Raw genomic sequence first — 140,000 nt, 5'->3', positions numbered from 1 at the left:
TCCACGTGCAAGAATCATCTCTTCATTAGCCTTTTATTCGCTGGTCAGAATATCATTTATGATATTTAACATAAGGAAATATCTATTATAACCTTGTTTTGCCGCTCTGAACAGAGACTACATGAGACGACGCCTCAATCATTAACCATGACAGATTCCGTGCCAATCTGCACGAACTCTGTGCAAGACCAACCAAAAGGATTGGATGGTCATAGCACGTATTAGCATGAGCTTTTTCCGCGAAATTAGTAAGTCTTAAATAACTGCGGAAGTCTAAAGTCACGTAGAACTTAAAATAAAGGATATTTGTTTGTTTTGTTTTGTTTTTTTTTTCTTTTAACAAATATTTTAAAGACCGTCATTATGCACAAACTTTGATCATTTTTTGCAGGGAGCACACAGGAGACAGAAAAGCAATCAAATTGGAGAGGCAAGTGCACTTAACAATACTTAGAGGTTGAGGTTTTATTAGTCTATTTGCTAACTGAGTGGCAATCGCCGAGGAATAGGTATGTAACATCTGATGCATATAAACTTAAGTAAAAAGGGGAGCTTAGAACTAATGCTTACTTTTTCAAACGTAAACATTTTCGTAGTACATAGAGTGACCTCCTTTTACAAAGGTTTAGTTTCAAGTTGGCTTCCCTGGAAATGGCTTGCCAATGTCGAGTCAATGGCATGGTGGACGGCTACGTTTAGTTTTTGACAATGTCTCCCTAACAAGTCAGAATTATGCCTGAGCTTTTGGCTGATTCATCGCCGTTCGTGCCAAAATTCGTCTTTCTGAAAATAAGTACAAACAGGGCTTCTAGCACAAAGGGCATTTATATGAGTAGGGGATAAATCATATAACCCACTGAGAATCTAAAGATATTCTGTGCACGGTGTTCATTCAAAATTGCAAAGAGTAGAGATAAAAATCTGTAGCAACGTCACACGGCAGCATCCAGAAAAATGCCCTTACCGAAAATGGGAATAGGATCTGCTATGCTGTTCTTGGTACTTTCCGTGAGTATTCAAATCATAACAATGCTTGCAGGCCCAATACTAGAGGATCTCGCGCAAGTTTGATTTGAGGTTAACAATCTCACGGAAAACAGAAAGTTCATGAGATGAGAGTAAGATTCTCCTTCACGTGAGTTGATATCTTCGTTAGCCTTCACTCATTTATTTATTTCTTTTTTCCTTCCAGCAGCTAAAAACTGTGCTGAGCTGTACAAATCCGGTCAAAGGATCAGCGGTGTTTACACAATCGACCCAGATGGTTTAGGCGCCTTTAATGTATATTGTGACCATACAACAGCTGGTGGGGGATGGACAGTGATCCAGAAGAGAATGGATGGCTTTGTTGATTTTAATCGCACCTGGAATTACTACAAACATGGTTTCAGTAACTTAGTCGGTGAATTTTGGCTCGGACTGGACAAGATAAACCGTCTGACGCAAGACAAGACAAAGAACATGCTTCGAGTAGATCTGGGAATAATCACTGGCAAAACTGTTAACGCCGAATATAGCTGGTTCGGGATTGGGACCAAGTACCGGGACTAAGTATCGGCTGTACATTGGCAATATCACAATTAACTAAACCGTTTTTCTTTTTAAGCATTCATTGTTCGATTTTTATATGTTACTTTCCTATCGACTTCTACAGCCCCATTCCCACTAAAGCTTGAAGCTGTTTTGTCAAACAAGATTTAAAATTGGTTTCTTCATAAACGCTGCTTAAACTGATGTTTGTCGACTTTAAATTTAGCAAATTAAAAATACAAGTAAGTGGCAACTTGAATCCTATGGAAAATTTAAATATTCAGTTGTCTGTTACTGGCATTTGGTTCAATCCCCTCCCCCAACTCCACAGAACCTGCAAACAATGGTTAGTTCTAGTGTACACCCGCTTGACTGTGTTGTGCTGTTCATTCTGTCAATGCCTGGTTGAATCCACGCTCCCCCGTGGACAGTTTGCTTTCGAAGCTGCTTGAGATAGAACAGTCATTGAATTCGAATTTAGCAAAAAGGTCGTAAAATTTGAATATTTATTAATTTGTCCGATATTTTTGTATTTCGATATCTCTCCTACTTCGTCGGATAGTACTTATCGAGTTTGAGGCGTCAAATGTGTTATCTTGATCTTAATGTCATGGAAATTATTTTTCTTTTTGTTTTGAGCAGATGCGACTGTTTCCTCTGATTATCTCAATCCTCAAGAAGATCTCAAATTTGGTACCTGGGATAGAGATCCCGCTAATTGTGCTCAAAAAAGAGGCGGAGGCTGGTGGTTAGCATAATCATAAAATTTGAGTATTTATTATTTTGCCACATATTTTTGTATTTGGATATCTGCCCTACTTCGTCGATTGGCGTAGCTATCAAGTTTGAGGTGTTGTCTTAATCCTAATATTATGGAATTTTGGTATTTATTATTATTATTTTTTAAGCAGATGCAATTGTTTCCTTTGATTCCCTCAATCCTCACAAAGATCTCATTTTTGGTACTTGGGATAGAGATCCAGCTTATTGTGCTGGGAAAAAAAGAGGCGGAGGCTGGTAGTACGGCAGCAGTAGTGCTTGTGCTGTTTGGTCGAATCTCAACGGAATGTATCCACATTATTGAAAGGAAACCTGGGCTAATGTCCATTGGGGAAAATTAGAAATGAAATGAAAATTAGACCAGTGGAATTTTTTGAATTTTTTTTAAACTTTCCAACGGTAAAGTGTGCAAGTAAACAGTGATTTCTGCGTCTTCTGATCGGTTGACTTCGTGTTTATCGCAACTGTGATTTTCAGATTAAAGATCGAGTGGCCTTGCTTAAATTATTCTAATGAATTCCATCGAGGAACACCATGGTTAACTGTTTCCCTCGCGACCAGGTATCAAGTTCAATAATTTGCATGCATGGTGATGTTGGTCTTTTCTTACGAACTATTCATTGTTGATTTGAAAACGCTATAATTTAAAACATTATTTCGCTTGTTGTCGAAATTAAACCAAAATATATGTGTATTCGGTTTTTTTAATATCTGACAAAGAAATTGATGCGCGTGGTTTAACGTCTACATGAATAAAATGTCCACCCGGACCAATCGATGCTGTTTTGAAACATTAAGAAGTAATTTTAAGATAAGAAAATAACCGTGTATTTTTTTCGACGCCTTTTCAATCTAGAGTTTAAAATGTTTAGAATAGGTAGATTAAAAAAAAAATAACGAAATCAGAAACTCAACCATGGTTGAACAAATGCGATTTTGAAAAGAATATTTCCATCACATCAAAGTGAATTCAGATGGATTTATACTTATGGAACGTTATATGTTACTAGTCGGAGTTTATGAATGTTTTTACTTATTTCTACAGTTTTACGAGTTTTACGAGTTTTGCCAGGAGAAGAAATAGACTGTTATACACTACTTATGCATTTACGTCAATAGCTATGCGATAGTGTTGCCATGGCAACCCAATAGGTCGCACACTGTTTTTTATTTTATTTTTTTTTATTTCTGTATTTTCCAGTGAAGCTTCTTACGCTCGATTGACAAGCATTTTAGACTGTAAAGGTATCGAGGTCCACGTTCCAGCCTGATGTAAGTTGGGAACATAATTTATCACAAATTGGTAAACAACTTCACAAGTACGTTATTTTGCGTATCGTGTTAAAACAAAAAAACAAAACAAAACAAAACAAAGCGTTATATGATCGGACTTTTCAAAAAAGATGGCGACTGACCTTAAGCTACTTAGCCACCAGTCTGTGAAGAAAAAGCCCGAGACTCTGAGGTAATGTTTTTTATTCGTTTCGCTCTCAATTTAAAACCTCTAAAATACAAAGCCAATAGTTTTGTTTAAAAAGTGCGCAAACTCACCTTGTCTTCGCTTTTTATTGACTAACCTCTTTCACGTTGAGAAAAATTGGGACAGTTTAAGTAATCTTCGATAAATATTAATTGTCATGTTTATTGGATTTAATCTTTCAGTCGGATCGCCTTTGCGGGTTGAATTGCTGCCAGTATGAAGTCGTTGAGTTTCCGATCCATTACGTAACCGGGTTGCTGCCACCTTCAAGTCGCTTCAAGATTGAATTTCTTCTTACAGCATCAACAAATATCAATGAGGGAATTGTCTACTGCAGTTGATCCAATACAAAATTCCCCAAAGTAACACCAAATAGTGGCATTGCAGCCAGTAGGGAGAATTTCTTATGAGATCTTGAGAGAAAAAGGCCGGTAAAGGGGTTATCACGACTGTCACTGCACTGAAGAATCTGTTGAGCATTAGAAAGTGGATCGTGAGCAACTCCAATCTTCTGTCAGTAGGATTTCGATTCCTTAACGCGTTAATAGTATCAAGATTAGCTTAGACATGAGCGGCATGCAGGGAATAGGGTAGGATAAAGTTAAGAGAGATAGGTTCAATGAATCTGAAATTATAAAAAAATTAAGAATTAGATGACCAATAATAAGATTTACGAACAATAAGATTTGACCTTTTGCCATCAGTCTATCTCGGTAGCCTCGGAGGCAAGTTCTCGGCGAAAATGCTTGCTAATGGTAAAATGCACGTGTGTTAGTTATAAGACTCATAGATGACCGAAAAGATTATCTGCGGTTTTTCAAGCTTCAGATGATTTTATTGTTGTTGTTTTTTTATGTTCTTCAGTGATTGACGCCAGTATTAATGGAAAAAATAATTCTTCGGATGCTGAACCACTGAGCTATACGAGACTCGTAGCAGGCGAGCCGTTTAACTTGGTCCATGGCGACAAACTTCCTCTATACTGCTAGGATAGGAATGCTGACATGTGATGTTATTGCACAATAGTGATGTAAACGACACTTGGTCGTTGCGAGTTTCCTGTTTTTTCTTTCACCACTCAAATAGGATACGACAAATGAAGAAAGCATGACGTTTCAGTTAAAAAAAACATCTATCGGCCAATGAGAGCGCGATTACTATGTTAAATTTTTTCACTATGAGTCATTTAGGCGGGTATGCTGACGCTTTTGTCCGTTAGCACCCGAGTTTCCGTTTGTCAATCTAATTTCTGATCTCCCGCAATATCCGCCCACTGAGGTGTAGCAGGAAATATATTATTGTGGAATGCCTCTCAATGCCACCCAAAGGAAGAAAGAAAAAACGAAAAAAAAGAAAAAAAAATTAAAGAACCTCAAGTTTTCAAAATAACTTGTCTTATTAGCATTTTCTTAGTTTTACACGAGGAACTATGGCTGTTATCGTTAAAGCCTTTTGAGAGAAAAATAATTCATCAGGTATCCTATATTAATTTTGTTCCGATATTCCAAGAATTGATACCAGTGTTACTGCGGTTTTTCCGCAGCCTAGGATAGCGTGGCGACTAAGATACATGAACGTTTGAAAAACATCATGGTGCGAAAGCTGTGCTTGACAGGACCCCACAAGTATCATTTCTCGCGGTATGCATGCCCGTGGGGGAGGTAGGAGGTAAGTACTTCTCCGTCAGTCGCATTTTCACGACTGGATTGGCTATAGTGGGGTTGCATTTTTCAGTGGAGTTACTAGAATGCGTTTGCACATTCTTCTAGATTTTGGGGGTGAGAAAAGTCTCGTAAAGAGGGATTTAAAATGGAGAGATTATGTTGTTTAACAATCGGTTTGCATCAGAGGTATGCCCCTCACTCTTTCAAGAGGTAATGCAAACAGATATCGAGAGAATGACGCAGATGGATAAACAAAGAAATTGATACTTTCTTATGCGTCTAACATTCTTTGGTGTAAAATATTTATCTAAACTTTTGTTTGTCGTTGACAAGAGCTTAATTGGGTTTGTTTTCGTGTTTTAACTGTCTTTGAAAGCACGCACGCACGCTAGAAACAGTTAAGGATTCGAAGACCAGTGGATGGTTATGGCCATTAGGCTTGCAAGAGAAAGCCGAAAGAGTTTAAGAGACTATAAATGTTTTAGATAAAACAAAGCTTAGATTGGGGTCAAAAAAGAGAGAAAAGAAAAAAAAAGACTTCAATCCGGTCGGATTAAAGTGTTCCGTTTACTAACGCAATAGCATTTCGTCATCAAGGCGCGACTATGATGGTTAAAAGCGAAAAGGTCGACTTTTATAAGAGTCACATTTCAAACATTTAAGTAGTCAACATTCCTTGGTCACAGACACGTTGTACGGGCAAGAGAACTCTGGTTGATTTCGATACGCGGTCGAGCTAAAACGTTAACCAAAATGTCTCATAACATGCAAGCTTTTGACAATACAAGCTCTATGACCGTAAGTGAAGTTTACGATTTGACGCAGCAGAAATACTACTCGAAGAGAAGGTGTCAATGTGCGTGCGGCTTTCTGAATCGAAAAGTTTCTTTCCGAGTCTGGAAAATTTTGCTGTTCCTGTTACTCCTACTGATGGTTATTCTATTGGAGGGTCTATTGATAGCGTTTTACGGTCCTAGTCTCGATCGAGAGATCCTGTTTTGAAAAACTCTGGCAGAGCTGGAACAGGTAACTATATTTTGTTAGCTTCTTGCATTGTTTGCCTCAGAATAATGCAGATAAGGCATTGCCTTGTCTGTATCTCGAATACTCATGGGTGAAGACTTGAAGGACTTGTGGACTTGAAGAAAAGTGATTTTAGATAAACAAAAATTGAAGTGTCTGGCTTTATGTTCGAGTTAAAAAATAATTACCCTCATTTAGTAAAAGATATATGTGTAAATCAGTTAATAAACTTAATTTTTTTTCTGTCCAGGAGATCATTTTACATGCTAAATCCTTGAATCGATTTAATTTCCAACACATCAAAAAGATTTGGAATACGTTTGTCGTTTTAGGTCTTGTGTGATCTGACCAAGACGCTGACTGGAGACACTGAATGGAGATGTATCTGGATATACTCAACAAATTACTTCATGAACAGCAGCCATCATATCTATACCATATCTTGACTTCTGCGGTGAAAAGCACCACTGGACACAAACTTGCATGTGAATTTCTAGTAGATATATCAATACATCAATTTGTTGAAGAATCCTTATATATATTAGCTAGGGTTTTTTTGTTTGTTTTTTTTGTTGTTGTTGTTGTTTTTTTTTTTAAGGTTAACTAGCCAAGAAGAGAAGTATACTCGACAGATTTTCCAAAGTCTTTGCATAATCAGCTGCTTACAAACACACCTTGTAAAATTTTGTATTGTATTATTTTGCCTTCTATTACACATCGTTGTAAGTTTCTAGCAAATCAGTTCTTGCTCTTAGATCAATGTATAGTAAATTATCAGCAAATATTTACATTTGCATCCCGTGCGAAAACGTATTCAAACATAGAATTAAAAAATTAGTATCGCACTATATTTGCCTGGGTTTGCAAAGAGAATAATGCTTGTGCAAATTCATGTCTTTACTAAACATTTGCAGTATCTGCAAAGGTGAAGGAAACAAAGAGCGCAATGTCACATTTATATCACATGTACACAGAAAAAGAGACAAAAATATGCAAATCTGCACGTTTACACAAATTTATATCCCTAAATTTTCAACAAGTTTGCTTACTTTGCAACCCGAGTGAATCCAGTTTTTCGCATGGCGTATTTCACGTTTTTTCCTAATATAAATGCAGAGATATCTAATCTCTAAAATTCTGAGACAATGAGATCAGGTTTTTGTTTCTTTTTCCTCTCAAAAGCACGAAGCCAAGGATTTGTTTGTAAATGCGCGTGGCGTTTAGAAGAAACTAAGAAAAATTAGTAAAACCTCAAGACATGTTAAATAACATCTTCTATTGGATTTAATCTTTCCGGAAATTCCCTTCAGGGTTTGAATTTCCGAAAGAATAAAGACGTCCAATTTCCGATCCATTATAAGCATGGAATAGAGCCACCCACAAGTCGCTTCAAGCACTATTAAGAGGATCTCCAAGGGGTTCTTATAATGGCTTTACGACTAACGGATAAAAATTTGGCCAATTTACGGCTAACAGTTAATTTCTTTCCATAGATTTTAGAAGAGCAATTTTTACGATAAACCATTTTTTTAAAGACCTATGGTTAAAATTCATAAAGTTTTAAGCGTAACGGATAATTTTTTCTTGCCGCCGAACGGCCAAAGGCTAATTAACCTCATTGAAACCCTCCATGGATCCTTAAACTCTCATGAGTGACCGAGAGACAATTTTCTGCTTACAATACCAATGCAATATCAAACAGAAAAGTGACGAGAAGAAAAGAAAAATACCAATCAGGGGATTACAAGTTGGTCCCATTTCAAACACTATTCTACAAAATACCACTATAATAATTGTATGAATTGTATGGCAGACAGCCAGGAGAATGAATATTAAGCTGTTGGTACTGGAAGGGTTAAGGGTCGTTTACGGCTAACGCTGCTCTGAAGAATCTATTGAGCATTAGAACGTGGACTTTGAGCTAATTTATTCTTTTGTAATTCAAAGTATTTAGAGTCCTTCACGCGTAAATAGTATCAATAAGACAATTTGGTTTTATCAACCGAGTTGATGATGTAAATCGGCCACCGTGAAGAGTTTCAAAGCTGACGTTTCGAGCGTTAGCTCTTCGTAAGCGAGTGGCCAAGAGCTAACGCTCGAAACGTCAGCTTTGAAACTCTTTTCGGTGGCAAGTTTGCATTATCAACTCAGTTGATGAAACCAACATTATCTTGTTATACTCCCCCATCGACGCGGCACCACACGGTTTCTTTAAAAACTTATCCCGTTATACAAATAGTATCAATATTAGCTTAGACATGAGCGGCGAGGAGAGAATAGAGCAAGATAGAGTTAAGTGAGATGGATTCAATCAATTTAAAAAAATTCAGTAAGAAGATTTATGAGGCGAACAATAGCATTTGACCTTTTGCTGTCAAGCTTTTTAACTCGGTAACCATGGAAGCAGGTTCTCAGTAAGAATGCTTGCGCGTGACTTACCGTTCAAGTGCTTGAGCTGATTTGAGAACTTAGTTACGCCCAGAAAATAGAGCTTTAGCGGAAGCCAGGTTGGCGGTTTGTAGTTGGTTTAATTTTGTGAGAAAATTTGCATCGCTTGTGAATGAGAACATTGGCATTGACTTACTACCTAAACAGTTTTATTTAAGTGCAAAAGCTGTTTTACATTCTTAAGTATATAAGGGTCTGGGATTGTTTAATCAATAACTGACAGGTCATCACGGGCTGAGCATTTGGAATTCCATATTAAAGCTGTTTCAGCTTCTCTTGGTTTGGCCCGTCTTCATATAACGGCGCTCAAGGTTGGGTGTCCTCTAAGGAACTGATTTAAGCCAAACCCATAAATTGAATTTCTCTTCTCCTTTGTGGGAAATCAATTTAATGACCATTTTATCACTCTTTCCAATTATGATAATCCGCTTTCGTTACAGGACTAGCGCCAGCCGCTCAATTAATTTAATGCTTCATTAGGTCACTTGGGTTTCCTCCAGCCTTAATTTTTTTTCTTTCACTTTGAATCTTGCCGACTCTTACAACGAAATCGAAAGGCTCTATTTCACAAATCAGGATTCTATGTTACCGTGCGCCTGGTCAGAAATAACTCACAGATGACGTTATAATAAAAATGCGTAAGAAGGCACAAAAGGCGGGACAGAGCTTGTCATGGATTTGACATCTTCTGTGTACTTTAGCTGATCAGAAGCATGTTAACGTGAAGTCTATTTGCTTTACGTAATAAAAAAGTCTAAAAGTTGTTGATGGGGACGTCATATATGCGTCCGTCCCACAATAGATCAAACCACGTGTAAATTAAGCTTATTATGTAAAAATGAAAAGAGCACTATCAACTTTTTATAGCAGATACGTTCATGTATTATCTCAGTTACCGTTAGCATCTATTTTCTAGTTTGTCAACTCCATTTCCGTTCTTTCGCAATAAACGCCGAGTGAGATCATAGCCGAAAATACAATACTATGCAATGACCCCCCTCCCAAAAAAAACAAAAAAAAAAAGGTAGCTATAAGTAAATAAGTAAATCCCGTTCTTTAATCTTTCTGCTTTCAATCTCATATTTTGTCGATATTTGTTCCAAAAAGACTGACCTTTACTGTTTCTCTATAAAGGGTCTTGATGGGATAAATCGTTAGTCGTAAAAACGCAAACAGTTCAGCCGTTCGGCGTAAAAACTGACAAATTTTAAAGATTGATCGCGAAACAAGGCAACTGCAAAATTTTACAATTACAAAACAAAAAATTAACCGTAAGCATTAACATGGCCAAAATTTTTAACTTTTAGCCGTAAAATCCTTCACCCTAACGAGACTCTTTATGGTCGTAACTTTCCTAGAGGCATACTTCAAGGAAGTGGCATTGAAATAGAGAACTGATTTGCTAAACTACGAACTCCGCAACGTTGACAAGATGAATTATGGGTTAAGCATTTTCAAGAGGTTATAGATTATCTCTTGGCATTTTCTAATTTCACATGACAAACTCAGATCGTAATTGTTTTGGCCTTTCAAGAGTACATGGAGTGATCGGGACTCATTCATAATTTTTTTTTTTTTTTTTATATTAAGGGAATTAATTTCCATGTTAGTACGTGATTGCCCCAGGCAAGGTTTTTGTCGCGACTAAGCAACGACAAAATAAATAAACGTTTTAAAAATGGTACATCATTGTGCGGAAGCCGTGCCTGACAGGACCTCGCAAGTATGTTATTTCTCACGGCGTGCATGCAAGTTTGCCACATCGAGGTCACGCAGCCTGGAAGGGAGGGGTTACTTGGATTCACTTTTGCTGGGTAAGTCCCGCTGGCCACTCACCCCTTACCCCACTATAGTTTATCTTTGGTTAAAATCATACACCCTGTCTTCGTCAAAAATCCCTTTTTAACACTATTTCCTTATTCCCAAAATCCCCAAAATCTCCGACCACATGTTAATAACTCTGTTGAAAATTCAATGCAGTCCATCCAGTCGTGAAAAAGCGACCCCATCTAGCGACAATTCTCAATGTGTATATAGCTTGTAGCCCCCTCCCCCCTCCCCCCTCCCCCCTCCCCCTCTTAGGGCGCTTGCCGCATCGAGGTCACGCTGTAAGACGTAAACTGATGGAAACTGATATCAAGGAGACGTGTTTTTGGAAACAGCATTCCACAGATGGATAAACAAAGAAATTGAGACTTTTTCATCGTGTTTAACATTCTTTGGTGTAAAATACACATACAAGCTTTTGTTTGTCGTTGACAGGATCTTAATTGAAGTTTGTTTCCTTGTGATAGCAATAAACACGGTCGTTGAAAGCACAAAAGCTCGAAAAAAGTAATGATTCCAAGACCAGTAGTGGACCAGTAGTTTATTAGTGGAGAGTTTAATAGATTGAAAATGAAGCGAATGACGGAAACTACAACAAAAGTATAATTTTAGTCTCCCCTCCCAAAAAAAAAATTGGAAAATGAAAGTCGTCAAATCCGGTCGTTTTCGGATTAAAGTGTTCCGTCTACCAACGTAATGATATTCCGTCATCAGGGCGTGACTGTGATGGTTAAGGGTCGCCTTTTTGTGAGAGTCACATTTCCTCAGTCTTTTGTTACATAAGCGTTGCAAGCAAGAGAACTCTAATTGATTTCGATTCGTGGTCAAAGCTAATACGTTTACGAAAATGTCTACTAGCATGCGGACTTTTGACAGTACAACCACTCTGACTGTGAGTGAAGGCTATGATTTGACAAATCAACAACACTACTCGAAGAGAAGATGTCAATGTGCGTGCGGTGCTTTGAATCGGAAAGTAACTTTCCGTGTTTGGCACCTTTTGCTGTTCTTTTTCGTCATACTGTTGATTATGCTATTGGTGGGTGTACTGGCAGCAATGTATGGTCCCAGAGAGCCAAACTCAAAGCACTCCAAAGTGTATGTAGAAGGTAAAATATATTTTGTTAGCTTGTTGCAAAGTCTGTCTGAAGGGCATGTATCCAATTTCAACGTTTCAGCTAAGGCTACAGCCACGAAATCTAAAGGGAACAATTTAATGCGAGTTAAGATCGAGCATCAAAACTGTTTTTGAAATCTTTGACCTTACTATATCTAGGTATATTTAGGTATATTGCGCCATAAAAATACAGTTGTCGCGCTATACTCAACTGTTAAACAATGTTTTCACTTCACTTAAAAATCGTGATTGCTTTCTGACGAGAGTCAAAATAGTATCCATGAAAAATTGGGTTTCCTTTATTTGAGCTATTATGTTTACGAGATGACAGTTAAATCGAGTATGATACAAACACATATTTTGTCTCTACAAACACTCCTCGACAGCTCTTCATCTGAAGTAATTTATTTCTGTGGAAATTCTCGGTCGAAAGTCGGGAATTCTACAGAGTAAACAGTATGCTTAATGACAATACTTTGACCGGGAGAGCTGAGGCTAAGTCTGTCGAAAGCAGAATTCCTTTTGCCGAACCGTTTTCATTTGGTCGCAGTTTTCCGGCTGCATCATGAATTGTTCCTCTCATTCATCGACGGGAAATTTATAAATGTCTCAGACAACTGTAAACTTTATTTTCGTAAACACCCCTAGGGGAGCGAGAAATATTTAGTTTTCCGTGGTCTCCATTTTCATTGATTCGCTCTGTTTTTGATTCTTACTCCTTTAGATTAAAAGTGATATAGGAAGCGCCATTTGCAACTAAAGCCACAATTAAAAAAATATGCAAATAAGGACAAAGGAAAAAGATGTTAGCAAGGGAAACGCTTATTCTAAGGGTCAAAAACTTGACCCATCTCTTTGGGACTCCAGTCGGAAATCATGACATATTCCATTGAGTACAGTCACGTATCAGCTTTTTACGTTTTCCTTTCATTACAAATGTTTAAAATATACCCACATAATGTTTCCTTCATACTTTGCATCGAAGTTTTAAGTGAAAGTTCTTTATCCAGGCTTTCTACGCCAACAGTGGAGACACATACTGGAATTGAAAAAAAGGCCCTTAATAACAAGATTCCACGTTTTCATCACGTTTTATCACGTGAGTTCATGACATGAATTTATCTCTGTAAAATCTACACGAATGATACACAAAATTAGATTTTCTACTGGCTCATGTTCTCTTTTAGATATCTTAGTAAGGTACAAAACTGTTAATTTGTAGATCAAGGAAACTTTTACGTCCAAGACATCATCTAAGTTTATTATCTTCTTTCGTGCTCACTCGGTGGTCGCTGAACAAACAGGAAATCGGCAACTTATAAAGAATTCATTTCAATTAATTAGGTGATAAATAATCGAGAATTATTTGCTGCTCGCAAATTTTAATTTTTTCGAAGTTATAGCCTCTTTCTGACTTTGAAATAGGTTGAACTGGCGGGAAATCGAGGTTTAGGAGGTTTGTGAGATGAGATTGTCATCCAATATCACCCTCACATTCTGTTACGTCATCACTTTGTATGGGGGCCATCTTTTGCCGGTAAATCAAGTCATTCATAAAATTAAAACTATTTACTTCAACGCGTTGTATTAATATAATACTGACCAAATGATAATCAGGTGATAATCTCTTGAACTAAAGTTATGACGCCGAAGAGAAAAATTTAGATGGCTGAGCAAAATACAACGATTTTTCCTTTATTATACCTTTTTTAAAAATTTATAGCTTATTTTTCGACATTTCGCGCATTTGCCTCGATCGCGCATTAATTTATTTATGATTAACCATTTAACTCCTAAGATCTGAATGTTGATACTCCCCTCTCGCTGCTACACATTTCCTTGTAAATTAGTTTCAAGAAAATAGCATCGGACCAAGATACGAACTTTGAATTCTATCTACGAAGTTTGATTGTTCTCATCACCTAATAATTTATGAATATTTAGCGAGACGTTACAAGTTAATCACTTCTTGTAGTTTAAGAGTCAAAGCAATCGAGGCATGTCCTCCCTACCAGCACTATTTATGTGGGCAACCAAAAATTTTGTCTCTTACATCGTAGCATGTTTCAGAAGACTGGACACAAACGTTGGCCCGTCCTAAACTTCCTCTACATTTTAAACTGAGCTACTATTGCGCTGCGATCTCTCATTGCGACAAGCTATGACAGGCCTTATTTATCAGGGTTAAATCATTTATCTTGGGAGATAAAGACTAATGAAAATGCTTTTGAAAAAAAGGGGCATAAACGTTACAATCAATCAATCATAAAGCTTTCTGCAGAGACGGCGTTTACACGTAAGACGCATACTCAGACAAGAAAACTCGTGACTCGCCTCAAAAGAAATTGGGCCTTTTGATTTCGAGAATACCGTAACCATAGATTATGGGCGTTTTTGCCTAATAAAACCATGTCTCTCAGCGTCGAGGAAGCCTATACTTTGATGCTTCGGTTGTGTCAAGGTTGAAACCAAATCAAGACAACATTAGAAGGCGGTATGTTACAAAACCAAAGCTATGCAATAAGTTGTCATATTATCCTTCATTTATTTGAGGACACTTGACAAAGATGGAAACAAGCGCCAATGTGGCGGCCTTTGTTTTCTTAGATATCTCAAATTATACCAATTTACATTTCAAAATCGTGACTCCTTGATGAATTCATGTCAGTTTTAACACAATATTGGTATGTCAAAGGCACTCTTCAAAATTAAACAAGTCTTCCACGTAAAGTTAGTGTCAAAGAGATTAACTAAGCCAACGCTGTTTTATGTACGCTCTACATGCATACACATAACATCTATTGTGCGACCTGAGCTGGATTTGCGTGAAAACGCCGTGACCATGATAGTTCTTCAAATATGGTCTGTTTCAGAAGTAGAAATGAGAGACTATAACAAAGCCTTGTGATGTTTGAAAAGGAATGCTGCATTGAGCTAAAAAGGCAAAGAGAAAAATTAAAATAATTTAGAAGTATTCCATAGTTGTTTGTTTACAATAGTTTCTGCCTGTCATCTGGGCGGAGAAAGCGCGCTCCATTCAAATCAAAAGGGTTATCGCCTAAGAGTCGGATTTCTTGCAACACTATTAATAACGTCAAGTTCAGTAAACTCTGTTTAGATTTGAGTATAAACCGCATGAAAATGTCTAACATTCCGACATTCGACAGCGAAGAAGGATACGACGTCACGAAACAGGAGTATTATTCGAAAAAGAGATGCACTTTTTTGTGCTGTGATCGTTTCCATAAAAAAATGTACATTTCGCCTGTGGCATATTCTGCTATTCCTGTTTATAATAATCGTCATTATTGGTGCACTAGCAGTTATAATCGCAATGTTTAGCCCTGCAAGAGGTCCAGATATGAAATACTCGAATAAAATCGGATCAGACACTCCTGAAGGCGGCTGTAAAGGTAACTGTACGCTGAGGAACCAGCAATTTTGTGTAATTATTCATAATTGTCATCAAGGTGGCGAATGGTCCAAATGCACGCCTCTCTTGTTTTTTCTGCCGGCCCGGGTCTACCTTATCCAAAAAATAAAAAAATTGATTAAAAAAATAATAAATAAACCGATTTCCAACGTTTTGATCTTTTCAAGACGTGATTACCGGCATGCACGACTTCTGTAGTTCATTAAGTAAATTATTGTAAGCTTTTAATTTACTCTGCCTCGGCGTTTTATATTCTTGGACAGGCTCTTGTTTCACAAGCTTTCCATAAGCGTGGATGTATAGGACTGGCGATGTTTCGTGATTTCAACTTTGCTTGCTCAGGATACAGTAGATGCTAAGACAATTCTGTTAGAAAATCAAGAGCTCGAGATAATTTCGAAACCCCCAAACGGGATATATGGTAAAGAAAAATTCAACAGCAACTAGAAAGAAAAAAAAAAACAAACAAGCAAAAAAAGCAAAACAGAACAAAATGAAGACGTGAAAGGTTAGACGTGCGACTTTCAAAATAAGAGAGAACTTTTGCGAGACCCTCACTGACAACCCAGCAACTTGGTTTTGAACTTGTGACAACTGCCATTTAAATAACACAGTGAGTGAATTTTCCTTGCGTGATCTTTCATATTAGGTGTCAATTTTCTCTGTCTACCTAAAATTAGGGATTGACACCGTAACGTCATTCACTGATAGAGTCTAAATAGAGAGAGAAAAAATGACAAAGACACTCGATGTACGCTCGAGCTCATACTAACAGCTTTTCAATGGTTTCCATTTGTAACCGACTTGTGTTAAAGATATTGGTTGACGGAAAATTAGGGGGAGGCGGGGGGAGGGGGTTATATCACAGTGGATCCACTAGAACCTGGTAAACAGAAAGAACAGTTTCATAGTTCGCGATGTTTGTTCTTCTTGAAATTTTTCACCGCAAAAGTGGAAGTCCCTTGCTACGGGAAATAATACAAAATATGTTGACTTTGAGCTGACGTAACGTGGACACGAAGGAATGCTGTTTCATGTCAGACTTTTTGTTGAAAGCAGAGGCGGGTGCATACGAAACCGACCTTTGAGTTTTCATCCATGTTTCATTTTGGCTTTAATTCCGTTTCTTAATATCAAGATGTATTCTACGTATATTAAATAAATCATGATCAAATGAAATGTGAAAAGAATTCAATTATCGAACTTTCAACGTCAAAACTAATTATAGCTTTGACACAGGAAATTGTCTTTAAATTGTGGTCACGTTTCAATGTTGCAGAGAGGCAAACTGTTATATCCTAAAACGTGCTAACTAAAACTGTAGATGATGGGTTTTATTATGATTTGCAAAGACAATCAGTTATCTCCGACAAGAAGGAGTTATGTAAGGATATTGTACATTACCGTCAGTGAATGAAGATTACCAGCATGCATTGCATAGATTACAAGATTAGAATTGGAGGTTGTGAACTGCTCCGAACCAAAACATTGCGCAAGTATTAAGCAAGGTTAAAACAAAAGTTGTCAATTCTGTTGCATTTTCGCTGAGAAATTCGTATTTTAAAACGATTTTGTTCTCGGTAAAATTTAGGGTGATAAAGATAAACTATTCCAGCATGATATTTGCCTAAATATGCTTTATTTGCCGATGACATTTCCATTCTTATTACACTGAATCTCAAGAAACAGAATTAATTTTGTGAATTTGAAATTTTAATGTGAAGCACCTTAAATAATATTTACTGTAGACATTAAGCGGTGATAAGACTGAGAAGCTTCGTTTGGGAAAACGTTCTTAGACAGATCTGACAATACCTCCGGGACGTAACACCAGGTCCTGTCACTAGGAAAACGTAAATCAACTCAGCCGTATATGCGTGACCATTGTAGTTGTGTACGTTACAATGAAACTTCTTTTGAGATTTGGTGTAGGAGTTATAGATGACTATAAGATTGTCAAAAATGTTTCAAAAAAGAGCACTGTGGTTTTTGGTGGGGTAAATAAAAAACAGCCATGTTACTGAGGCTGAAGGATGTTTTCCTTCCTGTCATTTGGTGGCGAACTCAGTCGAAGAAGTGTTATCTGTATGACGTAGTTTAGAGTGAAGCTATGATGAGGAGGTTCGACCCTTCGAGGCCTGCAAGGACATTACACGGAAACTGCAATGACCACTAATGAAATAACTACCAAGCGCACATTCGAAAGCTCGACAACCCTGAGTATATGCGAAGAGGGCTTCGAGGTCACGAAGGAAAAGTGTTTTTTGCAAAAGACATGCACTTTTCAAGTATGGCATATTCTATTATTCTTGACTATGATACTCACCATTACAGCAGTTGTGGCGGGTGTATCGGCAAAGTATGCCCCTGGATCAGGTACTGCAGCGATGTTTGTACTTAAACTTCATTTGAAATCGTTTTTTTTTTCTTTGAAAATAGTTGCAATAATGACAGGTTAACCAAATGCCACATACGAGATAACACTCTCTTTTTCCTGTTGGTGCGAATCTCAATACAGTCTGAAAATATCGTGGTAGAGACTTAAATTGCTTCGAGACCAGCGGCCCGAGTTGTTGTTACTAAGCGAAATTGTTATAATTGTGATGCGATGCGTTAAAAACAAGACAATAACTGAATTTTTAATTAATGTAGCTCTACAGCTTAAAAACTCCTTCCAGTCTATCCCGACTTATCTCGAATGAAAAACTACACTTGTTGAACGGAAATCGATCGGATTTTCATGTACAATACTTTTAATGAACTATAGTTTGATTTTTCAACCTTTCTTTTCTGGAAAAAGTAAATTTTCAGTTTCAGAAATGCATAGAGACACCTCGTGCGGGAAAATTTCTTCCCGAAAACTACTTGTCATTGCGATTGACGCGCAATTTGGTCACCGATCTCATGATCGCCGCCTGCAAAGCAGGTTAGTCAGTGTCGGTTCAGTTTCGTTTATGCCAAGCTTTCTCTAATCGCAATGATCAATTGCTTCTTAGGATGGAAGATGGAGGAAGTTGCCTGTAGTTAGGAGATATCTGCAATTACAATTTACTGACTGTTTTAAATTGCGAAAGATCGAAATAAATGGGCGTGATGGGGAGTTTCACGCCAGCATATTCTTTAACATTATGAGGACTACTTAAACAATACCGACAGAACTTTCGCAACAGCTAAGGAAACTGAACCACTATCTAGCCAAAGACTACTATTAGCTCATGGCTCGAAATCGAAGACATCATGGCGGCTAAGCATGCGCATAAAAGACTAATTACGGAGTTTAAATATGGCGGCTGCATAATGCTTTCTGTAGGAAAATTTTGAAAATCAGACACAGTAATTTTCTGGAAGCGTGTACTAAAAATGCCCTCGTCTGAAATGTATAAGAAGAGTGTCCAGATCATCCACCTCCGTTCTCAAACTCTTACGATTTCGCTACGATCTGCCCTAGTCGAAGAAACTTTAAACCTTTTTGGTGCCTTAAGTGTCTTAAAATGGCTTATGTTGGTCAGTTAAAGCTTCTCCTGCAGCCACAACAAGGGTTATTTTATCAATTGCCCACGCCTGTTCGATCTTTTCGAAAGCCGACCTTCTAATTGAAGGCTATTTGAAGTCATAAAAGTGTGAATCCACGCTGCCAAACGACTTCCACGACTCCAAAAAATTTTTTTTCTTATGGATCTTGTTCCCAGTAGAGACGTTGACTCAAAAACTAAAATTAAAAGATCTGAAAACATATCAAAGAACTCTTCGATCGCCATTTTGTAAAAACATAGTAATCTAGCCTGTTATGGACAATACCGCTACAGGGCAGCTACTGAAGGCTCAAAGATTGACATAGATTGCAGCATTGGCGCGAAAATAATTTGACTTGAAAAACAAAATAGTAAGCTTCTTACTTGGACAAGATTTTAACAGCTTCTCAAGCAATATCTCGGAAAGAAAATAATAAAGAAGTTATCAGCGCTGCAAAATGTCTGATACACCTCCATTTGATTCATTTTTAAAATGGAAGTTGGGGATTGAAAGTCCCTCTTTAGCCTATGCTGCCAAGACAGTGACAAGGAATATCATCTTAGCTGTGGACGTACCCTACCCTTTGCTGAAATTGTGGCATGATTTTATCAAGACACAGAAAAATGATAGAAATCACACCTATGGCAATGGAGAACCATCTTGTTAAACCCCATCAAATTTGCACATGCACGAGTCAAACATGAAATTATCTTATACTTATGTTGATCTGTTTGATTACTCTGTTCCAGGAAATGCATTTGCAATTAGCAGTGATGAAAAAATTAGACTAGAAGTTAATGAATCTTTAAGAAAAATTTGTGGAAAAGTACAAAGTGAATATGCAAAGGCCAAAGGGACAAGGAGGAAAGAGGAACTCGACTAAAAAAAAAAAGATGTTTGATTCTAGTGGGATGCGCAGACGCAGTAAGGTGAAACGCAGCTCGTGTTGCGTCCGCGACATCAGTCGCTGACTGACATCGATTTCTTGCCATGTGTTCAGGCGACAACCGCGGAAATTCAAACTTTGCTATGATAACTAAAGCATCTACTACACCTGATCCAAAACCAATCATAAGAAATTAGAAATTACAAATACCACTGCAACTCCATTTTAGGGGCCACAGGCCAAATCCCTCTCCACCCCCCCCCCCATAACCCCATAAATATATACTTAGACCTGTATGGGTAAAGTATGGGCGGGATGATGCGCAACATTGTCCTATTTTATGTCGTTATTTCAGGAAACGAGGCTGTGAAGCGTCAAATACCGCATCGTTTAACATTTATAGCCGTCGGAGTCATTTATTGTTATCTTGGCAATGAGGGCAAATAGAGAAAAGTTATTTTATTATAATTTTTCTTAGAAAAAAAGTAAAACAAAACAATGTTACACGAATGTTGAACTTCTTCTATTATTTCATCAGGTGATGAAGAGTCCACTACAGCACCAACAGAATCTTCTGGCACAACCAAAGAAACGGACGTAACCACAAAAGAGAAACCAACAGAACTTCCGATCACATCCGAGGGAACCGAGCTAAAACCCAGTCAGACACCAACAACTCCTCAGGAAACAACGGTGAAAACCGAGCCTTCTTCTACTACTACTGAAACAAAAGCCAGTGTTACTACTACAGCACAACCAAAAACCACAGAAAAACCAACAACTAGAGCACAACCGACAACCTCACAGAAAGCAACAACTACTTCTCCATCAACAACCACTGCTCCAACAACTACAGATAAAGCAAACTCACCAACATCCACTGCTTCAACAACCACAAAAAAACCAACAACCACGGAAAAAGCAGCAACTACCGCTCCACCAACAACCACTGCTCCAACAACCACAGCGCAACCAACAACCACAGAAAAACCAACAACTACCGCTCCACCAACAACCACTGCTCCAACAACCACAGCGCAACCAACAACCACGGCAACAACTACTGCTCCACCAACAACCACAGCGCAACCAACAACCACAGAAAAACCATCAACCACCGCTCTGAAAACCACAGCACAACCAACAACTACAGAAAAACCATCAACAACTGCTGCTCCAACAACCACAGCGCAACCAACAACCACAGCACAACCAACAACCACAGAAAAACCATCAACAACTGCTGCTCCAACAACCACAGCACAACCAACAACCACAGAAAAACCATCAACCACTGCTGCTCCAACAACCACAGCACAACCAACAACCACAGAAAAACCATCAACTGTTGCTCCAACAACCACAGAAAAACCATCAACTGCTGCTCCAACAACCGCAGAAAAACCATCAACTGCCGCTCCAACAACCACAGAAAAACCATCAACTGCTGCTCCAACAACCACAGATAAACCAACGACTACTTCAGCTACAGCTACTGCCGCATCAACTGCTGGGCCAACAACGGCAGCACCGACCACGGGCCCTCAAATAAATTTTTTAGAGTGCGACACAGCCATAGTTGGAGCAGGTGAGAACTGGATACCACCGTTTGGCATCAGATTCTGCAAGGGATAGTTACTCTTGAGTAACTTAAACGTGAACCATTCAAGTCTCTTAACCCTCTATTTTATCTACTTGCCATAAATTTCTTTTTAAGAAAGTGAGGAAATTGGTCAAATCAGGATAACACTTTCAGATAACACTCTTGTTACGTTTTCAGATAGTGTATTAATTTTGTCATAGGAAGTCAGACATTGCACCAGTAATCCTTTTGATAATCTCTTTAATTCTTTAAAGTCTATTTCCTTAATTTATAGGTGCGGGTGGCTTATTGGTGGCATATTCACTTTTTGACAAGACGAATGAAACAAACGTCTGCGTCTTCGACACAGAGGACAGCGTTGAAAACATTTATGACCATGTTTTTCCCCAGGTACCGGATGTTGTAGTAGGTAAGTTAACATAACACCAAGAGTCAAGCTTTATCTATGTAGTAATCAATAGCTATGTTTTAGTTAGCGACTAAAAGGTATTGTACATCGTTTACTTGCTTCACCAACGTATAAAGACAACGTTTCCCCTTTTTTTTTTTTTTTTTTTTTTTTTTTTTTTTTCAGGCTTAGGGCAGTGGGACATTTCCGGTGACAGCTATGCAGAACAGTAAGCTTCAATTTCTCTCAAACATATTACCAAGTTCGTATCAATAAACATAAATCGTGACAGTTTTTTTAAATGCTCGAAGGCGCCAAAGAATTTTTAAGAGTAAAAAACTACGTCGTTATATGAGAGCCATTTCACAGAAATTTTCTTGAATATAAATTCTAACCATGAAATGTGTAGATGTAGTATAAGGGTACCCAAGCATAGATGAGCTACCAGAAAAGAGCTGATCTCACAAATGAACTGCGGCCTGCACTCATTTGTCTTATATAGACTTCGAAAACATTGGAACCCATTCCCCGCTGATATTAATTAGGCGTCATTGCTAACTGAGTAACATCTTGAGAGTGAGGTAAATTTTCGTTATTGTCGTATCATGCGCATCTTGAACTCTGATTTGCTTCATTTAACCATGAACATTGAAGAATAAAGGAAAGAAGACAACAGAAACGAATAAGGAGGCCAGCCAGTAATGGAGACGATAATATCGCATCGCAAATCAAAATCATAGAGAGATTATGACAGAATGTAAATTCGAACGAATTGTGACGTACACATAATTTTGAAGGAATTGATTCAATTGGATTAATTTCTGTTTTCATTTTCAGGGACCTTGTACGTCATTTATTCAACAGCAGTGATACCTTGTGGAATCCAAAAACTAAACGTGTTGAAGCTCGCGGACAGTTTGCAAATAGCTTTGATGATCTGAAGTTTAAAGCATTTCCAACTTTACGACACCGCAAGCCACTCGACAATAAAACACTCACGGAAACTGCAGCTTTCATCTATAATGATAAGAGGAATTTCACGCAATTCTCAACCGCGGAGACTTTCCTTTCGTACGAACTGTCCCCGGAGGGAACCAAGCTTATGGCAGAAAAGTTTGGCCTCAAAGGTCACTACATGCAAGCCATAAATCCAATGAGTTATAGAACTTATCTTGAGAAAGAATATCATGTTAACACCGCATCAGCAGATGCGAAAAGGCCTCCTAATTCCAAAGGAATCTCAGAAATTGTCAAAGAGCTCACTAAAAAAGTGGAAAGTGGAGGCGGTAAAATTTATCGTAAAGAGACAGTTGCTTCGATCAACAAAGAAGGAGATAAATTTCTTCTTCAAACTACAAAATTAACTGTGAAAGCCAATAAAACAGTTATCACCGTTGGACCAGCTGCTCTGAAGAAGATCGAAGGTGACGTCATTCGAAATATTACAGGCCATCAAATATTCGAATCAATTGTTGGTGTGCCTGCATTCTATGGGGCAGCGGTATATGATAAACCATGGTGGAATGACACAACTGCCACTCAAAAGGGCAACAACTTGGAGCCTTTGGAGAAGTTCATATCCAGCAGTTACTGCCTGGGAATTACCATGCCTTACAAGTTAGTACTCATAAATCTTAGCAACCTTCCATAAAATTTCAAAAGAATTAATAATTCGTCGATCAATTCTAAGCCTCTATATCTTCACGGTGATTCTCCCCCCCCCCCCCTCCCACCGGTTATTTGAACTTTCTAAGAATGGTTTGCACAAATTCCCGCCCCCCTGGGCCAGAACTACGTTCAAATGCTCCACTCAAACACAATTTTTCTATCGAACGATTCTTTGAGTGATCAACGAATATTGTAGAATAAAGCGGTCACGTACATAGTTTTTGGGCCGCTGTTGGATTTTTTTCTTGTACGCATCATTCTGCGATGTGAGAGTATTCTTCTAAGCTATTCGCCCACGAAAGCGGACACTTAACTTCTAAACTCCTCCTATAAAATCAAAGCATGTATTACACGGATTTAAATTACACACCCTACTCAGACAAGGTTCGAATTCCCCATGGGTTGCCCCGGGAGATGTTGAAACATCGAATTGGTCGGTGCATAATTTCCCTCTGCGTAAAAAGCTGACTTCTACAATGTTCTCCAGTATATCTTATGGACTAGCAAGTTTAATTCCACTTGTGAAATAGCATCAAAAGTCTTGCCCATTTACACTGAAAAAGGGGATTGTAAATTGGGAAACTGGGAAATATCACATTGATACTCCCGAGCTAGACTATGATGAAGCAAGTTAAGCCATGCGATGTTTTTTGAGTATCGCGCTCGTGCCGAAGTAATCAGTGAACTAAATATTTTATTGCGACTTGTCATTCAAAAGCCTGCTCCTGTTCCTTATATCTATGATAGAGGTAGTGGAACCAGCGGAAAAGTGGTCTTGCACACAATAGCTAATAACGGAGGATGCAGCGATTGGTGGGGGAAACTTTGGGAGATTTCTACTAATAATGATGTTATCGACAAAGCACTAAAACGCGCTCTGAAGGAAAAGTTTCAACGTGATATTCCCGATCCTTTGGAGACTAGGTACAAATATTGGAAGGAAGGGTTTTGGTAAGTGCAGTGTTGAAAGATTAAAAAAGTATAATAATCAGTTATTATTGCTTTTGTTTTATCAAAAACGGTATTTTGATAATGGTGTTCTTAAGACAGTTTTTCTCTTGATTCTTAAGTTGTAATCTATTTTTCTCGTCAACAGCAATGATCTGCGTTTCGTTTCGTCTCAAAATCCATGCTCTAAGTTTACGGATTTGTACGCTGCATATTCACTGCAGAGAAATGTGAGATCATATCTTCTTCTGTACGGTCTTTCTCATTGACATCTGCTGAACGCAATGAGTGTGGATGTGGACGAACGAGCGGCCCTAAATTTTCCGCCCGCAGTCGTTTCGTTTCGCGGATATTTAATGGAGAGCTCTTGAGAAGAAGAAAGAGAACCGTTGTCAACGAGCGAGTGTCAACTTTGCTCACTTTTGACACGTTCAATTCTGCGCCATTTTTGTTTTGTCTTGTTCTGTTTTGTTTTGTTTTGTTTTTTTTAATGAAGAGTTCTGATTTTTAGATTTCATAATTCAATGACGTAGGTTTTTTCAGAAGCCTGGGGCTTACTTTAGCTCAACGACCATTCGGCAATGGGCGAGACGACCGCTGACCGGACAAGATGTGTTCTTAGTGAACAGAGCGTATTACGATTTCGGTGGATATCTGGATTACACCATACGATCTGCTTTTGAGGCCGTACAAGAGGGTTGGAATTCTAAGCTTGTAATTGATGTATAGGATCCGTAAAAGCCCTGAATACTTAGATTTTCTGGTTGATAATGATGGCATGAAAAGAAAATTACGATCTGCTCTTGAGGCCGTCAAAGAGGGTTGGAATTCTGAGCTTCCATTTCATGTAAAGAGCTTCTGACTACTTGGATGTTATGGTTTATGATGTCTGGCAAGAAAAGAACATTATATTTTTATAAAAGATGCGAAGATTATGACTAAGAAAGTATTTAGTTTAGATGAATTTGAGTCGTAAAGTTTGTTTAAAAACGTCTATCTTTTTTTCTGACGCATGCCTTGTAATTCAAATAATATGCAGATTCAATTAAGCATTGTAAATAGTTTTAATTCTTATGTATCCCATTCAAATAAGACCTCTTTATTGACGTCAATGATAATCATTTAATTTTTCCTCGATCATTTCTATTGAGGTATTCTATGTGGCTTTGTCGGGTGTCAGTATCCAAAGAGAACAATCAGTGTAATCAGTGTGATCTCCCTGCGTTTATAAAGAGATGTAAAACTAATTCGTTCGTTAGGGAAAGAGGAACATCGTTATAGAGTATAACTGATAGATTTAAATAATTAATAAAGTATTCTCATTCGTTACCTGTCCTGCAAGTGTGTCGTTAGTTTGTGTGTTTGCACTTTAAGAAGCTCTTATTTTGAAAGCGGCTTAAGTAGCGTTCATGCTCGGTTTCGTTCGCGGAAGGGTGGCCATGTTGGGGGAAAGCTCTCCCTTTTCGAGAGGTGCTGCATAATGAAGACCGAAGACCGACGAATTCTAACGTAAAAAGGCATGAGGATGACGGCTGACTCATGATACGTTCGGCACCATGCGCTGTGTACGTGTTAGGCGTCGAAATGGCATCTTACCGTAACAAGGCGTTAGTGACAAACTCGTACCCATGGTTTGACTGGTACTTAACGACGCATGTGCAAAGCATAAAATTTATGTCTCTGGCTTTAAATCATATTGAAAACCTAAAAGAAAATACTAAACTAAACCAAAATGTAAAAAACCTCCAATGAGCTAGCATACTTTATGAGGTGACCTTATTAAGTGCCATTTAGCTGTCTTTTGTCTTAGTTGAATGAATTCAAACTTACAGTTTGTATAATTGGGGTAGCATGTCTATGAGACTCTCTATCTTACAAATATATTTAGAATTTATTTGAACGTTTTCTAGCCTGATGTTTGTTTGTATCAACGTAAAGTTTCCAACCCCTATTCATTGTACCATTTATGTTCATGCCATGAAAATGCAAGTTTCCCCATGACAAATTTTCATATTCGTTCATCCTTCTACATACTTCCCACTTAACACAAGAAACAGCATGGTTCAAAATACTGTGTAATGAAAATTTAAAGTCCACACAAAACAAAATACTTGAGACATACATGTCTTATTAAGTCTCGCACGCTCACTAACATATTTCTTGTGCGGTGTTTCTTTGCAACCAGGATTTGATTTCCCCTTCCATTTCTAGTTTGTAAAGGAGACTTCTATTTTCTGTCAAACGTACCTGCCATAGAGCAAAGGATACGTTTGCCATTCTTCTTGAAATAGGGCTGACAAACTGCTGTGATGCATGAGCCAATGTGTAAAAAGTAACATCTATGGTGATTAAGATTAAAAACTCTTTGATCCACTGTCCTACAGTGTTCCTAAAAGTCAACAGAAAGGGAAGATAAAAAGTTTTAAACAGAACAATTAAATGATTTTCACAGGCACACAGAAAGCATTTTGAATGGAACACTAAACAATTTGCTTTTTTGCATAGTATATTGATTAGACTTTTTCTGGTTTCCTTTGTTTTCAATATACATACTGCAGTTGTATTTTAACCCTTTAGACCCTAACATCAGTAGGCATATTCTCCCTTCTCTAATCTATACATTTTATTAAGCGCTATAACAAAGAACTTTCCTTTATTCTCATGACCTTGATGTGTTATTCAGGGCTATATTGATCAGCATTTTTTTTTTTTTTTTTGGCGCGGTATTGAAAAATCACTAAGTGACAGGAAGATTTTGTTTTGCAAATGCCTTTTGGTAAAATCCGACAATCTAATAGCTGCATAATACTTGAGTATAAATTTATGTACAAATTTCTGCTGCCATTTAGCTGAGGTTTATTTTAAGTAACACTGCACCTTACCGATAACATTAAAGATGGGGAAAATAAACACATTTAATAAAGCATTTTCCTTCGTATTCATTTACTAAATATACTTTGCACAAAGCGCAGGAAATGGCATTTCCGAGACCCTTAATTTGAAAAATTTTGGGGGGAGTATGCCCCTAGATCCCCCGAGTTTGGAGCGCCGCTCAATATTTTCTACTCGTCCGTACACCTTAGAAATTTCACGTTACGCCCTTGCGCTTTTCGAGATGATTTTGAAGAAATCTAAAAACATTGAACGATGCAATAACCAGCTGAGCAGTTATACGAAACATTAAAAAATATATATACTAACGGTTTAACAATTCATCAGCGGCGTTACGATAACGGGGTATTTCATAATTTCGTTCGTCTATTGACGTATAAGCAATTTCATCACGTGGAAGCCACAAAGTTTGTGGCATGTGCTTTATTATAAATATCTCAATGACAACGAGATTTTGTGAATATTATAATTCCCCGCGATAAATATGCAATTACTGAACTAGAAGTAGGGAATTACAAAGGAGTACTGAACTCTTTCCGTTACGTCTGGCTTCTCGGTTTCATTTCTAAATGGCATACTGCTGGTATATCGGGAATTCCTAGGTGTAAGCAAGGACACATTCAAAACTTCAATAGGTATTAGATCGCACAGTGCGCCGAGACTTTATCCTCTTTTGTGAGATACTAGAATCGATAGTCAAAAACGGCCCATAATAATGTTAATCTTGAGAAAACTACCAGTTAAATTAAGAAAATTAGCATAAAAGTCCTCTACATAATTACAATTTTGCAGTCGAAAAAAGCTATAGATCTGGAAACTTCTATCAAAAATCCTTAATCTAACATGTCCATTTGTGACTAAAGATTTCAAACCGAAAACCAAATGCATTGAATAATGCTTATTTGGAAAGTACAACTGCCATGAGAGAGAAGCAAATCCTTGAAAAATATCATGAGAGAGAATGGTTTGAGAAACGAGGAAATTATTCGTACCATTATTATTCGCGAATATGAAAGCTATTTCGCAGTAATGTGCACTACTTGAGCAGTAGTAAAAATAAGGCCTGGGAAAAATTCAGGCCTGTGCGGAGAACCCATGACCCCTACGAAACCGGTGCAGCGCTTTACCAACCCAGCCAACAAGCCAACTGGGAGCTGGTCATTATGATGGTTCCAAATAAACCCGGTCGTCTCGGTTGGTAGAGCGCTACGCCGGTGTCGCAGGGGTCATGGGTTCGAGTTCCGTACGGGTCTGAATTTTTTTAGGCCTTATTTTCACTACTGCTCAAGTAGTGTTCATTACTGCAAAGATCGCTTTCATATTTGCGTCTTTATCTGCAGTTCAAATATATGACTTTCATATATTCATAGTCGTTTATTATCATTATAATTATTATTTCAATGCACCAGTAGATTTTATAATTACTATAACAACGAAAAATATGTATATTTGATTGACAAGAGGAACGGAAAATAGAGGAAAATTATTGAAAACGAGATTCTTCCCTCTAGGAAACCTACGCAGCCAGAATTAGCGAGGATATTAAAGATGTAAAAGAACGAAAACCCTAAGTTCCAAGAGGAGAGGGCAAATACTAAGGAGAAATCTTTCGGCTCCTTCTTGGCAAAAGCCAGCACTCCAAATTAAAATTCAGTCTGAAAACAGTGGAAAAGAAGAGCCACCTAGTGGAATATCCATAGTTAATTTTCCATTTATAATTATTATTACTATTACTGCTATTATTATCATTTTTATTATTATTATTATTATTATTATTATTTTTATTACTATTATTAAGCTCCTTCCAACACAATGTGCCAAAAAAGTAAAACTATGCCATTTTTTGTATTTTACAGGTTGTAGAATAAATCATGAGGATTAATATCCGTACTAATCAGTTTAAAGGTGTCTGTGGAAAATAAAAGTGCTCTGTGAGCAAACTCGTGAATTGACACGATTTTTGGATTATGTTTAATGTTATCTGGTTTAGGGAATTTTGTGGTTGATTGTCATATCTAGAGTACGAGGTTTTTGGTTCAAAAGAAAAGGTTGGAAGTAAATGTGGGTGAAAAGTGAAATTTACTGTCTATCATTGTAAATATTAAAAAACCAAGGCAATACTGTCTTAATCAAAACATTAACGATTCCCTCTTTATCAAATCAGACAAACGGGAACGAGTTTTGAGTGATATAACTAAGCTAAGACTGCCACCGTCATTTTGGATCTCCGCCTGGGTAGATTTAAGTCACGTGCTAGGCAACGTATATTCAAAAACAAGATAGAATTTCATTTCAGGCCTATTTATCAATTTTGTGATGTATAACTTGTCCTCAATCTCACTCAAAGGATTCAAATTCATCTGGGTTTTTGTTTCTTCTTTTTTCCAGAGGGTGGAAAACTTCGTCAATATCGGTACGCAACAAACGCAAACCAAGACCCTGTTCTAAAGCCGCGGTTACACGAGCTTGCGATGGTGATGCGATTTTTTCACGGAATGAGTTTGATTCAAACAAGTTGATCAGCTTTTCTTGATACGCGCCATAACAGAAAAAGCTTTTGAACATCTGTAGACTCCGAGCGCTTCGCAGTTGGTGATATTTTCAATGAATCTTCGGATTGTTTTCAAGTTCAAGGACTGTAAATTTTAATTTTATGAAAAACGAAGACGGTTGTCCTGTTATTTCAGTGTGAATCCTTGCATGTCTGCCAGTCGCTGGCGCCGCTTGTTGAAACTAAAACGGAAAAAAAAAACTCTTTTAAGATTATCATTGGCTTCTTTTTCACCCCACCACTATTCTTAGCAACAAAGATCGCCATTTCGTTTGTTTATTACTCGCCAAAAACTATCAAATGCACTCAAAAGCCTAATATCGAAAAAAATTTTACAGGAATCGACCAATCGAGCGAGCGAGCGAGTGCCATTCTCCACATCATATCTACAACTCGCTCTTGCGCATACGCGCAATTCACGAGTTAAAAAGGGAAATCATGATATCGTTTAGCAATATCTGTTTGCACAAAGCAATTTATGGGTTAGTATGCACCTTTAATTTGTGAGCGCGGAATCCAAAGGTCTGAGTTTCGATTCCTCATGGGGACTCAAAAGTTTTTCTTTGTCCCACGCTCGAGACAAGACGAAAATAACAACTTTCTCTACCTTAATTTGTAATTTGTTTTGCAAAACGGGCTTATTTGTAATTTGATCATATCTATATAGTTCATCTGAATGTATTTAAGAGACAAGTTTGACACTTCCAGTTTTGGAAAAAGTTAACGGTCATCATTTATGAATCAGTTATTGGAAATGTGTTAAAGCGAATAAACTTTAGCAACATACATTATGTTCCATGTTTTTCCTGATGGCATAGAAATAGATTGAAACTTGCTTTTAATCTTGGTCACGTCAAAGGGAACTTTGTAACAATTTCTGTGGGGAAAAAGCTTCGGAAAGAGGTTATCTTACCTAGAGCCTATTACTCCAAAGGTGCTCGTTATTGAAGTAAGGAATTGAAAACATAAAATGACCTGAGGGCCCAAACCTTGGGTACAAATCATTTACAATGGCAAAAATTTGGAGTACGGACTCCTTTCTAGGCGGGTCCGCACCCAATTTTTCTGCCGTATGCTTTTCATCTTAAGTTTTTGTTGTCTCTGCAACGTGAGTGTGATAAGTGCTAGTGAGTGCGGGAGCTGTGTTCTTAGCGCCGGCGTGTATGTGACTGTGATAACTGGTGACAGCGCCAGCCCTTCGTGAGAGGGATTGACGAAGGGCAAACGTCAGCCTTTAAACTCTTTCCGGTGGCCAATTTACGTTTTCAACTCAGTTGTTAACACTAAATTACTTGCTATACTTTCCCACCGACGCAGCACCACAGTTTCTTTAGAAACTTACCCCCTTTATATTTTGTGGAAATTCTGATTGTTCTTTGTAAACGAATGGAGTCGGAGTGGGGTCTGCGCCGATGGTAGGCTTCGTCTGTGACAAACAGGTGAAAGAATATGATTTGAAATATCTGAGTCACAGAAAAGGTGGATCTTGAATTTAGGCCTCAAATTGGTACAGCAAAAACATCCAGCAAATACATCCTGATTAACAGTATAGAAATGATCAAACAACAAATAAATCCTTTTTACGAAGAAAATCACAAAGTAGAGGTGAATACTAAACCCATAAAATATGTAATGCTAATCCCTTGATTTCCTTTTTTTTCCTCAATCATCTACTGAAACTGAATAGTACTATATTACTCCTTATGATTTATTCTATAGATAGTAGAATACTCAAAATGGCATAGTTTCCCTTTTTGGCACATTGTGTTGGAAAGAGCTTAATAATCATGATAATAATAATAATTACAATGATTATAACAATAATAATAAAAATGATGATGGTAGCATTAATGGTAATAATGATAATAATAATAATGATAATAATAATGATAATGATAATATTAATACTGGACAGGAATTTAACAATGAACATTCCACTAGGTGGTTCTTCTTGTCCACTGTTTTCAGATCGAATTTGAATTTGGGGTATTGGCTTTTATAAGGGGCCAAAAGATTTTTCCTAAGTATTCGCCCGCTCCTCATGGAACTCAGGGTTTTCGTCCTTTTACATCTTTGATATCCTCACTAATTCTGGCTGCCTAGGTTTCCTATAGGGAAGAACCTCGTTTTCGATAGTTTCCTTTAATTTCCGTCCCTCTTAGCAATCAGACATATTTCGTTGCCCCGGTAATTATTAAATCTACTATCAAATCAACTATAGCAGTGATCCTCGTTGGTGAACAGCAAGTTAAGCCATTACTGGATAGAAGCCTGAGAAAAAATTCAGGCTTCGTCAAGATTCGAACCCAGGCCTCACGGATACTAGTAGAGCGCTATTATCAACTGAGCTACGAATCCATAGGTTAGGTGCGGTAGCAATTTCAAAGGTTTCCTCTTTTCCGTAGAGGAATTGCAGCTCACTACTAGAACTACTTGATTTTCATCCATAGGTCAAATAAAATTTGTTTCATTTAAGACTGTGATCTGGGAAAACTGTCACGCTCGCATCCGATTGGCTCATGAAACATGAACTTGTCAAACGAGGTTTCAAATTTTTCCGAGTCTGTGAGCGTCGTCCTCAAGTCGTACACATCGGAAAGTACTGAAAGTACAAAAGTAACCTTTTTTGAACGAAACAGTTTGAATAGTTTACCGTCATGGACCAGTACCATCCAATTAGTCGAGAGACAACCTCCCAAAGACATGGATGTGTTTGAAGTATGTAACAAAAGTGCTTAAACTACATTTCATTTGATCGCATGGCGGTAACGCTTCGCAGGAACCACTGCTGGTGTTAAGAAATCAGAAGGCGGCTGTGGGCAGTTTGCTATCTCATAATCAATAGTTTAAATCAGAAACCTTTAGAAGGTTCGAAGCTGCCTTGTGCCTCACACGCACACAGCAATGAGAGCCGAACTTATCATGAGTCAGCCGTTATCCCCATCTTGTTTTACATTAGTTTGCGTGGATCTTCTGTTTTGGGTCTTTGGTCCTCATTATGTAGCACCTCTTGAAAAAAGGAGAGCTTTCCCCCAACATGGCCACTCTTCCGCGAACGAAACCGAACATGAACGCTACTTATTTAAAACAAGCTGCCTTCGAAAAAAGAGCTTTTTAAAGCGCAAACACAAACAAACAAGACCTTTGTGGGACAAGTAACGAACAAGAATATTTTATCACCTATTTAAATCTATCAGTTATACTCTAAAACGTTTTTCTTCTTTCCCTAACGAACGAATTAGTTTGACATCTCTTTATAAATGTATGGAGATCACACTGATTGTTTTCTATGTATACTGACACTCGACAAAGCCTCATGCAATACTTCAGTAAAAATAATCGGGGGAAAAATTGATCGTTATTGACGTAAATAGAGAGATATATCAGAATGAAAAGTTTATCAATATTTCCAAAACTGATTCGAAGCTATCTGTATATTTTTGGAATTATAAGGCATTTTCCGAGGAAGAAGTCGATATCTTTCGGCAAACTTTTTGACCCAGTCTCCTTTTACCTAAATGGTTCTTAATTCACTTTTCTCATTTTGATTTCTCACGTGGTGTCGCAATGTCTTCTAAGACATGACTTAAAATTCACACGGTTCTCATTAAAAAAAAAAAACTAGCGCCTCTAAACGTACAAACTACTAACATTTCTAATCTATGTTAACTATTTTACAAAACCATGATTTTCTTTACATGCCATCATTATCAACCAGAAAATCTAAGTATTCAGCGCCTTTACGGATCGTATATATCAATTACAAGCTGTGAATTCCAACCCTCTTGCACGGCCTCAAAAGCAGATCGTATGGTGTATTCCAGATATCCACCGAAATCGTAATACGCTCTGTTCACTAAGAACACATCTTGTCCGTTCAGCGGTCGTCTCGCCCACTGCCGAATGGTTGTTGAGTTAAAGTTGGCCCCAGGCTTCTGAAAAAACCTACATCGTTGAATAATGAAAATGTAACAGCCATAAATGTTCTTAAAAAAAAAAAAAAAGCGCAGAAATGAACCTGTCAAAAGTGAGCAAAGTTGGCACTCGTTCGTTGGCACCTGACTTCTCTCTCCTTCTCAAGAGCTCTCTATTAGATATCCGCTGTACGTGACGACTACAGGCGAAAAATCGAGGGCCGCTAGTTCGTCCACATCCACGCGCATTGCGTTCAGCAGATATCAATAGGAAAGCCTTTGCGGAAGAGGAAGTTATGTTATGAATATGCATTGAACAAACCCGAAAACTTGGAGCATGAGTTTTTAGCCAAAATGATGCATAACGTTCTGTTGACGAGGAAAAGGGATTACAACTTGAGAATCGAGGGGAAACTGTCTTAAGAACACTTCTGAGGTTTTTTATTTAAAAAAAAAAGCAATAATAAGCGATTATTATCCTTTTTTTTAATTATCATTTTTCAACACTGCACTTACCAAAACCCTTCCTGCCAATATTTATACGTAGTCTCCAAAGGATCGGGAATATCACGTTGAAACTTGTACTTCAGAGCGCGTTTCAGTTCTTTGTCGATAACATCATTGGATTTAGAAATCTCCAGAAGTTTCCCCCACTTATCGCTGCATCCTCCGTTATTAGCTATTGTGTGCAAGACAGCTCTTCCGCTGGTTCCATTACCACTATCATAAAAATAAAGAACAGGAACAGGTTTTCGAGTCATAAGTCACAGTAATCCAATATAGTTCATTGATTATTTTTGCACGAGGGTGATATATCAAAAAACATCACATGGCTTAATTTGCTTCATCATGGTCTAGATCGGAAGTATCAGCATGATATTTCCCAGTTCCTAAATGTTCAATTCCTATTAGAGAAAACTTTTGATGCTATTTCTCAGGTGGAATTAAACTTGCTTAATCGTAAGATATACTGGAGAATAGTGAAGAACTCACCTTTTTTTTAACTCAGAGGGAAGTTATGCACCGATCAATTCGATGTTTCAACATTACCTGGGGCATCCCAAAGAAATTTGACTGTCGTTCGTGACCCGGAGGTGGGTAATTCGAACCTTGTCTGAGTAGGGTATGTAATTTAATTCCGTGTAATAAGTGTTTTGAATTTAAAGGAGGAGTTTAGAAGCAAAGAGTCCCCTTTTGTGAGCGAATGGCTTAGAAGAAGACTTTCACATCGCAGAATGATGCTTACAAAAGAAAAAACCAACAACGGCACAAAAAAACTAAGTATGTGACTGCTAAATTCTACAACATTCGTTGATCACACGGAGAATCGTTTAATCAAAAATTGTGTTCGAGTGAGGCATTTGAACGCAATTTTGGCCCCGGGGGGTGGGAATTTGAACAAACTTATAAAGTTCAAATACCCGGGTGATTTTCACCGTGGAGATATTGACGCATTGTTTTGAAATTTTAAGGAAGATTGTTAAGATTTATGAGCACTAACTTGTAAGGCATGGTAATTCCCAAGCAGTCACTGCTGGATATGAACTTCTCCAAAGGCTCCAAGTTGTTGCTCTTTTGAGCGGCAGTTGTATCATTCCACCATGGTTTATCATATACCGCTGCTCCATAGAAAGCAGGCACACCAACAATTGATTCAAATATTTGATGACCTGTAATATTTCGAATGACGTCACCTTCGATCTTCTTCAGAGCAGCTGGTCCAACGGTGATAACTGTTTTATTGGCTTTCACAGTTAATTTGGTAGTTTGAAGAAGAAATTTATCTCCCTCTTTGGTGATGAAAGCAACTGTCTCTTTACGATAAAGTTTACCGCCTCCACTTTCCACTTTTTTGGTGAGCTCTTTGACGATTTCGGACATTCCTTTGGAATTAGGGGGCCTTCTCGCTTCTGATGATGTGGAGGTAACATACTCTTCTTTCTTAAGATAAGCTCTATAACTCATTGGATTTATGGCTTGCATGTAGTCACCTTTGAAGCCGAAATTTTCTGCCATAAGCTTGGTTCCCTCCGGGGACAATTCGTACGAAAGGAAAGTCTCTGCGGTTGAGAACTGCGTGAAATTTCTCTGATTATTATATATGAAAGCTGCAGTTTCCATGAGTGTCTGATTCCTGAGTGGTGCACGGTCCCGTAAAGTTGGAAAGGCATTTAACTTCAAATCATCAAAGCTATTAGCAAACTGTCCACGAGCTTCGACGTGTTTAGTTTTTGGATTCCACAAGACGTCATTGTAGTTGAATAAATGATTTAAAAGGTCCCTGAAAATGAAAACAGAAATTAATTGAATCGTACTTTTTTCCTTCTAATTTGTGTCTACGTCGTAACTCGTTAGTAGTTTACATTCTGTTATAATCTCTCAATAATTTTAATTTGCAATGTGATGTTATGGTCTCCATTACTGGCCCTACTTATTCGTTTCTGTTTTTCCCCTTTTTCTTGGATGAAATAAATCAGAGTTCAGTCTGCGCGTGATAAACAAGTAACGAAAACTTGCCTCGCTCTCTCGAAGACAAACAAGTCCAGGCCGCAATTCACTTGTGAGGATCAGTTATTTTCTAGTAGCTCATCTATGCCTGGGTATCCTTATATTACATCTCAATATTTAATGGTCAGCATTTATACTCAAGGATATTTCTATGAAATGGCTTGGCGTAGTTTTGTACTCTTAACAATTTCTAGGTACCTTTGAGCATTTCAAAAAACTGTCACGATTCATATTTCTTGACCACCAGCTAAGTAACAAGTTTGAGATAAATTGACGCTTACATTTCTGCATAGTTGTCAGCGGAAATGTCCCACTGCCCTAAGCCTGAAAAAAAAAAAAAAAAAAGTCGTCGTCATAAGTTGGTGGAGCGAGTAAACGATGTAAAATAACTTTTAGTCCTTAATTCAACGATAGATAGCTATTGATTGCTACATAGATACAGCTTGATTCTGGTGTTATGTTAAACTTACCAACTACAACATCCGGTACTTGGGGAAAAACATGGTCATAAATGTTTTCAACGCTGTCCTCTGTGTCGAAGACGCAGACGTTTGTTTCATTAGTCTTGTCAAAAAGTGAATATGCCACCAATAAGCCACCCGCACCTATAAATTGAAAGAACAGACTTTAAAAATTGAAGAGATTATCAAAAGGGGTTTATTAATTTCCGGAGTGCAAATTTTACGATTATTTAGCTCAAAAGTCCTTAAAGTAAGACTATTAATCGCAAATGGCATTTCTAGCGATTAATAGTCTGAAAGCGTCTTCTATCACGAATAATAATCGTGGTAAGTACGACTATTAATCGCGCACAAACTCATTAATAGTCGTGTTTGACTGGCTTTTAGACTTAATAGTCGTACATCGCACGGTTAATAATCGCATCTGATAGCAAATGTCCTTATTTATCGCGAGGAAACGTACTCTTCTCCAAAGAAAGTTCAAGCTCAACCTTTTTCTGAACGGCCGCCATTACGACCAAAAATTCAGAATTCAGTATTTCTTCGCACATGGCTTTTTAGGCAATAAATGTCACATATTTGAAGTTTTCTCGGGTTCAAGTTCTCAGTGAACTTCATTTCTGTTGAAAAATGCGTTTACCAACAAAGTTTTCTTTGTTTTTCACTCTTCCACGAAGTACAGCGCGGGCTTACGGTGTTGTGAGAGACGTAATTAGCATTTCTTCTCGATGATAATGTACACAAATACGTTAATTTTTGACAGGTTCGATTAAATTGAAGTTTAACCGAGAAAAAATACAAACAAACAGCCAAGTAAGTCGAAGTACGTCGAATTCTTCCCAATTACAGCTTCTTGTGAAGCTGGACGTAAGTTTACGAGCAAGCGACAGATGAAAACGGCAGCGGTGAAGAGTGCCAAAGATGGAATATGGTAAAATTTTTTCATGCTTGGATAACTTGCATTCCCTTGCACTAGTAGTCTTGGAAATGCAGAATTGGAAATTGCCAGGCTTAATCCTTTGCAAGGAAGAAAAAGGCAAAGTTTAATTGATATCCTTTCCCCGTTTTGTTTTGAAGATACGTAATCCTAGAAAAAAATGCATTGCATTTATGTTGACATTTACACCTTTGGTTTTCACCACGACTGGCGGAATGGGAAAGGAGTTCTTGAAGTATCATAGCCGTTTAGCACAGCTGATTGCCATCAAAAAAGGGGAGCAGTATGCCAAAACCATCTCATGGATCAGAACCAGAACCTCATTCGCACTCTTGAGATCTGCGTTGGTTTGTCTTCGAGGCTCTAGGACAAGAAGAGTGCCATGTGACATTAAGAATGTTGATATCGACGTCGAAGTTGTTGAAGGAGCCATTAAATCGGACTATTGATGTGTTTCCTTACTTCATATATATCTTTTTATTTCATTATTATTATTATTATTTTTAGCAGGACTTTTAGGACGCTAGATTTTTATTTAGAGAAAAGATATTGAATATTGCATTTTATTTATTACTACTATTTAATGTTTTTATCGTTGTTGGTTCATGTTGAAACCGTGGCAGATTTTAAAGAGGAATTAGTGAAAAGATGTTAAATATTGGTAGTGATTGCTAATAGTAATAGTAATAATAATTAGTAGAGAAACATTTTCGTGGATTATAGTTCAAGAGATATTGAGACATATGATTTTTTCTTTTCTTTCTAACAGATGTTAAGGTACAAATTTAATTCTTTTTAAGTGAAGCACTGTACATAGGTCTTTTTTTATGAGTATTGAATAAAGATTATTATTACTAATAATTTATGTTGGCGAAGGAGAGAGAAATATTTGAGTCGCGGCCAAATTTCTCCACGCTGCCAGACTCTTTCCAAAACTAGTGCGTTTCCGAAATGGATTCCTCAAGGGCAATAGGGAGAATAATCTAACGGAATAGAAAAACCATTCGCGATTTTTTTTTGTGAAAACGTATTTTAGAGTTTGCAATGTCACGCCGATTCGGTGAGATGTTTGTTTTGTGATGGCGATATTTATTTAACGGCAAAATATAGTCGTTTTTTTTACTCGCAACTGATTGCAGGCAACAACAAGAACGGCTTTCCTTCATTTCTTTAAAAAAATAGCTATACTCTTTCATTCAATAAAGTTAAAAATTAAAAAAATATCTGACAATAGTGCGTGACCGTCGACTCAATTCATCGCTACGATTGTTTAGATACGAATTATTTAGATCAGAGCACATAATGTCGCATGGGTTATCATGTTTTCGAAACTTCTTTAATTGATGAGTTTGAGACTACACATACTAGAAACAGTCACAGAGATTTTGAGAGTATTCTTTCAGTTCATCGCAATAACCAAATTGACTCTTCAAGTTGGCTCTTTCCTAACCGCGCGAAAATCATGTTTTCGCGGGAAAAAGTTAAAAAGCTTTTCAGCTGACAATTGTCTGTAAGGGTCAGATTTATCTTTAATATTATTGTATAACTTCGTACCTTTGTTTTTCACTAGTCTCTGGAGCAGTACTTATGAACAACCACGTGTAGATTTCACCAGCTATCTCGCTTATTAAATTTGCAACGCCCCTTCCGTTTTCCGTCGATCGCCTCGATAAAAAATCAGCCATCCGTCAACTCATGTATCCCCATCACCATTTCAATTATCTTCGACCACAATTTTACGTCCCTACTGTCTCCATAATCATGAATGTGGTAAAGACACCTTAGAGATCGAACACATTGCCAAAAGAAAGAGCTTCTATGGTGATCAATTGAAAAACTTGCTGTCAAACCTTGACCAATCACAGAGTGCATTTTGCTTCCTACCTTAATCGTGTCTAAAGTATGAGGGGCGATCTGCAAGGTCTCCCATCCACACTAACGATTGCAGAGGAAGTAGGATTGTAGGGGCGTAAAAGTGTGCACGAAGGAGAATTTAAACATAGAAATGGGATATTAGCGATTCATCAGTTGGCAGATTACTGGTTATTACTGAGGCTATTAACTGAAAGTGGGTTTGTTTGACAAAAATCGGAAGAAGAAGCGTTGCGCGAGATTGCTGGTGAAATCTACCTGTAGTGCTCATAACCGCTCCATGAAAGACCACTGTAAAACAAAGGTACGAAACTATATGATAAAACTAGTAGGGATAATTCCACCTAGTCTGTTTTCCAGTAATTGCAGCCGGATTCAAACTCCTCTGAAACTGAGAGAGCTACAAAAAATTATTAAATGAAAGAGCCACGATGGATGATGGTTTCTAAAATGCACTGTAGAATAATAATCACATCACTTCAAGCAGTGTGCAAAGTTACAGATGATAATAAGAAATCGACCATAAAAATAAAGCTTGTCTTCGCAAACAATTGCCAGCTGAAAAGCTTTTTTCCCGCGAAAATCCGATTTTCGCGGTAGGAAAGAGGAAGTCGAAGAGTTTTCTTTTTTAGGCCATGGCAAATAAATAAAAGAATACTCTCAAAATCTCTGAACCCGAGAAACTTCAAATATGTGACATATATTGCCTAAAATGGCATGTGCGAAGAAATACTGAATTCTGAATTTTTGGTCGTAATGGCGGCCGTTCAGAAAAAAGTTGAGCTTGAACTATCTTTGGAGAAGAGTACGATTCCTCGCGATAAATAAGGACATTTGCTGTCAGATGCGATTATTAACCGTGCGATGTACGACTATTAAGTTTAAAAGGCAGTCAAACACGACTATTAATGAGTTTGTACGCGATTAATATTCGTACTTACCACGATTATTAATCGTGGTAGAAGACGCTTTCAGACTATTAATCGCAAGAAATGCCATTTGCGATTAATAGTCTTAGTTAAAGGACTTTTAAGCCAAATAATCGTAAAATTCGCTATGAAAATATCAATACACTATCTGAAAACGTGACAGGGGTATTATCTGAATGTATTATCCTAATATGATGATAAATTCTCTTACTTCCTTAAAAAGAAATTTATGGCAAGTAGAAAAAATAGAGGGTTAAGAGACTTGAACAGTACACGTTTAAGATACTCAAGAGTAACGATCCCTTGCAGAATTTGATGCCAAACGGTGGTATCAAGTTCTCACCTGCTCCAACTATGGCTGTGTCGCACTCTAAAATATTTCTTTGGGGGTCCGTGGTCGGTGCTGCCGTTGTTGGCCCAGCAGTTGATGCAGCAGTAGCTATAACTGCGGCAGTAGTTGTTGGTTTTTCGGTGGTTGTTGGAGCAGCACTTGTTGGTTTTTCAGTGGTTGTTGGAGCAACAGTTGATGGTTTTTCGGTGGTTGTTAGAGCAGTAGTTGTTGGTTTTTCTGTGGTTGTTTTAGCAGTAGTTGTTGGTTTTTCTGTGGTTGTTTTAGCAGCAGTTGATGGTTTTTCTGTGGTTGTTTTAGCAGCAATTGGTGGTTTTTCCGTGGTTGTTGGAGCAGCAATTGATGGTTCTTCGGTGGTTGTTGGAGCAGTAGTTGATGGTTTTTTCGCGGTTGTTGGAGTAGCAATTGATGGTTTTTCTGTGGTTGTTAGAGCAGCAGTTGATGGTTTTTCGTCCGTTTCTTTGGTTGTGCCAGAAGATTCTGTTGGTGCTGTGGTGGACTCTTCAGTACCTGATGAAATAACAAAAAAAGTTAAAACATTTGTGTAACTTTGTTTTGTTTTTCTTTTTTCTAGGAAAAATTATAATAAAATAACTTTTCACTTTTTGCCCTCATTGCCAAGATAACTACAAATGACTCTGACGGCAAAAAATTTTAAGCGATGCAGTGTTTGACGCTTCATAGCCTCGTTGCGTAACGTGACGAAATTGCGTAACATGACGACATTGCGTAACAACATAGTAACACCTACACGAAATCTGTCAAAACTGAAAAAAAACTGATCTCAGAACTTCCCGTTGATTGTTTATTAAGATAATCGTCGAAGTGAAATATATCTATGTAATAATTTTTATCTATGTAGAAGTCAGTTAAAAGAATTTTTAAAATGTATTAATGAGAAACTGTTTCTTGTAGATCTTTCCCTAAGTACGCTCTTGCGTTTAGAAATGAAAATCCTCATACAAATAATGTAAAAAATATTATCGTAGAATATTTTCAATGATGATCATGGCACAACGCAGATAGAGGAAATGTAATAGGTGAGACAAGTCACGGATTATCCTTGTCGACAAAAGTAATATCACCTGCTACATTATATTCAAACTTAATCTCCGTCCAATCGAGGTAATGTACAATTTTTTAATAAATTACCATATTAGAAATAACAATATATCGCTTAAACTCTGAACGTAACTGCGTTGAATTTATTTCATCTGAAATCCAGAAGATTTCTGGTGTTTTAAAATCCTCCTTTTGACAGATTTCGCGAAGATGTCATTACGTTGTAGTTGTGATCGGCCATCCGTGAAAAGGAGGCGTCAAATGTATTTTGTGGAATCTGTCATATAGATTAGCAACGGAAAAAAGTGCAAATATCTTAACGCTAATACAAAGTCATGAGCGAAAATGAAGTAAGTGCTCCTTACTACTCTATTTTGCGGCTCTAAAATGCGAAATAGGGCCTTCATGACAACATCGGGCGAGCTCGGATTTCGTCATCAGAAATCTACCCGAGATGACCTCTGGTGTTTTAACATTCTCCTTTTGACAGATTTCGTGGAGGTGTCACTATGTTGTAGTTGTAATCGGCCATCTGTGAAAAGGAGGCATCGCAAAAATTTTTTGGAGTCTGTAATATAGGTAAGCAACGGAAAAAAATGCAAATATCTTGACGCTAATACGAAGTCATGAGCGAAAACGAAGCACGTGTTCGTTTCTACTCTGTTTTGCGGGTCTAATGCTAAATAGGGTCTTCATCACGAAGACAACATCGGGCGAGCTCGGATTTCGTAATCGGTAATCTACTCGAGATGACCTCCTTCTGAGTCCTTCGGAGTACGCTTTCCGATCTGGAAATTTCCGATCTGTTCAAGGACGTTTTCTCAAAGCAGCTTATCAGTCTTATCACCGCTTTATGTCTAAAGTAAGTATTATTTGAGGGGCTTGGCATTAAAATTTCAAATTCACAAAATTCTTTCTGTTTCTTGAGATTCAGTGTAATAAGAATGGCATTGTCATCAACAATGAAATCATATTTAGGCAAATATGCTTGAGAAGTTTATCTTACTACTATTTTATCATCCCAAACGGTTCTGAAATACGAATTTCCCAGTGAAAATACGACAGAATTGACAACTTTTCTTTCGAGTTTGCTTAATACTTGTGCAATGTTTTGCTTAGGAGCAGTATACGACCTCCAATTCCGATCCAGTAATCTAGTATGCGATGCATGCTTGTAATCTTCATTCATTGACGGTAATATACAATATCCTTACATTTCTCTTTCTTGTCGAAGATCACTCATTGTCTTTACAAATCATCATAAAAACCCGCCATCTACAGTTTTAGTTGGCACGTTTTAGAATGTAACAGTTTGCCTCTGTAACATTGAAACGTGACCACAATTTTAAAACAATTTCCTTTGTCATGCTTTAATTAGTTTTGGCGTTGAAAGTTCACATTTTTGCTTCGATAATTGATTCTTTGTACATTTCACTGTCATCTTTAATCATTTGATCATGATTTATTATATATGCATAGAATGTCCTCATGCAACGCGCAATCAAATCGTCTCATGAGAAAGAGCCAAAGCTAGATCAGTATACCTGTCTATAAAGAAACGGAATTAAAGCCAAAATGAAATATGGATGAAAACTCAAAGGTCGGTTTCGTGTGCACCCGCCTCTGCTTTCAACAAAAAGTTTGACATGAAACAGCATTCCTTCGTGTCCACGTTACGTCAGCTCAAATTCAACGAATTTTATCTTCTTTCCTGTAGCACGGGACCTCCACTTTTGCGTGAAAAATTTCAAGAAGAACAAACATCACGAATATGTAACCGTTCTTTCTGTATACAACATTTAAGTGGATCCACTTTGATATAATGCACGCTGAATTTTCCGTCAACCAGTATTTCTTTAACAGAAGTCGGTTATGAATGGAAACTATTGGAAAGTTGTTAGTACTAGCTCGAGCGTACATCGAGTGCCTTTGTCATTTTCAAAAGGGTAAACTTATCAAAATGTTGAATGTTTTTCTCTCTCTATTTAGACTCTATCAGTAAATTACTTCAAGTGAAGGGTTGCATTCTAGAATTTGTCGTAAATAAAATGATATTTACTTCATAATTGAAGGGGGTTGTCAACTAAACTTTTGTCTGCGCAAAATGCAAGATCTCTATCTCAGCAATTTAGTTCTCTGAATCTCACTACGCTTTATCTGTGACGTTCTCGTTCGACGTAAAGGTGTCAATCCCTAATTTGAGGTAGACAAAGACAATTAACACCTAACATGAAAGATCACGCAAGGAAAATTCATTCACTGTGTTGTTTAACCTGAAATCCATGCTGCACAAACTTCATTTAAATGCCAGTTGTCACAAGTTCAAAATAAAGTTGCTGGGTTGTCAGTGAGGGTCTCGCAAAAGTTCTCTCTTATTTTGAAAGTCGCAGATCTGACCTTTTACGTCTTCGTTTTGTTTTGTTTTGTTTTGTTTTTCCCCTCTAGTTGTTGTTGAGTTTTTCTTGACCATTTATCCCGTCTGAGGGTTTCGAAATTAACTCGAGGTCTTGATTTTCTAACAGAATTGTCCTAATATCCACTGTATCCTGAGCAAGCTAAGTTGAAATCACGAAACATCGCCAGTCCTATACACCTCACGCTTATGGAAAGCTTATGAAACAAGAGCCTCCCCAAGGACATAAAATGCCGAGGCAGAGTAAATTAAACGCTTACAATAATTTACTTAATGAATTACAGAAGTCGTGCATGCTGGTAATCACATCTTGAAAGGATTATAACCTTCGAAACCTGGTTTTTGTATCAGTCCTCAGCTTTCAATTTTGCATTTTTTTTTTTTTTTTGTATGAGATAGGCTCGGGCCGGCGCAAAAACAAGAGAGGCGTGCATTTGGACCATTCGCCACCTTGATGACAATTATGAACAATTACACAAAATGCTGGTTCCTGATAAACTCAACGTGTACAGTTACCTTTACAGCCGCCTTCAGGAGTGTCTGATCCGATTCTTTTCGAGTATTTCATATCTGGACTTCTGGCAGGGCCAAACATTGCGATTATAACTACTAGTGCACCAATAATGACGATTGTTATAAACAGGAATAGCAGAATATGCCACACGCGAAAAGCACATTTTTTATGGAAACAGTCGCAGCACGAGAAAGTGCATCTCTTTTTTGAATAATACTCCTGTTTCGTCATGTCGTATCCTTCTTCGCATATTCTTAACGTTGTCGAGCTGTCGAATGTCTGAATGTTGGACATTTCCGTGCGGTTTCTGTTCAAATCTAAACAAAGTTTGCTGAACTTAACTATATTACAGTGTCGCAAGAAATTTGACTCTAAGGCGATAACCCTTTTGATTTGAATGGAGCGCGCTTTCTCCGCCCAGATGACAGGCAGAAGCTACTGTAAACAAACAACTATGGAATACTTCTAAATTGTTTTAGTTTTTCTCTTTGCCTTTTAGCTCAATGCTGCATTCCTTTTCAAACATCACAAGACTTTGTAATAGTCACTCATTTCAACTTCTGAAACAGACCATATTTGAAGAACTATCATGGTCACAGCGTTTTCACGCAAATCCAGCTCCGCTCACGCAATAGATGTTACGTGCATGCATGTAGAGCGTACATCAAACATTGTTAGCTTAGTTAATCTCTTTGACACTAACTTTACATGGAAGACTTGATTAATTTTGAAGTGTGCCTTTGACATACCATTTTTGTGTTAAAACTGACATGAACTCATCCAGGAGTACAAATTGGTATAATTTGAGATGTCTCGGAAAATAAAGGCCGCCACATTGGCGCTTGTTTTCACCTTTCTCAAGTGTTCTCAAATAAATAAAGAATAATGTGACAACTTAATGCATAGCTTTGGTTTTATAACATACCGACTTCTGATGTTGTCTAGATTTGGTTTCAACCTTGACACAACCGAAGCTTCAAAGTAGAGGTTTTCTAGACGATGAAAGACATGTTTTTATTAAGTAAAAACGCTTATAACCTAGGGTTACGGTACTCTCGAAATCAAGAAGCCCAATTTCTTTTAAGGTGAGTCACGAGTTTTCTTACGTGAGTGTTCGTCTTGCGTCTAAGCGCCGGCTCTGCTGAAAGATTAATTGATATGATTGATTGATTGTAACATTTTTCCCCTTTTTTCAAAACCATTTTCATTAGCTTTTATCGCCAAAGATAAATGATTTAGCCCTGATGGATAGGACCTGTCATAGACTCAGTGAGAGATCGTAGCGCCATTGTGGCTCAGATTAAACTGTAGTTTAGTTCAAGAGATTATCAACTGATTATCGTTTGGTTAGTATTATATTAATACAGTACGTTTAAGGAAATAGTTTTAATTTTATCAGTGACTTGATTTTTCTGGGTCTGCCATAATAAGTGACAACTCTGAAGATACAGTGTCTTGATTATTTTATTAAAAGAAATAACTTTCTAAGAGTTTCTCAGTTAGCAGTGTTTTTGGCAAGCCATGAAGTAAACAAGTGAGCAACACTGAACTTATTGACTTAGTGCCAGAATAAAAAAACTCTATTGAACTTAAAAGTATTCAGGTACCGAATAGAAAATTTGTACTAATTTTGAAACAGTAGCTACCCTCATTCATAATTCACAGAGAATAAAATAAGGACAGATCGATAAATTATTAGCAAAAATACATGCCTCCGTGCATAAGTTTGAAGAAGTGAAAGCTTGTGGGCAAACCATTGGGGCCATAAAATGTATTTGAACAACTAAAAGCGGCACACTGCTTTCCTTCCTTTTTACCATAAAAATTAGCGAGATTTCAGCTAGGACCATCCATTTTCCATGAAAATCGAACAATTTTATTGCCCACGTACGAATTTCACCAAAAACGCTCACAGAGATATAACACAAGTCAACCCCAGCCTCGTTCTCACGTGTGCGCGCTTACATGTCCAATATGGCACTGAGAACTGTAAAAAAAGGCTATTCGAAAGAGTTGCATTATATTGCGATTTAGAAAAACGCTCTTCATTTTGTTGCACCAGCTTCTGTTCAATCCTGCGTCTCAAATTGTCTTTTACGGACGGTGTGGATAAAGATTCTTGAGCTGAAGACGACTCGCACACAGCTTGCGTACGCAATTTTGCCTTTGGCACCTTTTCATCGTCTTGATTGAACTCTTTTCAGGAAATTTTCTATGGAAGGGCCAGAATCAGAAGACGGATAACCTTTGATACACACGAAAACTCAAAAAAACTGAAATAAAAATAAAAATACAACGATGATCCGCACTCCTGCTAATTTTCTTGGCAAGTGTGAAAAAATTTGCAGAGGATAGTGGGATATGTAAGGAAAGGAAGGATTGGAATACTGGAATACAGCAAAAGAAAGCCGGAATTTGAGTGGTTTTGATATGAAAACGTCCCCGCATCAGGCCGCCATTTTTTTTTCTTCGCTTTTCATGGATCGTATCACTTAAAGTGAGCTCGAGTAGCCTATTTCCCGCGAACAGATAGTCTAAAAATAAACCATTCTGTGAAAACGGCGTCACATAGAGTCAGTATGGGAGTAGCTGAACGCTCCAAGTAATGGGCTCCTGACATGTTCAGTGACCTATATGAATTTAATTAAAGTTTCAAAGCTTTGCCTCGTAGATGTAAGACAGAAATTCAAAAGTTTAACACCATCAGGTAAATACCTCCTATCAAAAGTCCCTTCAGTGGAGTATAGAAGATTTTCTTTATGGAAAGGTTTCACGATTCTCGTCAACACATTAGAAAGCATAATAAAAGAGTTGATTTCGGTTAACAGCTGACATGAAGCTTGCGCATAGCATACTTACCCCTTGACACAAGAAACAGATGGTTCAAGATTCTATGGAATGAAAATTTACAAAACGTCCACATAAAAGCTGGAGACATACATGTCTTTATCAACCTGAAGACGGGAGTCATAATAATACAATGGGGGGGGGGGGGGGGAGGGAGGCAAGGGGGAGAACACAGGCAGGTGGGAAAACGTGTAACGGGAAGTGGGTCACAGTGACCCTCTGTTCTTCCCTCCCAACCCTCACTGGTTATGGAGCCCACATAAATTAAGAAAATTAGCATAAAATTCCTCTACAGAATTGCAATTTTGCAGTTGCAAAATGCTGTAGATCTGGAAACTCCCATCGAAAATCCTTAATCTAATATGTCCATTTGCGAAGTAAGATCCAATCCTGGAATCTTCCAACCAGGCCTATTTGAGAGAGCAACAAATGCTTGAAAAATAGTAATTAGAAGGAATGCGTTGAGAAGCGTGAAAATTATTGATATCTTTCTTTTTACTATTATCATTATTTCAATGCACTAGTAGATTTTATGATTACCATAGCAACTAAATATATCTGATTAAGGAAGGGATAGCTGAGAAAAATTATTGAAAACGAGATTCTTCCCTCTAAGAAACCTAGGCAGTCAGAATTAGAGAGGATATCAAAGATGTAAAAGAACGAAACCCTGAATCTTTTGGCTCCTTATCATAGCGTGAGGATCTGTCTTTTCCATGCCATTCGCACGTGACAAACGCAATCAAGAGAGTAATCTCGGTAAGATCGAATTTCTCACTAATTTTAGCTGGAGTCAAAAACTTTATGGCCTCAAGAACGCAGTGTTTAGATTCTTGCTCAAACTGCTTGAAATGTCTGCTGTACATCCACAGCCACTCGAGCCCTCATTCGCTCTTACAATCAGCGAGGATGGAGATCGTGTTACGAAAGACAGATTCTCTTCGGAAAGCTGCGATTGTTGTCGCAAAAGATATCTTATATGCAATTTTCGAGCGTGGCAACTTCTGCTATTGCTGTTTGCAATACTCGTCATCATGGTCGGAATAGCAGTTTTAGCTGCAATCTTTGGTTCCGGAAAAGCCAATCTTGAAGAAGATTTTAAAGGTATTTAAAATTAAATATCTCAATAGGAGATGAGTGACTTTTTTTAAGGTTACGATTTCTGGCCGCACATGTCTGTATTGAGGAAGCAAGAGGTTAGATTAAAATTTCGCTGTGCCGTTTTGAGGCCTAAATGCAAGATCTACCCTTTCAGTGACTCAGGTCAAATGATGTTCTTTCGCCGCTTTGCCACAGATGAATTTAAGTTAACGATCGAAGACTCTTTTCGATCTGCAATGCACCACAACACTGTTTTGGCAAGTGAGGTAATAATTAAAGCACAATATTCAATAGTTTCGAAACAGTCGATGATTCAAGAGCTTGTTTTATGGTATTTGAAGCTAAAACCTAATCCACGTTCAACGTTTATTTACAACACGTTGGTTGAAAGCTCGCTTGTTAATAAAGACACACAAACAAGCAACAATAGTGATGTGAAAAAAAAAGAGAAAAAAAGTAAGAAATTCGAACCTTTATCATAAACCCCGTAAATCTGTTTTCCGATTTGGGCTGTTCGAAGAAACAGATGCACTCTCTTTCAGTTTCTCTGAGTCCACTACAAACGCAATCGATCAGTTCAAAATGCTAGGTCTTTCAGACACATCACTATCGTCATTGGACGCCTTGTTCCCTTCGGGAATACGTTCTGGCTCGGAGTGATATGGTTCTACAGCAGCCGTGTTTGTTTCACTGCTTCAACAACCATAACACAACTAACAACCACAGAAAAAGCAACAATCACAGCACAACCAACAACCACAAAAAAACTAACAACTACTGCTCCAACGACCACAGCACAGCCAACAACCACAGAAAAACCATCAACTACTGCTAAACCAAAAACCACCGCACCATCAACCGCAGCACAACCCATAACTACAGAAAAAAAATCAGCTACTTTTCCACCAACGAGCGATGCTCCAGCAACCGCAAAAAGCCAACATCAACAATCCCAACCTCTAAATTTTAAGCTTTTAAAATTAGTACTCTCGGGTTTGCATAAACTTTCTCGAACTCTCCCAATCCTTTTCGTGTTTTAATGAAGCTAAGTAAACACGCGAAAAGTCCACTATGCTTCATTATACGTTTTTGTGAGTAGCATCACTGAGCATTTATATTTTAAGAGCTCAACCGAGTTCAACCTTTATCCTCTGACGCTGAAACTATTATTTTTCATGATCTCGAATTTAAGCTTTCTGATTTAATCGATTGATCTCCAGATAGTAAACGGCTGCTAAGTACCTGTGTCAAAGAAGAAAAGTTCATGCACCCTTTCATTGTTCTTAGTTCGCAGACTTCTGGTTCTCAAGTACAGGCAGCACCCGATTCTTGCGAAACGTTGTAGTCATGCGATCAAATGATATTTAGTTTAAGCAACTCGAATTCGTGCTTTGGACACATCCGTGTCTTTGAGAATTTTTCTCCGACTAATCGGAAAGGTTTTGGTCCCTGACAGTAAATTATCCAAACAGTTTCTTTCATGAAAGGTCACTTTTTTACTTGCAGTAATTTTCCAATGTGTACACTTAAGAACGACGATCGCAAATAAAGTTCAACTTTGAAACGTTTGAAACCCTGTTTGTCAGGTTCATGTTTCATGGGCCAATCGAATGCGAACGTTTCGCAGGATCTGTCACAAACCGCTTCTTCATTTTTTCGCTTTTCCGCCTAATGCGGACGACACACACCTTACATATGCGGGCGGTGATCTTGAGAGTATACAGCTTTGTCTGAATGAGGACTTAACAAACGTTTTCAACTGGCTACAAGCGAATAAACTCACACTGAATATGACAAAAACCGAATTCATGCTAATAGGGTCAAGGCAGAGACTGGGTACTCTCACAGCTTCACCAACAATTAGAATGAACAGCACTCAGGTGAGCCAGGTTACTTCTACAAAATCGCTTGGTGTGATTATAGACGATAGGCTCGATTGGCATAGTCACATCGAAAAATTAACAAAAAAGATTGCCTCTGGTATCGGGTGCCTAAAGCGAGTTAGGCATCTGATCCCAGCTTCGACCTTACATCTGCTTTACCAAGCTTTAGTAAAACCTCACTTTGATTACTGTGACATTGTCTGGGGTAGCTGTGGGATAACGTTACGAGATAAGCTGCAGAAATTACAGATTAGAGCAGCCCGTGTTTTGACATTTTCCAGCTATGATGCCGATGCAACTAAGCTACTTGAATTTTTAAGTTGGAAAAATCTGACAAGCCAGCAGGAAATTCATAGAGTTACCATGGTTTTCAAATGTCTGCACGGGCTAGCTCCTGAATATCTTAATTCTAAGTTTAGATGGCGTAACTCTGCTTATGACCTCAGGGACTCTGAAAATAAACTCAATGTTCCTCTACCTCGCACTAACTATTATCGAAAAAGCTTTAGCTATAGTGGAGCCACATTATGGAATAGTCTTCCATGTGATATAAGGAACACAGAGTCTCTGGGGTTATTTCAACGCAAGATCAATGCCACTCTATAACGCACGGCATTCACGGAAAACAGCTTTTAGTTATTAGTTAGTGTTTTAATTTTTAAATAGTTTTAGTTAATGTAATTGCTGATGAATTGTTTCGTGCTTAAATAAAGATTATACTTAAATAAACAACGCTTCGGTTGATAGTGTTGCTAAGCATTTTTACTCGTAAGGCAGAAATCGTAAAAAATACACAGCAATATTACACAACAAAACGTTTTAAAAGATGTGTCTTTGCTTGAGCAATATTTGGAAAGATCAAGTGATCTTCAAGATCATATGAAATTCAGGTGCAACCACAGACATCATTCCCTCATCAAACAATGACAGATTTCTCAGATAATAGTCTTTAATGAAATAGATTTTATTTGGGCTGTGGATGAAAATTTAGGGACAAAACATGAACTAATATGCAGCAATATCATTTTTGAAGGCTGACCTTTTGAGATAAAAGAAACTTAGGTGTTACGTCAGTGGGGGGGGGGGGGGAGTGCGGTTTAACAAGATAGTATTTCATGAAATAAATTTTCCTTGGGCTGTGGATGAAAATCAAGTAAAGCAATTATCCTCGCAGGTGAGCTGCAATTTCTCCACGAAAAAGAGGAACCCTTTGAACTGTCTACCGCTCTCAACGAGTGCCGTCGTAGCTCAGTTGATAGTAGCGCCCTACTAGTATCTTAGAGGCCTGGATTCGAATCCTGACGAAGCCTGAATGTTTCTCAGGCTTCTATTCTGTAATTGCTTAACTTGCAGCTCACCTACGTGGATCACTGCTTTACTTGATTTCCAAGATTTGATAGATTTTATTATTAAAATATAGTTACAAAACAGCCTGACATGCCCAGTAATCTGAATGAATTTCATGAAAGATTCAAAGTTTTTCCCCGTAGATGTGACAGAAATTCAAGATAATTTCGGTTAACATGTGATATGAAGCATGTGCATGACATCTTCTGCTTGATATGTGACGTTTTTCCATTTTCATAACACACCTGACAGCCTCCTGTTGCCGCGCCTTCGAGCAAGGCCAAGTGGTTTGCAGTGGATATCAATATATCACAAAGCAAGAACTCTGAGCTAAGCTAAACATTGTATCCCACCTTACGAGTAACAAAACATAGATAAAGGCTGACTTTTCGAAATAAAGAGGACAAAGCTCTTAAAAAAACTTAGGAGCGACGTTGGTGGGGGTACAGGGGATATAAAAAGATGATTTGGTTTTAACAGCTGAGCTAAGAATGTAAATAGTTTCTAAAGCTGACGTTTTGAGCGTTAGCCCGTCGTCACTCGCTCGAAATGTCATCTTCAGAAAACTTTTAAGATGGACATTTTATATTATCAACTCAGTTGATAAAGCCGATTCCATTTTTTAGAAGTTACGGTTACTGTTGACTTTCAAAATGGCATCTTAAGGTAACAAGGCATTAGTGACAAACTTGTACCCATGGTCTGACTGGTACTTAACGCATATGCATAGCATAAAATTTATGTCAATGGTTTTGAATCATATTGAAAGCCTATTAATGTAAATGCTAAACTAAACCCAAATATAAAATTTAAAAAACAACAACAGCAACCACCAAAATTAAAAAACCGCCAACGAGCATCCTTTTTGAGGTAACATTATTGAGTGCCATTTAGCTGTGTCTTGTCTCAGTTGAATGAATTCAAACTTACAGTTTGTACAGTTGGGGTAGCACTTCCCTATGATACCCCATATCTTAAAAACATATGAAGGATTTATTTTTTGAACTTTTTCCAGCTCGATATTGCAAACGTTTTGCATCAACATAAAGTTTCCAACACCTACCATTTGTGCTATTCATGTTCATACCATGGAGATTCAAACTTCCTTATGACAAGTCTTCAGATTCGGTCAGCCTATTAGTAAAGTTCTCACTACTTGACACAAGAAAATAGCATGATCAAAATGCTGTGGAATGAAAATTTAATTTCCATATAAAACAAATTATTGCAGACATACATATCTGATAAAAATCTTGCATTGCACACTCACTGATATAGATTTCTTATGCAGTGTTCATCATTTACTAGGATTTGATGTCCTTCCATTTCCAGTTTATGTAAGGGACTATTTTCAGGCAAACTTACCTGCCGTAGAACACAGGATAAGTTTACTGGCATAGATTTCCTGTGTGCTTTTATTACTATTATAAGATTTATATTTTCCTTAGTCTGTCATTTGTTATGAAGTCTATAGTGCCAGGCAGACTTACCTGCAAAAGGACAAAAGATTAGTTTGCCATTCTTCTGGAAACAGGGCTGACAAACTGCCGTGATATATGAACCAATGTGTAAATATTAACACTAAAGGTGACTTAAATTAAAAATTATTTGATCCACTGTGCTACAGTGTTCCGAAAAATCAACAGAAAAGGAACATATAAAGTCCTAAACAGAAACGTTTAATGATTATCACAGGTAAACAGAAAACATTTTAGATGGAACACTAAACAATTTGCTTTTTGCATATTGTATTGATTAGACTTTTCCTGGTTTCCTTTGTTTTGAATATCTTACTGTTGCTGTATTTTAACCCCTAACACCCTGACATCAGTATACATATTCTCCCTACTTTAAGCTGTATATTTTATTAAGCGCTTTAACATGGAAAATTTCCTTCATTCCCGTGACCCTAATATGTGATTCAAGGCTACATTCATCAGCCTCAGTTTCTTCGGGCGCAACAATGAAAAGTCTATCCATGGAAGACTCTGTTTCTGCAAATGCCTTTTTAGTAAAATCCGACAATCACATAGCTGCATAATACCAGTGTATACTGTATGTACAACTTTCCGCAGCCATATAGCCGAGATTTAATTAACACTGCACCTTACCGATAACACAAAAGATAGGGAAAATAAACACAGATTCGATAAAGAATTTTCCTTCGTATTCATTTACTGAATATACCCCGCGAAAAGCGCAGGAAACGGCTTTTCCAAGACCCTTAATTTGAAAAGTTTTTGGGAGAGCATGCTCCCAAACCCTCCAAGTTTGGAGCGCCGCTCAATATTTTCTTCTCGTCCCTGCGCTTTTAGAGGTGATTTTGAGGGAATCTGAAAAAATTGAACGGTGCGATAACCAGCCGAACAATTCTGCTAAACGTCAAAAAATACTAACGGTGTAACAATTCATCGGCGGAGTTACGGTAACGGCGTATTTCATAATTTCGTTCGTATATTGATGTTTAAGCATTTCATTCGTGGAAGCCACTAAGTTTGTGGGATGTGATATATTGTTACTATTACAATGACCACAACGAGATTTTGTGAATATCATAATCCCCCGCGATGAATATGCAATCATTCAAACTAGAAGCAGGGAATAATAAAGGAGTACTGAACTCTTAACGTTACGTTTCGCTTCTCGGTTTCATTTCTGAAAGACATAATGCTAGCATATCAGGGATTCCTAAATGTAAGTAAAGACACATCTGAAACTGCATTGGCTATTAGATCGCACAGTGAGCTAAGAGTTTTTCCTCTGCTAGAATTGATAGTAAAAAACGGTCCATAATAATGTTAATCTTAAGAAAATTATTAATATTTTCATTATTATTATTTCAATGCACCAATAGATTTAATAATTACCATAAGAAGAGGAAATATAAGTGATTGATAAGAGGAACGGAAAATAGAGGAAAATTATTGAAAACGAGATTCTTCCCTCCAGGAAACCCAGGCAGCCAGAATAAGCGAGGATATCAAAGATGTAAAAGAACGAAAACCCTAATTTTCATGAGGATAGGGCGAATACTAGGGATGAATTTTTCGGCTCCTTATAAGCAAAAGCCGACACTTTAAATTCGAATTCAATCTGAAAACAGTGGATAAGGAGAACCACTTAGTAGTATATCCTTTGTTAATTTCCCATTCATTATAATTAATATTACTATTACTATTATTGGCGTTATCATCATTATTATTATTATTATTATTATCGTCATTATTATTAAGCTCCTTCCAACGCAACCTGCCAAAATAAGAAAACTATGCCATTTTCAGTATTCTACTGGTTGTAGAATAAATCGTAAGGATTAATATCCGTACTATTTAGTTTATAGTTGTCTGAGGAAAAAATGGGAAATAAGGAAATTGTTTAGCAGTATCTGTTGGCATAAAGCAATTTATGGGTTTAGAATGTACCTTTACTTTGTGATTTGTTTCGTAAAAAGGGCCCATTTGTAGTTTGATCATATTTATAGAGCTCATCAGAATGTATTTAAGAGACAAATCTGACTCTTCGAGTTTTGGAAAAGGTTAACAGTCATCATTTATGAATTAGTTATTGAAAAAGAGTCATAGCGAATAAACTTTAGCAACATAAATTTTCTTCCGTGTTTTTCCTAATGGTATAGAAATAGATTGAAACTTGCTTTTAATCTTGGTCAGGTCAGAGAGGACTTTGTAACAATTTTGTGGGGAAAAAGCTTCGGAAAGAGGTTATCTTACCAAGAGCCTATTAGTCAAAAGGTGCTCGTTATTGAAGCAAGGAATTAAAAACAATAAATGACCTATGGGCCCAAACCTTGGGTACAGATCATTTACACTGGCAAAAATTTGGGGTACGAACTCCTTTCTAGGCGGATCTGCACCCGATTTTTCTGCCGTATACTTTTCATCTTAAGTTTTTGTCGTCTCTGCAACGTGAGCGTGATAAGTGCTAGTGAGTGCGGGAGCTGCGCTATTAGCGCCGGCGTGTATGTGACTATAAAATAGTGACAGTTCTTCTAGAAAAATTTGTACAATGAGGTAATTACTGTAAAAGTATCCTGACTTGCTTTAATAGGAAACTGAATTAATGAGTGAATAACAAAGGAAAACATAATTACTATGTTCTTGTTTATCATAGCATCATAGTGAGGATCTGTCTTTTCCATGTCATTCATGCGCGGCAAACGCAATCAAAGAGTCAACTCAAAAGGATCGAATTCTCACTAATCTTCAACTTGAATCAAAACTTCAAGGTCTGAAGAACGCACTGTTTAGATTCTTGCTCAAACTGCTGGAAAATGTCTGCTGTATATCCACAGCCATTGTTGTTTGCAATACTCGTCATCATGGGCGGAAAAGCAGTTTTAGCTGCAATCTTTGGTCCCGGAAAAGTTACTCTTGGAAGTTATAGAGGTATATGAAATTTAATATTTCATTTAAAGATGAGTGATTTTTTCTAGGGCGCGATGTGTAGCCGCACAATTATGTATTGTGGAACTAAGCAGTTAGTTTAAAATTTCGCTGTGCCATTTGGAGGCCTAAATTCAAGATCCACCCTTTTTGCGACTCAGGTATTTCAAATTATATTATTTCCCCTGTTTGCCACAGGTGAAGCCTGCCTTCGGCACAGATCCTAATCCGACTCTATTCTTTTACTAGGAACAATCAAATTTTTTTTTTTATAATAAACGTAAAATATGTCATGGTGTTCGACATTTTTATCATATTTTTCATCAAAGGAACTTCCCTGGATTAAATCTCCCAAGTTGTTCTCAATTTTATGGCCTACAGACACACTTTAGCCACTATGTTACTCAATCAAACGTAAATTTCGTATTCCTCATGATGTACATATGGTTAGGGTCAGGGTTTTTTTTTTCAAGTAAATGAGCCTCGACAGGTCATCAGGAGAATGACTAATGATTATCACAGGTAATGAGAATAAGGTCGAATGAAAACAGCGCGGGAGATAAGTACAAGTTAGAGTTTTTTATACTCCAATGTTCCTCTGATTTAAAAATAAAAAAATGGCACCTATAATTTCCACCAAGAAAAATACTGAGCACTTGCCAAAATCAAAATTACCACCTGAAAATTGTATGCGTGCACATGCTTGATAGTATACCAAAACATATATCATGATTTCTTTGATATTTGTTTGCTTGTTGTTGTTGTAATTTTTTTAACATTATTATTATTGGTGTCTGTTTAAAATATCTTTATTTAGTTCCAGTCGAAAATCGTTCTAAGAGTATTGATGCCATGTTCCCCGGTTACGAGGATCAGTAACACTTTTCCTTGAAATGCAGCCTTTTCTGAATGAGAGCAGTCATCGTTATTTCCATAGCAAAAGATCTTCACCTCGAAGAGCTCTCGATTTTCGAGATTTTGCACTTTCAAAGAAAAGTGTATTGTACTCACCAACAGAAGAGTGAGCTAGTAAGGTTTTCTTGCTTCCCAAACAACATATTAAATAAGATTTACCTAAGAAAATTCCTCTTGCCGCAGCCCTATCAACTACGCCGATTTTAGATGCCGAGTGCCATTCAAATTACTCACAAACCATTCAAGAGGCTGTTTTTGTGTCAGTTTTAACACAAAAATGGAATGTCGAAGGCACCGTGATTGATTAATTATGAGGGCTTCGAAATTAATCAAGTCCTCCATGTAAGGCTAGTGTCAAAGAGATTAAGTCAACAATGTCTGATGTACGCTCTACATGCATACACGTACATCTATTGTGTGACCGGAGCTGGTTGTGCGTTAGAACGCCTTGACCATGAAAGTTCTTCAAATGTGGCCTGTTTCAGGGGTAAAAACAATGATTTACTTAATGTCCTTGGGAGGCTCTTGTTTCATAAGCTTTCCATAAACGTGAGGTGTTGTAGGATGTTGATGATTCCAACTTAGCTTGCACATGGTACAGCGGGTATTAAGACAATTATATTAGAAAATCAAGATCCCTAAATAGTTTCGAAACCCCTAGACGGGATAAATGGTCAAGAAAATAATGACAACAAAAAAAGGCAAAGTAAACAACCACGACAAAACGTAATAAAAAGGTTAGATATGCGAAACCCTCACTAACCACCTAGCAACTTTGTTTGATCTTATGTCAACTGCTATTTAAACAAAGTCTGTGCAACTTGGCTTTCAGGTTAAACAACACGGTGAATGAACTTCAGTTTCCTTGCGTGATCTTTCATGTTAGGTGTTAATTTTCTTTGTCTGTAGAACGTCGCAGATAGTGTGTAATGACTTTTAGGAAACTAAATCGCATACAGAAAGTTTAGATGATACAGCCCCTCAATTATAAAGCTACTGTCATTTTACTTTCCAACAAATTCTAGAATGGGACTCTTCGCTTGAAGTGATTTCCTCATAGAGTATAAATAGAGCGAGGAAAACATTAGCGTTTAAATTTGTTTACCCGTTTGAAAATAACAAAGGCATTCAATATAATATACGCTCGAGCTCGTACTAACAGCTATACAATGGTTTCCATTCGTAACCGACTTCTGTCAAAGAAAAATAGGTTGACGGAAAATTGAGCGTGCATTATGTCACAATAGACCACTAAAGTAAACAGAGAAAACATGTACATAGTTCGTGATGTTTGTTCTTCTTGAATTTTTTCACTGCAAAGGTGAAAGTCCAATGCTACAAGAAAAAGAATAAAATATGTTGACTTTGAGCTGACGTAACGTGGACGCGAAGGAATGCTGTTTCATGTCAAACTTTTTGTTGAAAGCAAAGGCGGGTGCTGACGAAACCGACCGGCAAAATTTTCCACTTTGAGTTTTCATTCATATTTTGTTCTGGCATTAAATTCCGTTTCTTTATAGACAGGTTTATTGATCTAGCTTTGGCTCTCTCTCTTTAGGCGATTTGATTACGCGCTGCATGAAGACATTCTATATATCTGGAATAAATCATGATCAAAGGTTCTGAGATGACAGTGAAATGTACAAAGAATTCAATTATCGAATCAAAACTGTGAACTTTCAACGCCAAAACTAATTAAAGCTATGACACAGGAAATTGTCTTTAAATTGTGGTCACGTTTCAATGTTGCAGAGGCAAACTTTTAGATTCTAAAACGTGCTGGAAAGACAATCTGTAATCTTCTACAAGAAAGATTAATGTAAGGATATTGTATGTTAACGTCAGTGAATAAAGATTACAAGTGATCATCGATCAGAACTGGAGGTCGTGAACTTCTCGGAAAAAACATTGCGCAAGTATTAAGCAAACTCAAAAGAAAAGTTATCAGTTGTGTTATATTTTCACTGGGAAATTTGTGTGATAAAGATTGTTGTAAAGATAATCTACTCAAGCATGACACTTGCCTATGTTTTGGTTGCCGATAACATTTCCATTCTTATTGCACTGAATCAATTGAATTACTGAATTTTTAATACGAAGCACCTTAAATGATATTTACTGTATCCTACAACACAGCCAACAGCCAAAGAAAAACCAACAACCACTGCTCCAATAACCACATCGGAATCAACAACAACAGAGACGGCAACAGCTATTGCTACACCAACAACCACCGCACCAACAACTACAGCTTTTGAGTCTCGCGCGAATATTTTTGGGTAATGCAAGAAAACGCGCCCTTGGTGTTATGATAGTACATACTACGCGGCTCTGAAAGCAAGTGGTGTAAAGTACGACAAAGGGTCCTCACCTGTATAAATAGGTTCACTTACCTTTTATTTTATTTATCTTCTTCAAAACCATGTTTTTTCTCCTTCCTCACGGAAGTTCACCATTTATTGTGCAGAACTACCGCAAAAACGAAGTGCAGCGTTCTCCTTTTCAATAGGGGAAATTTTGAATCTCTCTAGAATACAGTTCATCGATATTTAATTTAGACTTGTCCGCAGCTTACCAAAAGTTTAACAGGAATGGAAGAAGTGATGGGCCAACAGATGGAAGGGGTAAATTTTGGATCAAAACAACAACTCTCAAATGACTCTCGGCCATTTTACGACTTAAAAACGGACATGGATTTAAGAAATCCTTGTCCGCACCAAAATCCATGTGGTTTTTGGTGTGGTGAATGAAAAACCAGTTCGTTATTTAGGCTGTAGGAGTTTTCCTACCTGTCATTTGAAGGCGAACTCAGTCAGAAAAGCTATGATAATGAGGGTCGACCCTTCAAGGTCTGCACGGACACTGTTTATATTCTCGATCAAACTGTACTGAAATGACTACCAAGTGCCCATTCGACAGCTCGACGATCCTGAGTATATGCGAAGAGGCGTTCGAGGTCGCCAAGCAGAAGTGTTTTTTGCAAAAGACATGTACTTTTCAAGTATGGCATATTCTATCACTTCTCGACTATGATACTAGCCAGTGCCGACCGAACTTTTGCAACAGCTAATGAAACTGAACCGTTATCTAGCCAAAGACTAACAGCTGTTCAGGCGACAACAGCGAAAACTCAAACTTTGCCACGACAACTAAAGCATCAACCACACCCGGTCCAAAAATCCTAAGAAACTACAAATACCTCTGCAACTCCCTTTTAGAGGCCACAGGCCAAATTCCCCACCCCCCAACCCCCTTAGATATAAAACGCTTACTTAGACTTGTATGGGCGAAGTATGGATAAAGTATGGACGAAGTATGGGCGGGATGATGCGCCTATTTGTCCTATTTTAAATGTTACGCAATGTCGTCATGTTACGCAACGACGCTATGAAGCGTCAAATACTGCATTGTTGAACATTTATAGCCGTCAGGGTCATTTACAGTTATCTTGGGAGCGAGGGCAAAAACAGAAAAAGTTTATGATTTTTCTCAGGAAAAGAAAACGAAACAGAACAATGTTAATCGAATGTCTAACCTTTTATAAAATGTCATCAGGTGATGAAGAGCCCACATCAAAGGAACAGACAGAGCGTCCAATCACAACCAAGGATGCCAAGCGGACCACAGCACCAACAGAACTCCCTGGCACAACCAAAGAAAAGGACGTAACCACAAGAAAGAAACCAACAGAACCTCCGACCCCATCCAAGGGAACTGAGCTGCAACCCAATCTGATACCAACAACTCCTCAGGAAACAACGGTGAAAACTGAGCCTTCTTCTACTACTACTGAAACAAAATCCAGTCTAAAATTCTCACCTACTACTGCAGCTCCCACCTCAGAGGCAACGACTCAAACCACGACACTTCCTAAAAGAACGCCGGATACTACCACAGCGCAACCAACAACCACAGAAAAACCAACAACTACTGCTCCACCAACCACAGCACAACCAACAAACACAGAAAAACCATCAAATTCTGCTCCAAAAACCACAGCAGAAACATCAAGGACAAAAAACCCGACGGCTATCACATTATTATTACCACCAACGCCCTAACAACCACCGCACCAACAACCACTGCACAACCCAAAACCAAAGAAAAACTAACAACCACTGCTCCGGCAACCACAACACAACCAACAACCACAGAAAAACCAACAACTACTGCTTCACCAACAGTCACTACTCCAGCAACAACAGCACAACCAACAACCACAAAAAAACCATCAACTTCTGCTCCACCAACAACCGCCGCACCAACAACCACCGCTCCAACTACCACCGCACCAACAACCACTGCACCCACAATCACCGCACCAACAACCACCGCACAACCCAAAACCAAAGAAAAACCAACAACCACTGCTACGGCAACCGCAGCACAACCAAAAACCACAGAAAAACCATCAACTACTGCTCCACCAACAACCACTCCTCCGGCAACCATAGCACAGCCAACAACCACAAAAAAACCATCAACTACTGCTCCATCAACAACCATCGCACCAACAACGACAGCACAACCCACAACCACATAAAAACCAACTACTGCTCCACCAACAACCACTGCTCTGGCAACCACAGCACAACCAACAACCACAGAAAAACCAAATACTGCTCCACCAACAACAATTGCTCCAACAACTAAGACAACCACTTAAGAAGGAGAGAGAAGTCGGGTGACAACGAACGAGCGATTTCTTTTTTTTTTTTTTTTTTTTGGATACTTACTTATTCTTCTCCTTGTAGAGTGGTTGCTTTGTTTTGTGTTGTTCTTTTTTAATCTGAGATTCATTTAAGTCGTCAAAGTTCTTCGTACCCACAACCTCGAACGTTTTAAATTAGTACTCTCGGGTTTGCATAAACTTTCTCGAACTCTCCTAACCCTTTTCGTGTTTAAATGAAGCTACGTAAACACGGGAAAAGGGCTATATTGATCAGCGTCAGTATTTTTTGGCGCGGTATTGAAAAATCACTAAGTGCCAGGGAGACTTCGTTTCTGCAAATGCCTTTTGGTAAACATAGCTGCATAATACTAATGTATAATTGTATGTAGAACTTTCCGCAGCCATATAGCCGAGATTTAATTTAGTAACACTGCACCGTACAGATAACAATAAAGATGGAGAAAATAAACACACATTTAATAAAGCATTTTACCCTACGAAAAGCGCAGGAAGTGGCGTTTCCGAGGCCCTTAATTTGAAAAATTTTTGGGAGAGCATGCTCCCAAAATCCCCGAGTTTGGAGCGCTGCTCAAAATTTTCTACTCGTTCGGACACTTTAAAAATCTCACGTTACGCTCCTGCGCTTTCAGAGATGATTTTGAGGAAATCCGGAAAAATTGAACGATGCGATAACCAGCCGAATGGTTATGCTAAACGTTAAAAAAAAATAATTAAGGTTTAACAATTCATCGATAACGGTGTATTTCATAATTTCGTTCGTCTATTGGCGTTTAAGCATTTCATTCGTGGAAGCCACTAAGTTTGTGAGATGTGACATATTATTACTATTACAATGACCACAACGAGATTTGTGAATGTTAGAATTCCCCGCGATGAATATGCAATTATTGAAACTAGAAGCCACTCGAGCCCTCATCAAGTCTTAAAATCAGCGAGGATGGATATCATGTTACGAAAGATCGATTCTTTTCAGGAAGCTGCGATTGTTTTCACAAAAGATATCTTAGGTGCAATTTTCGAGTGTGGCAATTACTGCTATTGCTATTTGCAATACTCGTCATCATGGGCGGAAAAGCAGTTTTAGCTGCAATCTTTGGTCCCGAGGAAGTTACTCTTGGAAGTTATAGAGGTATATGAAATTTAATATTTCATTTAAAGATGAGTGATTTTTTCTAGGGCGCGATGTGTAGCCGCACAATTATGTATTGTGGAACTAAGCAGTAAGTTTAAAATTTCGCTGTGCCATTTGGAGGCCTAAATTCAAGATCCACCCTTTTTGCGACTCAGGTATTTCAAATTATATTATTTCCCCTGTTTGCCACAGGTGAAGCCTGCCTTCGGCACAGATCCTAATCCGACTCTATTCTTTTACTAGGAACAATCAATTTTTTTTTTTATAATAAACGTAAAATACGTCATGGTGTTCGACATTTTTATCATATTTTTCATCAAAGGAACTTCCCTGGATGAAATCTCCCGAGTTGTTCTCAATTTTATGGCCTACAGACACACTTCAGCCACTATGTTACTCAATCAGACGTAAATTTCGTTTTCCTCATGATGTATGTATGGTTAGGGTTAGGGGTTTTTTTTTTCAAGTAAATGAGCCTCGACAGGTCACCAGGGTTCGACATCACATCACAAAATGTAAATGCATACGTGGTAATAATGAGGGTATGGTGAGTGTTCACAGAAGATTTAGCTCAATTTTTCTGATGAAAGCGATGTAACAGTTGGCAGAAATTCCTATGTGGACGAGTAACAATAAAGTATGAGAATAAGGTCGAATGAAAACAGCGCGGGAGATAAGTACAAGTTAGAGTTTTTTTTTCTCCTGTGTTCCTCTGATTTAAAAATAAAAAAATGGCACCTATAATTTCCACCAAGAAAAATACTGAGCACTTGCCAAAATCAAAATTATCACCTGAAAATTGTGTGCGTGCACATGCTTGATAGTATACCAAAACATATATCATGATTTCTTTGATATTTGTTTGCTTGTTGTTGTTGTAATTTTTTTAACGTTATTATTATCGGTATCTGTTTAAATTATCTTTATTTAGTTCCAGTCGAAAATCGTCCTAGGAGTATTGATGCCATGTTCTCCGGTTACGAGGATTAGTAACACTTTTCCTCGAAATGCAGCCTTTTCTGAATGAGAGCAGTCATCGTTATTTCCATAGCAAAAGATTTTTACCTCGAAGAGGTCCCGATTTTCGAGATTTTGCACTTTCAAAGAAAAGTGTATTGTACTCACCAACAGAAGAGTGAGCTAGTAAGGTTTTCTTGCTTCCCAAACAATATATTAAATAAGATTTACCTAAGAAAAAGTCCACTTGCCGCAGCCCTATCAACTACGCCGATTTTAGATGCCGAGTGCCATTCAAATTACTCACAAACCATTCAAGAGGCTGTTTTTGTGTCAGTTTTAACACAAAAATAGAATGTCAAAGGCACCGTGATTGATTAATTTTGAGGGCTTCGAAATTAATCAAGTCCTCCATGAAAAGCTAGTGTCAAAGAGATTAAGTCAGCAAACAATGTCTGATGTACGCTCTACATGCATACACGTACATCTATTATGTGACCGGAGCTGGTTGTGCGTGAAAACGCCTTGACCATGAAAGTTCTTCAAATGTGGTCTGTTTAAAAGCATAATCTCCCTAAGAGGCTCTTGTTTCATAAGCTTTCCATAAACGTGAGGTGTTGCAGGACTGGTGATGATTCCAACTTAGCTTGCACAGGGTACAGCGGGTATTAAGACAATTATATTAGAAAATCAAGACCTCGAGATAGTTTCGAAACCCCTAGACGGAATAAATGGTCAAGAAAATAACAACAACAACAAAAAGGCAAAATAAACAAAACCAAGAAAAAACGTAAAAAAAAGCTTAGATATGCGAGACCCTTACTAACCACCTAGCAACTTTGTTTGAACTTGTGACAACTGCTATTTAAACAAAGTCTGTGCAACTTGGCTTTCAGGTTAAACAACACCTTGAATGAACTTTCCTTGCGTGATCTCTCATGTTAGGTGTTAATTTGTTGATACCTTAACTTTGAAGTAGAACGTCGCAGATAGTGCGTAATGACTTTTAGGAAACTAAATCGCTTACAGAAAGTTTAGATGATAAAACCCTTCAATCATAAAGTTAATATCATTTTACTTTCCGACAAATTCTAGAATGGGACTCTTCACTTGAAGTGATTTACTCATAGAGTGAGAAAAACATTCAACATTTAGATTTGTTGAAAAATGACAAAGGCACTCGATGTACGCTCGAGCTCGTACTAACAGCTTTCCAATGGTTTCCATTTGTAACATGACTTCTGTTAAAGAAATATTGGTCGACGGAAAATTAAGTGTGCATTATATCACAGTAGACCACTAAGGCAAACAGAGAGAACAGGTACATAGTTCGTGATGTTTATTCTTTCATGAATTTTTTCACCGCAAAAGTGGAAGTCCAATGCTACAAGAAAAATAATAAAATATGTTGACTTTGAGCTGACGTAACGTGGACGCGAAGGAATGCTGTTTCATGTCAAACTTTTTGTTGAAAGCAGAGGCGGGTGTAAAAAATTTACTTTGAGTTTTCATTCATATTTTGTTCTGGCATTAATTCCCTTTCTTTACAGACAGGTTTACTGATCTAGCTTTGGCTCTTTCTCTTTAGGCGATTTGATTACCCGCCGCATGAAGACATTCTATGTATCTGAAATAAATCATGATCAAATGATCAGAGATGACAGTGAAATGTACAAAGAATTCAATTATCGAATCAAAAATGTGAACTTTCAACATCAAAACTAATTAAAGCTATGACACAGGAAATCAGTTGTCTTTAAATTGTGGTCACGTTTCAATGTTGCAGTGGCAAACTGTTCTATTCTAAAACGTGCTGGCTAAAACTGTAGATGATGGGTTATATGATGATTTAGATGATGATTTAATGTAAGGATATTGCATGTTAGCGTAAAGATTACAAGTGTGCATCGATTAGAACTGGAGGTCGTGAACTTCTCCGAAAAAAAACATTGCGCAAGTATTAAGCAAACTCAAAAGAAAAGTTGTCAATTGTATTGTATTTTCACTGGGAAATTCGTATTTCATAACGATTTCGTTTCCGGTAAATTTAGTGTGATGAAGATAGTTGTAAAGATAATCTACTCAAGCATGATAATTGCCTATGTTTTGTTTGCCGATGATATTTCCATTCTTATTGCACTGAATCACAAGAAACGGAATGAATTTTGTGAATTTGAATTTTTAATACGAAGCACCTTAAATAATATATACTGTATCCTACAGCATAGCCAACAACAGAACAACCAACAAATACTGCTCCACCAACAAACACTGCTCCAACAACCACATTGGAATCAACAACAACAGAAAACGCAACAGCTATTGCTACACTAACAACCACCGCACCAACAACTACAGCTTTTGAGTCTCGCGCAAATATTTTTGGGTAATGCAAGAAAACGCGCCCTCGGTGTTCTGATAGTACATACTACGCAGCTCTGAAAGCAATTAGTGTAAAGTACGGCAAAGGGTACTCACCTGTTAAATAGGTTCACTTACCTTTTTTTTATTTATCTTCTCCTTCAAAACCATGTTTTTCCTCCTTTCTCACGGAAGTTCACCATTTATTGTGCAGAACTACTGTAAAGAGTTTTCCTTTTAAAAAGTGGAAATTTTTAATCACTCCCGAATACAGTTCATCGATATTTAATTTAGACTTGTCCGCAGCTTACCAAAAATTTAACAGGAATAGAAGAAGTGATGGACCAATAGATGGAAGGGGTAAATTTTGGATCAAAACTACAACTCTCAAATGACTCTCGGCCATTTTACGACTTAAAAACGGACATGGATTTAAGAAATCCTTGTCCGCACCAAAATCCATGTAGTTTTTGGTGCGGTGAATGAAAAACAGCTACGTTATTTAGGCTGTAAGGGGGTTTTCCTACCTGTCATTTGAAGGCGAACTCAGTCAGAAAAGCTATGATAATGAGGGTCGACCCTTCAAGGTCTGCACGGACGCTGTTTATATTCGTGATCAAACTGCACTGAAATGGCTTCCAAGTGCACATTCGACAGCTCGACGATCCTGAGTATATGCGAAGAGGGGTTCGAGGTCGCCAAGCAAAAGTGTCTTTTGTAAAAGACATGTACTTTTGAAGTATGGCATATTCTATCATTTCTCGACTATGATACCAGCAAATACCGACCAAACTCTTGCAACAGCTAAGGAAACTGAACCGTTATCTAGCCAAAGACTAACAGCTGTTCAGGCGACAACAGCGAAAACTCAAACTTTGCCACGACAACTAAATCATCAACTACACCCGGTCCAAGAACAATCATAAGAAATTACAAATACCACCGCAACTCCCCTTCAGAGGCCACAGGCTAAATCCCCCCACCCCTCCCCCCCCCCCCCTTAGATTTAAAAATACTTAGACTAGTATGGGCGAAGTATGGACGAAGTATGGGCGGGATGATGCACCTATTTGTCCTATTTTAAATGTTACGCAATGTCGTCATGTTACGCAACGACGCTATGAAGCGTCAAATACTGCATTGTTGAACATTTATAGCCGTCAGGGTCATTTACAGTTATCTTGGGAGCGAGGGCAAAAACAGAAAAGTTTATGATTTTTCTCAGAAAAAGAAAACGAAACAGAACAATGTTAATCGAATGTCTAACTTTTATAAAATGTCATCAGGTGATGAAGAGCCCACATCAAAGGAACAGAAAGAGCGTCCAATCACAACCAAGGATGCCAAGCGGACAACAGCACCAACAGAACCTCCTGGCACAACCAAAGAAGAGGACGTAACCACAAAAAAGAAACCGACAGAACCTCCGACCCCATCCAAGGGAACTGAGCCGCAACCCAGTCAGAAACCAACAACTCCTCAAGAAACAACAGTGAAAACTGAGCCTTCTTCTACTACTGCTGAAACAAAAGCCAGTGTAAAATTCTCATCTACCACTGCAGCTCCCAACTCAGAGGCAACGACTCAAACCACAGCACAACCATCAAGCACACAAAAACCAACGACTACCGCATTACCGACAACTGCTGCTCTTACTGCATCAACTGCTAAGCCAACAACGGCAGCACCGACTACGGGCCCTCAAAGAAATATCTTAGAGTGCGATACAGCCATAGTTGGCGCAGGTGAGAACTGGATACCACCGTTTGGCGTCAAGTTCTGCAAGTGATCGTTACTCTTGAGTATCTTAAACGTGTAGTGTTCAAGTCTCTTTTTTTTTCACGTTTTCAGATAGCTTATTGATATTGTCAGAGAAAGTCAGACATTGATCACGTCGTGATGAAAAATAAAAAAATGGCAGAAAGTTTAATCTGTACATATTGGTCACAACTGGGTTTCAGGATAACACAAAAAACGATGTGGCGGTGTGCATATTCCTTTTTATAAAAGCTCCTCAGAGGAAATGTAATTGAGTGGCCATTCATTTGAAAAGCGGCACTTTAGAAGCACGAGTAATTCTTTTGATAATCTCTTCAATTTTTCTTAGTCTATTTTCTTAATTTATAGGTGCGGGTGGCTTATTGGTGGCATATTCACTTTTTGATAAGACGAATGAAACAAGCGTCTGCGTCTTCGACACAGAGGACAGCGTTGAAAACATTTATGACCATGTTTTTCCCCAAGTACCGGATGTTGTAGTTGGTAAGTTTAACATAACACCAAGAGTCAGGCTGTATCTATGTAGCAATCAATAGCTATCGTTGAATTAAGGAATAAAGAGCTATTTTGCATCGTTTACGCGCTCCATCAACGTATGAAGACAACGGTTCCTTTTTTATCTTTTTTATTTTACTTTTTTTTTTTTTTTCAGGCTTAGGACAGTGGGACATTTCCGATGACAACTATGCAGAACTGTAAGCATCAATTTATCTAAAACGTATTGCTCAGTTGGTAGTCAAAAGATATGAATCGTGACAGTTTTTTTGAAATGCTCGAAGCCACCTAAGAATTGTTGAGAGTACAAAACTGAATGTGTCGTGATAAGTGAGCCATTGCATAATATTTCCTTAAGATTGAATGCTGACAATGAAATATGTGGATGTCTTATAAGGATACCCAAACATAGATGAGCTACAGAAAAGAAATGATTCTCACAGATGAACTGCGGCCTGGAATGATTTGTCTTACTTAGGCCTCTAAGGGATTAGAACTCATTCCCTGCTGATACTAATTTGGCGCCATTGCTAACTGAGCAACATCTTGAGAGAGAGGCAATTTTCGTTACTTGCGTATCGTGCTGATTAAAATTATTGAAAGATTATGACAGAATGAAAACTACGAACAAATTGTGAAGTAGGCACAAATTTGAAGGAAAAGAGTACAATTTAATTAATATCTGTTTTCTTTTTCAGGGAACTTTTATATCATTTATTCGACGGCAATGATGTCATGTGGGTACCAAAAACTAAGCGTGTTGAAGCTCGTGGACAGGTTGCTAATAGCTTTGATGATCTGAAGTTAAAGGCATTTCCAACTTTACGGGACCGTGAGCCACTCAACAATAAAACACTCAGGGAAACTGCACATTTCATCTTTAGTAATCAGAGGAATTTCACACAGTTTTCAACCGCGGAGACTTTCCTTTCGTACGAACTGTCCCCGGAGGGAACCAAGCTTATGGCAGAAAATTTCGGATTCAAGGGTGACTGCTACATTCAATCCATAAATCCAATGAGTTATAGAACTTATCCTGAGAAAGAATATTATGTTAGCTCCCTATCATCAGAGACGAGAAGTCCTCCTAATTCCACAGGAATGTCCGAAATTGCAGCAGAGCTCCCTGAAAAAGTGGAAAGTGGAGGCGGTAAAATTTATCGTAAAGAGACAGTTGCCTCGATCAACAAAGAAGGAGATAAATTTCTTCTTCAAACTACGAAATTAACTGTGAAGACCAATAAAACAGTTATCACCGTTGGACCAGCTGCTCTGAAAAAGATTGAAGGTGACGTCATTCGAAATATTACAGGTCATCAAATATTTGAATCAATTGTTGGTGTGCCTGCTTTCTATGGGGCAGCGGTATATGATAAGCCATGGTGGAATGATACAACTGCCGCTCAAAAGAACAACAGCTTGCAGCCTTTGGAGAAGTTCATATCCAGCAGTGACTGCCTGGGAATAACCATGCCTTACAAGTTAGTACTCATAAATCGTCACAAACTTCCATAAAATTTCAAAATAATGGGTCGGTCAATTCGAAGCTTCAATATTTCCACGGTGAATCCTCCCCTGCCCCCTCCCTCCCGGGTACCAAGTATTTGTTGAACTATTTAAGAATGTTTGATTCAAATTTTCGCCCCCTTAGGCTAAAATTGCGTTCAAATGCCCCACACAATGCCTCACACAATTTTTCATTGAACGATTCTTTGTGTGATCAACGAATGTTGCAGAATTTAGCAGTCATGTACGTAGTTTTTTGTGCCGCTGTTGGATATTTCTCTTTTAAGCATCATTCTGTGATGCGAGAGTATTCCTGTCAACCATTCGCTCACGAAAGCGAACTCTTTACCTCTAAACTCCCCCATATTTAAAATCAAAACAAGTGTTACACGGATTCAAACTACACACCCTACTCAGGCAAGGTTCGAATTCCCCCCCTCTGGGTTGTGAACGACAGTCAAATTTCCCTCGGTTGCCCCGGAAGATGTTGAAACATCGGTGCATAATTTCCCTCTGCGTTAAATAGCTCACTTCTACAATGTTCTCCAGTATATCTTATGGACAAACAATTTTAATCCCACTTGTGAAGTAGCATCAATTTTTTCCCATTTGTATAGAAAATTAGGAAATGAAGCAAAGTCAGCCACGTGATGTTTTTTGACAAATCGCGCTTGTGCCAAAATAATCAAGGAACTACATTGTATTATTGTAACGTATGACTCAAAAGCCTGCTCCTGTTCCTTATTTTTATGATAGAGATGATGGAACCAGCAGAAGAGTTGTGTTACACTTAATAGCCAATAACGGAGGATGCAGCGATAAGTGGGGGAAACTTTTGGAGATTTCTAAATCCAATGATGTTATCGACAAAGAACTGAAACGCGCTCTGAAGTACAAGTTTCAATGTGATATTCCCGATCCTTTGGAGACTATTTACAAATACTGGAAGGAAGGGTTTTGGTAAGTGCAACGTTGAAAAAATAGAAAAAAAAAGTATAGCAATCGTTTCTTATTGCTTTTTTATGAAAAACCTACTTCAATTTTTTCCGCTCGATTCAAAATTTCTGTTCCCTTTTTTTCGTCAATAGAAATGATATGCATCATTTCGGCTCAAAATCCATGCTCCAAGTTTACGGATTTGTACACTACATATTTATCACAAAGATTTCTGAGATCATATCTTCTTCTTCCGTATAGCCTTCCTTATTGATATCTGCTGAACGCAATGAGTGTGGATGTGGACGAACGAGCGGCCCTCGATTTTCGCCCGGAGTCGTTCCGTTCAGCGGATATTTACTAGGGAGCTGTTGAGAAGGAGAGAGAGATCCGTTTTCAATGAGCGAGTGCCAACTTTGCTCAATTTGGACAGGTTCAATTCTACGCCTTTTTTCTGTTTGTTTGTTTGTTTTTTTGTTGATGAACAGCTGTGATCGTTAGATTTTCATTATTCAATGTCTTAGGTTTTTTCAGAAGCCTGGGGCCAACTTTAGCTCCACGTACGAGCATCCGGCAATGGGCGAAACGGCTGCTAACAGGACAAGATGTCTTCTTAGTGAACAGAGCGTATTACAATTTCGGTGGATATCTGGAATACGCCATACGATCTGCTTTTGAGGCCGTAAAAGAGGGTTGGAATTCTGAGCTTCCGTTCTATGTATAAAGCTGCCGAATACTTGGATTTTATGGTCTATGGTGTCTGGCATGAAACATTATAGTTCTGTAAAATATGCTAAGATTATGACTTAAGAGCTGTAAATGAGTGAAAATTACGCTATTTTTCCATCAGAATCTTGTGAATTAAGACATAAAGACACCAGTAAGAAAATAGAATGAGAAAAGTGATCTGAGTAGCACGATTAGAAGTATTTGTTTAGGTGACATTAGGTCATAGAGTTTGTTAAAAAATATCTATTTTTATTTTCTGGCACATGCTAAACTTGTAATTCAAATAATATACAGATAGCTTCAACTCAGCATTGTAAATAGTGATAAAATTTTCATTCTCATATATCTCGTTTGAATTAGACTTCTTTGTTGACGTCAATGATAATCATTGGATTTTTTCTCGAATATTTTCATTAAGGTATTTTATGTGGCTTTGTCGAGTGTCAGCGGGCATAGAGAACAATCAGTGTGATCTCCATGCATTTATAAAGAGGTGTAAAACTAATTCGTTTATTAGGGAAAGAAGAACATCGTTTTATAGTGTAACTGATAGATTTAAATAGTTAATAAAGTATTCAAATTCGTTACCTGTCCCACAAGGGTCTTGAAAGTGTGTATGTTTGTATTTTAAAAAGCTCTTGTCTCGAAGGCGGCTTAAGTAGCGTTCATGTTCGGTTTCGCTCGCGGAAGAGTGACCATGTTGAGAGAAAGTTCTCTTTTATTCAATCGTTACTGAGCTAGGTTTTTTTGCTTACTTATCTATGTTTCTCCTTGTCGAGTGTTCGTTTTGTTTTGGTTTGTTTTTTACTCTGTGACCCATCAAGTTCTAATGACGTACCGGCTGCTTCGAACCTTTTAAAGTTATTACTCTCAGGTTTACAAAACTTTCTCGAATTCTCCTAACTTCCTTGGTGTTCAAATGCAGCAATGTAACCACAGACTAAGTCCACTATTGCCCAGTTATACGTTTTAGTGTGAAGTATCGCTAATTATTCATATTTAAAGAAGGTATCCGATTAGATCGCACCGTGGTTAGACCGCTCCCAGTTAGATCACTCCAACCAAATGTTAGATCGCTCCACTCAAAAGTTAGATCGCTCCATCAAATAAGTTACTTCGCTACCAACAAAAGTTACTTCGCTCCATGTTGTAAAATGAAGTATTACTTACCAATGATCTTTAAAGTTTATAGGTGATGATGCGTCTTGCAACGATTCGAGTATGTCGTATTCAGATTAGCCCCCGAGCTACCGTGAGACTCACGAAAATAAATTCAGCCTTGTGCTCTCACGCTCAAACTTTTAATTCTCATGATCACACATTTAAGGTTTCTGATTTAAACTATTGATTGTGAGACAGCAAACTGCTCCAGCCGCCTTCTGCTCCGTAATACCGGCGGTGATTCCTGCGAACCGTTGTCGCCATGCTTAGTTTAGGGAGGGGGAAGGGGTATAACAAGATAATTTGGTTTTATCAGCTGAGTTGAGAGTGTAAATAGTTTCTAAAGCTGACGTTTAGAGCGTTAGCCCTTCATTATAAGGAAATGTCATCTCAAGAAAACTTTTAAAGGTATCCTATTTTCATTATCAACTCAGTTGATAAAACAAATCAACATTTTACTGTTTATTTTCAGAATAGACTTCCTTCAAAATGGCATCTTAAGGTAACAAGGCATAAGTCACAAACTTGTACCCATGGTCTGACTGGTTCTTAACGCATGTGCATAGCATAAAATTTATGTCACTGGCTTTAAATCATATTGAAAAACTATTAATGGAATCTCGAGTCCAGGGCCATTTTGGCTCCTTGTCAGCGAGCGGTATGGTCGCCCAATAATGACCTCTGGGATAATCGAATTTCTATCCTAGAAATCGTAGGATTCCAGTTTTAACTGCACAATTATTGCTTCCGGTTGACTTCTGCGCGTGCTCAAAATAGAGCACACGGTCCGTTACGCCAGCGGAAGAAGAAAAGAACGTAAATTACCTTTGTGTACGACTCATTATAACTAATCGAAATGTAATTTTTAAACTAGAAGAAAATACCTGGATTTTTTCCGGTGCATCTTCAAGTGCTCTTGGAAGTTTGGAAGTGAAAAAAAAGGAATAAGTGATGGCCTTTTACGAAGCTTTTACACTGTTTTCAGGTTCCCGCGCGAGGTGAGTCGATTGCAAGCTAGTCAGTTAGTGATGATGGACTTTGAGCAAGCATGGTTGCAGCAGTTTCATCTACTTTGAGATCATTGGACTCAGACGAAATGAAAAAGGGACAACGGCAAACCCCAGAAGCGATTGGTTTAGATTGCAGAAAAGTCCTCCTGCCTCTACTCCTGATCCAAAAGCTGGTGATTGTACAGGTGACTGCACTTGGACCGGGATGACTACAAAACAAAGAAAAACAGCAATGTTTTGAAACTCTTATAACAACACATTTATTTGCCCGTAACATACGACGTATCTTAGACAACTTTTCTAACTTTTCCTTGATCTACTTAACAATGAAAACATGTTAAACAAGTTTCTTTTGACACTGCTTTGATATTTTCCTGTCATTTTAATGTACTTTCTTATTATTGCAGGTGAGAATAAAATTGTTTTACAACTATTGTACTATTTACTTGTTCCAAATAACTTTAGGAAGCGAAAATAAAAGTTGTTACTTGATGTGTTATATTTTGCAAGTTTTTGAGACTATTACTTGACCTTGAGTTTACTGAAAACGCGTGCATTTGAATCAAATGTCCACTTCCCTCTTAAAGATCAAGAGAAAAAAAAGGAAGCAATAATATAATTTGAACCTTGGAAACATCACACGCTTTGAGTTTGCTCTAGCTTCTTTCTTTTGCATGCTTCAGTTTGATAAACCAAGCTAGGGGTTGATTGTTTTTTTTTTACGAAGAAAAAAAAACATAATTATGGAAGGTTCACACCTTGCAATTTATAAGCTTTTGATGTGTCAAGGTTAATTATATCATTGCTTCGCTAATAAGAAAGATAAACCAAAATTTTTTCTTTCAGTCTGTGACAAAGTTTAGCTCAATTCTTATTTTTTAGATATTGCTTATAGTTACTTCAATGATAGGCGCTACTCACCTCACGATGGGAGTGTTCAATACTAAGAATGATAGTAATGAGTTTTTGGACAAGGTTCAGCTCCCAGCATTGGGTATTCATTGCATAACCATATATCACACAAAATGGAAATACTTGACTTCCATCTTCTTGTACAACAGTACACTCACAGTGGCCATGAAATCAAGCAAGTCAGGAGCTCAACCTAACACTTCTTTAAGAACCTGCTCCTACTGAAATCTTCAAGGGAAGACTTGGTACTATTCCTAATTACATGTAAGACATAAAAGCCACCAGTTCCAAGTTTCTGTACACATAGACTTCTGCACTGTTCATCAATCTCGTCGAAACAGATATTTGGCACATGCTTTGACAATACAAGTAGGTGGCAACATAATAAGTTTTGCTTTTGCAGCTGGAAGGCTTGCCTGCAATGCAGCTCATAGTGTATATACTTCATCCTTTCTTAATTCAGTATTTGCATTTTCTTTCAACTAACTATAAACAGAATTGAACCCCGCCACACCTCACTCGCATGACACCATCAACAAACGAGACAGTGAATCTAAAAAGTGGGCTGAGAAGGGCTTTGGATAGCGACAGACCTTCAGATTTCTGTTTTTTTAAGAGCAGAACCCTTCCCTTTGCGATTTCCTTACATATTTAGGCTTCTCAATTTCTACTTTGATACTGGATACTATGCTATTCTGATGTCGAACTCTTTTACACTAATACATTTCCGTACGCTCGCACGGCCTCTACAATTCCCTCTTTTCCGCTTTTCACTCAAAACAAATTAAAATAATGATTTATTTCTACTTCTACGTCTTTGACAACAACGACAGCAATCCATCGTTCCATGAAGAACAGCTTCCCGCCATGGAAAATGACCTTTCATTCCTTATCACAAGTTTCTAGGCTTGGTCACACGAGGAACAGCATGGTTCAAAATACCCCGTAGTGAAAATTTTAAGTTCAAACAAAACAAATTATTGTCCCTGCACCCCTGCGTTTTTAGGGATGATTTTGAGGAAATTCAGAAAAATTGAACGATGCAATAACCAGCCGAACAGTTATGCTAAACGTTGAAAAAATATTAACGGTTTAACAATTCATCGGCGGCGTTACGACAACGACGTATTACATAATTTCGTTCGTCTATTGACATATAAGCATTTCATCACGTGGAAGCCACTAAGTTTGTCAGATGCGTTATTACTAACACAATGAAAACAACGTAAATATCACAATTCCCCGCGATATGCGATTAGTGAAACTAGAAGCAGGGAATTACAAAGGAGTACTGAACTCTTAACACTACGTTTGGTTTCTCGGTTTCATTTCTAGATGGCGTAATTTCATGCTAGTATATTAGGGATTGTTAAAATGAAGTGTATTGCATAGTGCGCTGAGAATTTCACCTCTATAGTGAGATGTTAGAATCGATAGTAAAAAACCGGACAGGAATGGTGTTAATCTTGACAAAACTACCGCCCCTCCCCCGTAAAAATCAACGCCAGAAAATGGTTGGGATTGATGCATTTTGGTACGGCTTACCAAAACCCAGGTTTCTGATCCTTTTTTAGAACCTGAAACCTGAAGACGGGAGTAATATAATGGGGGGGGGGGGGGGGTTGGGAAGAGTTGGGAGGCAGGGGAGGGGGGAAGAAGGGAAGAGAGATGGGAGAACGTGTAACGGGAAGTGGGTCGCAGTGACTCTCTGTCTCCCTCCCTCCCCACCCCCCACTGGTTACCGAACCCAGTTAAATTAAGGAAATTAGCACAAAATTCCTCTACAGCATCGCAATTTTGCAGTCGCAAAAATTTGTAGATCCGGAAACTTCCATCGAAAATCCCTAATCCAACATATCCATTTGCGACCCAAGATGATGCCTATTTGGAGGACTAGGATGTACAACTGCCATTTAATGTCTATATCTGAAAAATTATCATCAGAAAGCTTAAGCGACCTTTATACTGGAATCTTCCAACCAGGCCCGTTTGAGAGAACAACAAATACTTGAAAAATAGTCATTAGAAGGAGTAGTTTGAGAAACGAGAAGCGAGAAAATTATCAATATCATAATTATCTTCGTAGAAAAGGTTGTGGTTATTCATCGTGCTGAATAACAATAAAAACTAAGTTTTTCGTTTGTCTCACGATTTAGTCACGTGCATCACACGTGACTACATCGTGAGACAAACGAAAAACTTAGCTTTTAATATCATAATTATCATTATTATTTTTTCAATGCACTGGTAGATTTAATAAATACCATAGCTACGAAATATATCTGATTGATAAGAGGGACGGAAAATAAAGGAAAATTATTTAAAACGAGATTCTTCCCACCAGGAAACCTAGGCAGCCAGAATTAGTGAGGATATCAAAGATGTGAAATTAAGGAGCGAACACCCTAAGTTCCGAGAGGAGAGGGCGAACACTAAGGATAAACCTTTGGCTCCTTATCATAGCATGAGGTCTGTCTTTTCCATATCATTCGCACGTGACAAACGCAATCAAAAGAGTCATCTCAGTAGTCAAAACTTCAAAGTCTGAAGAACGTACTGTTAAGATTATTGCTCAAACTGCTCGAAATGTCTGCTGAACATCTACGGCCACTCGAACCTTCATTTACTCTTACAATCGACGAGGATGGAGATCATGTTGCGAAAGACCGATTCTCTTCGGCAAGCTGCGATTGTTGTCACAAAAGATATTTTATATGCAATTTTCGAGCTCGAGTGTGGCAACTTTGGTTATTGCTGCTAGCAATACTCGTCATTATTGGCATAATAATAGGTGTAGCTGCAATCTTTGGTTCCGGAAAAGCTACTCTTCAAGAACATTTCAGAGGTATTTAAAATTAAACATCTCATTTAAAGATGAGTGATTTTTTTAGAGTTACGATGTCTGTCCGCACAATCAAGTATTGAAGAAATAAGAAGTTAACGTTAGTTTAAAATTTCGCTGTGCCATTTTGAGGTTTTAATTCAAGATCCACCTTTTCTGAGACTCAGGTAATTAAAATCATATTCTTTAAACGTAAACCTTTTTTCCGACTCGGACCGTTCGAGAAAACAGATGTACTCTCTTTCAGTTCCTCTGAGTTCACTAGGAACACAATCAATCAATTCAAACTGCCAGGTCTTTCAGACGCATCACTATCGTCATCGGACGCCTTGTTCTCTTCGGGAACACGTTCTGGATCAGAATGATATGGTCCTACAGCAGCCACGTATTTCACGGCAAGGTAGAGCTCAATGACGTCACGCAAGATGGCGGCGTTGTTGCTCGAGTTTTAGCTCATTCATTCTGAAAGTAATGATTGAGGTACTGAGGTGAAGCAGATGTTGACGGAAGTTGTCGACCGTGAACGGAAGTTGCATTGGAGACCGTGAACGGAAGTAATCTCGCATGCTACCCCTCCCCACTTAGTGAAAGTCAAAATTAATTTCGATGAAGGTCAGAAACTCACGTGAAAAGAAATAAAATGTTTGTATGTTTTAATAAAATAATAACCCAAATCACATTTCCGAACTTCTAAAAATGCAACTTGAATCGAGAAGCCGAAATTTTTACACCCAGGGGACCCGTAGCGGGTTCATTTCAACACACGCTGTCACCACGCAGAAGAACATCAGAGGCAGCCTTATTGGTAAGCCACGCATTTGCGTTCGTCTTCAGTTGGTATTAAGTAATCATTGCTCCATCATTGTGCTTGTCCACGGGAGCTCTTCAACATACAGTCTTCACATTAATCATAGCGGCCAAGATAGTCTCACTTAAATTTTTTTTTGAGCTCCAATATTTCGGTCCGGACTTAAGGCTCGCTCGAACAAAAACAGCAATACCAATCCCGTCAGTACAAAATGCAGACTGCAGACTGAAGACTGCAGAACGGGTACAAAATGCAGACTGCAGACTGGGTACAAAATGCAGTAGACTTAGAAATTATACCATTTTTTCGTTTGATACGTGGTAATATGTCATCTTACAACTTACCAAGCGTCACGCAATCGCTTCTCCGCGATCATATTTGCACTATTGTGGAATATTCCTTGCCCGCTTCTTGATCACAATCGTTCCTAATATAATTTCAAGCCTTCATATAGCCTCTCACTTTGTGTGCGAGATGTCTGTACAGAATTCACCAAGTTAATAAAAGCAGATGTAGATGTAAATGAGGTGTCACTTGAATATTTATCACGCGCAAGATTAGGGAAATAATTGACAGCTTTGCAATTGCACGTGGTCTATACGTTTCATCTTTTTAACCGATATGTGTAATTTTGTTGACAAAAAATGCGGACTGAGATCAAAACTGTTCCTTCGGATTGATATATTTCAACGTTCAGGGGTTTACACAAACTGATTTTGACTTATGTGTCGTATATTGTTATTGGCTTGCATGAGGAACCAGCGAATTTTTGTAGGGAAAAAGCGAAGCATTGGTTTCGTGACTGGCCATTTGTTTACTTTTCAGGTGGTTGTATCTCTTATCTGTTCGGTGACTACGCAAATATTAATATGTGAAAATCAGACTATATGAAGGCTTGAAATTCTCAAGAAACAGGAAAGGAATATTTCAAAATAGTGCACATGATCGTGAAAGATTAGGGTTGTTAATATTTTGCTGCTAGAGCAACCTTTGATGCCTGATTATGCCCACCCAGCCCACCCTCCGCCCCACAAACACCCACACACTCATCAACAAAAAGGACACTGTCTGCCAGTAACCTCTGCCCCTCCCACCTCCAGCCCACACAACTTTTTTTCCAATTCCCATCATGACGAATGCACAAGTTTTGTTATCACACAACTGCCCAAAAATTAAAAAAAATTTATTCCTTGAAAGTTCACATTAACCGAATTCAATATCAACAAGTCCAAGAAATCAATACAACTTAAGCCATAACATGAATGAGCTGGCTCCAAGATCCCCTTGATTTAGCAATAACGACTGCTAAGAAAGTACCAACAGAACTTTGGCAACAGCTAAAGAAACTGAACCGCCATCTAGCCAAAGACTAACAGCTATTCAGGCGACAACCGCGAAAGTTTAAACTTTTGCTACGATAACTAATATAAAGCATCAACCACACCTGGTCCAAAAAAATCCGTAATAAATTACAAATATCACTGCAACTCCCATTTCGGAAGCAACAGACCAACCCCCGCCCCCAGTATGGATGAAATATGGGCGGGAGGCGGGATGATGCTGCTGATGATGTTTCTGTTTTTTCATTATTTCATCAGGTGGTGAAGATACTACCACAGCACAACCAACAACTACAGCACAACCAAAAACCACAAAGAAAGCAACGACTGGAGCCCTATCAGCAACCACTGCTCCGACAACCACAGCGCAACCAAGAACCCCAGAAAAACTAACAACTTCTGCTCCACCAACAACAACTGCTCCAGTAACCACAGCACAAACAATAACCACAGAAGAAGCGACAACCACTGCTCAAGCAACCACAGCGCAGCCAATAACCACAGAAAAATCAACAACCACTACTCCAACAACCGCAGCAAAATCAACAAAACCAACAAGTACTGCACCAACAACCACAGCACAACCAACAATCACAGAAAATCCATCGACTACTGCTCCACCAACAACTACTGCACCAACAACCACTACACAACCAAAAACCACAGGAAATCTAACAACTACTGTTCCACCAACAACCACAGCACAACCAACAACCACAGCACAACCAACAACCACAGCACAACCAACAACCACAGCACAACAAACAACCACAGCACAACCAACAACCACAGCACAACCAACAACCACAGCACAACCAACAACCACAAAAAATCCAACAACTACTGTTCCATCAACAACCATTGCTCCAACAACCTAAACAACCTCTTGAGAAGGAGAGAGAAATGAGTTGCCAAAGAAAGAACGCCAATTTTGCTCACTTTTGACAGGGTCATTTCTGAGCTTATTTTTTTTTTCCTTTTTTTTGTTTTAAGATTCTTTCATTGTCATTATTCAATGACGTAAGTTTTTTTTAGAAGCCCGGGGCCAACTTTAACTGAACGACTATTCGGCAATGGGCGATACGATCTCTGACCGGACAGAATGTGTTCTTGGTGAACACAGCGTATTTCGATCTCGGTGGATATTTGGAATACACCATACAGGTGTTTTGAGGTCGTAAAAGAAAGTTGGAATGCTACGCTTGTAAGTGATATATACGATCCGTAAAGGCGCTGAATACTTGGATTTTCTGGTTGATAATGGTGACATGAAACGAAAATAATGTGTTTGAAAAATATTTGATATAGATAGGAAGGTGTCGGTAGTTTGGCGTTTAGAGGCGCTTTAAATTAGTGAAAAATTACGCTAGTTTTTATAAAAAACCGCATGAATTTAACTCGTGTCTTGAAAGACACCATGACACCAAATAAAAAAATTAAAATGAGTAAAGTGAACTAGGTACCATTTGAGGAAGAATTTGGTTAAAAAGAGACTGGGTCAAAATGTTTGCCGAAAGATATCGAATTCTTTCCTGGAAAATGCCTTTTAATTAAAAAAATATACAGATAGATTCGAATCAGCTTTGTAAATATTGATAAACTTTTAATTCTGATATATCTCAACTGTATTAGACTTCTTCATTTACGTCAATAGGATCATTTAATTTTTTCCTCTATTATTTTTACTGGTAATATGTGGCTTTGTCCATTGTCATTATGCATAGCACAATCAGTGTGATCTCTATGCATTTATATAGAGATGTAAAACTTATTCGTTTGTTAGGGAAAGAAGAAAAACGTCATGGAGTATTAATGACAGATTTAAATAGTTAATAAAGTATTCTCTTTCATTACCTGTCCCGCAAGGGTCTTGTTAGTTTGTGTATTTGCATTTTAAAAATCTCTTGTTTTGAAAACGCCTTAAGTAGTGTTCATGCTCGGTTTCGTTTGCGGAAGGGTCGCAGATGAAGTTCACCTTTGAAACGTTTGAAACCTTGTTTGACAGGTTCATGTTTCATGAGCCAATCAAACGAGAGCGCTTCGCAGGACCTATCACAAATCGCCTCTTCAGTTTTTCGCTTTTCTTTCCTAAAAGAACGTTTCGGTGGATAATATCGCTGAGTTATTTTACTCGTTCGGTAGAATTCCTTAAAAATACAGAGCAATACTACACAACAAAACGTTTCATGAGATATATCTATTGCTTGATCTCTAACTAAAAAGATTAAATGATCTTGAAGATCATATGAAATCCAGGCACAACCATAGACATCATACCTTCATAAATAATGACAGATTTCTGAGATCATAGTCTTTCATGAAATAAATGTTATCTGGGCTGCGAATGAAAATCAAGTACACCAATTATTCTCGCAAGAGAGCTGCAATTCCTCCACGGGAGTTCGTTGGGCCGAAACAAAAACTTTCACTCCTAAGCTGGAGCGAACACGCTCTACTGATACTTGATTGATACTGGTTCAAAATGTAACCTGTTCATTAAATGACAGATATCTTCATGTGAAGACAATTTTATTGCTAAAATAAAAGGTACAAAATAGCCTGACATGCCCAGTGATCTGTATGAATTTCATTAAAGTTTCAAAGTTTTCCCTCGTAGATGTAAGACAGAAATTAAAAAGTTTAACACCATCAGGTAAATACCAACTATTACAAATCCCTTCAGTGGAGTACAGAATATTGTCTTTATGGAAAAGTTCACCATTCCCGTTAATACATTTGAAAGCAAAAAGAACAAAAGCTGATTTCGGTTAACAGCTGATATGAAACATGTGCATGGCATCTTCTGCTTGGTCCGTGACGTTTTGCCATTCTCATCCGGGACTTTTCCAGGATAACAAACATGACAGCCTCCAGTTATTGCGCCTTCAAGCAAGCCCAGGTGATTTGCAGCGGTTATCAGTATATCACAAAGCAAGAACTCTGAGATAAGTTGAACATTGTATCCCACCTAAAGAAGAACAAAACATACATAAGCAACAACATAATTGGAAAAATGACTTTTTGGAGGTTACTGTTACCGTCGGCTGTTTGAATAAAGTTTCTTCAAAATGGCAGCTTAAGGTAACAGGGCCAGTGACAAACATGTACGTAAAATCCATGGTCTGGCTGGGACTTAACCCTTTAACTCCTAGATCTGATTGTAAATTCTCCCCTCTAGCTGCTACACATTTCCTCATAAATTAGTCACAAGAATTTGGTTTTAAATCAGGATAACAACTTCTACCTGATAAGTTTGAGTATTCTCATTACCCGTTTACAGGATAGTATATGGATATTTTAGGGAGAAGTTACAGGTTAATCACATCTGGGAGTCGAAGGGTTGGTGCATATGCATAGCATAAATTTTACTTCACTAGCTCTAGTAAAGCAAAACAAAACCAATGCTGAAAAAACAGCTGACAAGCATCCTTGATTTGGCTACCTTATTAACAGGGGTATCAATAACTTTTTTCAGAAGCAACTGCAGATGGTGCAATAGGTAACTTTGCCCAAAGGAGGGGCTGTAAGGCAAACCACTAACACAAGAACCTGCTCGCAGGCTTAACAGACCGTGGTAAGAGGTCAACAGTGTAAAATCCCTGTTATCAACCACCACTTAGCTGTGTTTTGCTACAGTAGAGTAAATTAATTTGACAGTTGGAGATATGACAGTGATCTACATGATTGAGGTAGAACATCTATGATACTCCTAATCCTACAAACAAATGCAACAGTAAATGGATATGAATGTTTCCAGACTGCCATTTGTTTGCATCAACATGAAATTTCCAATGCTTGCTATTTCTTCCATTCATGTTCTTGCCGTGAGAATTCAATTTTTGCTATAACTAGTTTTCAGATTTGTTAACTTTATTAGAGCACCACAGTACCTACTACCTGACACAAGAAACAGCATTGTTTAAAATAAGTTCATACAAATTAAGTTACTGGAGATATGTGTGTTATTTTATTGGTGTGGATTTCATGTGTGCTTTTATTATTATTTATCAGAGTTATAGTTTTTGCTGTCATTTTGTTATGAAGTCTACATTGTCCTGCAAACATACCTGCCAGAGGACAAATGATAAGTTTGCCATTCTTCTTGAAATAGGGCTGACAAACTGCTGTGATATATGAACCAATGCATAAAATGTAACATCAATGGTGACTAGGATTAAAAATGCTTTGATCCACTGTCTTACAGTGTTCCTAAAAAGCAACAGAAGAGGATCATAAAAAGTCTTACACAGATACATTCAATGATTACCTGAGGTACTTAACAAACAGTTTGGATGCAACAATATATTAGTTAATTGGCTATTTTATCTTATGCTGGTTTTTTTTGTTTTGACTAGACATCCCGTTGCCGTCTTTCAACCTGTTAACTCCCACATCAAATTTGCAATTGTCCTTAATGTCAACCATACAATTCTTACAGTTCTGAGAATTTAATATTGGATCAATTAATTATCCCCAAATTGATATTTTTCTTTGTTCTCGTCACTTACCTGGTTGATATTGTATTGATATTGTAAGGAGAAATTCTGTTTTGGTCACTCATGGGACTTAAAGGGTTAAGACACGATTGCTTTAAAAAAATTTTAAAGGGGGTTACAAACTAAAGTAGGTAGAATTTTTGCTGGAACAAGAGACAGGACTTCAGTAAAAGGAAAAATACAAGACAGTGTTCCCCTTAGATGTTGAACCTAAACTTATGAGTATAAGCAGACCTTTTTAGTCAATAGAGTCAGACATGCAAGTCAGTCAAAACAGACCCAAAAAATATTCCAGAGCCACATGAACTCTGCAGAGAGGGAGCAATCACCAAAATATCTTTTTACTTATTTCTGATGACTCATGGAAATGATTTTGCTTAGAAAAAATGAATGCTCAAAGTTTACTCTTTCAGGTGACTAGATGTCTGTGTGAAACAACCTACATACACTTCCAGGAATTAAATGATGATCTAATGCTTTTGCACAACTATAAACTTGCTTTGCATACTTTGGTGGTGCCTGACATGAGAAGCCAAGCACAGATGAAGAGCATGAACCATCTTACATTTATGAAATCAAAGCTTAACCCCACATAAACTCTTACCGTTTACAAAAGAGAAATTTTCCAAACTGAACAGCAATAAGGTACAGAGCTAAATAACCAACACACGAACATAGGCCTTCTCTATTTGCATCCAGTAATCCTTGGCGTGATCCATCTCCTTGTGTTCCATTTAATATAAACTCTCTCAAGCCACCCATGCTAAGGAGGTATTGATACAAGACAGCTAAAGTAATTCCTGTTACACCATACCAGCTGTGACCAGGGATGAATCTAACAAGCACTGTTGACATTACCTACAAGGTGAGAAAATGAAGATTTAAATGAAGATGAATAAATAAAGGAGGGAGTGTGAGAATGCATGAATGAAGGATTGCCCATTGACTGAGACCTGGACAGATGGAAGGAGTGATTGGATGAATGAAAGAATACACAAATGGACTGAATGAATGACTGACTAAAAGAGAGAAAGAGAGATGGTAAGAAAGAGACAGAAAGAATGACAAAATAAGGAATGAAGGAATAAAAGAACAACTGAAAAAAGAAAGAAACAAAGAAAGAACAAATGAATAAATGAATCAATGATCAGAATCAATGAATTAATTAATTAACCCTTAAACTCCCGTGAGTGACCAAGACAGAATTTCTCCTTACAATATCAATGCAATATCGACCAAATAAGTGATGGGAATAAAGAAAAATTAATTAGTTGATCCAATTCTAAATTCTCTGACTACTAACATTAAAAGAATAGTATGGTTGACAGTAAGGAGAATTACAAATTTGATCTGAGAGTTAAATGGTTAATGAAAGAATTAAAAATGAATGAAAAAAAGAAAAAAACTCTGCTAGTCAGACCTGCACTTCATGCAGTAAAAAAGTTTTTGCTTTGAGTTCTAATGAGCTTCTTGCAATATTTTGCTTTACTGTGATATATTATTGAGATCACTTTGGTTATGGTTTTACCACGCTCAGTTGAAAAGTGTGCCATTGAAAAAAACTATTTACTGAGCAATTTATAGTAAAAGAACATTTTTTTACTCACCCTTACAACAAATAAAGTGAAGAAAAAGTTCCAGTGAACCCCGTACTCACTTGCATGCTCTTGATAATCTGTTCCTTTGACAGAAATCAGACGCAGAAAACCAAGTACTAGTAATGGTAAAGAAGACCTCAAAGATCTAAATAGTACCCCGAAAAAGCTGCTCAATGTTTCAGTTGAATGAACACTTCTTGCTTCTTGTGATACTATAGCATTAGAAAATATAAATGCTCCAACTCCCATGTCCATCAGTCCACTTCCATATGTTTCTGCTTTGGCGAAGCGCCGAGGAAATATGACAAAGTCAACAGCAAGTATACAGATGGCTGTAGCAATCACTACATACGCTCTGAAGCTTCCAATAAAAGGCAGTCTTCCAGACATGTCAGCAGATAGTATTGCTTGAAATTTCTGTTTTTGAAGTTTACTGGTGTTCAGTGCTTGCAGGAACAACATTCCCATTGATAGACATAAACAGGTTGTAATTAGCATATTTATGTGATCGGCCAGAATGGTCAGTGCCAGGAATGAGGGGACCACCAGGGTACAATACTCCAACAGAAAGACTATGCTACAAAAGAAAAAAAAGTCAACAAAAATATGTTCTACTTGACAAAAAGTTCATTTCAACAGTTTCTTTTAACCCTTTCCATCCTAACATAAGCATGCATATTCTCCATACTGTTCCCTATACATTCCCTCAGGAGCTGATGAGAAGAAATTGTGTCATAATCCAGAACTTCTTTAGTTGGTAACCATTTCCTTTATTCTTGTTACCTTAATGTGTGATTTAGGGGCGATATTGTAAGGAGAAATTAGATGCTAGTCACTGTTACGGATTAAAGGGTTAAGGTACTGGGTCTAATACTCAAAAGCAACTGCAGCACCTAGGGCTTGGGATAGAACTATGCACAGAAGAAAACATCTGTTAACCATTTAATTCAAAGAAGTGATTACAGTGTAACATGTAACTTCTCCCTACAATATCCATACATTATCCAGAAAACAGGTAATGAGAATATTCAAACTTATTGGGTAGAAGTCAACTTGATCTAACACCAAATTCTCGTAATTAATTTACATAGAAATGTGTAGCAGCAAGAAGGGAGAATTGACAATCAGATCATGGGAGGAAAAGGGTTGCAAGTTACAAATTATGCTGGTTGTTGCCAAATTTATTTCAGTTTCTTTGATTTTCAACACAAACTTTGTAAAATCTTCCATATTTCCATTTACAATGCTGAGTTTTGAAAACATGCTAAGTTTTAGTGGTATCTGTTACCAACTTCCAATGCATGAAATTATGGAGCCCAAAACTTGCCAAAACTCATATTTCTTATGAGAATTACCATCAGTTTAGGATCCCATAATTTCATAAGTTTGCCAGGGACTGTCATGAAACTTCCTAAGTTTTAAAAACTCTCGTTGATCTATTGGACAACTAGGCAGATTTTTCCTTGATGGAGAGGAAATCGAAAAGCGTGGACTCATCGAAGTAGTCCATATCATAAAGCCAGCTATTCTATACTCGAAGTTGAGTCTAAGCGCTCGAAAATTGGCATAGTTAGCAGAAAATTTCCGCTGCTAGCTTCTTTTCTTAAAAATCCGAATTTATTAGGCATATCAGCAGAATACTTCAAATTATATCGAGTTGGAAATCTACAGCTAGCGCACCGATTAATAACACTTTTTCCTTGAAATACAGCAGTTTTTGAATGAGAACAGTCATCGTTATTTCCATAGCAAAATATCTTCAGCTCGATTTTTTTTTATCACTACTGTAAGAGATCTCGATTTTCGAGTGTTTGCACTTTCAAAGAAAAGTGTGTTATACTCACCAACAGAAGACTGAACCAGTAAGGTTTTCTTGCTTCGCAAACAATATATTAAATAAGATTGACCTAAGAAAAATACCAATTGGCGCAGCACTAGCAACTTTGCCGATTTCAAACACCGATGTGCCATTCAAATCACTCACAAACCGTTCATGAAGCTGTTTATAAGTGACATTCGACGGAATGTCTGGATGATCCGCCATTTTTGTTCAACTAGTGACCGAGATCCAAATCGGGGGAGTCGGGGAGAGTACTGTCCTGATTCATACCCAGTCTTTTCGAGTGTATACGCTTAGAACGCCTGATGATTTTGATCATCATCGTCTTCATCGCTGAGCCAAATGTAACGCGGTAAATATTCCTTGCGTCAGCTATGAGTCATAAGGAACTGATCAAGCAGTTTTTTACTCTTCAAGAAGAAAGGGTAAAGACGTACAGAACATTTGACAGGTAAATCTTGCTTTCCATCATTTAGGGTAAAGCACCTTCCTTAATTGAAAGCACGTTGTGCCTTTCCGTGCATTTTTTTGCATTCTATCGGCTATTCCTTGTCAAACAAACGTTTTGTTTTATGAGAAGTGTTGGAGCTAAGAATGGTTATAGTTTTGTTGTTGTTGTTGTTGTTGTTGTTGTTGTCGTTGTTTGTCGGTTTGCTATTGTATTTTTTGTGACCAAATTTGTTGTTCATTCTCTTTCAGCGGTTTCAAAGAATATCTTGCGAGTGCTCTTGACTATGACTTCCCATCATATCGGCAACTGGTGCATGACATAACACAGAAATTCAATAAGATATCGAGTGATGTTATTACAATTGAAACAAAGTTAAGGGAGGCTGGATATACCAGTATTGCAGAACTAATCAGAAAAATTCAACTGAAAGAAAAAGAGAAACTGGAACTGGTAAGTGAGCAAATGAAGGTTAAAAAAAAAAAGATTTCCTCACCAGTTCTTTTACCAAAAATCTCCTTACAGTTGATTTGGTTTGTTCTAGTTTCTATTTTTTCCTCTAACTTTTTGGACATTAAGAGTGACTAAGCATCTAATTTCCCATTACAGTATCACTTTTGAATCACTCATTAACCCTTTAACCCCTTAGAGTGACTAACATCTAATTTCTCCCTACATTATCTCCACTGAATCACACATTGATGTCATGAGAATAAAGGAAATAATCACCAACTAAAGAAACTTTTGATTGTTGAACAAATTCTCTTTGTCAGCACATTGATAAATGTGCAGAGAACAGTATGGAGAATATGAATACTGATGTTAGCCTGTAAAGGCTTAAGCTCATGAGAATTATGAAAATGATTGAGCACCAGCTAAAGAAGCTCTTGATTGTTAAAGAAATTCTACTTGTTAGCACCTTTAAGGGAATGTACTGGTATAGAACAGTATAGAGAATATGCATACTGATTTTCAAGTGCGAGGGGTTAAGACTGCTATTAAAGCCATAGAGCAAAATTTCCCAGCTGTTACATGCACAATATGAAAACCTAGGTGGTAATCATGAGATCATTGATTTACATATGTTAGGGGTTCCTCAAGTATCATAAGTGTTTTTTTTCTAAACAGTTTTCTTGGGTATGATTCATATTATACTAATACACTAAATAAATACAATATACAATATAAATGGAAAATACAAGATACAAAAAGAATAGTTATTATTATCCCTTTGCTCTGACGAAGGGCTAATGCTTGAATTGTCAGCTTTTTTACGCTTATGGTGGCCAATTTACGGCACTGCCCCTGAGATAAAAAAAAAAGAAAGAAAAAAGAATTACAAAACATGGTAGACATTATTCATCATACAGAAAAAAAAAACAAAAACAAAAACAATAATTGAGTGGGAAATGGGTCGTATTGCTTCGATGGCAGCTCTGAAGAAAAAAAGAAAAAGGTCTTGGGAGATATTGGTGAACAGAACGTGTAAGAAATATTTTCTTCTTGGAAGCTTTGGTAGGAAGACATATTGTTCATTATTATGTGACAGGTTACAAGGCAACCTTACTACCAAATTATCAACCTTTGCTGGAAAATTTTCTCCTTGCCATGGACATTATGAATGATATGAATCATTTTCAATTATTGCACTTAAAAGTTAAAGTAGTAGCAAATAAGTAGTTTATGTGAGCATTTATCATTATTATAAAGCATCTATTTATTATTATTAGATAAAGTTTTAATTGTATGTAAAAAATAACTCTTTTATTTATTAGACAGCTCAGTTCCAAATAGCACAACAAAATTCTGCATCAGATCCTTCCAATGAAAGTAAAGCTGGTGAGACAACTGCAGTTAAGTTAAGGTAATGACACCTTGCTCTTTGGTATTAAAAAAAAATTCAGATTTTTTTCTCTGTCCCATGCTGGTGACAAGACAAAAACATCTATTTTTTTACCAAGCTCAAAACTTCCCATCTTTCTTGTCCTATTTCCAAAAAAATGTTGTTCATCGTGATTTTGTAAATAAATGAACATTTTATCGTTTATCTCACGATATAGAGTTAGTCTCCTCTATTATATTGATCACTATGTTTTGACTGCAGCGTATTTTTCTAGTTTACCCAGTTTTTATTTTGTAGCCTTCTTTAGACAGTTTCTCGAGTGTAGGAACTGATTGGGTCAGAACATCATAACGTAACTCCTTTGTTTTGAGTTTATTGAAGAATTATGTTTTTTTTTTCAGTCTACAGAAGCTTGTGGATCTCATTGTTGAACTCCTAGAAGAATTGAAATATGAAGCTGAAGACATTCTGCTAGAAGACACTTAACACCGTGCGAGCTATCCAACGATTTTTGTTCAGTCAGCTCAAAACAAAGGGATCCGCAGAACGAAGCATTTTGGCAACCACGCTCAATAAAAAGTGCATAATTGGGGAAAAATGTAAATTGACGCAATTTCAATCCATTTTTTCTCGAGTTGTGGGTTGTATAAATTATATCATGAAATATTGACTGTCAGGCAGCCGACGGTCGGTAATCTGTCGGTAAGTTTTCGTACCTAAAAGAGGTTCGCAGAGCATCGTTTGGCGATTCGATATGCTTCATTGCTCGAGAGATCGCAGCAGAAATGATGGCCAAGTGGATATCAGCTGGCATAGGGCATTTGTTTCAGCGGCCAACGTCTTTTGAGGAAAAAAACACTGGGATCCGTTCCTGATGGAACTGAATTTATTTTAAACTGATTTAGTCCCTTTTCGTTCGAACGAAAACACTTTGAGCTTAAGTCACGGTAATCTTTACACGGTGTACATAATTTATAGAGGTTATAAGTTTCAGTAGGGTCTACCTGGTACTGGTGCCACTAAAAACTGTTTTAAAAAAAGGCCTTTCATGTATTCTTTCAATGACGTAGTTTTTAATTTCTTGCGTGCACGTTTAGTAAATTAGTCGACAGTTTTGCAGTTCTTTCACATCCGCAGGGTTTGGTTTTGCTTTGTTCGGGTTGGAAATCGTGTAAAATTTAGCCCTACTTCCTTACGTTCTTCTCTTGTAATCCATGTTAAACCTATCTTTCCTTGGCTGTTTTCTGTTCTATTATTACCTTTTTGGGATCTTAAAATATTCCGGAATTTATGTTTTGTGGTTTTCTCCGAAATGAGGGTAGTTTTTCAATTCTTAAAACTTTCTTGGAATATTTAAGCAATAAACCGCATTTCCTATCGGTTTACTGGTGTAACAACCCACACGGGATGTTGCGCGGGAGAACAGACGGGTGCCAAATTGATTTTAAAATATTATTTCCGTTTTACAAACTTTAATTCTAATGGGTTTACCATTTAAACTGAAGGCTTTTGACTAATCAATTCTATACTGTGAGATAGCCTATATATTCCCACAATTTTCAAATACTTCAGCGAATGAAAAAAAAAACCTTCATTGAAGAAGAAAGGTTTTTCATCGCTAGCTTTCTATTTCTACCTTTGGAAACGGAACTCAAGGCACAAAATGATGTGATTTGGAGAGAAAATCTATTCATAAGCCATGATATCGATGTTAGCCCCAGCAGCACAAATGATTTACCCTCTCGAAACTTCTGATCCTTTTCATTTCTTTCAAATTTTTTCATCAGCGCAAACTCAACGGCTCGGCACGGTGAGGAAGGAGAGCACGAAAAAAGGGCATTCGTTGATTGACGTAAAATGATGAACCGGTTTCGCTCACAATTTTGGAGTCGCTATGTCTTGAGGCAATAAAATACACGTCATGTCGCATTTTTTTTCGAAGCAACATGGCACCGTTTGGTTGCGTGGGGAACGAGAATAAAAACAAATAAGCTTTTAAGTTGAGTGTTATTGGACCGGGGTAATTATCACAGCCAATTAAAGCCATGCAAATTTTATGAGAACCAATGAGAGCTCAAATTAAGTCATGGAAAGTGCGCGAGGCGCGGCGCATGGAAAGGCAAGTGAATAAGTCGTGTTTCAGGGCCTACTCTTGAAACTGATTTGTGAGGAAAATGTCACGAACTGTCTAGATCAATCATAGAGCGAAGACAATCCTTTGCAATCCTGGATTGCCTTAGCTTTGTGAGACTCCATGTCTGAGAAAAATTTGCAACGAAATTTATCAACTTTAGACGGCTGTCTAAGGATAAATTACTTCAACCGAAAAATGCCAAAAGAATTAGAATTATGTCTTGACTTCAGACCTAAGAAGGAGGAAAAATGTGATGTGTTTCTGTAGAATATTCAAGAACTGTGACCAGACAACTTGCGAAAAAAACGTGTCAGAGTGCGCGAGCCAGAAAGACCGCTGGTATATATTTTCAAAATAGATATCATTTTTTTTTTCCTCGGAAATTGCTCATTTGTTTATAAGTGATATTTTATATTGGCCATAGTGATTTTTTTGTATTGGTAGAAGTTTTAGACCACTTAGCCTCGATAAATATTTCAATATCCGCTTTAAAAAAAATCGTTTTTTTTTTTTTTTGGTTTTTTGTTTTTTTGTTTTAGAAAAATGGCCTCTTTATGTAAAAATCATTAAATGAGCTTAGGGGTTACAAACGTTTATTTGGGTATCATCACGGATTCCGTTGCTCTTTCCATAGTCACGTGGACACTTACGTAGACCACAGGAGCAAAAACAAAAGAGCCTGGACCCAACTGTAAATTCTGAGCCCACGCTCTTTCTTTCCCTAGGGAAACCGCAATTTTGCGATGAAGAAATATAATTTCAGTTACAAATGCACGTGTAATCTTGTTTTGTAACCCTGACGTGCTATCTAAGCAGACAAATTCCCATGGATTACCCGATGAGCGCTAAAATAGCGGTGAAGTCGCAGTCCTTTCGGAACTGTCGAATTCAAATTATCAAAGGAGACTATTCACTTTCGACGCAAGACGGGGGAGATTGTGTTGTCGATGTTTTCGGAGATCCTGGTAGCGGTTCACTTGATATTCGTGTCAGAAGTGGTAAGTTGAACGACACTTTTTGGTGTATTTTGAAACAACTAAACAACTAAACCTAGAGCTTTGTAGAACGTGCTTTTTCAAATTGTTTTTCTTTCCAGGCAATGAATACATGCCAAGTTTTAGAGTGACGAAAAACACAGACCACAGCCAAATGGGTCGGCTGAGGTACCTTATAGATCTTCCCGAGCAGAACTTTAGTGTTCTTCTGAGTTTTTCGCATAGAGAAGGTAAGCCTTTGTTTCTATAAAATTCACGTTACAGTCGAAATAGAGTAAAAGTGAAAGAATCTCAAGGTTTTTTGATGGGGAACAATGAATAGTTATAAACTCATGCTACTGTAGCGAGCTCATGCATAATACATACCGCTAGATTTATGGTATATATTTGACAACGATGCAAGTATTTTTAACATTTTGATTGTAGCTAAGTGCTTTGAAAGAATAGAGAAGCTTTAGGCTATGTAATTACCCATACCTCATTGATTTAATTACGAAAGGTTTTCATTCAGGTGGGATGGAAAAATTTCCTTTTTCCTGCTTACCAATAATTAATCCTCTCTCAAACTGCGCAAATAATGTACGAGAAGACTTTGGAATAACGTTTTCTTTTATCTATTTTTAAAATGCCGGAGGAAGGTGTGGGAAGATAAATAACATTATTGGTTTAAGTAAAACAAGGAGCTCTTTCAAGGTTCCATATTTGCTAATTGCAATGTGGAAACATATTGCTAAATTACAGAGTAGTTTAAAATTAGTCTGATGTTCATCAGCTGTGCGGTTTTAGAAAGATGGTGCCTTATTCATTAAAACGTGTCTAGTTAATCGATTTTTTCACAACTATATGACAAGTTAAATGCTGTGTCAAAAATAACTTGCTCTCTCATCTTAGTCTGTTTTCATACCAATTTTTTCATGTCACGGTTATCAAACCTTTATACTGTATTCATATCCAGAGAAAAAGTTGTGTAAAATAAACATTCAGTGGTGTAAGAAGGAAGAGAGTGGATATTTTAAGAGAAAATAGTGCGTGCTCTTGTGCAGCTGTATTGTGCAAGTTTCACTTTTGACAGGAGAGATAATCATGAAATGGTCCACAACCTTATCATTAGGACCCAGCTTGTGTTGTTTTAAAAAGTACTTCTTATACACTTTTATTTTGGTTTTGTTTAACTGAAATTTTAAAGATAATGGTATAATCTGTACTTTTACCAATTGTGCCATCCAGTGAAATCTTATCCAGGTTTCTTATCTACTTGTTTTCCTGTCATTGCACTGCACATATCAAACATAATGGATAATTTTTACTTTTAGTGGTATTTCCTGCTTCTTTGGATAATACAGGGTTATATGAAATTTCAGTAACCACTGTTTATTTAGGTAGCTAGTTTCATTAGGGTCAGCTGAAACCTATGAGACTGCCCCTCACCACAAAGTTTCTCATGATGAGAGTCCATTTACAACCTCAGTATGCATATTCTCCATATTGTTCTCCTTACATTTTGTACGACACTGACAAGGAGACTTTGTTTGACAATCAAGAGCTTCCTTAGTTAGTGATGAGTTTCTTTATTCTTGTGACCTCAAAGTTTGATTCAGAGGTGATATTGTGAGAAGAAATTAGATTCTAGTCACTCAAAAGGGTTAAGTGGTTAAGGCTTTTACAGAATAAATTTAAGCTTGTTTCCATTTATGCCCTCATTTTAATTTTTGAGACTATGCAAATGAAAATAACACAGTTAGCTGTTGCATTTGCATGATGCTTGTTGGAATCTATGGCTGTCTTCCTTGATCCTTTTTCCCAACCCTCTCTATCATAGCAATAGTTAACTTATTACATGTACATGTACTTCTCTTGAATAAATAAAATAAAACCCTTAGTAAATTGGTGATGAGAAGAGTTGGCATCAGAGTGTTTATGTTTAGAAAAACAAATTATCTGAACCAATTTTTTAGGGTTTTGTTGTGGCTAGAAGAGAGGGTGATGATCAGACCTTAGGAATAAAGGGATATGAAAAATAATTTTCATCATTCAGAAATGGTCAAATTCATGGCATTAACCCAAAAGGTTATGGCTAGATCTAAGTAGGACTGATTCAGGCAAGTTTATTAACCCTTAAAATCCTGAGATCTGAGTTTTGATTCTCCCTTCTACCTGCTACACAATTTCTTGTAAACAAGTTATGAGAATTTGGTGTTAGATCAAGATAACCTTAACCTGATAAGTTTGATTATTCTCATTACCTGTTTACTGAATATTGTATGGATATTATTTGGAGAAGTTACATGTTAATCACTTCTGGGAGTTGAAGGGTTAATTCTCTAAATCCTATTTGTTCATTACATTTTCTGTGTTTTTAATCTGTTTTTATCACTTTTTTCCAGATGTCAATGACTTTAAAGAACTGTTGAATGCTGCTTCTGGTAGAATGAAGAAGCGGTCACTGTTTGATGAGAGGACAGAAAAGGCATCAGCCAGTCAGTATTTTCAGGTGAGGAAGATGATCACAGCATAAATGTCTACTAGATCATATTATAACATAGCTGGTAAATTTTTGTAATCAAATTCAATTGCGCAAGCATGCGTCATATTCCTATTGTGCACGCTCATGATGTCAGCAAACAAATCCCTCCAGAAAAACAAATTTTCCATTGGGTTGAAAATGTTATAAAATAATTGTTTCATACATCAGCTGGGCGTTCATCGAGATATGAAGCACTTGGGAAGTTTGGAGAGCACTCAAGAAGTTAGAGTTGTTCTCGGCTACGCCTTGAGCAACTCTTACGCATCTTTTGTGCTCTCCAAACTTCCTGTGTGCTTCATATCTCGATGAATGCACTCTGAGGTATGAACCAATTGTTAAGCATAGATCATGTGATGATGACAGCTTGAATCTTTGCAACCTACATTTAGGCATCACTTCTCCTCTGCAGTTAGATGTAATTAGAATAAAGAACCTTATCTGCAACTGTATTGATTTTCTTTCCCATTTTTTCCAAGCTTGTGACAAAATAGAGGTCAACTTGGTTTTTTTTTTTCTGATAAGTGAACTCAAAGAAATAAAACAGCAAAAAAATATGCTATTACTCTAAGAAGAGATATAGCAAGAAAGTTACTTACAGTAACGCTTGCGTATACGTTAACTGAAAAACAGAATTAAACATGCCAAAAATCACATGCAATTGCAAATAAAAAAATTGTGTGCGTCAAAAAATCGCACATGCACGCAAAACCTTGAGACATCAGCCTCAGTAGTATCTATGAAGTAGTCCCTCTGTTTTCTATTGTTGGCGGTTTATTGTTTGAAAGAATAGGCTACAATGTAATGATGTACAGGCAACTTTTAAAAGCAGAATGGGATGAATACCAGGGCCTAGAGCCTAGAGGAACTCGGGAGGTTTTCTCTATTTTTCTATTTATTCATGTGGCACCATCTGATGAAAGAAATATGCAGTACTTGTGTTAATTGAAAAATGTTAAACTTTGTGATGGCCTCCCTCACCATAGAGTTTTCTGTAGCTTAGTGAAAGAGCATTAGGATCTGAAGTCCAAAGTCTGGGTGGGGGTTCCTCATGACTCATGAGTTACTCACATTTTTTCTTTGTGTTGTGCTTGTGGTAAAATAAAGATCTTTGTTAAACATTATTTTCATCATACAGTAGCAAAATCCACAGCAGCATGCTTAAAAAAATATTATCTGATTTGAATCACATCTGTTATCAATATTTTATTTTTCTCATTTATATACATTGTAAGTGGCTGTTTTTAATTTCATCCATTTTTTTAACTTTAATTTTTTTTTTCACAGTTTTATGGATATTTATCACAGCAACAAAACATGATGCAGGTAAATGGAAGCTGGCGTTTTTCAAATTTGTGTGACAAAGGCAGAAATAACGGCAAATCTTGACCATTAATTTTAAAGATCACGAGGACACAAAACCATTCTAAGATAAATATTGTCAAGTAAATAATGGCACTGTTTTTTGTCTCTCAGCCAAAACATTGATGTAAACAAACAAGTAAATATTCAAATGCTAAATTGAATTAAATAAAAAATGTTAAAGATATTTTTATTAAAAAAATGCAAAAAGTATTAAGTGTAATTTGCACAGTTGAATATAGGCAAATTCTTTCAGTGCAAAATAGCAGGCGGAAAAGTAATCAGCAATACAGGTTGATATTAAAATATTGATCCATGTAATAGTAATATGCAGTAGAAGTATATTAGCCTTTAATTATTTGAGGGGTCTTTTACCCTTGAACTTCCAGAAGTGATTGATATGTATTAAGCTTCCCTACAATGTCCATACATCATCCCGCAAACAGGTAATGAGAATGCTCAAACTTATCCAGTAAAAGTTGTTACTTGATTTAAATTCTTGTGGCTAATTTACAAAGAAATGTGTGACAGCTAGAGGGAAGAATTTAAAACAAGATCTTGGGAGTTAAAGGGTTTTACTCGCTCTTGTAGGGAGTGAGAGTATTTATTGTGATGATATGGATTTCAAATTTGTTTGAAGCTTATTGCAAAACCTTGATTGTTTTCAAGGTATTGGATGCTGTCTTGTTGTGTATCTGATATGAGATGTCAGTCATGTACTGTGTTCCAAAATTGAGTTCTAATTTCAGATAAGTTTGCTATTGATTCTAGAGCTCCCCTTGCTGTTTCTGTAATCCAGTCTTTTATACCCTGAACTGCATTGAGGATGCGTTCACTCTTTTCTCAGTGCAATGGAGCTTTGCAAGTATTTACAAACTAGTAAATTTTCAGATGATTTGGGCATGTCTGTGTGTGTAAGGTTGTAAATGGGTTAACATATTAGTTCTTAATATTTTAAACCTCTCTCTCTCAATCAAACAGGATTATGTGAGAACCTCCACATATCAAAGAGCAATGTTGCAGAATCACACTGACTTTCAGGATAAGGTAATTGGGTGGTATTTTTGAAGTCTAGCCATGAAGTCTATTTACTTACTGGGAAACAGTTGTTTGGTAAATCAAAGGAAGTCTGAATGTACCCCAGCCAAAGGGCCGATTTAGTTGGAGCTTACATGTATCTCAGTTTCCATAACATGAAGTGACTTGGTGTATTACCACTTCCCTCTGGATGGGATGCTGGTTCATGCAAGGTTACCCTTCCCCAGCATGTCATCAGGCTTACTTAAGAATTCAGTGGTACAGTCAAATCTTGATTATCCAGACTTGTTGGGACTCGACAAAATAATCCAAATAATCAAGGGTCCAGATAATCGAGAATATGAATGTAAGCCAATCAGACCTCACTTGATTGTCCTTCATCAGTTACGATGCATGTAAGAGCTGCTTTTGCCTTTTCAAAGTGAAACAAACTTACCTTTACTTCACTTTTCAGCATTGTAGTTTTAAAAAGATTATGGCTACGGATCTCAGTCATGACATATATGTTATTTGCCGGCTGGGAGGTCCGTATGGTGAAAAACTGTGACCGAGGTCTTGAAAATGCTGCCCTCGGCCTACGGCCTCAGGCCGAGGTCACAGTTTTTCACCATACGGACCGACCCTTAGCCGGTAAATAACATATTTATTGTTTTTAAACTTGACGAAATTCTTTCCGAAAGAACCCGAATGATTTATGGCCGTAAATACGGCAAGATCTTCCATAAACTGAACAATTTTTGAGTGGGTAGATGGTAGTTAAAATAGAGGTGATGCAAATTTAAGAGAGATGCCTCAGCGAAACATTTTCATTTCCGTAACGATAAAGGTGATTTAAAAGGCTTCCAAACAAACTTTGAAACATTATTTTTACAAGTATCTGTCACAATCTGACACCTGTCAATAAGAGAGCGCGCAAGGAAAAGAAAAGCGAAGGAACATTTGAAAACCAATAGAACTAGTTTGGCAAGGACTGTCACGACAATGTTTTCTTCAAAATCAGTTAATGATCTAACAGAAAGTATTATTCACTCTCATCGACGATTCATTCATGTTTGAAGATTTACCTCTGTTCATTAAGTAAACGGCGAGGAAATTAATTGTGAGTAAATTCAATCTTTTTATTTTGAAGTTGTGAGAGTTTGCTCGTTTGTTTGCTGTAATGGCGTGTTTAACTCTGATCTTTCCTTCACAAAAACTAAATTCGAACGGCACACTTCAACGAGACACAAGGGAATGTAATGCGGCCTTTTCTCAAAAAATTCCTTCAATTTCTGTTGTGCAATTTAAGGTACAAATGTCCAAATTGAACGGAATTGGAAAGACTCACCAGGAACGTATATTTGTTGTAGACATTAAATTAAAACTTCGCTCGCTCTTTCACTATGAACAAATTGCTCGAGAAAATTCAGATATTAAATGAATGAGAGTTCCATCGTTCAGTTTAACTGTAACCAAATACCTCACGTTCCAACTTTCTGGGTACTTTTTGTGAACGATTAATTTTAATTGCAGAAGGTTTTTAGGCCGCTTGTCAACCAACGTAATGACACTATTGTTTATACAAATTCATTCTGAAACCAATATTTTTCTGTCAACCAAAGTGATTTGATAGAGAGAAAAGAGAGGATTCATAAGTTATTTATCGGCTTGAGGTAGTGACCGACGTGTTTGCTTAAAAATACTGCCCAGCCGGAAAACGAGGTATATTTATGAAAAATGACAACGAAAGTTGGGATGTACTCGGCAACTCACGAAAGCGTTACCGTGGCCCGTGGGCAGAGATAGGAAAATACTGACCGGGTAAAGAACCAATCAGATTGCAAGATTCGTTACCGTGCCCTCTAAAAAAACAATAATAATAAATATTTTTAATGAAATTGGGACCAGAGGAAAAGTCCAGTTAATCAAGAAATTGGGATAATCAAGGTCTGGATAATCGAGGTTCAACTGTATCCATTCATACTCTGGGGTGAAAATAGGCACTGTCAGAGTAAAGTGTTTTTCCCATGAACACAACACATTGACTTGGCCAGGTCTTGCACCAAACCTCTGGTCTTGGGGTCCAGTGCACTTAAAATTAGGCTACAGTGCCTCCAGTGGTTGATTGGTTTTTAATATGTAAGTTAGGTACTAGTTGATCTAATACCCCGTTCACACCAAAGCTTAAACATGTTTAAAATTTGTTTTGATAAACAGATTTAATAAGACAGGCCGTTCACACTGCGGCCGCATTTAACAAAACACATCTAAAACCATGCTTAATAAAACTACCTCACAATTTAGTTTAACAATCATGTTTAATAATACACATTCAAAATGGCAGCAGAAACCAAAATGCGCGGAAGAGTTGGGAGCACAAAGAAACCCTCCTGTTACTTTGCACAATTTTCTGCGATTTTTTGGCTTTCTTCTGTCCGTATTTTCCAATATAAAAGCACAATAGTTTGCCCATCTGCCATTTTGTTTACATTTTACATGTTGTGGCTGTATGATGTTGTAACATTTTACATCAATTACAATTACACGAATGTGAGGCTGAGCACAAACATGAGGCTGCATTGTTGTCAGCTCTTTTTGTTTAGTGTGAATTGGTTGATCAGTTAACCATGTTTAATTAAACATGGTTTCATTAAACTTTGTTTAATTAGACATGTTTTGATGGTGTGAACGGGTTATAAGACTCTTTCTTTCCTTAAATTTTTCCTATTTCTGTCAAATTCTTTTTCATAATCTCTCCTGCCTCTCTTTTTGTTTGCAGGTGGTGATCGATGTTGGGGCTGGATCAGGTATAATACACCAGTCTGTGATGCATGAGTATTAACATTATTGTGGTGGATGGAACTTTTAGTCTCAAGAAAAGCAAGTCCTGTCTGTTTTTTAAGACTGGTTCCTGAAGCCACCTCAGCTTAGTCCACTTTCTTTCTTTATCCACAGGAATCCTTTCATTCTTTGCTGTGCAGGCAGGAGCCAAAAAAGTTTATGCCATAGAAGCCAGCTCGATGGCCTCACATGCAGAGGTGTGTACAGTGTCTGGCTATCAGACGTGTTGCTGTTATAAGTTTATTTGCTTGCACAGTGGGAGTCCTATTGATTGTTTGTTAGTTTTTTGTTATACTAAGGAATATTTAGTTTGTTAGAAATTAATTTTACTGGTTAACTAGTCTCAGTTAGTAACTTTAATCACTATGGACAACATACAGTTTAGGTGCCTTTTGTACTGCTAAAAATCAATGTTGCCAGTGCAAGTGGTCATTGTTTTTTGAAGCTGTAACCTTGGTTGAGGTTGTTGTCGTTAGAGTTGAGAGAAATGTTGATTGCTAGTTGAATTAGTTACATGTAGTTACTTCCCCTCAAGATATGTGAACTCTTTCATGAAAGTAAACTATTTTTTTACAAATCTTGTTCATAGGCTTTGGTCAAACACAATAATCTTTCAGACAAAGTGATTGTGATTCCTGGAAAAGTTGAAGAGGTAAGTTCCAGTTAAGCTCAAGATAAAAATTTCCCCTAGCAAAGTAAGATAAAATCAATGCACTCCTGGATTGCTGCCAAAAATGAATCAGACTTTGGAGGAAACAAGCAAAGAATTAACAATTTCCTGGTTTTTCTTCCTTTTTTTTTTTTTTTTTTCTTTTTGCAGGTAGAGATTCCAGAGATGGTAGATGTTATCATATCAGAACCAATGGGTTATATGCTTTACAATGAAAGAATGTTGGAGAGTTATCTTCATGCTAAGAAATGGCTTAAACCTGATGGTAAGCATTCTGACTCTCTGGCAACTCTTTTTCCTCTTGTAGTCAGGCTGCATGATCCAGCCTAGGGATAAGTGGATGAAAGATACATGTGAACAGACCTGCTGGTATCTGGTCATTGGCTGCAGGATTTTAAGAAAAGAAAAATAAAATGAAACAAACAGACAAATAAAAAAAAAAGAAAAAGATTGTTTCATCTCTTGATTTTTTTTTTTTTTGTGAAGGTAAAATGTTTCCAACAACCGGTGATCTGCATGTGGCTCCATTTTATGATGATGCACTTTATATGGAACACTTCTCCAAAGCAAACTTTTGGTGAGCATTTTTTGTTTACTGATGTTACAAAACTATTTTGGTTACAACTTAGCAATATCTCCTTTGTTAAAGATTTCGTTTGTGGCATGATGATTATGTAGAATGGTTGTACTGTCCTGAAGACATCCCTTCTGTTGGTTTTTTTTTTCTTCGCCAATTTGTGTCAGTTGAACAACTTTAATTTGAACAGCAAGAATAAATTGGAAATTTTGTGCCCAATAGTTTTTTTTTTTTTTTTTTTTTTTTTAATGGAAGCTATTCTAATCCTCCCTAGTAGTGTTTCTTGTTAGTTTTTCTGACCACTTCTTAAACCCTTTGACTCCTTAGAGTGACCAGCATCAAATTTCTCCTTACAATATCACCCCTGAATCAAACATTTATTTCATGAGAATAAAGGAAATGATCTCCAACTAACAAAGCTCTAGATTGTTAAACAAATTCTCCTTGTCAGCACCATAAAGGATGTATAGAGAACAGTATGGAGAATATGCATACTGATGTTATAGTGTAAAGGGTAAAACTTGTACATGTATAGTGAACATTTGGAGAGGGGTAACAACTGCCTAAAGCTTTACAGCCCATTGAGCTTCTGATGTTGTTTTACAGCTTTTCTGGGATGCTAAGTGATATTATCTTTGATTATTGTATTATATTCATTATTGGTAGCTTATTTAGCCTCTTGTAATAATTATTATTAACTGAGCATTGTTGTTCATGTATGTACCAGGTATCAGAATTCATTCTATGGAGTTGATTTGTCTAATTTGAGAGAATCTGCAATCGAAGAATACTTCAGGCAACCAATTGTGGTAAGCTTTCCTGCTTTTGATTGTTTTTTGTTTACTTTAGTTGAAGATCCTTGAAAGAGTCTTTCAATTAAAAGATGTCAAATTCTAGATATGTTAACTCATGACTAAATTTGAAACTTCCATTTCCAAATGATCTGGACTGGCGTTATTTTGATGTGGTTGAGCATGGAAATTGGAGGTACTTATTTGTGATGTTGTTCTACCAGTCAAAGAACAATATAAAGCCAAAGTTACTTTTATCATATCATGAGAATGGATTAAGACTGAAGATGATCTTAAGTGTACCACAAGGAAGCCAGAAAGAGACTTTTTTAATCAGAACTGTCTCAGATTAAAGTAATTTGTGTCTGAATAAACTTTAAAAAAAGTGGCTTGGCAATATCCTTATCTCAAACTGAATGGAAACATTTATCAGTTCTGCAAATCATATGTAGCTCAAAGGTGTTATACTGGACAGAGTTGATTATAATACCATGAAGTAGCTCCTTCAATGCATGGCTCAGGATCGCTTGTGAGGAGACAGTTTTCTCAGAGCCCACAGTACCATGCAAGACTGAATCAGGGCACCTTAACGATCATCTGCCTTGTGTCACTTAGGTCTGATGCTGAATAGGTTGTCACAATTTCAGCCTTTTTTGTAACATGTCAGGTATTTCTCTCAAGTTCTGAATTGGAAATGGCTCTGCAGGATTGTAGCTTTGAAATGAGGCTGCTGGCTGATATTTCAAGTGAGATGCTCAAAGATTGAGTACAATATTGAACAAAAATCAACCTGAAAATCAAATATTTTTTATCAGGCAAATTTTGGAGGTATCCATTGCTTAGCATTGACCCTGAGTTCTGTCAAACATGTTACTACATCATTTTAGGAGAATGGTAGCTTGATTTTAATCATACTAGATTATTTAAGCTTGCAAGTATTGGATTTAAGTGTTGATCTGAGTCACTGGATTCTGCAATTGAGAATAGCCCTTAAGAAATTTAAAGTGCATTTTTTTCACCCAGAATATCTCTTAAATGTGCATTTTGTTTATTTATTTGTAATGATTAACCTTGAATAAGATTCTTTCCTTTGTAACAGGATACGTTCGATGTACGCATTCTGATGGCCAAACCTGTGACACACACTGTAAATTTTCTTAGTGCCGCTGAAGAAGATTTGCACAGGTAGTCAAAGATAACAAGATCACAATCTAAAAATTGTAGTAGCTAAAATTAACATCTTAGTTTGTAAGTGTTATTCTCAGTTGATAAGATTTGACATGCAGTTGTGGGAAATTCTTTGAAAGTTGCTTGTATCGGATCAATATCAGTATCTGGGCAACTGCCCACTTACCCCTCCCCAAACCCAACAACAGTCAATTGATGACAAGTTAGGGTTAATTTTGGGTTAGGGGAGGGGCAGGTGGGCAATTGTCCAGATACTGATATTGATCCCTTGTATCAAGCTAAGATGTTGCATGTCCTGTAACAATTCATACAGCACAACATAGGTATAACATCTCTGTTACAGGCAAATTTCCAATTCAAAGACCAACATCTCTGTATGATTTATATTGGTTGAATTTGGCTTATGCACTTCATAGAGGTGCTTGGGTATTGCCACAGACTTGCAAGGTATAATTATAATTATTTTAGTTCTGAGAAGTATGATATTTTTCATTTTGCAGAATAGAAATTCCACTACATTTTACATTGCACACTTCAGGAACAGTTCATGGCCTCGCTTTCTGGTTTGATGTTTCATTTCAAGGAAGCAAGTGAGTGCAGTACCTAAAGCTGTGTCCATAATGTATACAGACATACTGTATTTGAGGATATGAAAGAGGTCTTCCGATATACTTGCACTTAGATCCCCTGACATGCACAGGGCTGGTGTACATGACTTGTTCATGTCAATGAAGGGTTTTTAGTCATTCTTCCCCTCCAGACATGTTTAATTTATGGATCGTCAGGAACTGAAAATTAGAAAATGGTCACCAGAAATAACATTTCAGCTGACAGTGATGGGTGATCATTTCTCTAAAGGGCTTAGCTGACATATCATGACGTAACACCCCTACTCAAGGGAGGAAGAGGCAAAGGATGAATGCAAATGGTCATTTTGACTTTAGATCAAGACAATTCAAGAATAAAAATCTTACAGCTTGATATAAAACTTAACAACAGAACAAAGATTGACAATGTACATGTAGCAAGTTGGCTGAAAATTTAAATTGGAATTTTCAGAAGGGTTGTAGTACATAGCAGTGTGAGATTCAAACAAATGAATTTTTTGTCTTGAGCTCAATGCAGACCACTATTGATTTTAATTCCTTTTGTTAAGATTGCAGTATACACATAACACAGTAATTATTTTTGTTGATTACTTACATCACAGTGTTCCAGTATGGCTCTCTACAGCGCCACAAGAGCCACTCACTCATTGGTACCAGGTATATATATATATGAAGTTAATTACCCTCCATAAATCCTCAGCTATCCACAAGTACACTGCACCAATTATGAGAGAGAAACAATCACAAATTAATGAAGGCTAACTCTTGTTCTTGCCTTGGGGACAAACTGTCATTGAAGACACCCAACACTCAAAATGCAAAGAAATGTTTAAAAACAAAACTGTAGCTTTCACAGAATTTCAGGCACTTCATGTGATTCCCAAGATCCATTTTTATTGTTTTAAGTGTTTTGACTTATATTTTAGAACTACAAAATTAAAAGAGAAATCAGAAATTTAGAAAGATCATTGACATATTTAGTGCTTGTTAAACGTTACAACCCAGAAACTGGGTCCCGTATATAATCTCTCAGTATTGCAAATTCTAAAACACCTGACTGTGACTTTTAAAAAATTTTAAAAACTTGATAACTCAAGCCTGAACCTAAACCTAATGCTAACCCTAAGATAATTTAACCAAGAACTTATCGGGTTGAAAGAGGGGAGACTAGACACTTTTGAGTCTTAACATATATAGAAGGATTTTTTTTTATTAGATCTAGGCTTTGCTTAATTGTGGTTTGATTTTATGGTAGAATATTTTTATTTTTCTTGTTGGTAATTCTCTTGACTTTTGAACTTTGCAGGTTCGATGTCTTCTCCGCACCCCAATATTTGCAAAAGTTGGACAGGCATTATCTGGGGTAGTTCTTCTCATCTCCAACAGGAGGTAATTGCAAACAAAAGCCTGTAAAGAGTTGCAGGATTTTCCACAAGAACTCATTCCACAGTGACAGTCAGTTCCAACTTTGTAATTGGATGCTCAGTAAACTGAGCATCAGAGAACTCGTGTCTTGATAAGCTAGTATCTCAGACTGAATAAGAAGAATTAAATAACTTTAACTTTATCAGAGATGGAATTTAAACTCAAAACTAGTTGCATGTGTTAAGGATGATGCAATTATATTTCGCTCATTCAATGGTTAGCACCAGAAATCCTGGAATCTACTACTCATTTTAAATTTGCCTCTTGTCAAAGCATTTTTTTTTTACTTCCTAATTATTATTATAATTATTATTATTATTATTATTATTATTATTATTATTTACTAGTACATTGAACCATTTAGTCTCTTTTTATGACTACTGCCTCCTGTGGAGGCAAAGTCATGATGTTGTTTTTTTTAAGGACCACCACCATGCTGATATTCGCTCTTATTTCATAGACAGAGCTATGATGTAGAAATTGAGCTTTCACTGGATGGGACAAAGGTCAGGTCCACAAACACACTAGACCTGAAAAACCCTTACTTCCGCTACACTGGCACCCAGACTCCTATTCCTGCAGGGTGCAACACTGTCTCCCCAACAGAGCTGTACTGGAACATGGTCAGCTCTGCAGGAACTGGTGCAAATGTTGGTGCTGAGAATGGCTTGGACGCTGGTTGTGGGGCAGGCATTATGGGTAATGGACTTGTGGTCAATGCAGTGGGAGCTTATAGTGGAGGTAATGAAAGTGAAATGTTGTTACAATCAGTGGACTCCAGTTGTGTCTAACCCATAAACAGGTTAAGAGTAGGAGCTGACTTAAAAAATTGTCAAAAAACATACCTGAGTGAAGTATCTTAACTTAGTACATAACAATTAGCCAGACAGCTTGGCAGAAAGGATGGTATAACTATTTATGTACCTACCCACAGCTTTCTCTTCCCCCCCCCCCCTCCTGCCCCTAACTACTAAAAAAAAAAAGAAGGACAATAACAGAGAGGAACTTGACCAAGCTAGAACTTGGCTGGATGGTGTGGCTGGCCATCATAGGTAATTCTTACAGTGTTCTTGAAAGTTTGCTGGTAGCCAATAATAGTTGTATTGCATATGTGAAAGCAAGGATTCACACACTGCACCCTGACCCAGCTTCTTGCTAAACTTGAGTTAACTATCTTTGGGTAAATCAAACTTATGACTGTTTTTTTTTATTTTTCATTTGGCAGGAGGCATTTTAGGTGCCACACCCTATGCCTTGGGGGGAATTCCAAGTGGTCTGCCAATAGTCAGTGCTGTTCCTAATGCATCCACTATTGAAGGAAGCTCCAGTCATTATGTTGGCAGCAGATATGTAGTGGGCAACCAAGCCGCTATAATACCTGGTTACACTGGGACAAGTTGTGGTGAATATGTCACCAGTAGGGGATCTCAACATGCAATGGTGTACTCCAGATAAACTGGGGCTTTTTCCTGTATCAACTAGTCCACCATGAATGTAAATAAATTGAAATGTGCTGGTTTTTTTTTAAAGGGAGGCAAATCACTTTGCCATCCAGCAGACATTGTGTGCTTGTATGTGGTGATCGTATGGAAGGAAGTCATTCTCCTCTGGCCTATGAACATGTGGCGAACCAATTAAGTATTGGGTAACTTTAAGATGGCATAGTTGTAAATGGATACATGGAAATGGAAGATGGTACAGCTGCACTTGCCTGCCTGGTGCTTAGTTTAAGATTTAATAATCAGATCTTGCTTCACAGACTTCTTGGATTGTCTTTACATATCATTATCATACAAGTGTATTGAATGGCTGTGCACGGACTGTTTTAGTCATTAAGGATACTAAGTGAAGTCTCCTTCTGGACTGTTTTTTCATTCAGCTAAATGCTTTAAAATATATTATCAATGAAAATAGCTAAGACAACCTAATTATTAACTTCACTTCAGTGGTATCATGGTTCTCCTTTAAATCAAAAGATCAAATGAGGATGATTCACTGGTGGCAGGAGTGGCCTAAGGTACATGAAGCCTCTTCAATTCTAAATGATGACTCAAGAAGAGGGGACATATTTTTTCATGGCTTGTCAAGATTTTGAGTATTGTACATTAGTGAGAGCTTGGTTTTTAATGAGTGATAATATGGGTAAACAAATGCTATGCTGTTTGTGGTGGTTAGTTTAGCAATGTTAAGAGAAATATTGGATAAGAGTGCACTGCAGGTGTGATACATTGTACACAAAGTACAACCTGATTGGTAAACATTGTTTGACACAACAACACATCCTTACAGCATGTTAAAAACTGGTCTTAAGATAGACCATGAGCGGTTCTTACTTGTTGGCAAAAATCTGTCGTCTGAGTCAGAGAAAACAGTGAAAAATAAAATTGATATTAGTACACTAGTCAGAACTCAGGAGGATTTCCACTTTGTGTACATACATTAATTTTTTGTTTTCACTTTTTTTTTAACCTGCGTGACTGAATTTGCCAAAAAGGAAGAACGGCTCGTAGACTCGATTCAAGAGAATTCTAATGAAATCTTTTTGCATGTTTTTTTTGTTTTGTTTTGTTTTTTTCTAATTAGGAAATATTAGTGTGTTGTATGTAACTACTTAACAGACTTGCGTTACATCTCTGACAGCAATCTACAAGCTGCCTTGTTGAATTATTTGTTATAGATAAGTTATTGATGAAGCCTGTTATGAATAATGATTATATTCTAAGAAAAGTTAGGCCATACATTGTATCTTTGCACCAGGGTCTACCTTATGTTGAGTGTTGTGAGTATACCGCATCAATTTTTAAGACCTGTACAAAATAAATATAATTCAGTTTCATTTTAGCTTTAATGAATGGCTGAAGGAAAATCAGTTGGTTACTAATCCTTTCACCCTCACATCAGTATCCATATTTTATGTACTGTTGTATCTTATGCTCTTTTAAATTAATTCTTGGTTTTCCACCGCATGAAAAGTTTAGAAAATATTCAATAAAAATGGAATTACGGCTTTCAATTTCATAAAGACTGCAATGCAGTCAAGGCCTAAAAAAAAGCCAAAGAAACGAGGACAGTCCTGTGTCCACGAGTTGTGCTGCAGTGGCGAGCAGTGATTACCAGCCGTGATCCAACGTCATTTCACGGTTGTGGAAAATGCGTCATTAATTCAACACGCCAATATAAATTTGCATAATACACAAATAGGAAGCTTAGATAACAGGGCTGAACCATATTCACCATAAATTATTTGCGGTATGCCACAAGTTTTGAAAAATCTGACAAAAGTCTAAAAACTCTACTACTTATTATCGAAGTGCTTAACTTAGTACTAATAAACAACAGGCGTGTTGCTCTTCAGTGAAACCGAGGTTTTTAGAGGAATTAAGTTTCTTGTTTCGTTCGTAAAAAAAGCAGGCGTACTTGGTTGTCTCGTACAATCGGTTAGTGTTTCACCGGCTGAGCAACGCCGACAGCGGGAGGCATCGCACCGGCTTGAGCTTATCCTTGAGGAGGGGGATGCTGAGTTGAAGGCGGAGGGTAGCTTGGGTAAGGCGGAGGAGGCTGATTGTGTCCCGAAGGAGGCTGTAGGTAACCTGGAAGTGGCTGGTTGTAGTTGACCGGCGGAGGAGCTTGTATTTGCTGCGTCATTATCATATGGGTATGATTTGATACGTACGGTTGATAAAGCTGTGGGGTGACGACCACAGTGCCGGCTGTACGATAGCGGTAGTATGGGCAACAAGCACAGCAGCAGCAGGATGCAATGGAAATGATTATGGCGAAGAAAATTATTGTACCAATGATACCGCCTGCAATGGATCCAGCATGCGAAACACATGAATAGGTGCATTCGTGATTACAACATTCTTCGCCTGTACCACATTGATAGTTGTACGTGCAGTAGTAACAATTGTCTCTACAGACGTTATCTGAACAACAGGTTTCACTCAACACACAATCGCTCGAGTCACTACAGTACTTAGCACTTCCCAAACTAAAGAGACAGACGAAAATGACGCAAGAGAATTCTTTCGACGCCATGACGAATGCAAAACTTTACAGACAGCAAATACCTCAACCAGTTAATAATATGCATGTACATATTTAAATTTCAGCATGCTCATTGGGTTAGAACATGTCAATTAAACCTGCTCAGTGTAGAAAGCTAAGATTGAGCGCAAAAAGTTGAAATTGAATGCAAATATTTTAAATTAAAATTTATTGATGGGAGAGTCGCGAAAGCACAAGAAACTCAAAGTGGTGGACAGGTTAGGGCTAGTAAAAGGATTCTCATGGGGTGATGGCTTTTACAACTAACGGTTAAAATTTCAGACATGATTTGATGCTACTCTGGTTTACAGATTTAATGAATGTAACCGAGAAGTTACAGTTCACAGACCAGACGTTTTGACACTCCTGTCTAGTACCTTCATCAGAAGACCGCTTTTTGATGCTCTTTCAAACGTGTACCAAACTGACGTTTGGTCTGTCCGATGTACTCGTTACCACATTCACTGCATGGAATAGAGTCAATAGCGTCGGTTCGTTGTTGTTGTTGTTTTTTTTTGTGACAGGATCCTTAGGTTTGGCAAAAATATGCCCCAAAGTCTGAAAAGCTTTTTGAGCGGCTTTAACGTTGTGGCTCTTCAAAATTCTCTTGATGGGTTCCGTAACACCCTGAATGTAAGGAATAACAGCAAAACCAGTCGCTGGTTTCCTCTCATCAGGAGTGCTACTTGTTGTGATGTTGTAAATGGTTTTCAGCATTTACGGAGAAAATGTTTAGTACTGCCACTCGCCTTTGGGACATTAGAAACATATTTCCTTCCCTCAGCCTTCGAATGGAGTGAAGATGGCGGACAGTCAGCCCTCCTGAGTAAAATTTTGGCTACAGACTTTCTATGGCAAATAGGGTGGTGAGCATTTGTCGATGTGGGTAGGTTTACGATAGAAACTTGCCTCTAAATTACCCTGTTCCCTTCTGTGCACATTTAAATCAAGGGCAAATGTCTATCCTTTTCACGCTCAAGGGTGAATTGGAAAGACGGCTCTATTGAATTCAATTGCGATAGGAGGCGTTCCGCTTCATTTCCAGATACTGCAGAAGTAACATCATCGACATTTCGTCTCCAGAAAAAGGGTTTAACCGGTGAAGTGGCTAAGGCTCTTTGCTCCACGTCTTCCTTTACCATGTTTGCAATGACAGCAGAGACGAGCGAACGCCTTCTATCGCGCTTGCATTCAGTAGAGCCAGTACATTTCTTAAGCTGATGACAAAGAGAATTTGAATAATGAACAATCAACAGCTTCTTCAGTTGGTGATCATTTCCTATATTCTCATGACATTAATGTTTGGCTTAGGGGTGACATTCTAAGGAGAAATTAGATGCTAGTCACCCTTTAGGGACAAGGTCTTACCTTGAATGGCTGAAGAAAAATCAGTTGGTTATCAACCCTTAACACCTTCAGATCAGTATCCATATTCCCTATACTGTTATCTATACATTCCCTGTGGTGATGACAAAGAGAATTCATTTAACATTCAAAGCTTCTTAGGTTGGTTCATGTCCCTTGTTCTTATGATCTTCATGAATGATTCAGCTGTACTACTGTGTGGGGAAACTAGATACTAGTCCCTTTCGGTTAGAAGGGTTCATTAGGGATAATGGACGATCGCCACGCAGAGCATGGGAGAAAGGTGTAAATGAAGCCTTCTCTTGATTTCTGAGGACTCTCTCCAATGTAATCATGGAGGTTAATATTTTATATTACTAGCACACTATGTTCATTTGAGAATTGTTGGGTCAAGATGTAGGAGAATTTACAAGGAGATCTTTTTCACAGGATGCTTTATTCATATGAATGTTTACAGACAGGTTATGGTGATTGAAATGTTCCGATTTTTTTCTTGGTGAGATTTCACATGCTCTCTATGCTTTGGTCTAAAGTTCTCTTTGAGAAGACCGGAAAGAGAGTAGTTTTCATTTCCCAAGCCTACAGAGCAGGCGTAATTTGGCGAGCGAGTTCACAATATTTTCTTAACTAAAATTATGGCCGCCATCTTTGATTTTAAAGGCAGCGGAGGGCTGAGGAGAAAAAGAAATTTATACCAAAGGGGCGGTCGACGGTCGAAAATGAAAACAGGTGTGGGGGTAGAGGAACGAATGGTATTGGCCTTCACCCTTTAACTCCTGTGAGTGACCAAGACAGAATTTCTCCTTACCATATCTATGCAATATCATGCAGACAAGTGATGAGAATAAAGAAAAATATAAATTATGGGATTACCGATTGATCAGATACCAAATTCTTCAAGCTAACACAATGAGAATCGTTTGGCAAACAGTGGGGAGAAATACTAATGAGATCTTAGGTACTTTTAATACTTTTAAGATACTTTTAAGATACTTTTCTACAAGTTCCTAACAATACTTCCTCGCACCAGGTACAAAAAGTCAACTTGAGTATTTGTAGCTATGCCAGCTATTTAAGATATCAAATGTTTAGCATTACAAGTTGTTTAAAAAATTAAGTGTGTTACAAAGCTATTTAATCACTTTGTATTTCACCATCGGTATACTTCCAATGACCACACAGCTATTGATGACTTAAACTTTCTGTCAACCTATGCAAAGTAATTTCTCAGTGTCACTATTTAAGTCATGTTCTCAAAACTTTTTTTAGTTGTCACTCTAATTCTGACAAATGGAGAAACATAATGGTCATGTGCGAGAAAACTAATATGACACCTGATATTCTGAAATGAACTGCATAAAGGAAAAAATCATCATAGTTTAATAAAACTCTAATAACATGAATTTCATCGCATTACAGAGGTGAAATTGGCGTTCGATTTTAAAGATAATTACCAAGGTGAAGTGAGCTTGCGACTTAGAGCTTGGTGAATCATCCTGGAGAAAGATGTTTTTCGTCTTGTCACGAGCGTGGCACAAAGATAAAATTCTGAACCCCATGAGAAATCAAAACTCAGATCTTCGGATTCCACACTCCGACGCTCTATTATTGAACCACAGAGACTTTATAGTGAGCGAGGTCCATTACGAAGTTCATATGTACAGTTTTCATATATTGTCTGAGTAGTTTAGAAGCGACTGTTCGTAAAGGCTAAAGGTCTAAACGGCCATCTGCTTCTGAATATAATTATGTGACAAATTAAGCCCTTGAACAGTGGCTCATGCTCTTTTAAATTAATTCATGGTTTTCCACCACGTGAAAAGTTAAAAATATCCGATAAAAATGGAATTACGGCTTTCAATTCAGAAAGACTGCAATGCAGTCAAGGCCTTAAAAAACCAAAGAAACAAGGACAATCCTGTGTCCATGAGTTGTGCTGCAGTGGCGAGCAGTGATTACCATCCGTGACCTAACGTCATTTCACGGTTGTGGAGGCGTCGGAAAATGCGCCATCAATTCAACAAGCCAAATAAATTTGCACAATGAACAAATGAGAAGCTTAGATAACAGTGCTGAAGTATATTTACCATCGATTATTTGCGGTATGTCAAAAGTTTTGGAAACTCTGACAAAAGTCTAAAAACTTTACTACTTACTATTAAAGTGCTCAGCTTAAAACGTTGCTTTTCAACAAAACTTAGGTTTTAGAGGAATGAAGTTTCTTGTTTCAACGCGTTCATAAAAAAGCAGGCGTACGTGGTTGTCTCGTACAATGGGTTAGTTCCTTACCGGTTGGGCAGCACTGACAGCAACAGGCATCGCTCCGGGTTGAGTTTCTCCTTGTGGGGGGGGATGCCGAGTTAAAGGCGGTAAGTGGCCTGGGTAAGGCGGAGGAGGCTGATTGTGTCCCGAAGGAGGCTGGATGTAACCTGGAAGTGGCTGATTGTAGTTGACCGGCGGAGGAATATGTACTTGCTGCATCGTCGTCATATAGGCATGATTTGATACGTACGGTTGATAAGGCTGTGGGGTGACGACCACAGCACCGGGTGTACGATAGCGGTAGTACGGGCAACAAGCGCAGCAGCAGCAGGATGCAATGGTAATGATGATGACGAAGAAGATTATTGTACTGATAACAGCGCCTACAATAGATCCAGCGCCCCAAACACACGAAGATTTGCATTTGTTGTTACAACATTCTTCGCCTGTACCACATTGATAGTTGTACGTGCAGTAGTAACAATTGTCTCTACAGACGTTATCTGAACAACAGGTTTCACTCCAACTGCAACTGCTCGAGTAAGTGCAGTATTTAGCACTTCCCAAACTTAAGAGACAGACGAAAATGACGCAAGAAAATTCTTTCGACGCCATAATCAACGCGTAACTTTGCAGGCGGAAATACCTCAACCAATTAATAACATGCATACACAAATTTTAATTTCAGAATGCTCATTGGCTTAGAACACGTCAATTAAATTTTGCACGGTGCATTAATTTGATCTTGAGCGCAAAAAGTTGAAAATGAATGCAGATATTTTAAATTAAAATTGACTGATGAGAGAGTCGCGAAAGCACAAGAAACTCAAAATGGCGGACAGGCAAGGGGCAAGTACAAGGGTTCCAATGAGGCGATGGCTTTTAAGGTTAACGGTTAAAATTTATTTATGTTCTTTTTGACAGAAAAAACTTTTTCGATTAACCTTCTTTGAGACAAATGGCTGAAATCTATCAATTTTTATACGTAACGGCTAATATTCTACCGTTATACGACTGACGGCAAAAGAAACGGTTAATATTCTCTTAGCTAACGTTTACCCCAAATGAGACCCTCCGTCCCAACGTTCTAATTTATAGTTGGAGGAATAATGTAAAGGAAAAAAAACACCCAACAATGCACCAACCACTGGCTAATAGTCTGGAAGTCTTGCGCTTCAAAAAGGAGCTTGTATTTCGAAGCTCTGAACCGAAATTCGTAGGAAGTTACATGCAACACTGAATTCGTAAGAAAGACGGGGAAGATTATGAGATCTTATGACCCTGATGGCCTCCGTGTAATGGTTACTGGCATTGATAGGTATCTAGTAGAGAATAGGTGAAAACTTTCGATTATGCGTGACAGAGAGTTTTAAGCCTCGAAACAATTTTTTGAGGGAAAAGCCCGACTACTCCGGCATCAAAGAAAAATCGGCGGCCGAGAAAGTGAGCCATTAGAGAATTCATTTAGCAATCAATGCTAAGCAGATCATAGGAGAAAGGTGTGAAAGCCTTCTCTAGATTTCTAGGGACTCTCTCCAAAGTAAACATGCAGGATAATATTTTATAATACTAGTACACGATGTTAATTCGAGAAATGTTGGGTTAAGAGAATTTAGAACGAGATCTTGGTCACAGGATACTTTATTTATCTGAATGTTTTCAAAACAGGTTGTGATGATTGAAATGTTTCAAATTTTTTCTCGGTGCGATTTCTCATGCTCTCTCTGTTGTGGTCTAAATTTCTCTTTGAGAAGACAGGGAAGAGCGGAAGTTTTCATTTCCCAAGCCTGAAGGGCAGGCATAATTTTGGCGAGCGAGTGCTCAGTATTTTCTTAACGAAAATTATGGCTGCCATCTTTGATTTTAATGGCAACGGAAGGCTGGGAGAAAAAGACATTTATATTACGGTTTGCGGTCGACGGTCAAAAATAAGGAGAGGTGTGGGGTTGGAGGAGTGAATGGTATTGGCATTCACCCTTTAACTCCTGTAAGTGACCAAGACAGAATTTCTCCTTACTATATCTATGCAATATCATGCAGACAAGTGATGAGAATATAGAAAAATATCAATAAATTATGGGATTACTAATTGATCCGATATCAAAATCTCCAAGCTAACACAATGAGAATCTTTTGACAGGCAGTAAGGAGAATTACTAATGAAATCTTGGGAGTAACGGACGGACCATTACTTTTCTGGAATGGGAGCATGGGAGATATTCTTCTGCAAAATTTATTTTTTTAACATATACGTCTCCGCAAACATTTTTTTTTCAACATCTTCGTGCAAACAATTTTTTTAAAATTTTTTAATTGCCACGATAAATTCCCATTTTTTCAAGAAATATTCAACTATTAAAATAGAGTGATCACTTTTTAGTGCCCAAATTGTGTCAATTTTTATACCAATGCTTCAATTTGTTACTTTTTTTTTCATTTCAGTGTTGGGGATAATATATTTTAATATCTAACCTGATTTCTCTGCTAAACATTTTTTTTAACCCTATAACGTTTGCAAACAATTTATTTTGTCTTTTCCGACTCTGCGAACAAGATTTCTCACAACCTCTCTCCAGAAAAATAATGGCCCGTCCCTAAAAGGTTTAAGAAATTACATCAAGAATAAAATTTGATGACAGAAGAATCTAAAACCACGAGCCCTTATCCTTTATTTTGCACAAGATGCTTATTTTTCTACAATATTCTAAGAATACTTTCTCGTACCAGGTACGGAAAGTCAACTTGAGTATTTGTAGATACACCAGCTATTTAAGATATCAAATATTCAGTATTACAAATTGTTTTAAAATGAAGTGTGTTACAAAGCTATTTAATCACTTTGTATTTCACCTTCTGTATACTTCCAATGACCACACAGCTATTGATGACTTAAACTTTCTGTGAACCAACGCAAAGTAGTTTCTCAGTGTCACTATTTAAGTCATGTTATTAAACATTTTTGAAGTCGTCACTCTAATTCTGACAAATGGAGACACATTTGGTAATGTGCAAGAAAACATCAGAAGAAATATGACATATGATATTCTGAAATGAACTGCTTAAATGAAAAAAACATCATAGATTGATGAAACTCCAATGACATGAATTTAACCGCATTTAAGAGATTAGATTGACACTAGATTTCAAAAATAATTGCTAAGGTGAAGTGAGCTCGCGACTTAGAGCTAGGTGAATCATCCTGGAGAAAGATGTTTTTCGTCTTGTCACGAGCGTGGCACAAAGATAAAATTCTGAACCCCATGAGGAATCGAAACTCAGATCTTCGGATTCCGCGCTCCGACGCTCTACTATTGAGCAGCAGAGACTTTATAATGAGCGAGGCCCAATACGAAGTTCATATATACGGTTTTCATATATTTTTTGAGTATTTTAGAAGCGACTGTTCGTAGGGGGGGCTAAAAGTCTAAACGGTCATCTGCCCCTAAATATGATTATGTGACAAATTAAACCCTTAAACAATGGCACCTTACGCTCTTTTAGAATAACTTTTGGTTTTCCACCACATGAAAAGTTAAAAGATATCTAATGAAAATGGAATTACTTGTTTCATTTTCAGAAAGACTTCAATGCAGTCAAGGCCTAAAAAAACGAAAGAAACAAGGACAATTCTATGTCCACGAGTTGTGCTGCGATGGCGAGCTGTGATGACCATCCGTGACCCAATGTCATTTCACGGTTGTGGAGGCGTCGGAAAATGTGCCATCAATTCAACAAGCCAATACAAATTTGCACATTACACAAATGAGGAGCTTAGATAACAGAGCTGAACCATAATTACCATAAATTATTTGCGGTATGCCAAAAGTTTTTAGAGCTATTTCAGTGAAAAATCTGACCAAATTCTAGAAACTTTACTACTAATTGTTACAGTAATTAGCTTAAAACTAATCAGCAATATTCGTTTTGCTGTTCAACGAAACTGAGGTTTTATAGGAATAAAGTTTCTTGTTTCAAAGCATTCATAAAAAAGCGGGCGCACGTGGTTGTCTTGTACAAAGGGTTAGTACTTCACCGGTTGGGCAGCGCTGAGAACAGCAGGCATCGCTCCGGCTTGAGCTTGTCCTTGAGGAGGGGGATGCTGAGTTGAAGGTGGAGGGTAGCTTGGGTAAGGTGGAGGAGGCTGGTTGTAGTTGACCGGCGGAGGAGCTTGTACTTGCTGCGTCATCGCCACATGTGTATGAGTTGAGACGAAGGGTTGATAAGGCTGTTGGGTGACGACCACAGCACCGGGTGTACGATAGCGGTAGTACGGGCAACAAGCACAGTAGAAGCAGGATACGATGGAGATGATGATGGCGAAGAAGATAATTGTACCGATAATAGCGCCTGCAATAGACCCAGCGCCCCAAACACACGAATAAGTGCATTCGTTGTTACAACATACTTCGTCCGAACCACATTCACTACTGTGCGTGCAATAGTAACACCTCTCTCTACAGACTTTATCTGAGCAACAGGTTTTACTCCACCCACAATCGCTCGAGTAACTGCAGTATGTAGCACTTGCCAAACTAAAGAGAAAGACGAAAAGGACGCAAGAAATTTCTTTCGACGCCATGATCAACGCGGAACTCTACTGGCGGAAATACCTCAACCAATTAATAATATGCATGCATATATTTTAACTTCAGCATGCTCATTCTCTTAGAGCACGTAATTTTAATTTAAATAGAAAGTTGATATTGAGCGAAAAAATTTTGAATTGAAAGCAGATATCTCGATTCGATGAAAGATTCGCGAAAGTATAAGAAACTCAAAATGGCGGACAGTTTAGGGGCAAATTAAAGATTAAGATTGAGGAAAAAGCCTGACGACTCCGGCAACAAACGAAATCAGCGACCGAGACAGTGAACCTTTACACGAAGTAAACACGACTAAAAATAGCAGGAAAAAAGAGTGAAATTCTTGCATATATATTATCATGATGTAATCAAAAATTTTTTTAAGCAAAAATGTTACGAGTTCCAAAGCTATTTGATAACAAGAAACGCAAGAAAAATCCTGCATGCATGAGCTGTATTATAGTGGCAATCCGTGAACATTTTACGGAGTGGAGACATGAAATGTCCTTGGCGAGACACGAAGCCATTATTGATTATAGAATTATTAAGTTTGGACTACACAGAATAACAAAAAGAGATGCCTAGATAACGGTGGTGAATTATATTTAACGTAAAAACTTGCAGATTGGACACAAGGTTTTTGACAATATTACAAAAGTTTAGACTGAAACCATAATTATAATTATTTGAAGTATTTTTATTCAAACTCGACAATATGCATGTTGTATTTTGACATTACCGAGTTTTGGAAAAAATCCACAAATGTTTCATAACATGAGGCTAGTTATCTCGTTAAACGGGTTAGTACTTGGCCGGTTAGTCAGCTCTGACAAAAGCAGGCATCCATTGCACAGTGTTCCGCTTGGAGAAGTTATCTCACATATTACTTTACTTAGAACCTGTTCGTTTGCTCGGTTACTGCAGCAGGCATCGGCCCCGCTTGAGTTTGTCCTGGCGGTGGAGGATTCTGGTTTAATGGCGGAAGATAGGTTGAGTAAGGCGGAGGAGCCTGGTTGAAACCTGGAGGAGGCTGATTGTAGTTGACCGGCGGAGGAGCTTGTACTTGCTGCGTTATTGTCGTGTGTGTATGAGTTGAGACGAACGGTTGATAAGGCTGTCGGCTGACGACCAAAACACCGGGTGTACGATAGCGGCGGTAGCACGGGCAGCGAGCACAGTAGAAGCAGGATACAATGGCGATGATGATGGCGAAGAAAAATGCACAAGTTGTGCCGATAATAACACCTGTAATAGCCTCGGCGCTCAATCCACATGAATATTTGCATTCGTTATTGCAACACTGTTCGCCACTGCCACATTCAAAGTTGTACGTACAGTAGGAACAAATCGCTCTACAGACGTTATCCGAACAACAGGTTTCACCTTCCACCACACAATCGCTCGACTCAGTGCAGTATTCAGCACTTCCCAAACCAAAGAGACAGATGAAAAGAACACAACAAATTTCTTTCGGCGCCATGATGATCAACACGGAGCTTCACTAACGGCTAATATCTGAATTAATTAATTATATGTTTGCAGAAACTTCTGTATGCTCATTGGATGAGAAAACGCCAAGATATAAACCTAAACAGTGCAGACAGTTTATATTGTTGAGCGCAATAAGTTGAGTGTAGAATATTTAAATTAAAATTGATCAATAGTGGAGTCGAAGTCTTACTTGCAGTATAGGAACAAATCCTCATACATGAACATCAGGTCTCATTATCCAGCAAACAATCACTCAAGTCACTGTAGTATTCAGTGCTTTCCAAGTTAAAGAGGCAAACGAAAATTTTATCAACACAGAAGTTTATTCAGGTTGGAAATGTCTGAACAAACAAGTTGAGCTATGAAGCGTGATCATTCGATTCAGCGTGGTTGGCTGATTGCCAAATCCATTAAGGACCTTTCATTACTTATGACCAGGGGTGGTCTGAGGATTTTGGTCGAGTCACAATAAAGTCCACTTGATTCCCTCCCCTCTCTTCCTCCTCCCCTGAAGAAATGTAATATCATAGTGATCTTCTTTTGTTGGAAGTAAATTTTCTGTAGCACCCCCTTATACTCTGTTCGCAAAGACTGTTCTCACTCTGTTCCCTTCCCAAAATATGAACTTCTTAAGCCTAACCCAACCCCCCTCCCCCCGGGAGGAGTAGAAAGTGAGAGAAATGACGTATAATTTCAGCTATAAGTATTAAGATTATAAGTATCCCGCATAGATTCATAGATTCGATTTAGGGCTCTCGTTCCAATAAGCGCCCTTTTTCTATTTCAGCGATAGCACTTTTAGAGTACATTTACATTAAGTTCAACTCGTGGTTCATTTTTCCTTTTCAAAATTACTTACCAAGTCTCACTACAAAAACATAGGCCCCGTCTCAGTTTCGCAACTTAAATGTCCACGTGAATGCACAGTTTCCTCAAATGAATGATCTCGTCTGAAGGCGATTAATTACTTTTCTGGCCGTTCTAGCCAGGAAGGATCAAAGGACTACAAGTCCGTTTTCTGCTGTTTCTCAAAAAAAAAAAAATGAACGCCCTGTTTCGATTAAACGCCCTCCCCTGAGGTACCAAAAGTAAATAAGGGCCCGGGCCCTAAATCGAATCATTACGGTCTGAGTATAGGAAATACAAACGGTTCGAGATAGGCTTTTCTATGACTTCGATCGCGAAAAATCATGCACTCTTTTAGTCTGACCTTAGTTTAGTTTTTAATTGGTTTTTAGGGCAAGTTCTCCATGTCTGTCTACTTGTTTTCGCGTAAGCTAATCATGTCTCACAAAAAAATTTCAAACAATTGCCCAAAGAATTGTCTTAACTCATTCATCCTTGAAATGGTTGTATGCCATTACTGACGCAGACATACAGCTATATATTGATGGTTATTGCTAGTCAGAGAAAAATATGGTCTGGTTTTTGGGATTAAGCACTAGCAACCTGAATTTTCAAAGGGGATAGTCCACTACGTTTATAGATTTTTGTGCTAAATGTGACAACTAATATACTTGAAATTCGCACAGAGAAAAAAAACATCCATTAGGCATTACTGGTCAGCTCATTGATCTCCAGCCACTTTGTTTATGTTTAGTATAATGTAAAGATTCGCAAAGCGTCGAAAATTATACCAACTTTCATGTGCCTAACAAATATGAAAGTCTGATATTAAAAAACGAAAAAATGTTTAAAATAATACAAACTTAGTCCTAAAAAGTACTTAATACCTTCAAGACGCATCTTCGCGATTTAAGAATTGGAGTTAATTTTAATTGCCTACATCTCTGAAATTAAAGTGTCAATAAGTTCAGATATGCAAATATACAACGCGCAGTCATGTGCAGATCAGTGTTGAGTTAAAAAATTGCCCGCAGCTTATTCTTAACTAATAAATATATTCGACTTTCTTGAAAATGTCGTTCCTTAAAGTATCTGCATAGTTTAAAAACAGTTAACCACGTTTATTTCTTTTGTAGAGAAGTCGGCATCAAATTAAATTAATTAGGCCGTTTGAGTTTGTCCGAGTGCTGGATTGATACCGGTGGAGGTTTAATGTGCATGTTGATTGATGCTGACCTGCCGGGAAGTATGTACTCTTTGAGGGGCCCTCTGGTCGAAATTTGGTAAGATTGAAACATTTTTCGCCCCAATTTTTTCTTGAAAAATATTTACTTGAATCTATTTAGATTTTGAAAATGTTGTTTGTTTTTAAAAGTCAAAAAACGGTATTGTTTTGAAGGTTGTTTTTCCGTTGCCATGGTAACCAGTTCAAAACAACCGAATTTTCAAGGCTTAAATGTGAAAGGGAATAATATCTTCCACTTTCCTGAGTTCCCAAAAATCCCATAGTTCCTTCCAAATTCTTTCAATTTATTTCTTAGGCCTGGATACACAGCTACGAGGAGTTACAATAAACTCTAGCTGAGTCCACACATATGATCCATGTGTATCAGTTCACAGTTTATAAATTCCATTCTTAACGTGGTAAATTATGCCGAAGCTGGAGAAAAAACATTCTGTTTTAAAGAAAGGTGCTTCATTAAAGCGTTAACCCTTTAAGGGTTCAAAGGTGTTCAAAAGCAAGCGAAAAGAGTGACCAGCGCAGCGAGAGAACAAACTGTAAATGTCACGTTTGTCGGCGAAGATGATGTTGTTACCGAAATGATTCCACCGCCAGCAATCCCGGTTTCTTCGCGAAAATTTGGCGCTTATGCAGTTGATACCTCTTCTTCTGACGAAAGTGTATCAGATGACTTGAAATTTGCTCAAGGATATCGCCTGGTATCAATGGAAAGTCTCAGGAAGTTTGTAAACAGAATACATACTCATGGACCATGTGCCTCAGGAGAGCCTGTTGAAGTTTTTTCACAGTGTAACTTATTATGCCGGGAAATTTGAAACCAAATCCATGATCCACTGATTTATCTGGATTTAAACTAGAAAATTAATAGATTGTTTCCTTTAATTTCTCATGTAGGTAAAGCTGAAGTATTAGAGAGCACTGTAAACAGAATGGGGATGAGCACTTCAATCTTTGTCAAGAGTGACTATGGCATGACAGAGTTCCTTGCCACTGATGATCACCCCTCCAAAAATACCACTCCAAGGACAATTCAAGGCAAAGATCTGAATCGATGAATAGTGTATGGTGCATTTGAGATGGGAGTTGGAAAAGTGGGAATTGCCAAGCTGTGTGAAATGCTCAACATGCCATTCAGTATGTCACTCTCAACCTGGTACGACCATGAAGAGGCACTAAGCATGGCCCATGACGAGGTAAAACAGGAACAACTAGCAAAAAACAGAGCTGAGGCAAGATTGCAGGTTGTACCAGAAGAAGGCATCACTGATGCTAATGATCAAATGATAATTAGTATCCCTGGAAGTTTTGATGGTTCATGGTTAAAACGAGGTTATACTGCTAATTACTGCGTTGGATTTTTTATTTTTGCTGCAACTGGCAGTGTTGGGCCTTGAAGTTATTTCAAAAACCTGTGGTATGTGCTCACAAAAGAAGTCAAGTCTGACTGAAGACCAGTTTGAACAGAGGTACCAGACCCATCATTGTGAAGGCTCTTATAAAGGCTCCAGCCCAAGTACGTAGATGGAATGTGTTAAAAGGATGTGGGGAAGAAGTGAGCAGGACTTTATCAGGTACCAGTGAATGATTTCTGATGGGGACTCGAAAGTATATAATGTCACATGGAGTATTTATGAAGCCTGAGACACTTGTCACCACTATGAAAATCTGCAAAACAGTGACCAGGAGTGTGTTACCTGGAAACCTTCAGAAGGTTTTAAGAAGTGGGAAGAGGATTACCTGGTTGGAACTGCAGGCTGTGACAAGGTAATGAAATTGGATTGCATTGGACATGTTCAAAAGCGGCTCGTGAAAGCACTCTACGAATTTCAAAAATCCTCAGTGAAATTGAAGGAAGGAAAACCAATGTATGGAGGAAATGGAAGACTGACAAAGGCTGCAATTGGAAAACTGAAAAATAATTTTGGCAAGGCAATTCGTAGCAATGCAAAAAGAGAAATTACAACCACTGAAGAGAGGGACCAAGCTGTGCACGTTATGAAAACTGAGATTCTGGCTGGATTGTTCCTTGCCTGAAGCTGCCTAATAAAGAAAGGCACCAGTCTTGTCCGGCAACTTCACGGTGTAAATACAAGAATGGGCTCCCTTGCCCTAACAAGCCACACCATGATATTCATAAATCGTGATTTAAGATGATAATGTCTTTTCATGTGCACTTGAACCATTTTTTTGATCGTGAACCATTTTTTTTATATTGTGAACCATTTTTTTTGTGATGAACTCCCGACTTTCTTCTGGTTTTGAAAATGTGCGTATCGTTCTCGAACGGCTGTGGCAAGGTTTTGACCAGGGTTTTGACAGGATATGGACTTCATATGGTCGATAAAAGTCATAACACAGACCACTAATGGTTTTTTTAACAAATAAGATAAGACATTACGTCATCTTTTGTCGCGTAAGACTGGTCAAGAATAGAAAAAGGAAAACTTTAATTCTTAAATTTGTTTTTACTGTTTTTGTGTGAAACGTGATCGTCTCAAAAACTCAAAAAGATCATTCGAGATGCATGAAAAGCAAAATATTCTTATGTGACTGAGTTTTACAAAGGGGTTTAGGGGAACGTTCCTCGAGTCTTCCTCGGGTCAGGCTTTTGAGTCGTGATCGACAGTTGATGTAACCCAGTGCCAGGTGACGCTGTCTCGGGCGAACGATAGCGGTCGTACAGCACAATAGGAGTTACCCTCGACGCCGTAAACAGCCGCCTTAACCATATCAGGACTTCCTTTCATGCTTCAACAATCCTCCTCAAAGAGATATTCGTTCCAGTATGGACAGCACAGACAATGTTTATATCCGCACACACGACTTCAAATTGCTAACTTATATCTTTTTATCTTTTTTAAGCGAACGCATTGTCTCTGTGGAAAGAGACAAAGACCATATTGACTTTTCACTCATAAACTACAAATTAGTCAGTATGTTCCAAGCGTCAGAGGTAATGCTACCTAAAATTAATTCGTAGCAGCTCGAGTTATTCCTTTTATCAAGCCTAAGGCTTCAACCATTCTTCTCTTTTTTCCTCGCGAAGCATTGGGGGATTTGTTACTTCCTTGAATGTACCTAAATTAGCCCCAGGATTTTCTCAGTCAATTTCTTAAGTTTTTATTTATGTGTTTCTGTATCGTTAGAAGCCATTCTATAGAATTAAGCAAACCAAATTTCTTAGCCTAATCTTTTCTCACTGGTCTATCAATCGTTTCCTGTGTTCTCTTTTTTGTGTTATGATACGGTGTGGTATCAACCGCTCCGATCCTTAAAGGGAACATCGTAGATGCTTGCCGAGGTTGAATCTTTCTTCTGTGACCGTTTCTTCGCGTTGAAACGATCCTGAACTTGCTTCCGGACACCGAGAAGATGTTTCTTCAGGTTCAGGAGGTCAGTGCAATTCGACGATCTACAGATTTTACACGCTATAGATCGGCCAGAGAAATTTTGAAATTCGGAGCATTTGATCGCATGACTATTATGTGATAATCGTATGATCTCAAAACAATAGCAAGTTGCTCACTATGGCTTCAGGTATTCTAGAAGCATTCGCAATTTCCGGATTCGTTCCTTTGTTTGTTGGTTCGTAGTAGGAAACAGCCTATAAGGAATCACCTTGAGTACAAGCGAGTTTGGTGTTTGTTTCTATGAAGACCTGAAACTCATCTCAGTAAGCACCTGAAGGAGAAGTGGTATCCATGCAAGTGGTCGAAATAGCTGTCGACTCTTTGAATAAATAATTAGTGAAAAATGTAGTTGTTGAAAAAAGCATTTGAAACACGTGGAATCGAAGGAAATCATTAAATCATAGCGTTCACGTTCATGGATTAGGGCAAAACAGTATTCAGAGCAAATTTTAGTCAAGGACTGGGCACCGAACGAGCTCTACAAACGGTACATTTTCCCCGGAAAGAAATTACGATTGCCTTGTCGGGACTCAGAATATCCTAGAAACAGTACTGAGGTAATTATTTGGCTGGTTTACCAAAACTACTTGGTTCGTTCGACCTTTGTTGGAACAAAATTGAATCCAGTCAGTAATATTTGTCCTTGCTATGGTTAGATTACAATCCTACACTAATTTTTTGAGATTATGGATGTGTCAGGGTGAACTCTTACTTGCTTGCATGGGGTGTAGGGGGAGGAGGGGGAAGGGGAGGACAAGGGATAATAAGGTGGTGGGGGCACATATATGTTGTAAACACGTTGATCAAAAGTTTCACTTCCATAATAATTGCAAAACAATTTTGTCATGGGAAAGTGCCAGATAATATCACCTTGATACTCTCTTACTTCTGCTCAGGTTTTCGAAACGTCAGTCACCACTACCGACAAAAGTCCTTCTTAGGACTTCGCTCAAACGGACGATCCAATAACACCATCACTAAATTTTCGCACTGTTAAAGTTCCACTAAACAAAGCACGCCAGCGGAGATCCATATCCAAGAGATAAAGGTGACCGATCGAGTTGAAAAGAAAGCAGCTGCCATGTGTTCTGGAGAGTAACTCTATATAGAGAGTTTCTAAACATTCCAACGAAGCTTGGTTCTGTATTGTAGATACTGATGTTCCCTTTCTGGAACTTTTAATTCAAAATCTCAAAATAATTTTCTTATTTGTGTTATGGTAACTTGTATTCATCTTGTATCAGTTTATCGTGTGTAAAGTTTAGACGGTTTCTTTCTGAATTCTCTACCTATTTAAACCAATTGAAACCTTTTATTAAAATTATTCATATTCAGTGGTCTCACCGCCGCTTATTATATTTTAGATCTTTTTACAAACTACAATTCACGTTCCAGCTAGGGTGTACAGAGAGAAACACCTAGATAACGTATGTGCAGGATATCGCAAAAATCCTTCACGATGATGGGTTTATTTTGGGGGCCTCACGGATTTAACTTTGAGTGGAGAGGGGCGAGGTTGATACTGACTCTACGATCTATACGGGAATGGCCCACCCGAAAGCAATACCTGTTCATTCAGATTACGAAGTGCGAGGTTTCGCAAGTTGAGCTACAATTAAATGGGAGCTGTTGAGAGTGGTAAGAAGCGAATGACCTAGTTATGATTAATTTAATCTCTAGTTCTGCTGGAGAATATTAAACAATCTAAGGCTTCTTCTAACAATTAAGAAGAGATTATAAACTGCAATTTTATATTCTATTGCAATCAGAGAGCACTCAACGGAAAAAGGTCTGGTAAATTTAGTTTTCTTTGTTTTTACTGTCTTCTGCTGCTTTTTGCGACTTCATTGCAGATATTGTCCAAAAGTTAAGAACTTTGCAAGTCTGCTCCACACACTTTTTTTCTTGCGCGGGATCGAAGCGGGCAATTCTGAGCGGGCAAGATAGTACGGGTGGCCGATTAGAACACGTTCTATTTTTATATCATTTACCATATTACGAGGATTCCCTCTCTAGAAGGCTTATATGCTCGACTCGGTCAAGTTCCTAAAGGTCCTTCTAGGGCAGACCACAACACCGGTATCTACGTTCCCTACTCTTTGCGATAAGTGTGTGGGTTCTTTAACGTCCCCTACTAACTAGTACCGAGAAGATACAGGAGACGGGGCCTACGGCTTTGCGTTCTTATCCGAGAACACTAGAATGTTTAACCGCTTGCAGATATCATAGCAAAGGCAGCACATTCTCCTCAGTTATTTTAAGACCCTGAGTGTGGGTCCGGTCTGGGTCTTGAACCCCAACCTCCCGCACAGTAGTCCGGCGCTCATCCACATGAGCTTACCAGGCGGCGGTGATTCGTGATTCACTTTATAACGCCGACGGGCGCTGCCAACTATATATTACTCCGCACTATTATAGAAGTAAACTGTAGTTAGGAAAAAACGCTTTCCAATTAGAATTATGTCACTAGGAATATAGAAGCTCAGACGGGAGAGCTTATCTGAGATCTAAAGTTTTTAGCCAAATTTACCGGCAAAGTGCGTGAAATTCAAAAGCCAGCCACCCAACGGGGGAGTGCAAACGGTTAAGGGTTGAGACATTCTTGCTTCATTATGCTATCACTTTGAAATCTGTAGCATGAAGGCGTGAATGAAAGTGATCCTCGCAGTGATGTGCACTACTTAGGCAGTAGTGAAAATAAGGCCTGAAAAAAAAAATTGAGGCCTGTACCGGATTTGAACCCATGACCTCTGCGCTACCGGTGCAGCGCTCTACCAACTGAGCTAATAACCCAACTGGGAGCTGGTCATGATGGTGGTTCTAAATAAACCTGTGAAGTGATGAATAGACGGTTAAGAATATATGAAAGTCATATACTTGAAGTTGATAAAAATACGGTGATGTGATTTGTATTTGTTATAATGTGGTGGCAAGCCTTTATGTCACAATCTACCTTTGATTGAAGTAACTGAAATTTTGCAAGGGAGTTTGCTTAGAGGCGCTGAGGAGGTAAAGTTTGGGTGGAGTCTGCACCCCCGTAGTTTGGTAGCCAAGAACTTCTAATTCTGTATTTATCACTCTCATTAGGCACAACATCATTTCAATCTAGCTAAATGTGTCCACCCTTGTCGAGTCCATTGTACGTGATGTTTTGATGCCGAATTAATTTCCACTCGTTTCGTTGACAGAACTTTATCAAGTTCTTGTTCGCTGTGTTGACTACTTGAGTTTTAAGCAGCCAAGATGAAACTTTCGCCACTTTTACAAGAACAAAGCAAAAATTCTAAATATCGACGTTAATTTTACTTGCGAACCGCTTACCGGCATATCAAACGGAACCTTGAACGCAGCGGCGGATGAACAAAAATATATTCTTGAAAAAAAATTGCTACATCAAGAAAACGTACATACCGCTCGACATCGTTATAGCATAGACATACATACATACATATACTTTATTTAAGCTCGAAATTCAGTGTAGCTATAGGGCTAATATATTCGAGAAAATAAGCTAAAATGAAATAAAAATATGCTGTCCTACAATTCAACATTATTTAAAAGCTATATACAATATTATTTAGAAACTATATACAATATTATTTTTAAACTATATACAACATTATGCATGAAATATAACTGGTAGATCTACTGTGGAAAAGCTTCATATATGAGGATCTCCTGCTTGAATTCTAGAGAATATAATGTTCTGTAAGTGTCTGGAAGAGAGTTCCATACTTTGCTAGCTAAGTATGAAAAAGAGTGCAGACCGTATGTCGTTGTTTTTGGGTTGGGAAGGGATATGATTTCCGCGCAAATTGTAGGATGAAGACCGTACGGTGAACATATCTTTTAAATAACCTGAATAATTTGTAAAGAACAGACTCTTATATAACGTGATCATGAAGTTCTGGAGGCGTGTAATAAATAGAGATTTTAAGTTAACTTTGCTTAGTAAAATGTCGTATGGAAAGCTGTAGTCCTGTAGTATAAACCTAAGAATGCGCTTATTTAGATTATCTATTTTGTCGGCATTGCGCGCACCACAGAAATGCCAAACAGAAGAACAGTAGTAAAAATGCAGCATGAAGGCTTTATGGAGCTTCAATAGCGTCTCCTTATTAATAAGTTTCCGAAATCTAAGCATTACGTTAAATTGATTATTTGTTTTGGTCGCTAGATATTTTGTATGGATATGCAGAATGCGCAACATCTCTCCGGAAGTAAAAAACTTCCCCCTCTTCTTCTCACATTATAATGCATAAATCATTATTACAAAGAAAAGCCATGCTTAAAACAAGCACAACACGCATTTACTTGGTGTTTTCTTTAATTCTGTTTACATATAATTTGATGTTTGTATCCTTTTTTCCTGCACTTTTTTGTTTTCTTTTAAACTACCTTTTTTCTAACAATTTTAAGTAGTGCACTCTATACACTGTAAACGTTTTTGTTTTTTCTTTTCTTTCTTTTAAAATATATAGTTATTTTGTTTAGTCGCTCTTCAACCTGTATTGTTTTAAATATTGTATTGCACTTTAACGTACGTATTTGTAAAAAACAAAAAACGTAAGTAATGTAGCTATAGATGTAACTGTACTGTAAGTTATTTTCTGTAGCCGTGATGTAAGTAATATAGCTGTAATTAAAGTAATATAGTTGTTTTTGGTAAAAAAAAAAAGAGAGAAAGAGCTCTTTTGACCAATACCAGGGTGTTTTTGAATAAATTATAGTGACCCACTGAATACACACATGCTTTTAAAACCCCTTAAAACCCCTTAAATATCACATAATTTAGGAATACAGATGATTTCTTGTTGTATGCAATGTGTTACGAGGAGCGAGCTTCTCAACTTTTGAAATTTTCGATGTCGCAATCGGTTAAAAAGGGATTTTGCACCTCTCGTTATTGAGAGCTCTAAAATATTTCATTTTGACGTATTTCCAGACACAAAGGTGCTTTTATTTACTCACTAACAAAGATAGCATAAAAGTTTGAGGGAAACCTTGGTGTTCCGATGCGAAATACCCTAGACCACTCTCATATCAGACTGAACCTTACACACGGCAGCTGATTAACAAGAATTTATTATTCAAAACAAAATGTCACAACATTCAAACATAAATACTTCTCAACATCGATATAGCATATGCTGTCGAGGGATCTGCTAAAGATTCCATTAGCTAAAAGTAAAATATGAAAAAAGTAACCAATCTCCCTGAGGCGGAATATGATTACTCACTTCTGTAGATAAGGTAGCAGCTGAAATATAGTAAAACCAACCGAGCTCATAAGACAAATTTTAAACCTGTGTAATCCTATTACTGAGATCATCAATCTGACTGCTCTAACGATCAAAATTCGTAATCTTACAAATTTCATGAGCGGAAATACAATGAAAACTGTCGATGGAACCATAGACTCGGTTAATAACAGCCACATCGGTTTAATATGACACTTAAAGTGAAACTACATTTCTTAGAATACAATATTCATTCTGGAAAATTAATGCAAATGATCGGACTCATCTATCTCCAACAAAAATTCTTTGCACAAGAAATCTATGTCTACTTTTTGTTTTTCTTTGAACGACGACGAAGGCGAAATAGGTATTCGAATTTGCAAATATACAGCGTGCAGCTCATACCTAGGATTAGTGTAATTTCACTTAAGATTAGAGAACCTTTTTCCTAACTTATACTTCTAGAACTATCCTTGGAAAATCTTACACAACATTTAGTAATTTGACTACGTTTACATCTATGTAAATGGAAAATAAAAACCAAAGGTTATTTTACTTCACCGGAACCTTGATCCGCTTGTAGAAGTTACCTTGCAAATTATTTTAATTATATCTGGTTCGGTTATTCGGCGTTTACTGCAGCTGGCATCGGCGCCGCTTAAGCTTGTCGTAACGGTGGAGGATATTGGTTTGGTGGTGGAGGATAGCTTGCGTAGGGCGGAGGAGCCTGATTGAAACCTGGAGGAGGCTGATCGTAACCAGCTGGAGGAGGCAGGTTGTAACCTGCTGGAGGAGGCTGATCGTATCCATCTGGAGAAGGCAAGTTGTAGTTCACCGGCGGAGGAGCATGTACTTGTTGTGTCGTCATCATTTGGATTGAGAAGATTTGTTGCTGTGGCTGTTGGCCGGCGACGACCACAGCACCTGGTGTACGATAGCGGTAGTACGGGCAACAAGCGCAGCAGCAGCAGGATACGATGGAAATGATGATTGCAAAAAAAATAATCGTGCCGATAACAGTGCCTGCAATAGACCCGCCGCTCCAACCACAGTATGAGGAACAAACTCCCCCACAACAATCCTCATCAAGGTCACACTGGTAGTGGGACGAACAGTAGCAAGATGACGAACTGTTAATGCACTTGCTATTACAACATTTCTTGCTCGATTCACATTGGTAGTCATACGAACAGAAACAAGAGGATAAACTATTGATACATTTGCTTTTACAGCATTTCTTGCTCGATCCACATTGGTAGTCGTACGTGCAGGAACAGGAAGAAGAGCTACTGATGCATTTGCTTTTACAGCACTGTTCGCCAATGTCACATTGGTAGTCGTACGTACACGAACATGAAGAGAAACTGCTGATACATTTCCCATTACAGCATTGCTCGTTCGTTCCACACTGGTAGTCGTACAAACAGTAGTGACATCTCTCTCTACAGACTTTATCTGTACAACAGGACTCACTATAGGAACAACCACTGTCGTAAGTACAGTAGGTAGCACTTCCCAAGGCAAAGAAGCAGACGAAAAGAAAGCATAAAAGCTCCTTAGCGGCCATTGTCCTTTCACAATTTCAGTGGCGTCCGTTCGTTGTGAGATAATAAATAAATTAATAAGATGCAGTTGGCTGATTTCCATATTCTCTTTAGACACTCTACCAATGGAAACCCCAATAGATGGTTGGAAGGGTGCTGGGAAAGAGAAAAGGAATCGATAGGGGAAGTTGGATGGCAAGAGGAGAGATGCTGTTACCATACATAATCATAATGGTTCAGTACCTTTCAAGTCAGGCCAAAGCTAAAACTCAAACAAAAGCCCAGATATTGAACAAAGAACGTAAAGACGTCACAAATCTGTGAACCCCGTCGTCATTCAAGAAAAAAAACAGTCATTCGTAAATATGGATCTACGATAAAGATACATCTTTTCATTTTCTTTTTAATGAGTACTTGTGAGCAGCAAACAGCTATAGATCTTATCAACTTGATTTGTTTTCTCCCAACGGTTTCGTCTGATTACACAGACTTTGTGAGGGAATTTGAACAAGATCGCTTAAAGGAACTTACTACACACGTTATTTACAAGTACAAGTCACGTTCCCACAAGGGCGTCAAGAGCGAGAAATACCCACATAAGTAGGTAAAGGATATCACAGAAATCGCACATGATATTGAGTTTAATTTTAGGGCTCTCGGATTTAACCTTGCGTATAGTGGGGAGTGGCGGGGTCGATATTCTCTCCAATTGACAAGAAGGTCCATACGGGCATGGTATGTTCGAAAAGAATACCCTTTCATTCAGATTTCGAGTTGCCAGGTTTTACGAGAAGAGCTTCAGTTACAGGGAAACTTTTGAGCGCGGGGAAAAACGAATGATCTAGTTGTTATTGGTCTAAGTTCTGGATCTGGTGAGGATTGAACAATCCGAGGTTCTTTTAACAATCAGTGAATACCCAACAGGTCCGATTAAGTAAGTAGTTTCTACAACGGTTTCATCATCCGGGAAGACTACTTTGCTTTAAACTTCTGCGAAGATTGGATGTCACGCAACTCGAATAACGCAGCTCATTGTCATGAAATCGACGATTGGATAATAATCCTGGGATGGTAATCGTAACTTTTACTAAATTCAATCCAACGTGGGAACAGTTCAATGCAAAATTGCTCTATATTATGCATGTAAGAGTTTATGTCATACTTAAATATGTCAGATAAATGAGTTGCCGTTTGTTTGTTGACTTGTTTCACACATCTTAGTACTCGGCCGGTGAGCGGGACGACATCGAAACGATTTGTCCTTGTACCTCGGATGGAGGATACGGAATTGGGTAGGATGGCAAGTAAGTGGGTGGTGCCTGGATCACTCTTTGTCTCCATGGCCTTTCGCATCAGCTTCTTTGCTATTTTGACGGCGTTCTCAGCCTTGTCGTTGGATTAGGGGTAGGTTGGAGAACTTATGGCAAGTTCGAAGGAGTGTGCGCGAGCAAACTCTTGAAGATCTCTTGATGCAAACGTTTCGCCGTTATCTGGGATGACTTGATTTGGGTTCCATGCTTTGCGAAGTGGTCCTTAACTTTGCGGATGACTGATAGTTGTCACGCTTTCAGATGCCCTGCGTTTATTTATAATTCAACGCATGGCGTCCGAAAGCGTGGACAACTATAAGTCTGCACTTAACCACGACAAAAAAAAAACATGGTAAATAGAGGCTCGTAGAAATGAATTTTCACTATAGACGCCATGTAATGTTCTTCAGGGCTTAGTCTTATGGAAGACAGATAGAATTAGGGGAAATAATGAACGTGTGTTGATTCAACTCTATTGAAATCAAAAGTGAACACAAACCTAATACAGCTATCTCGAGTTACGTATCTGTTACCTTCACAATATAGGATATCCAGTCACAACTTGCATATTAAACTGAATCTTACACGCGGCGGCGAATTAACAAGAATTTATTTTCCAAAAAAAATTGTGACAACACAGGAATGTAAATACTGCTCGACATCGACATAGCATATGCTGTTGAAGGATCTGCTAAAGATCCGATCAGCTAAAAGTAGGATATAAAAAAAGTAACAAATCTCTCTGAAGCGAAATAAGTTTATTCATGTCTGTAAATGAGGTAGCAGCTGAAATATAGTATAACCAACCGAACTCATAGTACAAATATTTAACCTGTGTAAATATATTACTAAGGTTATCAATTTGACCTCCATCTTGAAAATTTCATAAGCGGAAATACATTGAAAACTGTAGATGGAAGCATTCATTTGGCCGGACTCATCTATTTCCAAAAGAAATCTGTGTCTACTTTTTGTTTTTCTTTGAACGACGAAGGCGAAATAGAAGTTCAAATTTGCAAATATACAGCGGGCAGTCATGGCTGAGATGAGTATAAGCTTATTTAAGATTAGAGAGCCTATTCCCTAACTTATACTTTTAAAACTATCCTTAGAAAAAAAATTACACTGATAACATTTAGTAACTTGACTACGTTTACATCCATGTAAATGAAAAATATAAACCAAAGGTTATTTATTTCACCGGAACAGTAATGTGGTGGAGAAGTTACCTTGCAGAGTACTTTAATTACATCTCGTTCGGTTGTTCGTCGTTTACAGCAGCTGGCATCGGCGCCGCTTGAGCTTGTCCCAGCGGTGGAGCATATTGGTTTGGTAGTGGTGGACCGCCTGAGTAAGGCGGAGGAGCCTGATTGAAACCTGGAGGAGGTTGATCGTAACCAGCTGGAGGAGGCAGGTTGTAACCTGCTGGAGGAGGCTGATCGTATCCATATGGAGAAGGCAGGTTGTAGTTCACCGGCGGAGGAGCATGTACTTGTTGCGTCGTCATCATTTGGGTTGAGAAGATTTGTTGCTGTGGCTGTTGGCCGGCGACGACCACAGCACTGGGTGTACGATAGCGGTAGTACGGGCAACAAGCGCAGCAGCAGCAGGATACGATGGAAATGATGATTGCAAAAAAAATAATCGTGCCGGTAACAGCGCCTGCAATAGACCCGCCGCTCCAACCACAGTACGACGAACAAACTCCTCCACAGCAATACTCTCCACTGTCACACTGGTAGTCGGACGAACAGGAACAAGAAGACGAACTACTACTGCATTTGCTATTACAGCATTTCTTGCTCGATCCACATTCGTAGTCGTACGTGCAGGAACGGCAAGAAGACGAACTACTGCATTTGCTATTACAGCATTTCTCGCCCCATCCACATTGGTGATCGTACGAACAGAAACAACGGTCTCTGCAGACATAATCACAACAGGACTTACTATAGGAACAATCACTGTCGTAGGTACAGTAGGTAGCACTTCCCAAGGCAAAGAAACAGACGAAAAGAAAGCATTGAAGTTCCTTTGGGGCCATTGTCCTTTCACAATTTCAACTGCGTCCGTTCGATGTGGGACAATAATCGGTTGGCTGATTTCCAAATTCTCTCCGGACACTTTACCATGGAAACCTACGAACAAAGAAACTAAAAACGTAATAACTTTGTCAACCCTGTCATCATTTAAGACATCGCAGTCATTAGTAAATACTAATCTCCGATAAACATACGTAGCAACAAGAAACGGTTTGTCCTTCTATCTCAGCGGGAGGTTCCTGGGTTGGACCGGGTGGTGAATAATGCAATTTGTGATAATCGTAATGAGCATAAATAAATATTTTGTCGACACGTGTCAAAAGACTGGAGGCAAGTGCGAGGTTTGCGGGGAGTTATGGGATCGTAGTTTGTAATTTTAGGTCGTTAATTAGGCATTCTATGGTCAGTCGTCGCCGTGTTTAGTTGTTAGGTCTCGTTGTCGTTTAAGTCGAGGGAAAAAATCCCGTAAAAAGTGGGGAAAAGAGTCTGGAAAAGAGTCGGGAAAAGGTCGGGAGAAAAGTCGGGAAAAAGGCAAGAAAAAATACGAGGATAAAGTCGGGAAAAAAGTCAGAAAAAGTCGGAAAAAATTCGGGAAAAAGGTCGGGAATAAAGTAAAAAAAAAAGTCGGGGAAAAAAAAGACAGAGCACAGAAAAACTCAAGGAGGGATTTGTAATTGAAGGCGTAATAATAATTTGTTATTGAAAGCATAACGGCACTTAATGTGTTCGTTTGCGCTACTAATCATAACCACTATAATTTTCTTAAATGTGATTGGCGCATCAGCTGCTTCTTTTTTCACTAATCATTCTGTTCAGTTGGTTGTAATCAGACACCTGTAATCGGACAGTTGAAGCAGCCAATCATGCTAGGTCCACTCAGCTAAATCCACCAATCACAGATTTGATCACAATAACCATACCAACAACCACTTCTCCAAAGAAAAACAAGGCAATTTCAAAATGGAGGAATATTTAACTAAAGACGTTGTCTCCACCGGAGATATTTGTTCTAGGTGTATTTGTTTTTTCGGAAATTGAAATGATCATAATTAATTGGTAACAGGATATATTGTCGTCCAATTTTTTTAACCACTCGTATGATCACAGAACGAATTGAACCCCACTCGGTCCTATTACCATTTGATTACTAATTTACTGAAGGTTGAAGTTTGCTCCGACAGACTAATTTGCATAATTCGGCTGTCACGCAAGCAAAGGGAATGAATTAGTGCAAGATAATTTTCCATTTTTATGCTTTCAAACATCTTGTAAGAAGAAATCAACAGTGTGAAGTTCTTGTTCAAGTAAAAGTCGGGAATGAATAAGTTGCTAGTAATTAAATCCTTGTGTTTGAGTGAAGATTTCTGGGATCGCGATGGGACAAACAGTGTAAGTTGTTGGAGGGAAATATCTAGCGAAAGGTTGCTTCGACGTCCTCAAAAACGATTTGAGCCTTTTCAGCCTTGCCGTTGGATTGAGGGTAGGTTGGAGAACTTATGACGTGTTCGAAGGAGTATGCGCGAGCAAACTCCTCAAACTCTCTTGATGCAAATGTTTCGCCGTTGGCTGGGATGACTTTATCTGGTATGGCCATGTGGCCTTTGCTTACGACTACAAATTGTGCATGTAACATGAGGGAATCATCACTTTTGGGGTTGACACTCTCGATCTTCACTACTCTTAGTGGTTTGAGTTGGGTTTTGTTAAACATCTACAGGGTTTTTTTTTGTCTCTATAACTTAATTGAGCACTGGATCATTCATTACTTGCTTATACTCACCTACTGGTAAAATATTAACAGTAGCGCCACCATCGAGTTAAACTATAACTTCTGTTTCTCTCAGGTGCATTTTAGCAAAGATCTTGCACTGGCACTGCTCCGCGTCGATCGCGCTGACAGGTACTATCCCGGAATGTGGCCTAGAGCCCCACAGTCTTGATAGTGTTTCTGCCAGGCTGCACATAGCTCTTTCTTTCTTGTGTGGGTCTTTAGGTAGAACTTGCATTTAATTTGAAGGAGGATCTGAGTCGCGCTGTCCTGAGTTGAAGCTTTTATTACGCGGGACGTTGTCTCGCCATGAGCTGTCAGTGTTGCTTCGTTGTGGGCGACGCGGCACATTAATAGCACTCATTTCATTACCTGTTATTTTTTTAAATTGTTTCGTTGTTGTAGTATTTGTTCCTATTGGATAAATACGTTAGCGATTACATAATATTTATAGCGGAGCTCGCGGAGCGTAGCCGCATAACTATACAAAATAGTAATAACCCATCAAGCCGAAATAATTTGGTTGTACGACCGTACGACCGTACGACCGTACGACCGTACGACCGTACGACCGTACAAAGTGCTACTTTTAGCATGCGCGGCCAACTGTACCACGGGCACTATCTTAGTCATTATATACGTAATGGAAGGGCGAGAAGGTAATACGCAGACGCGATTGCGTGCGTAAGTTGGATACCCCATTAGTGTGCGCCAAGAGACAACGTCAGATGACGATAAAGTGCGCATACTCGAACGTCGAGCTGCAGTGTAGCGTACTGCGGGCACACAGTTAGGCATTGCACGAGGACGTCACATGAGCTAGCAGATGGAGGAAATTGTTATAATTCAAGTTCGTGGTTTTAATTGAAAATAGGCTGGATATAAAGAGACTGAACGACCAAAGAAAGCAACAAGTAAACGGCGTAAAGCGAGTCCAGAAAGTCGCGCAAGAAAGTTACAAAGGACACCAAAATAGGCAGAATACGGCGAGAGGAACAAGAAAGAGAACAATAAAGGGCAGAAGTAAAAAGGCGAGTTTCTAGCGAAGAGCAACGCTTCTGAAAACAGACAGAAAAGAGGTCATCAACAAAGAGAAGCGAACTGCAAAGGATCCGCGAGAGAAGAGGAGGTAAGTCGTGTCCTATCTGGGTTTTCTCTTGCGCTAAGACCCAGAAAACATATACATATATATAACTGATTACATGATGTCTTTAACCCTTTACACTCCAATATCAGAATGCATATTCTCCAAACTGTTCTTTATATATTTCCCTATGTGCCGGCAAGGAGAATTTGTTTAACAATCAAGAGGTTCTTCAGTTGATTATCATTTCCTTTATTCTCATGACCTTAATGCGTGACTCAGGGGTGATATTGAATGGAGAAATTAGATGCTAGTCACTCTCAGGAATTAAAGTGTTATTAGCTGTACACATTTTCATGTATATGCTCGCATTTGTTGGCTACAATAGCTAAGATTGTTAGGAAAGCAAACAAACAAGTGAACAGAGTACAGTGAAATGAGGGAAACTGTAAACTTCACCATGTTATAGAAAACTATCAAAGAATACTTAAAGAGGGGAAACTTGAATTGTGCTAGCTAATTTCCTCCATCGCTATTCATGTTTTTGATCAAATAAAATTTAATCAGTTGTAGTGTTTGCCTGCAATGTGTCAAATTTCCAGTGTACACTTCATTCTTCTCAGATGTCCTCTGGTAAAAGATAGATACTTAAAATAGTCGTTCACAAGAAAGATCACACATCATTAAAAATATCACATTGAAGTGGTGGCATTATTGATTTGTGATATTTAAAATGACAGAGGCAGGAAAAACACATTGAGCTTTTTCCTATTCACTAATAAGTTAATTAGATAATTTTGGATTCTACATTCAGACTGGGTGAGACTTAATTTATTCATATCATGCTTCATTATGGTTTGTTTACCTGGAAAGGTAATTGATATAGCTTCAGGGATGTTTTTGTTGCAATCACAATTAACATTCGTAGCGAAATTTCATTTAGCATGGAATGTTTTAAGAACACTTTTCCTTTCTCTTTCCTTTCTCTGGATCACAATTAAAGGTAGCAGGTTATTAAAAAAAAAATTATAACTTTTGATTCAGGTAATTATTTGAATATGTGAGTAACATTTGATAATTTCACATGTAACAGGATGATCAAGCTGAAGATAGCCTAAAAAAGGATTGAACTCCACTGTAAGAGGTAGGTAACTAATTTGGAAACTTTAGCACTTGGTAAATACACCATGGCTTGCAATTCTGATGATTACAGTTTCCTGAGGTAATTGAAATGTTAGTCCCCATACAGGAACCTTCCACTTGACCTGTACAGTCATGTACTATGAGATAACTTTAGAAAAATGCATTTGTGTTGGCAGGACTATTGTGAATACAGTACCACCTAGAGACAAAAATAAATGATTTCCTGTAAGCATGAAAATTTTGGAGAAGATATGGTGGTAAATGACCCTTCTTTTGCTAGGATGCATAGGGTCTGATGATTTTCATGTATATCTTTTAGCTTTCAAACTTTCAACTCTGTATTAATTGTAGCTGTTTACTATGTCTTAATTCTCTGTACCATAAGCCCTCAAAAGTTGAAGCAG

General features: G+C 37.9%; 13 protein-coding genes and 2 pseudogenes across 16 annotated transcripts; 7 read left to right on the top strand and 8 right to left on the bottom strand.

Annotated features, from left to right (window-relative positions):
* Positions 1–732: 732 nt before the first annotated feature.
* On the top strand, positions 733–1,551 carry LOC131798951 (angiopoietin-related protein 7-like). Its single transcript, XM_059116612.2, has 2 exons — positions 733–832; positions 1,193–1,551. The coding sequence occupies exons 1-2, from the start codon at positions 733–735 to the stop codon at positions 1,549–1,551; spliced, it is 459 nt and encodes a 152-aa protein (XP_058972595.2).
* A 9,925-nt stretch (positions 1,552–11,476) lies between these two features.
* LOC131798949 (uncharacterized) lies at positions 11,477–25,642 on the top strand. Its single transcript, XM_059116610.2, has 7 exons — positions 11,477–11,861; positions 20,240–21,289; positions 21,579–21,713; positions 21,879–21,921; positions 22,530–23,309; positions 24,108–24,311; positions 24,842–25,642. Exons 1-7 carry the CDS (start codon positions 11,600–11,602, stop codon positions 25,035–25,037), a joined length of 2,670 nt encoding a protein of 889 aa, XP_058972593.2. The 5' UTR covers positions 11,477–11,599; the 3' UTR covers positions 25,038–25,642.
* A 5,611-nt stretch (positions 25,643–31,253) lies between these two features.
* LOC131798950 (uncharacterized) lies at positions 31,254–45,056 on the bottom strand. Its single transcript, XM_059116611.2, has 7 exons — positions 44,713–45,056; positions 40,716–41,231; positions 36,644–36,778; positions 36,455–36,497; positions 35,167–35,946; positions 34,182–34,385; positions 31,254–33,696 (listed from the first exon to the last, which is right to left on the bottom strand). The coding sequence occupies exons 1-7, from the start codon at positions 45,002–45,004 to the stop codon at positions 33,492–33,494; spliced, it is 2,175 nt and encodes a 724-aa protein (XP_058972594.2). The 5' UTR covers positions 45,005–45,056; the 3' UTR covers positions 31,254–33,491.
* A 3,306-nt stretch (positions 45,057–48,362) lies between these two features.
* LOC131785091 (uncharacterized) lies at positions 48,363–71,875 on the top strand (annotated as a pseudogene).
* Positions 71,876–77,401: 5,526 nt separating this feature from the next.
* LOC131785090 (salivary glue protein Sgs-3) lies at positions 77,402–81,706 on the top strand. 2 transcript variants are annotated; one of them, XM_066159457.1, is made up of 2 exons: positions 77,402–77,719; positions 80,123–81,706. In XM_066159457.1, the coding sequence occupies exons 1-2, from the start codon at positions 77,461–77,463 to the stop codon at positions 80,740–80,742; spliced, it is 879 nt and encodes a 292-aa protein (XP_066015554.1). In that variant the 5' UTR covers positions 77,402–77,460; the 3' UTR covers positions 80,743–81,706. The 2 variants fall into 2 exon arrangements, with proteins under 2 accessions (XP_066015554.1, XP_066015555.1); XM_066159458.1 differs by lacking the exon at positions 77,402–77,719 and adding an exon at positions 77,756–78,521.
* A 670-nt stretch (positions 81,707–82,376) lies between these two features.
* On the bottom strand, positions 82,377–88,002 carry LOC131785101 (phosphatidylinositol-glycan biosynthesis class W protein). 2 transcript variants are annotated; one of them, XM_066159456.1, is made up of 5 exons: positions 87,803–88,002; positions 85,968–86,535; positions 84,965–85,218; positions 83,932–84,073; positions 82,377–82,832 (listed from the first exon to the last, which is right to left on the bottom strand). In XM_066159456.1, exons 1-5 carry the CDS (start codon positions 88,000–88,002, stop codon positions 82,455–82,457), a joined length of 1,542 nt encoding a protein of 513 aa, XP_066015553.1. In that variant the 3' UTR covers positions 82,377–82,454. The 2 variants fall into 2 exon arrangements, with proteins under 2 accessions (XP_066015553.1, XP_058957928.2); XM_059101945.2 differs by having other exon boundaries at positions 85,968–86,530; positions 87,803–88,001.
* A 104-nt stretch (positions 88,003–88,106) lies between these two features.
* LOC131785102 (required for excision 1-B domain-containing protein) lies at positions 88,107–91,575 on the top strand. The gene is made up of 4 exons (XM_059101946.2): positions 88,107–88,249; positions 88,498–88,699; positions 90,022–90,110; positions 90,491–91,575. The coding sequence occupies exons 1-4, from the start codon at positions 88,173–88,175 to the stop codon at positions 90,573–90,575; spliced, it is 453 nt and encodes a 150-aa protein (XP_058957929.2). The 5' UTR covers positions 88,107–88,172; the 3' UTR covers positions 90,576–91,575.
* A 1,371-nt stretch (positions 91,576–92,946) lies between these two features.
* LOC131785093 (histone-arginine methyltransferase CARMER) lies at positions 92,947–109,054 on the top strand. Its single transcript, XM_059101936.2, has 17 exons — positions 92,947–93,221; positions 93,320–93,448; positions 95,603–95,709; positions 97,027–97,065; positions 98,083–98,148; positions 100,898–100,925; positions 101,074–101,156; positions 101,549–101,611; positions 101,780–101,894; positions 102,116–102,206; positions 102,934–103,015; positions 104,097–104,182; positions 104,686–104,775; positions 105,396–105,450; positions 106,100–106,182; positions 106,679–106,959; positions 107,444–109,054. Exons 1-17 carry the CDS (start codon positions 93,050–93,052, stop codon positions 107,671–107,673), a joined length of 1,800 nt encoding a protein of 599 aa, XP_058957919.1. The 5' UTR covers positions 92,947–93,049; the 3' UTR covers positions 107,674–109,054.
* On the bottom strand, positions 108,913–110,274 carry LOC131785099 (protein shisa-4-like). The gene has a single exon (XM_059101941.2). The coding sequence runs from the start codon at positions 110,254–110,256 to the stop codon at positions 109,714–109,716; it is 543 nt and encodes a 180-aa protein (XP_058957924.2). The 5' UTR covers positions 110,257–110,274; the 3' UTR covers positions 108,913–109,713.
* Positions 110,275–112,098: 1,824 nt separating this feature from the next.
* On the bottom strand, positions 112,099–114,533 carry LOC131785095 (protein shisa-4-like). The gene has a single exon (XM_059101938.2). It carries the CDS (start codon positions 114,505–114,507, stop codon positions 113,908–113,910), a length of 600 nt encoding a protein of 199 aa, XP_058957921.2. The 5' UTR covers positions 114,508–114,533; the 3' UTR covers positions 112,099–113,907.
* A 2,005-nt stretch (positions 114,534–116,538) lies between these two features.
* On the bottom strand, positions 116,539–118,510 carry LOC131785098 (protein shisa-5-like). The gene has a single exon (XM_059101940.2). The coding sequence runs from the start codon at positions 118,469–118,471 to the stop codon at positions 117,914–117,916; it is 558 nt and encodes a 185-aa protein (XP_058957923.2). The 5' UTR covers positions 118,472–118,510; the 3' UTR covers positions 116,539–117,913.
* Positions 118,511–119,151: 641 nt separating this feature from the next.
* Positions 119,152–120,064, bottom strand: LOC131785096 (uncharacterized). Its single transcript, XM_059101939.2, has one exon. It carries the CDS (start codon positions 119,953–119,955, stop codon positions 119,368–119,370), a length of 588 nt encoding a protein of 195 aa, XP_058957922.2. The 5' UTR covers positions 119,956–120,064; the 3' UTR covers positions 119,152–119,367.
* Positions 120,065–122,759: 2,695 nt separating this feature from the next.
* Positions 122,760–124,089, top strand: LOC131785089 (uncharacterized; annotated as a pseudogene).
* Positions 124,090–130,573: 6,484 nt separating this feature from the next.
* On the bottom strand, positions 130,574–132,298 carry LOC131785094 (uncharacterized). The gene has a single exon (XM_059101937.2). The coding sequence runs from the start codon at positions 132,270–132,272 to the stop codon at positions 131,364–131,366; it is 909 nt and encodes a 302-aa protein (XP_058957920.1). The 5' UTR covers positions 132,273–132,298; the 3' UTR covers positions 130,574–131,363.
* Positions 132,299–134,300: 2,002 nt separating this feature from the next.
* LOC131785088 (keratin-associated protein 4-3-like) lies at positions 134,301–135,968 on the bottom strand. 2 transcript variants are annotated; one of them, XM_066159179.1, is made up of 2 exons: positions 135,018–135,968; positions 134,301–134,945 (listed from the first exon to the last, which is right to left on the bottom strand). In XM_066159179.1, exons 1-2 carry the CDS (start codon positions 135,601–135,603, stop codon positions 134,806–134,808), a joined length of 726 nt encoding a protein of 241 aa, XP_066015276.1. In that variant the 5' UTR covers positions 135,604–135,968; the 3' UTR covers positions 134,301–134,805. The 2 variants fall into 2 exon arrangements, with proteins under 2 accessions (XP_066015276.1, XP_058957916.2); XM_059101933.2 differs by having other exon boundaries at positions 134,301–135,960.
* Positions 135,969–140,000: the final 4,032 nt, after the last annotated feature.

This window comes from Pocillopora verrucosa, chromosome 12 (genome assembly GCF_036669915.1).
Source record: "Pocillopora verrucosa isolate sample1 chromosome 12, ASM3666991v2, whole genome shotgun sequence".
In the NCBI taxonomy this organism is placed as follows: Eukaryota; Metazoa; Cnidaria; class Anthozoa; order Scleractinia; family Pocilloporidae; genus Pocillopora; species Pocillopora verrucosa.
The sequence above is the reverse complement of the archived record's forward strand: the minus strand, read 5'-3'. Positions and strand labels throughout refer to the sequence as shown.

What these genes read in the sequence shown, in the direction of transcription:
- LOC131785090 (XM_066159457.1), top strand. Translation starts at nt 77,461, where the DNA reads ATGTCTGCTGAACATCTACGGCCACTCGAACCTTCATTTACTCTTACA. An exon ending in TCTTCAAGAACATTTCAGAG is followed by an intron (nt 77,720 to 80,122) that starts GTATTTAAAATT and finishes TTATTTCATCAG; the next exon opens with GTGGTGAAGATACTACCACA.
- LOC131785101 (XM_066159456.1), bottom strand. Translation starts at nt 88,002, where the DNA reads ATGGCGGATCATCCAGACATTCCGTCGAATGTCACTTATAAACAGCTT. An exon ending in ACTGGTTCAGTCTTCTGTTG is followed by an intron (nt 86,536 to 87,802) that starts GTGAGTATAACA and finishes TTTCTTTTGTAG; the next exon opens with CATAGTCTTTCTGTTGGAGT. An exon ending in TCACTTTATTTGTTGTAAGG is followed by an intron (nt 85,219 to 85,967) that starts GTGAGTAAAAAA and finishes CTCACCTTGTAG; the next exon opens with GTAATGTCAACAGTGCTTGT.
- LOC131798951 (XM_059116612.2), top strand. Translation starts at nt 733, where the DNA reads ATGCCTGAGCTTTTGGCTGATTCATCGCCGTTCGTGCCAAAATTCGTC. An exon ending in CACAAAGGGCATTTATATGA is followed by an intron (nt 833 to 1,192) that starts GTAGGGGATAAA and finishes TTTTCCTTCCAG; the next exon opens with CAGCTAAAAACTGTGCTGAG.
- LOC131785094 (XM_059101937.2), bottom strand. Translation starts at nt 132,272, where the DNA reads ATGGCCGCTAAGGAGCTTTTATGCTTTCTTTTCGTCTGCTTCTTTGCC.
- LOC131785099 (XM_059101941.2), bottom strand. Translation starts at nt 110,256, where the DNA reads ATGGCGTCGAAAGAATTCTCTTGCGTCATTTTCGTCTGTCTCTTTAGT.
- LOC131785102 (XM_059101946.2), top strand. Translation starts at nt 88,173, where the DNA reads ATGAGTCATAAGGAACTGATCAAGCAGTTTTTTACTCTTCAAGAAGAA. An exon ending in ACGTACAGAACATTTGACAG is followed by an intron (nt 88,250 to 88,497) that starts GTAAATCTTGCT and finishes ATTCTCTTTCAG; the next exon opens with CGGTTTCAAAGAATATCTTG. An exon ending in ACAACTGCAGTTAAGTTAAG is followed by an intron (nt 90,111 to 90,490) that starts GTAATGACACCT and finishes TTTTTTTTTCAG; the next exon opens with TCTACAGAAGCTTGTGGATC.
- LOC131785093 (XM_059101936.2), top strand. Translation starts at nt 93,050, where the DNA reads ATGGATTACCCGATGAGCGCTAAAATAGCGGTGAAGTCGCAGTCCTTT. An exon ending in CACTCACTCATTGGTACCAG is followed by an intron (nt 105,451 to 106,099) that starts GTATATATATAT and finishes TGAACTTTGCAG; the next exon opens with GTTCGATGTCTTCTCCGCAC. An exon ending in CTTCTCATCTCCAACAGGAG is followed by an intron (nt 106,183 to 106,678) that starts GTAATTGCAAAC and finishes CTTATTTCATAG; the next exon opens with ACAGAGCTATGATGTAGAAA.
- LOC131785098 (XM_059101940.2), bottom strand. Translation starts at nt 118,471, where the DNA reads ATGGCGTCGAAAGAAATTTCTTGCGTCCTTTTCGTCTTTCTCTTTAGT.
- LOC131798950 (XM_059116611.2), bottom strand. Translation starts at nt 45,004, where the DNA reads ATGTCCAACATTCAGACATTCGACAGCTCGACAACGTTAAGAATATGC. An exon ending in CACAGCCATAGTTGGAGCAG is followed by an intron (nt 36,779 to 40,715) that starts GTGAGAACTTGA and finishes TTCAATTTATAG; the next exon opens with GTGCGGGTGGCTTATTGGTG. An exon ending in GCTGACAACTATGCAGAAAT is followed by an intron (nt 35,947 to 36,454) that starts GTAAGCGTCAAT and finishes TTTCATTTTCAG; the next exon opens with GGACCTTTTAAATCATTTAT.
- LOC131798949 (XM_059116610.2), top strand. Translation starts at nt 11,600, where the DNA reads ATGTCTACTAGCATGCGGACTTTTGACAGTACAACCACTCTGACTGTG. An exon ending in CTCCAAAGTGTATGTAGAAG is followed by an intron (nt 11,862 to 20,239) that starts GTAAAATATATT and finishes TTATTTCATCAG; the next exon opens with GTGATGAAGAGTCCACTACA. An exon ending in GGAATTACCATGCCTTACAA is followed by an intron (nt 23,310 to 24,107) that starts GTTAGTACTCAT and finishes TATCTATGATAG; the next exon opens with AGGTAGTGGAACCAGCGGAA.
- LOC131785088 (XM_059101933.2), bottom strand. Translation starts at nt 135,603, where the DNA reads ATGGCCCCAAAGGAACTTCAATGCTTTCTTTTCGTCTGTTTCTTTGCC.
- LOC131785095 (XM_059101938.2), bottom strand. Translation starts at nt 114,507, where the DNA reads ATGGCGTCGAAAGAATTTTCTTGCGTCATTTTCGTCTGTCTCTTAAGT.
- LOC131785096 (XM_059101939.2), bottom strand. Translation starts at nt 119,955, where the DNA reads ATGGCGCCGAAAGAAATTTGTTGTGTTCTTTTCATCTGTCTCTTTGGT.